The 124,605-nt window shown below is 36.4% G+C and overlaps 4 protein-coding genes and 1 long non-coding RNA gene across 11 annotated transcripts; all 5 read right to left on the bottom strand.

Moving 5' to 3' along the window:
* Window positions 1–2,766: 2,766 nt before the first annotated feature.
* On the bottom strand, window positions 2,767–8,225 carry LOC125694735 (uncharacterized). The gene is made up of 4 exons (XR_007377687.1): window positions 8,170–8,225; window positions 6,923–7,135; window positions 6,447–6,563; window positions 2,767–5,601 (listed from the first exon to the last, which is right to left on the bottom strand). It is a non-coding gene; the product is annotated as an uncharacterized LOC125694735 (long non-coding RNA).
* Window positions 8,226–15,230: 7,005 nt separating this feature from the next.
* Window positions 15,231–17,027, bottom strand: GJD2 (gap junction protein delta 2). Its single transcript, XM_048948633.1, has 2 exons — window positions 16,914–17,027; window positions 15,231–16,439 (listed from the first exon to the last, which is right to left on the bottom strand). The coding sequence occupies exons 1-2, from the start codon at window positions 16,982–16,984 to the stop codon at window positions 15,596–15,598; spliced, it is 915 nt and encodes a 304-aa protein (XP_048804590.1). The 5' UTR covers window positions 16,985–17,027; the 3' UTR covers window positions 15,231–15,595.
* Window positions 17,028–33,802: 16,775 nt separating this feature from the next.
* ACTC1 (actin alpha cardiac muscle 1) lies at window positions 33,803–38,640 on the bottom strand. The gene is made up of 7 exons (XM_048949039.1): window positions 38,554–38,640; window positions 37,918–38,066; window positions 36,739–37,063; window positions 35,954–36,115; window positions 35,650–35,841; window positions 34,475–34,656; window positions 33,803–34,123 (listed from the first exon to the last, which is right to left on the bottom strand). Exons 2-7 carry the CDS (start codon window positions 38,044–38,046, stop codon window positions 33,980–33,982), a joined length of 1,134 nt encoding a protein of 377 aa, XP_048804996.1. The 5' UTR covers window positions 38,047–38,066; window positions 38,554–38,640; the 3' UTR covers window positions 33,803–33,979.
* An 18,154-nt stretch (window positions 38,641–56,794) lies between these two features.
* AQR (aquarius intron-binding spliceosomal factor) lies at window positions 56,795–104,723 on the bottom strand. The gene is made up of 35 exons (XM_048947823.1): window positions 104,473–104,723; window positions 103,978–104,034; window positions 102,882–102,922; window positions 101,990–102,025; window positions 100,218–100,338; window positions 99,278–99,418; window positions 98,357–98,425; window positions 97,769–97,869; window positions 97,002–97,078; window positions 95,089–95,153; window positions 94,128–94,244; window positions 93,103–93,216; window positions 92,266–92,369; window positions 91,637–91,739; window positions 90,565–90,685; window positions 89,408–89,549; window positions 88,512–88,690; window positions 84,311–84,478; window positions 83,714–83,883; window positions 82,676–82,917; window positions 81,119–81,262; window positions 80,406–80,475; window positions 78,038–78,148; window positions 76,934–77,043; window positions 74,135–74,270; window positions 72,668–72,877; window positions 72,234–72,371; window positions 71,234–71,305; window positions 67,027–67,214; window positions 66,437–66,608; window positions 65,210–65,380; window positions 64,421–64,506; window positions 63,331–63,505; window positions 62,194–62,307; window positions 56,795–59,688 (listed from the first exon to the last, which is right to left on the bottom strand). The coding sequence occupies exons 1-35, from the start codon at window positions 104,704–104,706 to the stop codon at window positions 59,449–59,451; spliced, it is 4,539 nt and encodes a 1,512-aa protein (XP_048803780.1). The 5' UTR covers window positions 104,707–104,723; the 3' UTR covers window positions 56,795–59,448.
* Window positions 104,724–111,160: 6,437 nt separating this feature from the next.
* On the bottom strand, window positions 111,161–122,554 carry ZNF770 (zinc finger protein 770). 7 transcript variants are annotated; one of them, XR_007377586.1, is made up of 4 exons: window positions 122,133–122,554; window positions 121,942–122,038; window positions 117,768–117,880; window positions 111,161–114,470 (listed from the first exon to the last, which is right to left on the bottom strand). XR_007377586.1 is itself a non-coding variant. In XM_048947825.1 (3 exons), the coding sequence occupies exon 3, from the start codon at window positions 117,746–117,748 to the stop codon at window positions 115,589–115,591; it is 2,160 nt and encodes a 719-aa protein (XP_048803782.1). In that variant the 5' UTR covers window positions 117,749–117,880; window positions 121,942–122,038; window positions 122,129–122,516; the 3' UTR covers window positions 114,855–115,588. The 7 variants fall into 7 exon arrangements, 6 of the variants coding, with proteins under 6 accessions (XP_048803782.1, XP_048803783.1, XP_048803781.1 ...); XM_048947825.1 differs by lacking the exon at window positions 111,161–114,470 and having other exon boundaries at window positions 114,855–117,880; window positions 122,129–122,516; XM_048947826.1 differs by lacking the exon at window positions 111,161–114,470 and having other exon boundaries at window positions 114,855–117,880; window positions 121,890–122,038; window positions 122,133–122,516.
* Between the last annotated feature and the right edge of the window lie 2,051 nt (window positions 122,555–124,605).

The raw sequence follows: 124,605 nt of genomic DNA, 5'->3' as shown, positions 1-124,605 counted from the left end.
ATGTTCTCTTTCATTAGGTTATGTGGTGAACTAAGATACTGTGGTTCGTTTAAGAATGGTACATCATTTCATTTATTTATTTTGAATTTTAGACTGTTCCGTTTAGAAACCACAGGTATTATAATAACATCTGGCAAAAGCATTATCAATAAAACTGCAAGAAACTTCATCTCCTGAGAATACAAGGGAGAGAGAAAAAACTTACTTCAGTAAAAATAATTTTCAGACATAGGTGATAAAGGAAAAAAGCAGACTGTATAAATAACCTTAAGTTCCAAGAACTGCATACCTACAGCTGAGATTTTTTTAGGCTTTTGATTTTTCAGATTAAATGTGTGAAAACATTGCTGCGAAGAATAATTCCTGTAAATGTCAAAGTACTGGCCTCCCTAAAGTCTTCCATTCAATGAAATATGCTAAATGAAAAAAAACGCGACTTTAGTTCCTGAGAAACTTAATAAGGTTAGCTAAATAAATACCGAAACTCACAGGCTGTAGGATGGCAGCATATTTAGCCTGAAAATATGAACATATTCCTGTTTGAGCTGTCATTTAAATATCCATAGTCTAGTGATTTTCCCTTAGAGATTTCCCATATTATTTTGAACATCCCCTAAAAAAAATGAAAGTACAACTTTATTTCAGCCAAATCTCTTCAGAACTAAGACTTGTTTGTAGGGTAAAGACAGCAGCTAGCTTGACCAGTATTTCTATCAGTCTCTTTTGAGGGTCTTCAAATTATATTCCACTGCCAGATCACAAGCCACTTGAATGGCAATTGGAATATGTGTTCTTCAGAAGGTATATACAGAGACACCACCAGGTCCATGAGGACAACCAGTGTGGCATTAAAGTTACTACTGCATTTTGTCTGCTCTCACCTAGTTCTAAATTGTCCTTGTTTGTTCATTTGAAAGAGGGAGTCAAAATCAGTTGAGCATTGTCCCCAGCCTCTTTACCGTCATTTCCAGCTATGGAATATTTAACTAGGCAGTGCAACACACCAAAGAAGTAAACTCCAATTGCCCTTATTCTGAATAATTCTTCACTTAATTTAAAGAAGTTATTTCTGTATTCTAGATAGATGCTAGATATGAAAAATGTCAACTCATATAACCACATGATTACAACCACTTTAGCCTGTACAGAATAAAATTTGGATATTTTAAGAACTTTTAAGTTAGAACTGAGTATAATTTAGAATTTACCAGTTTGTAAATAAAAGTTACACAGCGCTCTAAAAAGCTCTGAGGAGACAGTTAAGATAACTTAAGTTTTAAGATGAGTGCTGGCTTTGTTACAAACCTTAAATAATCCAAGAAAATTAGGCTTATTGTCAGTACAGTATTCCTACAGCTACATTTCAGTAGTACTACTACTGGAAATATAACTCCCCCCAAAATTTAAATACAGATTTATAAATATAAATATATACATGCAGTTCCACATGTTAACTCTATTGATTTACAAATAGTATAGGCTTATTTAGATTCTGTGTTCAACAGAAACAATGAATGCTGTATTGTATAACCCCTACTGAAAAAGAAAAGATACCGTAGGTTATTGTTGGATTTCTTCTCTGACAGCTCCCTTAGGAAACTGTACAAAAGTATTTATTATTTATATATAAGCAAGAATGTCAACACATTTTTAGATAACTGTATTTTTTTTCTGTCTAGCAATGGAAACTACAGAATAAATTATATATGACGTGTAGCTATTCTAAGAAAGTTGGTATTATGTAGCCAGCAATATACATATTAGATATAAAATGTTGGATGGAGGTAGTACTTTTGGAATGTTGTTGATGTTCCTATTTCATACCACTATCTAGACAAAATTAAGATAAAAAGTACTCAACATAGTTTTCTGTAACCTGATAATATCTGTCCATATGAGTACTTTCAGATGTCCTGAGGTGATATGCCAGCTGTTAGGAAGGTTGCATTTTACTTCAAAACCCACAGGTATATAGCAAACATATTTTGCTATGCATACCATCTGGTACCTGTTTTTACCAGAGAACAGAGTGTGTTTCATCATTAAATCCCATCCTGGAATACTAAAATTAATTCAGACAGATATATGCATTTTACTCCCTGTGGGTTTTCCTATCAAAATAATCTTCTTACTTTTTGTGGCAGCAGATGAAGTCACCAGATCAAATTATACTCTAAGATAGACACATAAAACAAATAGAAAATCAATAGGTTTGTACAAACATACATGTTCAAAAAGTAATTAAATGTAAATTACAGCTAGTATACAAGTATCTTCTATACACAGTAGAGTGTCATCTTCTACTTCTTGAACTTTATTGTGGTACAATTTAATTAGAAAATCAAGATTTATTTTCTGGTCACGTCAAGGATAGGTATCAATATTCTCCACCTTGATTATTCCTGCAATTTAATTCTAACAATGTTTCTTTTGTGAACCTAATCAAAATTCAAATTAATGACACTTTTGTCCAGTACTCTCATCAGTTTCATTACACAAAGGATTTTCTAGGGAAAAGATATATTTTCATCAGTGGAGGAAGGCTAAAATTTATTCCAACATTTAAAAAAAAAAAAAAAGGAATTTGCATCCCAAACAGATAGAAAAATATGATAAATAAATAGAAAACAAATAGAACAACACAACAAAGGAAAGGTTTTATCTTCAACTGAATGAACAGTCATTTTGAAATATGAGAACTGATTTTCACAATAATTGAAAAATTGCAGTTTTTCACAAGAAATCAATATAAGCTTGTGTGAATATCCATGTTTTTAATGAGAAAAAAAAAAAATAATTAAAGATTACAACTAATTCTTCCCTAAGAACAAAACTTTATTTGGTGGTTAGAAAAGGTGGAACTGCAAAGCAGTGTAATGGCAATCTGCTGAATTAAACAGTTATTACAGAAAGCTGCAATTATCTGCATATCTCACTTTTACCCCTGATACCAAGCTCTCATCAGGTGTCACAGTGCTACATATGGAGAATATTTTTGGAATGCTTTCTTCTTTCACCTTCAAGATTTTTGCATAATGAGATTCACTTCTATTCATTTGCTTTTGTTCAGGATAGCTGATGAATTAGACATTACTGTATTAAAAGCATCCTGGGCTTGTACATAAAGGATTAGAGCCAATTAATGAGCCAAGATTGAAATGAATTCTTTTTTGTCCTTGTTTTACATAGTGGTCATATCCTCCAAACTTCTAAACCAAGTTCTGAACAAACTTGAATGAAATTCTGCATTCTAAACCAAATGATCTTCAACTGGCTCAAGATGTAGAAGAATTGGCTCGACGTAGAAGGACTCTGTAAAGTTTCACAAATTTCATAATACAGGAAGAATATAACAATTCAGGGAATTTAGCATTTCCTTTCCCAACTCAAAGTTTCTGTTAACAACCCTCTACTGTGATCAGTCCTGAAATGGGGAGAAATACTCCCCATCTCTCTCCATCATCCCTTTACAGATGTACGGGTTTAATTTATTCAATTAATTCTGTCTTAGGTCTTACTTTATTTTAACAGGATATTTGTGGAGTCATAATCACCTGTGTAAGTATAAAGTTGATAGAATTGGTGCTATTTTGTTTTCAGTTCACTCCTTTTTTGCAGTACTGTAAGAGAGAGAATTGGGGTTGCATGTGTGAAATTCATATAATTACAAGCTCTTAACCTCAAAAAAGTAATTCAGAGCCCTAATTTTAAAAAGAGCAGTTTAACTTAGTCAACAGCGTAAGGGAAGATTTGAACCAATTAGATTTTAAAAAGTCTCTAACAGCTCTCACTGTTAAGAAACACCACAGGACATCTCCTGGTCATTTTGCTTTGTATGGATGCTAGGTAACAGGAGACTGAATTATATTGATGAGGTTTAGTCCCATAGTTCTAGGTCATTTACTTTAAGTAACCCAGCTTGGCCAATTTCATTACCATTTATCTTTGTAGACCATGTATCAGCTATCAGATACTTGATATCCTTGATATCTCGATGCTTGAATACCTTCTGAGTAATGAAGAACAAGGATTCACTCACCATTAAGGACAGAACACTAGAAATCATAGTTCTGATGGTTACCTAAGATTAAAGATACTTAATCTTATTATTAGGGCTTGAATATACTATAAGCTTTATTCTTGACTCTGCTGCAGATTTTCCTCGTGTTTTGTAAATTATCTGCCATTTTTTTCAACATCATTCACAGGCTTTTACTTGCATACAAGATGCCAAAGGACAGTCCAGTTTGTTTAAAAACAAGCAACCAAATTCCCACAACTTCACGGAAAGAAACAAAGTGAAAAACAGTAAATCAGCAGCTGAAATTTGGTACAATATGTATTTTAGTTTATTTTATTATTTTAGCTTTGAATCTGTTGTATGATGCAGAATATTTTCATAAAACTTGAGACCTCATGTTCTATAGGGAGATATTAGTAGCATGAGAGGCATGGGGGAAAGTAGTCTTTGCTCCACCACTACTGTATTTATGACAGTGTAGCTCCACCACAAGATCCAAAGATACAAAGAAAACACAGATCAGAGAATGGTGTCCCTAAATTGCCTGCAGTGGGGTAAACTATAAACTGAGTTTATTTAACCCTGGACACCTAAGCCTCAGGAGGATGGCAGTGAGCAGTCCGAGTTCTTTGGCATCACTGTTAGGCTCACAACAGAGTTTGAGCTTATTTGTGTATGCAGCATAAAAGTAATCCTCACAGTGAGTGACAGCAAGGGCTAGAAAAAAAAAATGTCTTACAGGGAGAGAGGTACAGGTTTTCTCATGATACGTTCAGAGCAGTGGAGTAAACACAAATAGGAGTAACTGCTAAATTCAGCAGAAGGAACTGCACAATGTAATTCTTAAATTAAAGGTGACTGAATAGTCTCTCACTGTGACAAGATGCTCTGCAATGCCATGAGGATGAGACACTTATTTTCTTTGATGAGTGTTTTTGTCATTAACTTTTAAGGTCACCTGAATGGAGTTAAAATAATCCCGTGGATAACCAGCTATTGAAAAGTAGTCTATACAGGAAGAGAAGGCCTAATGCATCTGTGCAATAGATGACCATCTCCTTTTGTAAAGATATATAAGACAGCCTAAACACACCAAGGGAGTTAACAGAACTTCAAATCTTCTCAACAAATACAAATAATTTTATGTGTATGGGGAACTAGCAAGATGACAAAAAATGTGACTGGATTAAAGAAAGAAAAAGACAGCTGTCATACTCATCTTGAAGTGTCATACTGTTCATACTGACATGCAGCTGCAGGAATTGCACAACAGAATAAATTTAATGAGAATTTTTATGATATTGCTTAGTTTTAAAAACAGCACAGACTCTGTTCTCACTTTACATGGAGAAAATGAGACTGAACCAAGTCTACAACCAATCTGGATGCTGGTGAAGGGAAGCAAGGTCAAGTCCACCACGGGCAAACTATACTGCCAACATTTCTGTGCATTCTTTTTTATTCAAATTCTTACATTCTCATATTTCCTCAGTGCATACCACATTTCTTGCATCTTCTTTGCAAGAGGACAAATGATGAGCAGCTGTCTGCCTCACAGTACTTCAATTCAGACCTTCCACCTGTAATAAAACAGTGAAAAATATTCAGATATATGATTACTGAAATTCTAACAGAGCATTTGTGAGAGGCATTTTTAATGCATTAAAATAGTGGATTTTTTCCATTACTACCAGCAACCACTGAGCTGAAAATAAAGAAACTGAGTTAAAACATAAGATCTGAAATTGAAACTATTATTTGAATTAATCAGATTAACAAAAAGATGAAAACAAAACACAAGCAATGAGATCTTCATATAAATTTTCACATTATTTATAATGTGTTAAACCAGAAATAGAACTCCCAAAACCTTATATACTATCAATAACACAGCTGTGAATTAACAAAAAAATCATCATGGGAACAGTAATATGGGTAAAATGGTTTTTCATTTTTAAGATGAAAACTCTAGGTGAAAACTTGTGTTCTTTGGATTAGTCATAAACCCTAAATGCTCATAAAAATCTCATGCATGTACAGAAGTTATTCCCTTTGATTTCAGATTTGGACCAGGGCTAGAGAACCTAATGGCTCAATCCAGAAAAATAATATATCGCATGCTATTATGAAGGACAGAAGTTGCTTTGCTGGCTGAGAAACAGATCTAAGGCTGCTGACAGGTACTGCAGAAGGACCAGCTGAGATTATTTAAGAAGTCACTGATCCCAGCTCTCAGTTTCCCTTGAGATATGTCAGGGGTGCATTTCTTAACAACCATGAGGTCAGCTTGCACTTGTTACTGTGAGACACTTTCACTGAGCTGATGAAAGAAATGATATCCCACGTATAAAGTGACTGACTACCATTGCAAAATCAGAAAAAACTTCTATATTTGCACGGCTCAGATTCTTCTTACAAAGCTTACCAATGTTAGCTGAAACAACAACCTTGGCAGTTTGCAATAGAGTGCAGGATCTTGCATGGATACAGCTAAGGAGATTTTAGCACTTTTTCTGTTAAGTGTTTCTGTCATAAGCTCCCACTGCAAGATGGTAAAAATTCCAAAAGCAAAAGATAAATGTGATAGAAAATTTTATGTGCTAAAAGCTCATCTGCACACTTAAAAAGCAGCACAGAAGAGAGACAATAGTAAGTGAAGACTCCCAGCCATCTTCTCCCAAGCCCATCACAAGAGCAATTAACCCACCAGAAAACCATCACCTCCACATGAACAGAGAATGGAAACACAAAAGCAGCTGGCAAATCTAAATTAAGGAGTCAGGGAGGGACATTCTACCCAGGCCCCCGTCCCCAACCCCCCCATCTCAGGGCTATCCCAGGAGATTCTCAGGAACAATTTCCAGGTGTGAAGCTCATGAAGATGAGCAAAGCTTGAAGCACCTGTTGGTTGTTTTTGTCCTGACTGAGTGAAGGTGCTGCCAGAGAAGGCAGCAGAATGAGGCTGTTGTGCTGTGCAGCACTCTGTTTGTGTCTGAGTTGCATATGGTGTATACACGCGTACACTGTTTTCTGCACACACTGAGAACACTCACAACCTCTACTGGTTGACCTGAATCTGCTGCAGGAGGCTTGCTTCTCTCAGGGCAGTCAGATCTAAGATAAAGCACATTCACTTAACAAGGTGATTAATAGTTTTAGTCAATACTCTAATACATGCTTCTTATTCTTTCACAACATTTATGTTGTTAATTATCAGAGTAATTTAGATTTGCAAATACACTGAAAAAATAGAATTAGAAACTTTTTAAGAACTATGATTTTCTTTTCTTTGTATTTACTTCCATCTTATGTTTCTAAAATGTCAATTTATTTGCAAAGACAAAATTGGATAAAAAAAGTTAGGAAACTTCCACAGATGACATGCCAATAGTGATTCCGCCCTATCAGCTGTAGCAATGGCAGTGGTTATATGTTTTGTACACATAACTATGCTTGCTTTTAGTAATGTCATTATAAGTATAAGATCAAGTGCAGTTTTTTAAGCATGGATCTATAAGCACACACTGCTTCTACACAATTTTTTTTCAGCTTCATAATTCATTTTTTCTCCATAATCTAAAACAATACATATAAATAGGGGTTTAAAATATATTGAATTATGACATTGTAATGCCAGCAACGTTTGCCATTTTCATTTAAGTTGCTTAAAACTTTTCTTGATACATTTTGTTTTAAGAAACAATTCAAATGATTTCTAAAGTTTAGAAAATAGAATTAATTCCCTGGAAGACTTTTTAAACTTTACCTTCTATAAACTTTATCTTCTTTCAGCTGAGAATATTTATTTATTTAAGTACATTCATCTCAGTATAGAAGTACCCTGAAGCTCTGAGTTTGCTGAGTGTAGAAGAAGGTGTTATTAAAAGTACTTAAAAGAAATTGGCAAGGGGACACCTACTCACTGTAATCATCACAAGTAAATCTGGAAGGAAGCCCCTCTATATATATTATCTAGCATTTTATTTCAAAATAAAAATGAACTTCATAGAAAATATTGACATTACATTTAATTCATTAATTTCATGTGCATACAATCAAAGAATATTAGACTGTTATAATTACAAAATAAACAAGAGAGTTAGGCAAAGTAGACTATGATAACAAAAGAGAATAAATGGAAGGCTTACCCTTATGCTGCACTCACTACAAAACACCAGTAGAGGCAATTTCCAGAAGAGATCCTTCCCCACTGGTAGCCAGCTCTTAAATAGGTCTAGGGGAGGTGCAGCCAGGCTCCACCCCGTCTGGCAGCACAGGTGAATTGCCTTCACCTGTGCTCCTCTGGCTGACTCATGGCTCACCTGAGGTGATCAATCAGAGGTTCAGGCCGTGACTCAGCAGTTCCCATACACATGTGACATTTTGTTCTTCCTCAGATTACTCTGAGGTTTTCCAACTGGCATCAAAAAATACCCTCATACCTTCATAGATAGAATTTAACTTGATATGCTTTAGTTCTGTAATGAGTCAGCATTTCTGGATGAATGATCTGATGTAAAGAATTTTGTTGTGTACATCTCTTAGCCACTGAGAAATTGCAGCCTTAATTTCATACAATAACTCTCATGTTTTATGACTTTTTTTGCACTATGGGTTGAATGCATGAATAATCATGCCCAAGGCAAGGCTTGATCTTACGGGCAGCTGTCTTGCACAAGAAGAATGAAGATATCCCTGGACAAACAAGAGCTGCCAACTGCCTGGGTTCTTCTATTGTTAGACCCATTACACATCTTGCAAAGGCAAGACAGCAGCAGGCACTGCCACTGAGCTTGCTCAGTTGCTAAGTCCAGGAAGGGCTACATATGTGAGGTGACAGCCGCCTCTGAGCAGAGAAGTCAGGGGTGAAGGCAAGGACAAGCTGTAATCACAGCTTTAATTCCCCACTTCTCCTTAGCAGTAGAAAAGTGGCAAAGCCAGATCTTCCCGTTCTCTCTTCCCTATGGTTTTGCTTATGCTGCTGCTGAACAGACTTGCATCTGTTTTGTGCTTCTAGTTCCTCTGAGAATATTATCAGCTGTCCTAGGATGAACTTTGAGAAAACACATTCACTTCAATGAATGTCTTTTATTTCACTGTGAATAACAGCATAGTGATGCTGACCAAAAAATCAGGAATTTTAACTCTTTAACAAGTATGTAAGCCATACAGTATCTTTTAGAGATACACTCAGACAAATGGCCACTCAGGAGCTAATTACATATAAATAATTCCACAGGGGAGTGCAGCAACCATATTGTAGCTGAGATAGCCCTATAGCATAATTCATAACCTTATAATAGAGAAGCAGAGGATGTTTCTGAGCAAAAGTCCTGCTTGGCTATGATTAATGGTCCATGCATTGTTCAATTTTTATATTTTTGTTTTAGAACCTTACACATATCTCCTTACTATACCCAGGCCTCCTGGCCATGCTTCTGTCTTGATTCCTTTTTTGTCTTTTTTATTCAAAGCAGAAGGTCTGTGGGAAAGAAAGTTCAGATAAAAGAAATTCCTAGGCTTTTCAGTATTAGGAGGAATCAAGTATCCAGTGCCATACAGCTACTTGGCTCACTGTAGCATTACAAAGTGTGCAATACTGCAAAGCATAAACTGCTATTCCAATGGTGTGACAGTTTCAACGTATCAAATTTGGCACCTTTTCAATAAAATAGGCTAAATTTAGATAACCATATGCTCATCCTGACAAGCTAGCTTCTCCCTGATATGTGTTCTCATGAGCATAAAAGAGGGCCTCAAAGTTTAACTAGTTTGAAGTGAATTCAAAATACCATATAATTTACTGTACAAAGTTTGTGTGTTGAGTAAACATCACAGCTTAATTAATATATTCTGCTTAATGAACTAAGATTTAGCTGCACACTACTTGTTAATGTTCATGAGTCATACTGGCAAATTCATAAATCGTACTAGAAATGTTTTACCTATCCATGATTTTAGTGTATTGTAATAACAATGGTACAATTAAAGTCCATTCTCTCTTTACTACCAGAATGGCAAAGTTGAATTGTACATGCAGTTTCGCAATTACATTCCAATCTAAACATCATCTTGAGACAGTTCTAAACAACTATTTGAGACATTTAAAAACTAATGATTTTAAAACAAGGGTCCCTCAGAAGTCTCTAACTGCCTTTTTGTTGGAAAGGTTCCATATGATACACAATATCTACTTATGTATATCTTATAATAAATACTGTAGAGGTTGACTCAATTTACTCTATACTAAGATCAACATCATTCTAAAATTCACTTTTTTTTTTTCTGTGTGATCATTTTGCTCACACACTGATCTTACTGATCTAAAAGCAAGCCAAAATCTGAAGAGTGTATCACCTTTCTAAAGGTAGAGGAAATCTTCAGTATACACTTACAGACAAGACAGTGCCATGAGAAAACACAGAACACGTCATTTCAAGACCAATAATTAAAGTGCTTAACAAATTCCAGTGAAAAGAGTTGGACTTGTATGTAAAACAAACAAACAGGCTCACAATTACAAAATTCTAGTGATACTTAATAGCTTGTCTCACTTAAATTCGGCAAAAAAAAATGACAATATTTGTTAACCCTGTTTTAGAATTACAGTTCCTTAAAATATGTGCAGAATCTCATCAGTTCATTATGATGACTAGAAAAGAAGCCGTGCATACACAGAGCTTCACACATTCTTATACAAAAGGCATTGCGAGAGCAGGACAACATTTTTTAAGTGTAAGTTAAGAAGTATCTAGAAAAGCTATGTTTCTTCAAATCACCAGTACTTTTAAAACATCACATGCAGTGGAAGCCTCTTTGTATTTAAAATCTTCTAACCATGTAGTAAATCCATTCTTAATGTGTGTTCATTGCAAGTTACCCTTGAAGCAATGTTTTAACGTTAAAAAAAAAACAACAGTTACCATGATTGCATCAGAAATACCATAAAATATTTTAAAAATTAAACTTACATCTGATTTTATACCATGCATTTTTATAGAGAAATCATATGTATTTAGTTATCATCTGTGCTTCAGTCATTACCAGGAAAAAGCTGACAGATTTTAATACAATGAAGGCAAACCTCTTTTTAGTTGCTCAGTTAAACTTGCTATTACCATAGCCTATAGCCGAATAATTTCATAGGAAGAAAGGTGTTTTTTTGTTTTTTTTTAAATGTGAATTGTTCAATTAAAAGAATGCACTTAGTTTTTAACTGTGTCCTTGACTATTTGTTTTCTTCTGTATCCATCTCTGCAGTTCAGTCTCTAACACAATAATATAATTTAGGGAAAACTCCCTTCATAATCTTTCAAATATTTGTGTGTGTGTTTGTACTCACATGTGTGTATGGTTTATTATTGTTGCAGTTCTATGGAATGATATGGAGAAGTACCATCTGACTGCACTTATTTCACAGGCAACTGACTCCTGACTTCCTTAACGCATTTTAACTGGCACAATATGAAGCATTTTCAAGTTCTGTTTTTCACAGAAATATTATCAGTGTTTCACAGAGAGGGATATTTACAATTTGGAGTTAAGCATACTAGCTGATAGCAACCTAGCATGTCTTCTGAAAGCTTACAATAACATAGAACTTCTGGGAAACGTATCCCAAAATGTCCAGAAAATAGGTGGACATTAGAGAAGATGTAATCTCCCTGTTAATCTCAGGAAATAATGAGATGTTCCCTTCATTTGGGAACTGTCTTGGTCTCTCAGAATGCAAAATCTCATCATTTCATAAAGAACAATATCAGACTTTCAGAACTATCTAGGCCTGTTCTCTCCCTCACAATTTTTGGACCCCATTTCTATACTTCTACATTGAACAAATCAAATCATTGCAATTGATATGTTTGTTCTCCAAACATTCTTCAACAAAGATTAAGGTCTTTACATATCTTTTAAGTCAATGATCTATAAAGCTGAAATATTTATGGGAATAATTCAGTTTATCTCCCGTCTGTACAAATGAAGTTAGTTTTCACTATTAAATTAAAAAAAAAAAAGCAATTCCTTATTCTCTTAAAAAAAAAAAAAAAAAACACAAAAAACCCCCACAAAACTAATATTTCAACTTAAATATACCTAGCAAGACAGAAACCCTAAACAAATAATTTTAGAAATCCACACAAGTTTAGAGAGAACAAGATCAAGACGATGCAAAAAATAAAAAAATAACACTACTATTTTATGTCTGTTTATAGAAATCAATAGCATATTCAATTCTGCTGCAGCTTTCCATAAACATATAGTGATCATAATATTTGTTTTCATTTAAGATAAGAAACATTATTGTCCACTAGTACCAAACAGGGAATACAATGAAAAATACAAAGACTAACCGAATTTTCACATTTAATATCTGAATCTTCCATACATATCACTGGAAAAATTAATTCATTTTTAGTGAGACAGGAGCAAAGTCTAAGTGACTGTAATTTATGCTTTGGCTCTCATTCATTTTCTTTCAGTTAACACTCTTTCCCATCGTTGTGATAATTTTAAACCATTTATTCTGTAAATGAATAGTCATCTTTTGAGCAAACAGTCCATTAGCATCAATCATATGACTCTTGTATGATACACTGACTGAAAAAGGTGTTTCCAATATTTCTCTTGCTTATGACAAATAAGTCATAGGTAAGAAACAAAAAGCAGCAGTTGAAAAGGCTTGAAAACGTGATCTCCTAACATCATCTCATTTCTCTTCTGAAATACAAAAATGATTTAGAACTTACTGAAAAAAATAGAGGAATTGCATTTCTGTTGACCAAATTATGAGCTTTTACCTTCTTTATCATAGATTCTATTGAATAAATCAACATCAGTATTTCCTTATATATTTCTCTTATGAAAATTCTGAAGAATCCCAGCTTACTGGAGTACAAAATGTGCAACTGCATAAAGTAATTGAATGAACTGAGTCACTGCCTTTGACTGCTACAATCATTTCTGTGTCATACATGAAGGAATTTTAAGCATTAAAATCTTACAGCTATGAAGATGTGCACCTTCACTCGAGTTTGACTGAACACTGGCTATGCATCTGCAGGAAATAACTTGCATTAGCGCTTCTGCCTGACAAGAAATCAAGCTGAACCTGAACCAAAGCCCAGTGAAGTCAGCATGATTTTTTTCCTTCAATTTTAATTGGCAATGGATCAAGCCCTTTGCACAAAATCTCCTATTTCTACAACTGTAAAACAATCCTTACAACTATCAAACATTTTTCATTTCAATATACATTCAAAGGGAGACTTTGCAGAACACACCATGAATCCACAAAATGAAGATCAGGCTTGGATTCCTGTGTCAAATAGTAATCTTTAGAAGCTTGTTATATTGCAGATGGAGATTTTAGCTTCCATGTTGCCTTTCTAAAAATAACAGCCAGTTTTCCAGTGAACATGCAGTCAACTAGCAATATCAATGAGCATTTATACTGCAGAGAATCATTTGACAAATCCATTTTATGATCTTCTATAATCAAACTGTGAAAACATTTCATTTTACACATAAGAGATTTTTAAAATCTTTAAAAACATGACATATTTCAAAGTCTTTTTATGTTTCACTGTTGAAGAAAAACGCCTGTAAACAAAAATGATAATGAATACACTATCTAAGAACTAATTACTTCTGTGGTTTGTTTTTTTTTAATGTGTTTTTTTGTTTTTTTGTCAACATTGGCAAGTGACAAGAATTAAATGTTGAATTATTAACTGGAATCCAAAAAGAAAATATTTATATGCATCTCCAGGACAAAGTACAATAAAATTCATTGTCAGGCTTGAAATAAAATACAATCAAAAGGCCATTTGCATTTCCAAGCCCTCATCTCCTTTGTGTGTTATAAAGTATCCCCAAATTTTTTTAGCACCATTTGGGCACTTTTCTTTAAAATGCAGATACCACTTAGTTAAAAATGAACTTGTATGGTTTTTGAGTCCTGATCCAAGTCCTACTGTTGCCACTGAGATATTTTTTGTCAAATTCAGTGGGAATTAAGTATGGTCCATAAGCAAAACTTAGTACCCTATATTAAAATCATTGCTATTAATAGAGATTTGTTTCTGACTGCCCCAGTGGCTTACGAGTAAGTTGAGGGGACAGGAACAGTGCATTTCTTGTATCAGCTGTAAAGCAGAAAAGCTGAGGTTACTATTTGGATTCCCTGATGAAAAGCTGCAATCGTTTCATTTTCAAGGTAAAACGCACCCTGCTATTTCCAGAATGACCTTGGCGGCCAACTGTGTTGCCCTTTGTGTCAGCAGAAAGAAGGCTGTTGGTGTCAGTGGGCTTTGGATCAGGCTTTAAAGACAGAGGAAGATTGCTTAAGGAAGAAAACGGACATAATGAATAGTCCTGATTTTCCAGGTTTTGTCACTTAGAGTTCAGAATATCAACAAGACACTTTAAACCCTGAAGAGTATTTGTAAGTCAATTATTTTGACCTTGTGTATTTCTTCAACCGTATACAATAATAAAGAAGAACAAACCTCTCTGGCTTACAAAAAAAAAGGCAAATACTTTATTTATGAATAGAGATTTTAGCTGCTTTTTACACCATTGCAATGACTAAACAAATAGCATAAAATAAATGAAGGAGAGTATAAAATCACTTTATTCCAGCTGGTATTCCAAGACAACCTTCTGATTAAGTACAGAGTTGGATGTTTCAAGTATGGCACTTATATAAATAAGAGCAGAGAGAAGGTGATATAATCACAGTTAAAAGCAATGAACTCTGTTCCTTTGGTATGTGTGTCACCATAGGTAACTGTAGGTAAGTACGTAACTTGGCCAGCATGAACCAATTCCATCTTATTCGTGCACATATCAGGAAATGAACTGAAATGTACTGATATATTTTGTAGATCACAACTAACATAGGATGATTAAGGTCTCTGGTGTGTGTGGACAGGCAAACAATAAATGGCAAAATTATATTCAGCATTTATTGTTTAGCATAACTAAATGATGCACAAACTATGTTAGAAAAGAGCTAGTAATACACACCAGGAATAAACTCTGTGATGTAGACAAGCAAAATAACATCAGACATCTGTGAGATAGGTGAGAGCAGATGTCCTGATTGAGCTGTGGTCACAGTGCAATTACCCTCCTTTTAAAACATGCTTACATCTTACATCACAACAGTTTCCCCCACCCCATCCCACCCCATATAGAGTATCCTTGCAGATTTTTAATATGAACATTCTACATGTTTACAAAGATTTATCAGACAGTCCAAACTGTAAACTCATCCTAAAGATGACCAAAAAGCTGCTCCACCAACAGATAGCATCCAATCTTTAGAAACAAAATTAGTGATAATAGTAGCTGTAAGGCTAGATCAACCATGGTTTTATAGCTGTTTTGTTTTGTTTTGCTTTCAGTCTTTTACATAGCACTGCAGTTTTGCAGCTAGTTCAGTAAGTGCAGATCCAATACCTTAATGGCTTTCTTGGTGGTTTGATAAAATGCTTGCCTAAGCAATGTACCTTTCACTAATGGTGTCTGGGTCTGTTCCACCTGGCACCAAGTTTCAGTTCTGTCACAGCCTCACACATAAGCTGAGTCACTTGACTGAGTCCTGCCAAAGTTAGGCATGCTCATTCTTGGCAGATCCTTATTTCTGATTTCGTATATGGATTTCCTTTTTGCCTGTACTCCTCTCACTGCCATTTTGATCTTTCTCCAGCCCAAGTGGTTCAGTTCTGCCAAATTGAGCACCACACAAATGCCACTGACAGCAAACATGAATACCAAGAACACAGTCTTCTCAGTGGGTCTAGAGACATAGCACTCTACTTCTTTAATGCAAGGGTATCTGTCACATTCGTACATGGAAGGGACATTGAATCCATACAGAAAATACTGCCCCACTAAGAATCCAATCTCTAGGGCATTTCGAAAGACCACTTGGATGATGTAAAATCGAGAAATGCCTTCTTGCCTCCTCATCTTTGATTTTGTAGTTCTGATTGCAGGATTGGGGATCTCTTTCACTTCTAAGCAGTCTGGTTCTGCCTCTTTGGTGGAGTTCTCAGTGTTCTGCAGCACCCCATTGACAATTGTGTTCTTGATTTTCTTACTATCCTCACGCTTCATTGAATCCTGGTCTCTCTCCAAGGTGAGGAAGACAGTGGAGTACCTCCGTTCCCTCTGCTTAGCAGACTGGTGAACAGAGTACGTTATGAAGCACAGGCTGGGAGTGCACACCATGATGATCTGGAACACCCAGTACCTTATGTGAGAAATAGGGAAAGCCTGGTCGTAACAAGCCTGATTGCAGCCTGGCTGCAGCGTATTACAGACAAACATAGTCTGCTCGTCATCGTACACCGTCTCCCCTACAATGGCCACAATGAGGATCCTGAAGATCACCACCACGGTCAGCAGGATCCTGGAACAGAGAAGCCCGTCAGTGCGCGCGGCCGGGAGCTGTCCAGTGCTGATCGGCCCGGGGCGCCGCAGCCGGCGCGGTATCGCCTCGGCGCGGCAGGGAGCGGCCATGCGTCGCCGCAAGCCCCAGCCATGGTGGGAGCTGCCCCGGCCCCTCTAGGAGAACCCACAGCGACCGCGCAGGCTGCAGCTACCGAACGCATAGAGAGGCGCGGAGGGGCTCTGCCTGCGGGACCGCTGTCGCGGCGGGATTCCCTCAATATCTGCCCGCCGCCCCCCTACTCCTCGGGGTCGGGCAGAGCTCCGTGTCTCCGCGGCTCCGCATCCTGTGCCGTGGCTCCGTGCCCGTTCCGCCCGTACACGGGCTCTTTCCAGGCGAGCACAGTAGGAGCCCCGCGCAGGCTGCTCGCACCGCCAGGACTCTATAGAGCAGCAGGGCACCCCCGCGCCCCCCGTAGCGCCCCGTCGCCCTTACCTCCCTATCATAGTAGAGTGCTGCTGCACGGCAGCTTCCAGTAGCCTCTCTAGAATAGTCCATTCCCCCATCGCTGTTCATCCGGAGACAAAGACTTTGGCAAGCAGAGGGGATATCTTCACTTCTTCCTACCCCTTTCTTCCTTCCCTCCCCCCCCCCCCCCTTTTTTTTTTTTTCTTTGTTGTTGTGTTGCAAGGGATGAAGAAAGAAAAAAATAAAAAATAAAACGAGAGAAATCCCCCTCTACCGCCTGCAGTCTGGTAGTAGGAAGGCAGCTGGATGCGGCAGCCCTTTCGAGGACTCTCGGCTCGGCTCTGCCCGGTTCGGCCCGGCCCGATTCTACTCGGGGCCCCGCGGCGGCCGAGCCCGGCACGGCCCGCTCGGCTCGTGCCGCGGAGCGGCGGACCCGCGGCAGGAAGAGAGGAAGGTTGGCTTTTAATGTCTTGCTGCCTCTAATCTGCCTTTAAGTAGTCTCCGCTTGCGTCACTGACAGGTTGGTGGAGAGCAGCCAAAAGCAGCGCTCGGATTTTCTCATTTTTTATTATTCCCGTGAATATAAATAAATAAATGGGATAAAACAAATGAAGTAAATAAATGAGGAGGAGGGAGGCGGAGGAAGACCTGACCCAGCCACCACGAGCCTCCTCTCGCCAACGAGCAGCTCTTCACCCGACCAGAGCCCGCCTTGATCGCAGTGAGGCCACTCCGGCCACCTCCCCGCCACTGGGATCAGGCCACAGGGGAGTGTCCCCCTGGGAACCGGTGCTGGCCCGCGGCCGCTACTCTGGGATGCTGTGCCCCCGTGCCTGGCTGCAGTCTCGGGGACTGTGGGGCTCTGCAAGCTCCCCGGGCTTGAGAGAACAGCAGTGTCATGCAGCAGTAATTTCATCTAGAACAACTGCTTACCCTTGGGGGATAACTGGTCTTAAAACTGTTTTGTTACTCTCCTCTGATCACAGATATAATACAAGAATCGCTTGTGGAAGGAGAAGTGAACATATATAGCCATTTCAGATAATTCTGAGACTGAGATTGGATTTAAGTTAGAAAGGACACCAAACATTCACTCAAGGCATCTCTAAACAGCACAAGAATAAAGACATCCTTTCATTATAAAACACCTACATATTCCACCAAATTATTACAATATGTTTAAAATATTTTTTATTTTATAACTACCCTTACCTGAATACCTGAGACACTCCCCAACAATTTCAGATAAACCACTGACACCAGCTGAGATTGACTTTTTCCTGGTGGTGAAACCTAAAGTGTGTTGTCTACATTTCCATAAAGATAAACTATAGCCTTTTACCTACTCAACTGATCTTATTAAAATGAACATAAGAAAAATTCAAATCAGTCTGATAATAGTGTTCTTGCTGCCAAACTCAGTAAAATCAGTCTTCTTCCAAAGCAGAACTGTTTAGGCCACTGTAAACAGTGTGGTCCTTTTTTTACTTCGCAGCTCTCTCATGAAACAGTATTGGGTTGTGCTAAGGATGTGAAGTGTTCTCTAAAAAATAAGACCAAACTTCATCAATGTGCAGGATATTGGTGTGTTTTAAACACCTCAAAATTTGTCTTTTCATTTGGTGGTGCAGATGGTCTCTGATTCACATTACTAGAATCTGTTGCCTGATTGGATCCCTAAATCTTTGAAATGGGAAAGTATCAAATATGAGAAGATCAGTGAATACTTCTATTTGCAGAGAAAATGGTAGATTTTTCATCTTGTCCAATCAAGAATCTGTTAAGAAGTACTCTGGATTGGTTCTTTCCTACACCACTGCTTTTCCTTAAATCCTGACTACATCCTTCTTCAAACCTGAATCTCACACCTCCTGCAGTGTGCGTGTGTGTGTTTGTAAACCTGCTGTTGCAGCAACACCATAAAGAAGAAAAAATAGTAGGTGTTATTCCTTTGGTTTTAAGAGGACTCCATTATCTGTCTACCAGCCACGATGTTTTTCATATGGGTCCCAAAGTGTCTCTGTGGAGAGGGATCTGAAAATAACAGAGATCAAAACAGGAAAGGAAGCAGTAATGCATGTGCAGAAGGAGAGAGGGCAGGGAGTATGCTAATAAGCTAATGATGATAATCCTATTTGGAGAACCAAACAGAGAGAAAGACCTTGACAGAAATTACTGAAGAGCACAGAGGAGATTTTGGTCCACAGTCAAGTATAAGCATTCCTACAAAGGGAAGCTGTTAAATAGCCTCAGGATAAAAAACATACATATCTGAGTTTTTATGACCAGCAAACAAAAAGGAATCAAATTCTGATCAAACCAAACACTGAGCTTTTGATGAACAGTTAACCAGTATTTGCTGTATGTGATGAGAAACATAAAGGGGAGGTAACATAAATGAATGTTACAGACATATAAATACTGATATGAAATATTTTTTTAATTTATATGTGTTTTAAAGTTAAATATTTCAGGTGTACTCTTGCAAGAGTTGTATTTCATTCTGAAACAGCTGACCTCTCCTTTTCTAACAGTAGCCTCATATGCCACACCACCACCTTACTCAGAAACAGAACACTTATCGTTATATTTGACAGTTTGTGGACTTCAGATCTCTGTAAGCTTGGGTAAAAAGATAATAATTTCAATCTGAGTGTCATTTTCTTGATGGTAACACATATTTTAAGTGACTTGAAAATAATTATTTGCATTCCCATTATTCACCAGATGTGTAAGAGCAACCTGTAGACTTGTCTGACAAATACCTAAATTACAAAGTGTCCAAAGTTTGAACAGTAGGCTTAAGAAGATCTTCAGCTTCTTGGAGTTTTTATTGGATTTTCCACCATTTGCCTGAATACTTCAGCCCATGATAAAGCCATGATTTGCAGAGGAGTAGGCTGCTAAGAATGCTACGGAAGTATCTGCATCATGTATGTTATTCACATTATAAAATCATGCATGTATTTCATTCACGAGCACTCAGGATTATCAAAGTTTTAAGTCTTAAATGGCTTACAAAGAACCATTTCCTACTAAAGAAACAGGATCAGGCCTGCCCAGTTCGAGGTATTTGTCAGCTGTATAAAAAGGAAACAAAGTTGGTTTCACACTCCCAAGCACAGGATTTGGAGTTGAGAATGTAGTTGTATTTGGTTTGCTCTGCATTTGAAGAAAGTGACTATTCATCTGCAGATTAAATTCAGGATATATACATTCATAACAAACCCTCACAAACCTCACACCAGCAAAAAGAACTCCCCACACCAAAGTCAAGACAGCAACTGAGCTCAAACAACCTTTCCGAAACAAAATCAGAACTCCAGCTCCCACATGTATTCAAAGAAGGCTCTGCCTCAATATTAATTCATGTTAACATAATACAGATGGAGCTGATCTTGGATTAGATTTGGAAAATGAGACTCTGTGTGTCCTCAGTTCAGATGCCAAACCGAGGTTAATCTGTCTCTAAGAAGCGATAGGACAGATTCTCTCTAAGAAATCCAGCCCTTTTGCCCTGATTTGGTTTTGCAAAAGGCGGGGAAGCCAACAGATCTCTCAGGCTATGCATTCCTCAAATACAGGGCTGAGCACACAGGGCCTGCACCTACACATTTGGCTCTGGTATCAGACTCCCTGCAGCCCCAGTACTGATGGCATGACTTGGGCAGGGCAAAGCAGCCAGCTGGCTGCTGCCTACCTACTTTCAGATTGTGTACAGAATCACTGTGTTCCCACCTTGTTGTTCTCTATGTTGAGATTAACTCATGTGAAAACAAGGTCCAGATCCTACAGAAGCATCTCCCAAATACTACATCCTTTTAATAATATAGATTTATTTTTTTCCATATAGTTTATCTCAGAACAAATCTCCATTTTTTTGATACTATCCCAAGGACCTTCCTTGGTGATTTGTGTTTTGCACTTGAACATGGTGGATCTGAAATCACAGCAAATATATAAATGTCAGGCTTAGATTCAAAACTTGAATAACAATACTGTATTTCATGATTGTATTATAAAACCATTTCTACCAAGTGTAGAAAACTGAGAGCAAAGAAAATTGCAAGCTATCACTTAAGAATAGTAGGCTATAATAATAGGCTATAATAATAGGCTATAATAATAATAGGCTTTTCTTCCAGAAATTTTTGTGGAATGTATTTCCCTACATCAGCTTTGTGATTGCATTTTCGATTTAGTGTCACAAAAGTGAGTTATTCCAGCATTACTTTTATAAAAGTGGAATACTTTCTTTCAAAGACCAATGTGATGAATGCTTTCTTTCTGATAGCAATTGGGGTAATCCACAAAATCTAAGTAGTTAGCTACTAAACTGAAAACGCCTATCTACGACCACTCCCAGCCATCTGCTACACTCTGCTTTCATTTGATGCCATGTGTGTATTAATGAAATGATTGCATCAGATTATATCTTTTATTCATAAAATCATCTAGGTCATCTTCTTCCACCTGCACTTCCTCATTAAAATGAACAGTTGTGTGTTCATTCTTCTCTTGCTGTGTGAGTGCAACCCTGGCACAACTGCTCTGTGCATTTTAATCAGAAATCCTCTATGCTTTTTCTTCTATGAAATTTCTACAGTAGGCAATTTCTTTGTTTCACACCACGGAGAATGAATTTGAAGAAAAAAGACTTCTGAAAAGGTGCAAGACCTGCATGCGCTGCCAGAGGTCATCTGCTTTCAAGATAAAGCAACAACAGACCACAACACCATCACTTTGATTCTGAGAAACATGTAGCAGATTCTTGTCCTGTCTTGCCAAGCTGGGAACTGGTACAAGAAGTATTCATGAGGCAGGCCAGCACTGAGTAAAATCTTCATAATATTATGAACTAAAAGAATTTAAAATATCTAAGTGTAACTGCTTTATCTAGAAAATGTTTTATATCTCACTTTTCTAATTGCAGGTCCATTCTTTCAAAGACACATATTCAAAAAGATATGCAGTCCTGTACAAATGTTTGGCAGTTTATGGTAAAATAAGAGCCAATTATATGGCCACTATACTAGAACAAATACAGAATCTTGGCAAGATTCTTTTTGTCAAACCTGATTTTCCTCTTCTTACAAATAAAAAAAGAGCTATATATAATAACCAGAAGAAAATTAATCATATACAATGACAATAATAAATTCAAAAGCATTTATTTTCAATTCACATAAAAATATCTCAGTCCCTAGGTAGTCAATTTTTGTGCTACTAATGTCAATTCTGACTTTTGTGTGGTCAAAATTCAAAAATTCATAAAATCTTACTTATACCAGGACATTTTAATATTACTAGTGGCCAAATGCTAATGATGAGAAAGTGAGTGCTGCAAAAAAAGCAAAAATAGCAAAAAGAAAGATTCAGTAATAAGAACCAAGATCTGTATGCTGGAACTGCAAGCAGCCTTTGCTTCTTCTATCTTGTGGAAAACGAATAACCATTTATGAGAATTCATGCTGCAGTATTTCAATATGAATGCATTACATCAAGCATTCTTTTCTGACCTACTATTTTGCCTTCCCTACTTTTATTTTTCTCCAAATTCTACATCCTTATATATCCAGATGCTTTCCACTCAGTGGCATCATTTGCAGCAGAGTTGCTTTTGTTTATTTGGGTTGTCATACCACCACGTGTCTTCAGCTTTCCTGATGTCCATCACTCTTCTCCTCTCCCTCCACATCCCACCACATTTCTTAAAAGGGAATTCACATTACATTAAAACATCCCAATGGAGGCTGTGCTGAAGTAATCCCTTGAAATAACTAGAGCAGGCAAATGATTGATTCAAAAGTAAACTATGACAGCAGGAGTGAAAAACTCAGTAACAGAAGAAGTTCATAAGAATTTTAAAAATCCTTTTGTCATTCAAAGGTTTTGCAGTTACCATAAAAATGGGTGAAATACATTTGATATGCAAATTCATTACAGTTATGCAAAATATAAATGCTATGCAATTCATTAGACATATAAAGTACAAATGCATATACAGTTGTACACGTGCAAACACGTCAGTGAGTGTTTTATAATTACAGTTCATTTGACACAAAAAAAATATTACATAATATTAACTAAAGCATTCCATAGGAATTCCTGTTCTCTAGGAATCCTCTTCTGTGAGATTGTTAGGACAATTTGGAAGGCCTATGTGGGGAGGATGCATTCAAATTCCATGTGATTTTAGCCTTTCTCCTAAGTCCCAAGTTGACAGCTATTGAATTATTCTTTCAATTACTTCAGTGGATCAAGAACATACAGTTTAACGGAATAATCTGATATACTTTCAATAGTACATGTAATATTACAAAAAAAAAAAAAAAAAGTGAATTTAAATTTTATAATTTTATGCAAGTGTAATGCATTCAAGTGTCATGTATTCAACTTTAGTCTAGAAGCTTCAGTCTCATTTACAGATCTACACACTGAAAAACACCAATTCATAGACCCACAATGTTTTCCTAGAACTACTCCAAGCCATGCACATCTGGAGTTTCACAGGTGGGGATGAAATTGGCCTTTTTATCACCTGCACAACTGCCCTTAACACACTGCATCTTTTCAGTGCTGCGCAGAGTGTTACATTTTCAAAACACTATTTGTAAACATCTCCTAAACAAACAAGCAAAAAAAAAATCCAGGATATTCCTTAAATTTTTGTAATGTTTCTGTTTCAAAATGAAGGAAAATCGATTTTGGAGTATCAAAATATTCTATGAATATTCTATGAATATGAATATTATGAATATCCTGAGTTTTAAAAAGATGTGATTAAGTATTCAATTTCTTCTAATCCCATAAAATCAAAGTGGTTATACAGAGATTTTTCCATACTTTTAAGGCTGTGAAGTATTCAATTGCCTACTGTATTTTTCAGCATCTATCAAAACTCATTTACTTTTGACTATTTACGAAGGAAATAATTTGTGGGGGAAAAAAAGAGGAAAAAATAAATTCAATAATTTATAAAACATTGTAAAACTGTGTATGCTTTATTTCAGTGCTTCCAAAAAAAAAAAAAAAAAAAATCTTAATTCTGCATAATGTCACTATGGTACTGGAAGCTACAGTATTCAATATATTTAATATCATTATATTTAATAATATTTTTCTAGACAATGGAGAAGTCCCTGTAATGTCTTGCATAGGTAACAGTTGCTCCAGGGCTGCACTGAATTGAACACATCCTATGCAAATCTGACCTCATTTTTAACCAGATATTAACTTCTCATTTGAGATTTAGAACTTCTGCTTTGCAGCTCTTTACATTATCTTTCACACTTCCCTGCAAGAAATCATGGCCTGTTTTCCTGTGATGAACACATCCAAAGTAGCAACAATCTTTAGAAAAAAAAAAATTATTTTGTACCTTGCCCCATGATTTCCTTAGTTGAAAGATGTATCTGCCCGCCTCAGCAGAAAGCTGAGCATGTCAAGAAGTACCTCCCTTTTCCCTACCTTCTCCTTGAAATCCCCAGAAATCCAGGGGCTGGTGAGGGCAGGTGGACCATGCACAGCAGTGCCAGAAGGAGAAACCCCTGGGGACTGTTCTACAGCCAGTGGGGTGGCAGGGGACCTAGAGCATGCCATCATCACCACTTCCCAGGCTGTACGCCTTTTCTGTACTTCCTGTCATTTAAAGACTTCAAATATTTGTTGATAAGCACACAAAGGCCTTACCTATTTAAATATGTCACTAATATAACATGAAAACATGGATAAGTTATCAATCTGTTTTGTTTCATTAGTACTTTTTGATAAATTTCATTATTTCATGTATTTTCTCTGAGCAACGGATCTGTCACGGATCAGGAATTGTATATAAGGAGAAAGAGCTTACAGGAAGGCTAATCCAGGTGGAGAGAAAAAAAATTAAGTCCTCACAGGGCTCTAATAAAAATCTGTGAGGCACATTTAGGTTAATTACACCAACAAGTTAGCAAAGTCCAGAGTCACAGTACCTGAAATGTCAGTGCAAAATGTTCCCTGGCCTTGAAGGCAGTACATAAGGCAGCACTGAATGTGTGAAATCCAAATATAACTGCCACAAAGGCAAACAAGGCATGAGAGAAAACATGAGCTCAAAGATAGATCAATTAATTCAAAGAACACCAACTAGACAGGTGGATGAGTCAGAGATATCAGGCAGGCAGAGTTCCTGTTGAATGGAAAATGCATTTAATACAGCGTGTTGCACTATGTGAGACAATAAGACCAACAAGCTAAGATAAATTTGGTGTGCCATGATGACAGAAACATCCTTAAGCAAAGAACACAGAATTAGTTTCCGCTTTTAAAAATTTCTTCTTCTGTGATTCCCAGTTCCCAAGCCAAACAATACAGTTTTCTTCAGTTTTTTAGATTATCTTGGAAAAATAAAAAAAAACAACACAATAAGATATTCTCTTTGGTGTGATATATAAGAAATATCTGATTTTTCTTTCAATGAGAAGAGTAGGTCAGAGAAATACATTAAGTGAATATATTCAGACATACTTAAAGAGTTTTAATTGTTCTTTTCTCTAGGGAAAAGCAATTGCAGGGAAAAGCAATTTTTCCAGTGCTAGAAAGTGCCAGTGTACTTGAAGCACAAGGCAGAGATGATTGTCCTGCAGAGATGATGGTATGTCACATCACCGCTGGCTCTGCAGCAAATCTGGTGCACTGCTGCAGTGTCTAGGAATAGCTCAGTATTACTTTTTTTGTTTGTTTTTGTTTTTAATTAAGCAAATGTATAAGTTGGAAAGCCAAATCATAATATACATAGAAAAGACAAATATGAAGTTGTACTTTACTCAAATTATAAATTGTCTTGTGACTGCGTAGCAGTACATTCTTACTTAAAAGAATAAATGTTTCTGATATTTGGCATTTATTATGAAAATCATCTTCTCAAAAGTGAAGTAGCATTTGGATGCATATCATTGCATTTAATATAACATATAAACCTTCAGAATTTTGAAGGAATAATAAACAATTCAGAATTTGCACACACCAGCATTGATGTTAATTCTCAGTACGTGCAGCAAGTTGTACTAGGATCTGGTCCAAGGGACACAGTTGGAAAAAATGAGAACAGAGCTTTTCCACTTCACTGTTTTCAGCATCTATATTCAGTGGTTGACTAGAAGTATGCATAGATCTAAAGCACAGTAATTAAAGAAAAAAAAAACTTCAGAAAAATAGTCATGCTTTCATGTGCTTTAGATTGTCTTTGAAACAACAGCAATATTCTAATTGATTCAAGCCCCCAGTATTTTTATTATCAACACAAGAATATACTGCATTTTTTTTTTGTTCTACATTTAAGTTATACCTATAGTTTCAGTCTTCCAAAATAATATTTACCAAAGTGAAACACATTCCACTCTTCAAGTGATTTTTAAAGATATCAACCTATGATCTGGGGAAATACTACAGTATTTTATAAATTATTCAAGTTGGATATAGTACTCTCTTTCCTTAGTATACTTCCCTCCACTGCTTTCACCACATAGTTTCTCTCTTTTGTTTGTATGTGTGTGTGTGTATGTAAATAACAAAGGATTTGCTAAATTAAGGTGAAAATTTCATATCAGGGATGGAAAGTAGGCCTGAGCTGTAACACACAAATTTTGTCCCCAGCCCAGGAATTTAACTCCTCAGTGCAGTAATCAGATCCATTCAATAACTTAAGAGATTATCAAAGAAAAAGCCTTAACATCTTCATGGAAGCGACATTACCTAACAAACAGTAAAAGCTCCTTCTTCACAACTATGACCTTATTCTATAAGCTTTTTGCTATACTTTTTTAAACTATGGCAGAAAAGAAAAAAAAAAGAAAAAAAAGAAGTCCCTTTATCCCACTTAACACCCATGATTTTAATCACCACAACACCTTCTTCAGTTAAGGAGGGACAGAATTGTACTTGCACCTGTAAACACTTGTGAGAGGCAGTCCATGCTCACCCCCTGAGCCTGGAGAATATTTCATCCCTGTATTTCCTTCCATATCCATATCCAACAACGCATGGAGATTCTCCTTAGTCCTCCTTTTGTTACTAATGTATTTATAGAAGCATTTTTGTTTTCAGTGTCAGTAACCAGACTAATCGCCAGCTGGGCTCCTAATTTTCTCCCTGTGTAGCCTCATGACATATTTATAGTCCTTCTGAGTAGCCTACTCCTTATTCCAAAGGCCACAAACACTCTTTTTCTTCCTCAGTTCTAGCCAAAGCACTGTTCAGTCAGATTAATCTTCTTCCCCCTGGCTTATCTTTCAGCACATGAGAATGGACTGTTCATGTGCCATTAAGATTTCCTTCTTTAAGAGTGTCCAGCCTTCTTTTCCCTTTCAGAACTGCTTCCCAGGGGACTCTGTCAACCAGTCTCCTAAACAGGCCAAAGTCTTCCCTCTGGAAGACTGAGGCGGCAGTTCTGTTAACACTCCTCCTTAGATTTCCAAGAATCGAGAACTCTATTAATTCATGCTCACTATACCCAAAATGGCATCCAATCTTCACATCACCCACAAGTCAGCATTTATCTGTTCTGTAGTATTTGTGGCATTCTCTATACTTAGATTGGCAAATGCCATAAATACCATGATAAATTTAACCACTGTGAATGATAAATGTCAGGCTTTTAATAGCACCCACTGTTTCCCTGTCACCACATGACCCTATTTGGAGACTGCACAATCATCTCGGATTATTACTTGTAAAAGAAATCATGTTTTTAGTACTTAAAAGGACATTGTATGTGCTTTGTATAATATACATAGACAGAACAAGCAAAGTATACCTTTTGGCAAAAGGAAGATCCTTCAGGGTGCTATTCCTGTTCATTTAATATTTCTTTTTATTTACAAAAATAAGTTAAAAGGATAGATTCCTGTTTCTAGTAGCTGCTAGTACAATGGGCAAAATCCACTATCTCAGTTAAAATGAAAAGGAAGTAAATTTGTCTAGCAAGCTGATGACCGTGGCTGATACTACATTTTATTAGAAAGAAAAATTCTACAAAACTATTGCTGCAGATCTTAAAACACTGAATGTGATGCTAGACACAGCACACATTCTCAAGATGACTTTGGACACTTTTTACACTTCCAGTAGTATGTGATGTATTTAGGCTACATCTGAAGATCATATCTGTGTGGATTTTTGACTGCAGACTGTAAGTCACATTTAACTAAAAGTACTCAAATTCTGATCTTTTCTCAAAAGTCTATAGTTCTTAGATTTTATCTCAAGCATAACATCAAAATAGGAATTGAGTTCTTTCTCAGAATTCAGGCTACAAAATATCAGCAGTTCTGTGTTAATCAAATGTGTTTGAATTTTATGGCAAGAAATATTTGTCCTTCCAAAATCCATGATGTTATGTTGCTAGAGGAGATACTCATTTGCCATGTTATACAGACATGATCTCTGAACTGTGTTTGAGTTAGAGGCATTCTTCAATTGTAAAGAGAAGTTAAAGAGAAGATTTACAGAAAATACTTGCATTTCAGAGAATTTGGAACCAAATGCAAAAGACTATCACCAGCAATAACATAACCACTCATTTTGCTATGTACAGTGAATTCATCAGTACCACAAAAGTCTCTTTCAAAACCATTAAATTTAGCTGCCAAAATATACCGGCAGAAGACCAAATGCTACTGCTGCATTACTGCGATTTGTCTGGTTGCCATATAGAGCTAAGCTGCACAAGATAGCTCCAATCCAGTCATTTCAACACTAATAAGTGTTGTAAATCACTTTTGTAAACCTCTTCATCACATATTAGAGTGGTTTCTGGGTCTACAATACAAGAAATGATAATTTTATAGCATATCTGGACAAGTTGTAGTATTTCATTGTAATGGATTGTGACGCATAGTCATATTAAGCCATATTAAACATTAAATTCCTACTAAATATTCTTTCCTGTGTATGTATATATAGATAATTTAAGTATGGTTCAAATAAATTGTTAAATTTCTTTAAGCATATAACCACAAATTTATTTCTCACAATCACTTTCTTAGTTACCCAGCTGCAAGAAACTCTTTCTAGATTTCAGTGATCTGAAAAAACATAACTTTATCTCTCCATACCTCACAATTTGCATCTTCTTTTGGAAGATATATAGCATTATGAGTATCAAAGATGTTAATAGACACAAAAGGGGGAAACTGTCTTTCAAGTAATTGGATTCTTTAAACTCCTTCACTGTTGGAGTTAATGGCTATATCACAATAAAAATAATAAACTACTACATATTTCTCATTGATTCAGTCACTAAGAATGTTAACATCGTGCACACACTCATATCTGTTAAGAGTTCAGTATATTAATTATGAATGAAACAGCAAATAAGGTTGAATTCACAACCAATGGTGATCTACCAAATCAATTAATGATATTAATTTACATCATCAGTTATTCTAATTGTCAAACTAATACTGACAATGGAGTCAAAAGTTTAGCATAAGAAAGGGGTTTTCTGTTAAGAGTGTAACAGAAGACAGAGGAGAACATTATTCCATTTAATCTTTAGCCCAAAATAAATTTAGAGCCATAAAAATGATGTGGTTTAACTAATGGAAAACAGTGTTTTCTTTTCTTGGATTTTCTTGTTCCTTGACAGTGAAGGATCTTCTTGCTTTGGTAGTAAATTCAAGACATAATTCATATAAAAGTAAGAAGTACTTTTTTTTTCTGATACTCTGAGTTCTTTGTGCTTAAAAATCTGCTGAGGTTTCTATTTCTGCAAGGATTGTAATTCCTGGCTTACCAGAAAATCAAAGCACTGCAAACCATACTGCATTGGCTTTTCAAAAGAAGTAATTCAGTTCATTCATCTAACAGCTAATTTTTTACTAACCAGAAATATTTTTAATACATGAGTCAAGATAGACAATTTTCTTGCTTAAAATTGATGTTCCTTATTCTCTTTAGTGTTTATTTACTTATTTATTTGTTTGTTTATTATTTAATAGAAACTTAACCCGTGTCCTTGAAATATTTTATATAATCAAAACAAATAGAGAACTTGCATGATATTCAATATCAAAAGATATCTATCATGTAAATGTGACAGTATGGCTTGATTCCTCCTTTATTGACAACTAGTGCTGTAAGCCCCTGTAGATCTGGATGTGGAGGATCTCCCCACCTTGACTGTCCCAGCAGTGTGTTGCTTTCAGACCCCTTCCTCCTCTGAATAAAATAAACTGATTTTTCTCCCACTTCCCAGCTCATCTGAGGTACCTATGATATATCCAAGGAATATCAAATGGAGGGTAGTATGCTCTCCTCTACTAGAGAAGAGGAACTGTGTTTTAGCAACATTTTTAACCATAAGTAAGTCAGGGAAGGTACCTGATAAAACTTAGGTAGCAAGGCATTAAAAGAAGTACTTTAAAGATTAGATCTGAGTCCTTTCTGATCAGGAAGAGATCACCAGTAAGAGTATTGTCAAAGAGAATGAGGAATATGCTGGGTTTCTTTCCAATGGGTTTCGATTCCCTCATGAGCTATGCAGTGTCCTTCAGACTTTGTCTGGTTTAATGGCAATGCTGACAGGGAAACTGAGGAACTGTGCTTTAGGGAGTGTTTGCAACTTCAGCTGTTCCAAGACAGCCAAAATTAGTTGCAGTAGCAGCAGAGCAACTTCTGACACGTACTGTTGCCTCTCCTTCTACTCTCTGTAGTTGGCTATCTGTGTGAACTATTCCTTTGTGATGAAAAATAAGATCATCACCATGTATACTAAATTTTTTCTAATGTCTGCTGAAATCATTTTATGCATTTCACACAGGACAGCCTGATCACAAAGTAAAGTTATCTTTTAACTACATATCAACGTTTTTTTCCCCCAATAATTAACATTTCTGTATGCTGAATTTGCAAGTGTCAACTTTCTCATGAGAAAAAGCAAAAGATAACTAGCTGTATATTGGATGCCTGAATTGCTTCTTTCTTGAGTCCAGTGAGTGAGATTTACTAATCACTCATTATTTACATATATATGTATATGTATATGTATATGTATATGTATATGTATATGCATATGTATATGTATATGTATATGTATATGTCCATATATTTTATCTTGATAATAACAGAGATAATGATAATAATTCAGAGATGAGATGCTCCAGCATGGATTTAACTACTAGTAAAAGAAAGCAACAATCTCTTCCTGCCTGGTCCTTCTACTAAATCTGTCCTACTAGCAAAGAAAGGGAATTTCTTTATCTTTTTCTATTGTTGCATGATTATTGTAGATTAATCCGGCTGTCACATATACTTGCTTATCTAAATTTTTTACTATAAATCTCTCTTAGTCTATATCCATAAGCTATGGGATTCAATTTTTCTAAATTCTTCTAAAGATAAAAATTTTCATACTAGTGCTTAGCCCAAGGGTGGCATTTTTAAGACTTAAAATGAAACATCCTTTTTAGAGATTAGCACAAAGTAGATAACTATCAAATTTATGACGATTATTGTACCATTTTTTTAAAAAAAGAGCCTTGAAGAACTAGCAAGAAACTTCTGAAACATGTCCTTATTTTCTGTTAAAAAGCAATCATTTTAAACACAATCTTCATTTAGTATATAAAACATTAACAACTGCAATTGAGTCTTGCTGTAAAATGTAAACAGGATACATTTCAGCAATAGGTTCTGTTAGCAGAATTTTGTTCTAGCTTATGTGACCCAAATTCCTCTCCATCAAACTGGTCAGCTGCATTCTCTGTATTTAAAAGTTCTAAAAATTTCCCAAGTTGTATTTCCATAAATAGTTATCATACTTCCCATTCTACTGAATTATTGAAGTTTTCACTGCGCTGACTGCGAATGCATATTTGATAATGGCATAATATGGGATAACTGGATTAAAATTGAATATATCTGGAAACATGCTATAAGAAGAGAAAAAGAGTAAGGTGCAAGTTCTGTTTAATCATACCCTACTTGTGGTCAAACATACTGTATTTTACATAATCCTTGCTGCTCCATAAACTGTAAATAGCCAGAAGTTTCTATGTAAGTAATTTTTTCACCAGTCATGGAATCAGTGGCTTCTTTCAGTTCCCTCCCTATGCCCACAAGCTTAAGAATAAAATTCTAACCACAGTCACAGCAGTGCTGCCAGCCGTATGCTTGCCATTCCTGGCTTATTGGAGCCAGGCAGTCAGGAATCCACAGGGCCTGATTTACTAAGCCTTTCGCATACTTGTTTAACATTTTAAGCTCCATTTAGTTGCAATTTATGTCCAGTATCATCTCATTAATTCACAGTAATACCTGAGATGACCTCTTTGATCAGCCATATCATTCAAATAGTAAGCAAGACTAAGCAAGAAAATCTCATTTAATTTAATTTATGCTTGAACACTTGATTTTCTCTTGTTCAAAAATCTGGTAAAGTTCCTATATTTTCAAAACATATACTATTCCTCAATTATATGAATTTCAGCTTAATGTCCTACTCTGGAAACCTTCTTGAAAACACTAGTAAATGTTGACCTTGCCTTAAGAGATTCACAGATAATTAATCCCTACCGCACTGTGAAAATTTCTGTTTGCAGAAGGATTTCAGTGATATTTTGTGCAGTATATTTCAGATTTATGTTCAAATTTCATTTACATTTAACAATTCTATCCACCTTCTACGCCTAAAATCAAATAAATAACTAGAAGCAGCTAAATATTTCAGATACATTTCAGTGGTAGGCAACTACAGTAGTACCTAAGCCAACTGGCTTCAACTGCCTTCTATTATTAAGTGAACTAGAGACAGGTAGTAAACATGTCTAAATTAATCAAAAGGTAAGATCAGTTCTGATTAACCGCAGATCACACCAAATGACCAGTTTAAATGCCCTTGCAAAGATTAAGAGGTATGAGGAATAGAAAAAGTTTCTGTTCTTTTCTATCTAAACTATTATTATATTTTTTTCGATTTGCATTTGAGTATAAAATTAGCATTAAATCTCATGTTTTTAACCACCTGCAATGGCCCTTAGCTGAGCACGTGCCTAACTACATGTACTAATTTGATACATACTTTAATTGATTTCTTCAATCAAGTTTGGACTAACTCCAGTCTGTACACAGTTCAAGCTGGGATACTGACTAGTTCCATTATTTTGATGAAAACCTCCCAGGTGATTCTGGTTCTTTGCCTTTTAGGTATTACTTTTTTAAAACAATGAGCACAGTTATAAAAAAAGTCATGGTGAGGAACACAAAAGCCCATGGAAAGCATATGTAGGTCAGGTAATAAGAATAGCAAAGATTATGGATTAGAAACTGCCTAAGACATATGAATGATGATGTGCAACTAATCAGGGCAATAACAATTATATGTTTACATAGCAACAGTTCGGTTCCTTGCATTAGCACAACTAAGGCTTCTGGCTGTAAGAAGAAGGAAGAAAATGAGTAAATCGTCAATTAGAAATAATGTTTTGTCATAAATATTTATAACCCACAGAAAACAATTGTATGACTCTCAAGTACTGAGTTAATTAGTTATAAATTGCTTTCTAGGTGTATTAGCATAATCCTTCTTGAGAGGCTTTGGCTTTCAGTAAGTTGATATTAAATTATTTGGGTTATAAGCAACGCAATGGAAAAAAAAAAAAAAACAAAAACAATTCTAAGCCCATTCAGTCAGTGTGAGAGGTTTCCTTCTTGTTCCACTCCTTAGGTCTACCCTCAAGGTTATTTTCTTGTAAATGATAGTTCTTTTGTTTGAACTTTAAAACTTAATACTATTAAGTATGAAATATAACCTAACATGTCCACATCACTTAGAAAGATATGCATGACAAATTTGAAGGGAGTTTCCAAATCCCAGGTTATTCACAGACTCTTTTTTAACCAAATAACACTTACAATAAAACAATCAGAAACATCTGTAGGTTGCAAGTCCCAGATCTTTATTTATAAAGCAATAAATATTAGAAGCACAAATAAATTGCACAAGTGTGTAAACAAACTGTACAATGACGAAGGAGTTCAGGAAGGGCTGCCAGAAGACTCCAAGAAGCATACTGTCATCATCCTGAGTGGGAAGTAAATGTAGGGAAAAGTGCTTAGAAGCACTTGCGGTGGACAATGGATGGACCAGCTTCATCATACTCCTGTTTGCTGATCCACATTTGCTGGAAAGTGGACAAGGATGCTAGAATGGAGCCACCAATCCAGACAGAGTACTTGCGTTCAGGTGGAGCAATGATCTAGGATGAAGAGAAACAGCAAAATCCTACGTTAACAGTTACATTCCTGCACAACTAATCCACATCATCAACACACCAAACAGCTAGGAGTTTCTTCAAGTAAGAATGTATGGTAACTTACTGGTCTTCAGCAGCTGATAACGTAATATTCTTTAAGTAAATCTACAGATCAATTTTCCTGATTTGTAACAATTGATTCTTATTAATGTCATTATGTTAATTAATGACAATACATCTTATTTGCCCATTAGCTGATGGTCTCATTTATGAGTTGTTACTATATCCCAATTTAATGACATGGACATTTTCCCCCACCTTATTCATATTTTATAGTAGAGTCAAAGTCCTCACCTTGATTTTCATTGTGCTAGGAGCAAGTGCAGTGATTTCTTTCTGCATGCGATCAGCAATACCAGGGTACATTGTTGTACCACCTGAGAGGACGTTGTTAGCATACAGATCCTTACGAATATCAATATCACACTTCATGATGCTGTTGTAGGTAGTTTCATGAATACCAGCAGATTCCATACCTTGAGAAAAAAGAAGCTGATCAGTATATTATACAAGAGGTCTTTGTGAAAAGGTCACTATAAATATGAAGTTTTATTGTTGTGTTCTACAATTGCTTACTGATTACCAGTTGTACAGAAAAATACAAAAAAAAAGAAAAAGAAAAAACAAACAAACAAACCCAAAGCTATAGGACAAGCTTAGAAAACTAATATTTTTGTTAGAAAAGCTAAGAATCATAATGCATGTGCAAAGACAAGACCTACAATAAGAGAAGAGTTAGACACATAAGATAAACTCACTTATTGTGAGTCTATGCCATTTATAAACACGAAGGCAAGACCAAGACATGGATGAAGATGTTACTATTCGGCGATAAGTAAAAAGAAACCAGAAGCAAATGTTCATAGGTTGCATTCCAATGTATAATTTTAACAGGTGCTTCCTGAAAGAACTGACACTAAATCCACAGTAACACATCAGCTGATGAACAACTGCATTTGTTGGTTGGGGCTTAGATTATAAGCATTTGCTGTTATCTGTCAGCTGCATCTACACACAGCAAAACCAGCCATCTTGTCCACAGCAAGATTTAATTTCAGTGTATGTAAATGTACACTTCTTCCTTACATCTTTTTTCTCTCCCACACACTTTTATTTCTTCGTGGAACCAGATAGTGTTTGAAGTAGTGAAGAGTATAGGTGGTACAAATACATCACTGAAAGCTGTTCTTGACATTGGTGACTTGACAATATTGTCAGTGTATATTCCACCACTAAAAATTGTGAACTTAAAAGCTGGCCTAGAAGTTGCAACAGGAGTCCGGAGCTCAGCTAATTACCAGCTAGTAATCACATTAAGCACAGCTAACAGGGAGAAGAGAATCAAACTCCCTATTTATATTTGATTTTGTGCAAAATGTAGATGAACAGGAAGAGGAGTGGGACACCTTCTAGAACTTCTGATTCATTTGCACCTCCTACTGAAAGAAGAATTTCCTGAAAGCACTTACCAATAAAGGATGGCTGGAATAAGGTTTCAGGGCAGCGGAAACGTTCGTTACCAATTGTGATCACTTGACCATCAGGCAATTCATAGCTCTTCTCCAGGGAGGATGACGAAGCAGCTGTGGCCATTTCATTCTCAAAATCCAGTGCAACATAGCACAATTTTTCTTTGATGTCACGAACAATCTCACGTTCAGCTGCAGGTACAGAGAAATCAAATCAAGTTTTGGAGAAGCAAAATTCTAGGGAAAGAAGATGGGTTAAGGGAGACATGAGGATATTCAGAAGAGGTCAAGCTGAAGGACTGACCTGTTGTCACAAAGGAATAGCCACGCTCTGTGAGGATCTTCATGAGGTAGTCGGTCAGATCCCTGCCAGCCAGATCCAGGCGCATGATAGCATGAGGCAAAGCATACCCTTCATAAATGGGCACATTGTGGGTGACTCCATCACCGGAGTCAAGAACAATACCTGAAAGAGAAATGCCAGAAACCAGTTGGAATCACCTGATAAACCTTACAACACAGCAGTACCACAGACAACAGAACATTTTCAGGTAGTATAAAGCAGCGTGGTTCTATTTTAGCCAGCTACTGACATGCAGGTCTTGCCAACTCCTTCCGATATTCCCGTTTGGTCAAACAATCCCCACAAAAAACTGTCCCGTACAGACTTTTAATGAATCTATATGAATAGCCTTCCAATGCTACACTGAGCAGGAGTGTACTGATGTAATGATGGCCTTGATCCAGTAAAGGGCAACTCTTAGGCCTAATTTAAACTCAAACTGGTGTAATACTTGTGTTAACTGCAGTGATGTCTCCTTGTTCGCACCATGACAAGCAGCAGGAAAATCAGTTCCTTAGTGCCTTTCTTTTAAACCAATGCAGACAAATTCATATAGTTCCATCCACAAACTAGCTTTTCTGCTAGTCAGTTACCTTTAATAAGCATAATCTTAAAAAAAAAAATAAGCCAACAGAGTAATTTTCTGTAAACTGGAATGCTGTTTTGTATGTTTGTCTATGTGTGTGTCTTTGGAGTGGGAAGGAGAAAGGGTTTGTGGGTCCTGAAAGGAAAGAAGTCTATTTTACCTGTGGTACGACCGGAGGCATACAGGGACAGGACAGCCTGGATTGCCACATACATAGCAGGTACATTGAAGGTCTCAAACATTATCTGGGTCATCTTTTCACGATTAGCTTTAGGGTTCAAGGGTGCTTCTGTGAGCAAGGTGGGGTGCTCCTCAGGGGCCACACGGAGTTCATTGTAGAAAGTATGGTGCCAAATCTTTTCCATATCATCCCAATTGGTGATGATGCCATGTTCAATGGGATATTTCAAAGTAAGGATACCTCTTTTGCTCTGTGCTTCATCACCCACATAGGAATCTTTTTGGCCCATACCAACCATAACACCCTAAAAGAACAAAATACAGGAACACATGACTTGAGAAAGACAACATCACAGAACTAGATTTACACCTCAACTGACTATGCTATTTTCCAGAAAGGTACAAGCAGTAATGCCACTAAAAGGTTGTTAAAGTTGTTTATTAAAATATTAACTCAATAGATCTTGAAGCTCTCTCTTGAAATTATTTTTCCTTTAATCAGATCAAAGGACCTCTCCCACTTTTTTTTTTTTTTTTTTTTTTTTTTTAAAATATATATCCTTAATTCTCAATTACCTCTTTCTGGACCAAAGTTCAATTGATAGCGAAAAGCATGATAAGCTTTTTTGTCACAGCAATTATAGGAGAAAAAGTCTTGTGTTTTCTGTGTTTTGAACAAATTGTGAGAAAATACAAGGAGAATGAAATAGGACCCCAGAAAAAGAGGCTTAGAAGGTGGCAAGAAGGCAGAGACAGACAAAAGCAGCAGAGGAAACTCAAGGGCTTTATATGTGGGACACTGGGTTGGATGGGTGGGATAAGTTCAGCCTATGGAGATGCCTTTGAACCAACACCAGAAGCATGTCTAGCTATGGGAATGGTGTGGGCGGCAGCTCTGGAGGAAAAAGGGTTTCCTATCTCATTATGGGAGAGAGGAGGGATACTGGTGAATTGAAAAGAACTGGTACAAGGGGTGACAGTGACAGAGATAAGACGATGGTGAGCCAAAGAGGGAAATGTAAGGAAGCGGCACAGACAACAGAAAAGGTGTCAGTAGGGTACAAGGGAAGAGAAGGCTGGGGTGGCAGGAGAAGAACAGAATTAAGGAGTGAGGCTGACTCCTGAAGGAGCCTGGTTCTGTTCTTGGGCAGGAATTTACCTGGTGCCTGGGGCGGCCAACGATGGATGGGAACACAGCCCTGGGGGCATCATCCCCAGCAAAGCCCGCCTTGACCAGCCCTGAGCCGTTGTCGCACACCAGCGCGGTGGTCTCCTCGTCGTCACACATCTTGGCTGATAGGCACGGACCTGCAAGACAACGCGGCAGTGCATACAGACCCCTGCAGGCACGCAGGGCACCTGCCGGGTACACAGGAGACGAGTGGCTCGGAGGGTCCCGGCAGGTCCCGCGGGGTTCGGCCACGCTCGGGCATGGCTTCCGACGGGACCCGTCGGCAGCTGCCTTCGCGCTTCAAAAGGCACCCAGAACTCTAACTTAGGGCATCACTAGCGGAACCCTCAGGGCACGGATCAAAATGGATGAGCGAAATGGTATCTCAGAGTCTGCCGAGCGCACTCTGCCACCGGCAGGGCACCGCGCCCCGTCGAGCCGCAGCCACTCCCGAGGGGTGCAGAAGGGCAGAGGGAGGTGTCCCCGTCCCCGTGCTCGCGGCAGGAGCAGGCAGAGCGCCTGTAACACCCGCACAAGCTGAGCCGAGCAGTGCCTCCCGTCGGTGCTCCCCATCCATTCTTCTCTCTTTCCATCCCTTCCGTCCCTCCTTAAAGCACCACTCACCGGAGCAGCGCAGACAGCGAGCGGTTACTGAAGAGCGCCTGGGTACCGGCGGGGCAAGAAGCTGCCGCTTTATAGCCTGCGGCGGGGCCGGGCGGGCCGCGGGCCGGGGCAGCCACCTTCTCCTTATTTGGCCGGCTCGGCGCCATGCCGGCGCAGCGCGGCCATGAATGGCGCAAGGCGCGGCGCGGCTGCCCGGCCATCTAAGGCAGGTGCGGAGCGGCGCTGTCCCGCCGCCGCATGGCCAAATAGGGAGCCCCCCGCCGACGTGGTGGGAGGGAAGGCTTGGAGCTGTCCTGAGGCCCCCCATGGTCAGTCCTAGGCAGCGTGAGCCACCGTGCGTGACCCGAGGTATCGGGGATCTGCCCGTCCCGGATGGCTCCTCACCGCGGGGCGTCGAAACCGAATCACTGAGACATGGCGTAGGTGGTGGAGGACGTCGCTGGGTGTCCTTTCCCCCTCTTTTCGTTTTTGTTTCCAGCAAATACAAAAATCCAGTCTATCACCTGTGTAGTCAGTGACCCATGAGGCTCTTTTGGAAGCAGCAATGGAGGCGTCCCTGCTGTGCGTGGACAGCATCTGCACTGCCGCAGGAAAGAGCACTGCATGCCTAACTTCTTTTAAACTTTGATTAGCACATGCGGACCACAATGGCACTCCTCTCTAATTTGGCTGACAACATCTACAGCACAAAACGGGAGCTGTTCCTTCACATTTATACATATACTGAAACCCCCCATTTTTGCTCTTTTAATGCACACTGGGTAGGTAATGCATAGTGATATGCATAAGGCAGAGGAGAAGAGATGGAGATAGCTCAGACAAAAAAAAAAAAAAAAAGTGTTATTAATGTAGTGTGGCAGTTGTTTTCCTGCTCAGTTGTTGAAACATCCACGCTGATAATTTGTTCCAACACTGGAACCCAGAAAATCCATCTAACTTATTATTATTTTGTTGTAGTTAAAAATAGAAGTGTGGGAGAGGCGTCCCTTAAGTGGGCTTGGCATAGTATGTAAGGCAGAGTCCCAGAGGGACTGCACTGAAACAGCAGCGTCCTTCATCCCTCAGGAGTGCTGTGTGTAATGGCTCAGCATTGGCCTGCAAAAGGCACAGCAGGAGTAAGAATGGAGATCCGGTGCAGAAGGCAAAGAGGGAAGAGGTGAAGGAGGGAACCAAGCCAGCTGCATCAACTGCTTCACACAGGTTTAGATTATTGGTGTCACCTCCATGATATGGCTGTGCCTTCAGAGAGGTGGGAGAAAAGAGCTTGTGAATTCATCCCAGCCTGGAAGTGCTTTGCTGTGAGAGCTGTCTGTGCTGTGACTTGGCTCTGACAAAGGGTACAAAGCTGGGAACAGCCACTCATTGCTGAATCATGTCCAAAGGGGGTGTCAGAGGCTCCTAAACTTTATTTATTCTGAAATCAGAGATAGTGGCATCAGTTTCCTCATCTCTAGCACAATTAATGAAGTGGTTAGCTTTACGCCAGCCCTGGTTTGTCTTGAAGTTGTGCCCAGTTGTGAATACAACTCTGAAGCAGATGTAGCAATAAACTTCTTGGCCTTTTCTAGCTCCTGCTTTTCTCTAAGTGCTCTGAGGAAACAAAGCCTAGAAATATATATGTATATTAGCAACATGAGAAGGAGAGGTGTAGGGCTGTGAAATACTCTGACCTAAAAAGGTCATAGCAGGAAAGAACTGTATGCCAGTGCTACTGCTTTAGGCAATCTTCAACTCTCAGTCTGTAGGTATAGATGAAAAATCATCCAGAATTAATGGTGATGGGATAAGGACTCCAAGTGAGTATGTATTTATCGAAATTGACATAGCTTAACAAAGAGTTGTAAATATTTTGGTGATGGCAGTGCCTGTTTGTGTAAGAATTCATGTATCTATGCCAGAGTGTATAGTATAGCAGAGGCTACGTGTGCAGAGAGTACCATTTCAAAGAAAAAAATCACACACTGCTTTCAATTAAGAAGAAAGAGAGGAAGAGAGAAAGAAAGGAAAGGAAAGAAAGGGAATGAATGAATGAATGAATGAAGAAAGGAAGAAAGGAAGAAAGGAAGAAAGGAAGAAAGGAAGAAAGGAAGAAAGGAAGAAAGGAAGAAAGAAAGAAAGAAAGAAAGAAAGAAAGAAAGAAAGAAAGAAAGAAAGAAAGAAAGAAAGAAAGAAAGAAAGAAAGAAAGAAAGAAAGAAGGAAGGAAAGAAACATTTTACTCTGTTGTAAGTTGCCACATCTGCTTTTATTTTTTTTTTTTTTTTTTTTTTTCTCTAGCACATCTTTTCTACAGAAACCTTACAGTGTGAGGGATTGGCCAGCTTCACCAGCACTAGAGATTAGTTTACAGTGTTATCTCAGCTGTTCCTCCGTGCAGAGGTGTTACAGTATTTACATAGAAGCTTGCTGCTGATAGCTGCATTGAATTCCTTTCCAATCAGACTCTCCTGTCACATCCTGCATTCCCTTTGGCTCAAGAGACTGCTGAAACTGAGACAGAGTAAGCTCTTGGCTGCAAAATCTGCACAAAATAGTCTGTATTTTCTTGCTTCCTTTATAACTAAATATCGGCTTTCTCTATGCCTTCCTCAAGTTTTGGATTTCTAATCTTGTAGGACTCACATCCAGGATTCTGATGCACTTCAGACCTCATCAATCTCTTTTCTCCCTTCTCTCTCTCTCTCTTTACTGCATACTGCAAGGTCAAACAAAAAGGGTAACACACAATGCACATAAATCCAAAATCGCATTTGCTTCTTCGCAGCCCTTTGAGAAGTCCCCTGATAAACTTATACCTGTGGCCAAATTCACCTTGTTTGCTGAAGCAAAGTGCTGTCAGTGCTTCAAATAAAACAAACAAACAAAGAAGCAAGAACCTACTGAAATGTGTTGCATGCCATCTGGGGCAAAAACACTCTAGCATCTGACTGGCAATGGTCCCACATGCTGTATGCATTTCTCATGACACAGCTACTGGCAGCACTGTGGTGACAAAGGAATAAGCAGTAGTGTGGAGTGTGCAGGCAAATCTGCAATAAACCTGAGCTGCAAATAACTTGAAACAGCCTGAGCACTTGGGGACTATCTACACTGTATTATTGCTGTAGCATAAATGCTGTCTATGATACCAAGGCAAAGCTGTGTGTGTTCCCCAACTAACAAGACACTGCCAGGACTCAAGGCAGCAGAACATGAACAGGTTCTCTCTGCATACTAAATCCACAAATAAAAGAGGTTACACGGTTTTGTGATTCCCTGAAATCCTCTCAATTGCTATTTTTTGGGTTAGAAACAAACAAACGGAGACGTTTAGCAGAAAGATAAAGCTTTGATTCTTTAAACACTTTGAAGTATCAAACACCACCACCAATTTCAGATTATTTACAGTAGGTAACACCTCGCTAACTCAGAAAATGGAAACACGTAGAATGATTCGTTTTTGTCTTTCACATTGTTCTTTTTTTTATCTGTAGATGTTCCCACAAAAACAATAAACTTTTCATAACACATCAACCATGGCATTATTTTGATTTAAAAGTACAGTGTATGTCTTAGAATGCAAGACTTTTTTTTCTCACTTAAAATCCATTTTTTCCAAATCCAATGAATCATGAGATACAAAATCTGTCCTAGCACAGAGCTGAATGTTACCTCTCTTAAGCCTCAGGCCAATGTAATCTTCGGAAGAAATTTTACTTTTTTAGAAATAAGACACAAATACCATTCTGACAGGTTTTATTTTGTCCCATGACAGCTGTTTGGAGCAATACATGCTTTAGAAATATTAGAAGCATCACAGTAGTCTTACTGATGGGCAGGAGTCCTAATGAGATGAGAATGTTAAACATACAACATATATCATACATACCACTGTCACTACTGAGTCACTGTCACAAAAGTGTCGTGTATGGTTATCTACATCTGTGTAGCTATGAATGTGACTGCATGTGGAGACAGACAAAGAAAAGCAAAACATGACAGTTCTGCAGTTGCCAGCAACCTAAAGTTGTTCCCCATTAAGCCCCCAATAGTACACTTTTACAATCTGAATTTGAAACTCCTACATTAGAAATCTTTCTCCTCTCATCCTAGATGACAGTCTCCCAATGTAATAACCATACTGTGAGACTGACTTCTTGGGAAGTATCTGATGAATTCTCCTTTTTCTTTTATGTCCCATTCACCCTAGTTCATACTTAATACATTCCCTCAATACCTTCCGTATTGTCTCAGCATTTAAAGCCTTTGCATAGTTGCAGGCTATTGTTATCATCTCTCTGCGTCTCTTTCTCTCACTCACTTGTGCACTGCTGCACATCTATAATTAACCTAAAACATCTCAAGTGTGCTCTGAAATGACAGAGTAATGAGATGGGCACTGGGAGTGGAAGATGTAGCTAAACCATCATGTTAGGAAGCAGAGAGAAGTAGGCACAGGCAACATCAATGGAGGTGAAAGGAATGTATGCTTGTGAGTTTGACCTTCCATAGTCATTATTTGCCACATGTCACTTGCAAAGAACAGCCAAGTCTCTCACTCCCATTAAATACCCTCTGCAGCAGAAAGAGGGCTCAAGGAGAGCCTAGAGACTCTACAGACGCAAGGCCAGCACAGGAGGAATTTCTCGCTTCCAGAAGTGCTGTTTTTCTCCCACAAGCCGCAGCATAGCAGGCATGACAGGGGTTGGATGCCAGATTTTTGTGATGCAGAGGAAGGCTGCTTGGAAGTTAAATGCAGCTTAGGAAAGCTTCTGCAGCATGGGCTCCTCAGGCTGTCATTGCCACTAAGGGACACAGAGCAGTTTAGGAGGACAGAAATATGTCTGGAACACTTCAGCAGTTTCCAGCATCTCCCTATCTTGGTTGCTGATCCTGCGTAGTGTCTCTGAGAGATTACCTGCCTTCCACAAGAATGCTGACAGGCAGTTTCTCTAGCAGGCTCCATGTCTCATTTCAGCTGTTTGGCTTTTTAGTTAGAAAAATATCAGACCTTAACACCAGGAAAGATGGGACATGAAGAACATCTGTGTGTCTGTTTGTTCAGTGTCACCCCATCATCATCAGTGAGTGTCTGGATGTTAGCACAGCACCAACAAATAACAATTCCAAGGGTAATGGGTAATTGCTAGATGTACCAAAGCTGGTTTGAAGATCTTTTATAACAGGTATAATTTAAAAAATAAAAAAACAATGTTCAAGGCTATATTCTACCTAGATAATTTAATTATGTGGTTGTTTTCATTTAAACTACATTCCCTTGTCATATGTGACTAGAACCTCAAATTTGCAGAAAATCCAGCAAGCGGGTGTTTCACTTACAATATCAGTTATGTAGATTAATGCCTACATACTTAAAGAGGTCAGAGAAGATCAGTTAAAGACAGAAAAAGAGAGAAAGGAAGAAGAGAGAGACTCCAGAAATGGCAGCCAAGTACACTTCACTCTGATTTATGTCTTACTCCACCTTCAGTCTCCTCCACAAGTATACTGTGCTCTTGTTTCTTCGCCATAGATTCTGCACCTGTCCTGGTCTAAAGAAAGTCATCAGAACTTCATAGTCTATCTGTGTATTGCTTTTCAAATTTAGCATCACAACTGCTACCAGACCAGTGCCACGAGCAGAGGCAAATGACCCCTGATATCAATGAGCCCATCTGGTGGAATTTCTAGCACACTACTATTGCCTTTAAATATAATCTGTTTTTCTGCTGTGAGCCACTCGTGAGTCACAATTGCCTATAATGATTTGAGTCAGTCAGTTGTTAAGAACTACTCAGACTGTTGCATACTAGGAATTGGATTTTTTCCCTTCTTTATTGCTTCCCACATTCTCCTTCTTCACGTAGTTCCCTTATTTTACTTATGGTTTACATACATCTCATTTTCTATTTCATCACTCTCCTCATGCAATTCCCATTCTTGTGTACTATTTGTAAGTCTAATTCAAAAGAAACAGCCTTGTTTCCTTTCCCAGATAACATGTAGTTCTAAGAAGATAAAACCTAATGCATCTTTCTTGTCTTCACTGGTATATCACCTAGGACTCTCCTTGTTTATAAGCCACCCCTTTTCTTTGGTGTCACCAGTCTTCATGAGCTCTCATTTGAAATCCACTGCAGTGAGTTCAGTAACCTGAAAGAACCTGAATCTGCCAGCTGCTGCAAAGCCTCGTGTGCTTTTCCAGATTGTTTCTCAGCTGACTTCTGTTTTTCAGAATCAGAGACAGATGTCTCAGAATTATAGGAAAAGGAGCAATTAAGCAGTCTATTCTAATTGCATTCTAGCAAAGGAATCAACTTTTAATGAATTTGTTCTCAAATATGAATACATAGGGCTCTCTGAATCTGTTGTGTACACAGAAACACTTAGTCACAATATATCCTAAGAAGTATCATTTTACAAGACTGGCAGATTCTACTGTTTTTGGTAGGCATACTAAGATACTTGATGAATATGACAAAAATGTAATGACCCCAATCTACAGTTTTGCAAACTTGTAAAACAATTCATATAAAAACATGAATTATTCACAAAAGATAGCTGGACCATACTATGCAGAAAACACCACAGTAGTCAGGGAACTAAAAAGCAGGAGTGGAGTATGTGAGACTGGCTCAGAAGTATTTGGCAAAATTATTTTTCTCCATTAAAAAACAAGCAAACCAACCAACCAACCGACCCAGATATTTCTTTTTAACACAGAAACATTTCACTCAGTTTTTTGAAGAATGTTTTTAAATCAGCTCATCCCATTTTCCTGTGGGCTAAAAGAAGCAGCAAGGAAGGGAAGAAAGAAGGAAGGAAGGAAAGAAAACTACATATTTAGTTTTCAGAAAAACTGTACCTGAATTACGAACAAAACATTTTAATTGACAGAAATGACACTTTTTTTTCCCCAAACTCTTTGAGTACTTTTAGCAAAATTTATTAGAAAACTGTTTTTATCTAACCTTTTTAAGAATGAAGAAATTCCCTCACACATAGCAGTTTATTAATCAAAGCTAAAACCTTGTCATCAAAATGAAGTTTCTCTGCAATTACGCTGGCCACTAGAATCCCTTGACTGTAAAGAGCTAGACAGAAGTTTGCAGGGGTGGAAAAAGAAACTATATATTTTTTTTTTTCGTCAACAAATCAGCTTTAAAACAGACTTTATGCAATATAAAACACACACGCAAGGGTAAACATATATATTTTGACTACATATCATGTTGCAGAAGTAAATTTTATCTACTTTTAACAATTTATTTCTTATGTCCAATTGGAATTGAGAGTGCGAAAGCTTCACTGAAAAATCTAGACTTCCCAGTGAAGACAACAGGTGCATATATTGATTAAATGTTCCAGATTTTCATCAGATATTGGACCAAACCCTGTAATGGTGCCTTCATAATATAAATAACATTTTTGTAAATGTAATGGCTGGGATAGTTTTCGTCTATGAGTTTTTCTGAATGGTTAGTTGTATTTTGTGTTTATAAAGAACGTGCAAATCTTTCCAGAAACAGTTTCCTACAACATGTTAAATATCAGTAATATCTTCATTTCAATCCAACACTCTCGTAATACATTCCCCACAGTTAAAAGGAGTTCATAACAGACTGACATTTGCCATTTTAGCAATAAAATATGTGACACAATTACAGTACCAGCATGTGCATAACATACTTTCCAGATCTCTGAGAGTGTTTACTGAGCTAGTTCTAATGCATACACACAAGGTAAAAAAAAATACCATACAGACAAAACAGAGTCAAACCAAAATGAAAATAACAAAAAACATTTTGAACCATTCTGAAATGCCTGGTGATGGAAAACATTTGAAGGCTTTAGAATGGAATTACTTCTAGAGTTTAATAGTTTTCCAAATAGTATTCCAGAGTAATATTGGGGAATATTATTTAATAGTATTATTTTAGCTACTGAAGAAAACAAAGCCAGGGTCTACTTTATTTATTGGTTTGTTTGTTTGTAAAGAAGCTCTGTTTTGACAAGGCTAAGCACTTACCAAGGCATTAATAAGAAGTTTTTACTGTCTCTTACATACATTTCCTGTAAGCAATCAACATATTTCATTCTTTGCTTAACATGCTTCATTAAAATATCAAATATTTTGTAGCTGCATTTCTGGAATGCTTGATTTCAAATCTATTAAAATACTTCATTTCAGTTACTGCCATCCTATAAGATAGGATGTTAATACATAGTAAATACTTATGCTTGAAACCAGGGTGGGATCTGGGCTTATTTTGTCTTGCACTCAAGTGCCTTTAGCTTTTTATACTGTCTTACTTATAATAGAATGACAATTTTCCCTGCCATTCAGCTGACTTTGACAAAGATGCAATGATGCCAATCAAAAATGTGGACTATGTTCTTTGTGTAACTTGTGAAACATATTCCTTCACAGAACATTTTGAGAGAAAATATTTGAAAGATGCTATAAAACAAGAGCACTGTGAGATATTACCAATGTGACAAGAGATACTGAAGAAGATACTGAAGAGATACTGAAACAATGAATCACATTTTCAAGTAATACTCTTGTATGCTTCTCCTGAACAAAATTTCTCAGCTAACATTTTTTTTCAATTTATTTACAGACTTATCCCAACTTACTTTTTTTCTGAATTTGACTAGAAAAACATTCAGTGGATCAGCAGGTCAGATTCATAATTTTTCATACTAATTTCTTGATGTTGAAAACAAATTACACAGAATATTTGAATTTCTTCATCCTGACTAATTATACATTTTATTTTAGCATCACATTGTTTGTCTAGTAAATTATTCTTGAGCTATAAATAGACTAGGTAGGTGTTAAGATTGAGTAGGACCTGATATTCAATAAAAAGAAAATAATCCTAAATTGTTTAAAAGTCAAACATAAATTAGCATTTCATATAAAGATGCTCATTGTGTCCCAAAGATAAAATTGGAGTTGTAGATAGCAGCAACATGCTCTTGCATTTAAAATACCTTTCAGGCATAGCTATAATTTGTGTTTATTGCCATTCTTCCTATAAAGAATGGTCCCGACAGAAACTGTCCTGAATTTGGGAACAAAGATCAACTGTAGGTGTGCGGCCAAAATATTAAAAAACCTGAAAGGACTTCTAAAAAGGAAGGCTAGAATTAGAAAGTTAAATGCATATTTAAATGACAGGTCATCTACATAAAATCTCAGCGATCCAACATCAGAGAAATACCAGATGGCATTAGTGAAATTCTCATAAGCAAAATTTCACCATTTAAGTCAATTGGGAAGAATGTTGCTGAAAATACAGTTTTAGTCTGTTGTCTGAGGCACAGTAGGTGTTCAGAAGAACAAGTTCATTATGGTGCTAAGGATGCTAACGTAACAGATGAAAAGAGCACTGAACTTTTATAGAACATCTCAGGAGACTATTCAAGCCTCAGAATTGTAACAAAGGGGGGAAACAGTTGTTTCCTCTCTACCTCCACCTCCTCTTCCTTATCCTGGTGCACCTAAGAAGACAATCCAACAGAAACAATAAGGAATAAGTCCTTTTTAGATTCTCAGGAGGAAATGATACAGATAATCTCTTCAAGAATTCCAGGTGCTGACTCCCAAATGAGCAGACTGTAAATGCTAGCTGCACCAATTGATGCAAACTAGCTCCAGAAAAGAATGAGGTTTCAGACGTGTCCCAGGACTTAGTGCTAAAGGTCTAGTCATTACTTCAGCTTTTCTCTGGCATGTTCCAGTGCTTAAATCATTTTATGTATTGATGACTGCTATAAGAATTATCTGCACTATTTACCTTACTGCTGTACCCAGCTTAGTGAAGTTTCTAAGTATCCAAACAGAGGAAAGATTGGCATTAACTATAGAAGTTCAGAAAGATAATTGAAAGAAAGAAAGAACTGAGAAGAAAACAAGTATACAAAGGTTACACAGTAACATTTGTAGTTGTTTTCAAAAAGCTTATTTCTATGCAGGAAAAAAATACATGTCCATAGACAGATATGTCAGTGTTTTCAACAAAAATTTTGATTTTTATCTCGTTTATTTCAATACTTTTTGATTATGTGGAATGATAAGGAGAAAAAATATTCAAGCAATTCTGCTTGTGCTGAGTCAAACACAAAAGTATTCTTTTGTCCTACCACTTTGAAGGCTCCTGGAGCCCTACATATAGTTTTAGGGTTTGAGTTTGCGTTTTTTTCTCCTTCACTCTCCATATTCAGAACACATATCATGGTCAGTCTGAATCACATATTTCCAGCTTTTACCTTAAAATGCACATTAGATGTTAAAACTAATTCATACATTTCAGCTATGTATCGTGCCATAGCAGAACTCACAACTTTTGTATTCAATGATGATGCACAGCGGGAGTTAAATGTTTCAGAGAACAAAGTTAGGGGAAAAAAAAAAAAAAATCAAATCTCCTTAGTCAGCATTGTTTTTACTCTGATCTTGTCCTCTAACAAAAGAAGTTCTATATATCATCACCTAATTTAGCATAAGATGATGCTAGATATTTGAGGCCAATTGAGGACAAGGGTCTTTATGAAACACTATTCCTGTTCAAACCACAGGTCTTCTTGTTTACTAGCTAAGATTCATACCCTGAAACCATCTTCCAAGGGCTCAAGCCTCTTGAAATTCTGATTGAAAGAAACAAATAAAAAAGACTTCAGTTATTGCAAACTTTACAACGTCTTTTCTTTTTCTTTTTTCTTTTTTTTTTTCTTTCCCTTTTTTTTTTTTTTATTGCAGTAGCTTACTGGTAAACATTATATGTAATCCTCTTCTGTTCCGAAAATAGCAAAAGAAATTATCCATCATAATTACATGCCCCTACGTCAAATTGCAAATGTGTAAATAATGGAAAGATTGGAACTTCCCAACAAATCAGCTGTACTTACATACCCTTACAGCATACATTCCTTTTTTTCTGATTTCATTTTCAAAAATAGCTATATAATTTTGGGACTTTCCAAAATATCCAACCTCAGATATCTCAATTTACATTTTACATGAAAAGTCTCTGACCAAATGGTTACAGTTTTGGCAAAATTCTCTTTTACTGTCAAGGCCACTTTCCAGATGCCACAAAGATCCATGTCATCAATCAAAACTCTTTAAGCTGCCTTCTAGGTTCTATCACCTTATAACACTTCTGGAAATACATAGAAAAATGTAAAAATCACTGTCACGCTGTCAGCTGGTCACTATAGTTTATATAATACCTTTTGAAGGAAGAAAGGATACTACCTATGATAAAAGGATAATAACTGCCAAAAAAGAAAAGAAAGAAAAGAATAAAGTAGGAGATGCTTCAGTAAGTGTGTTTACAGAAGTTCTTTATTTATCTAATGTACTTGAAAATCAGTGCAGTGAACATAGATCAGCAAAGTTGTTCCACTGAAAAACTGCTGTTCACAGATTAATACAAAGTGAGATCATAGAACAAAAGATCACTAAGGTCTTTTTTAAAGGAAAGATAGTAAGAAAGAATGGAAACAGGTAAAAATGAAAAGATATATAGAGACACCAGAATTTCACATCTCTTACTATCAAATAATGTGCACTGTAGAATAAAATATTCACAAAAATAAATTTCCAGTTCAGAATCCATCCTTTTCAAATGTTATAGTCAGACCCATTAACCCCTTGGCAGTATTTTCAACCATTTAAGCAGGTTTTGACACTCAGCTCAAATCTTGCAACAGATACTTAGCCACCTTCTCCATGGGCAGTGCCATTACCCATCTTCAAAACAACAGCTGCAACTTGTATTGTAAATTCTCAGTGACAAACTTTTGAATTGTTAAAGTTTCCAGACATCCACAAGAGAAATATACATACTGAAAAACTTTTAAAAAAATAATAAATTATTTAGAACTGCAAAAAATGTAAGATTCACAGAGTAAATTTTGAAATCTTGTAGCATACAGATAAATGCTTGTTTTAGGCAGGGCTGTCTTCAGTGCTTAACAGAGGGGCTTGCCATTACGCACATTCTGAGCACACTGCCTCCCCAGACATGCGCCCTTCAGTAGTACTTCACTTAATTCATCCAGTCCTATTAAAGTAGCAAGAGGAGAAAGGAATCCATGGAGGGCACACAAGGCTATGCTTATGGGCCAGCCAAGAAACAGCAGCACAATGAGCCAAAAGGATCCCCATATTATGCAATTGCAGTTCATCATCTGAAACCTAGTGACATAAAAAAAATAAAATATATATATATAAAAGGTAAACTTTGATTGATTGCAAATGTATATAGAAATGTCTAGATAGAAATCAACTACTCTATTTTGTTCGGGAGATCTTATTTTGAGGGAGGAAAACAGATATTTCCAGCCATTTCTTACATTTAACAGAAGTATAACGTATCAAAAACCAGGTCATGTACACCTCCTGGGAAACATCCTAATGAGGTAAGGAAAATATCAGATTTCTTTCAATAAGTAGTCTTCTATGTAAGAATGACTTGGATGCAAATACTTAAATAGCTCTACAAGCTGCAATGTTTTTTTTTAATAGAAAATGTGGCTATCAATTAAAAAACTCAATTGAAGTTGAGAACATAATATATTAGATAATCATTAAGTCTAGAAAATGGCTAGCCTATAAAGTTGTTGAACTTTGCAGGTTGTTGAAAGGCAACCAAGGGAGTACACTTCCTACTGCTAATTCTATGGCTTAATATGAAACAGGTTGCACACCAATGAAACCAGCTTAATTTTTTCATATCATCTGGTCCTGTTCATTTTTATTTGCTAAGCTCTAAGACTATCTGTTTGGTTTTTTTTTTTTTTTTTTTTTTTTTTTTTTTTGTTTTGTTTTTTATTATTTTTTAATGGATTCATCAAACCTGTTATCCAACAAGATTATTAATAATTATCTCCCCCAACGTCTGAGAAGTGTTGTGAGCTGTCAGAGCACTTTGTCTTTGCATTGTTCAGTTTTTCAGCTGTCTGGGAAAATACAGGTTTAGTTATACATTTAAAAATGCAGTGCAGTCCATAATACAACTTAGCATTTCCAGCTAGCCTTGTGAGATGTGAAGAAGCTGGATAAATCAAGAACAAAAAAAAGGCAATGAAAAAGATAAATTGACTATAACTAAAACATTGGGCCATTTCTCCTGGTTTTACTTGTAATCATTTTTAAAAATATAAACTGTTTATATACTATGTAAATTCTTTTACAATAAGCATTTACTACCTGTGCTTATAAGAGGATTGCTAACCACCCATATATATGTAGGTGATAAAGTGAATATAACCACAAGTCAGGGTAGTGAAAAGTGTTATTATCTGCCTAGTGAGCGATCACTCTGCAGGGGTAGAGTATTACTGAGTTGGAAAGCTTGCTCTAATTCAGATGCTTATCAAATAAATGAGTACAGCAACAAGCAGTGCTTTCAAACTGTGAAAGAGTAAGCAATGTCATGAGAAGTAACCAAAACAATTTACTTAGCAATGTTTTGTTTCAAAAACATTAAAATATAATCAGAAAGGATAAAATAGGACCAGAAATAATGTGCTCTTGAATAAGATAACCGTAGGTAGACAGAGCTGCTCATCGACTAATTTCATACTAATATTTCATGCTTACTGTGACAACAGCAAGACACAGGACAGGATGGCATATGTTTAGTTGCTGAATTTATGTTGCTTCATGATATTGTACTGAAAAGCATAGTATTAATTAACAGCAAAACCAGAAAAATACAGATAACAGCCTTACCTTTAAATCATAACTATGGTTCATTGAATGATCAGATTTTCTCTTCCAGGCATTCACTAAAGCAGAAAATCAATACGAGCACATTGTTTGACAAAAGCCCTTTTCCCCGCTTGAACTTGACCAGCCTCTGGTAACTGACACGGCTTCGACCAGTGTCTTCTATCTTACACGGAATACAGTGGAGAACAATGCTAAAAATGACAAAACATCTTCCACAAATTCAGGTACTCCTACCAATGTCCTTCCCTCTCACTTCTTACACTGCTTGCCACTTGGGTGAATTTGCTGTGCAAAGCCCATAGAGGAGCAGGGCAGGTCCTCGGGGCTGCACATCAGCCACCTCCTCAAAGCAGACAATTCTGCTTCACCAAGGCCAACCCGGCTGCCTCCTCACCTGGTGTAGATCCTCTGCTCACACAGATGGAAACGTGCACACTTTTTCTGCTTAGTCTCTTAACCTCTGCTCCCTTCAGCACCACCTGCTGCCAGCACCGCTATGACCGTTGGAAATGTAACTGAAAAAGGTTAAATATGTAACTGTATCAGTGCCCTGTGGTTCCCAGTTTTAACACGCAGGTAGGCCAGCTGAAGCTTTAAACAGCCAGAGAACTTAAACTGAAGAGCAAATTCAAGTAAAGAAATTGCCCAGGACATAGCCAAACACTAGTATTACCATCTTCAATCTCATCTTTGATACGCAAGTGCTTAATTTTGCCGTAAAGCTTTATTTCTCTCCCAGTAGAAAACTTAACAGGCAAATCTTCACTGTGACCACGTAATCACTGAAATAATCTTGAGAATTAGTGCTCAATGTCCTATCATCTTTCATAAACCAACTAGGTAAACAGCTAATTAAAACTGTCTCCAGACATCTCAGGTGCTAATGTATCCAAGCCGTTCTAAATCTGGCTTCAAGCCAGACAAAGAAAGGAAAATACAGTCTGTGTTGTTCTATTGAATGACTTTCCTATTCTGAGCAGATTTTAGTATCTAAATAGCCCACAAAATTTAATAGAAACACTATGAATATATTCAAGATTTTTCTTAGAGTTACCAAAAGATCATTCTAGTTGTTTATGTCTCCAACATAGCTGATTTGAAAAGAATGCTGCATCATACACTGCATTTTCTTAGTCTGTTCTTATCTATGCAGTGTAGAGCTGGACCTGGGGGGAAAGAAAAGAAAAAAAAAGGCTTTTGAGACTTTGCTCCCACCTAACCCTGTCAGGTTTTATGGGAGATGTTGATGTATGTGGCCTAAATTCAGAACTGGGCAGCAACAATAGGTTACCAGCAGCTTGGCAGTTTAGGCAGATTATCTTAATACATATTTCTACTTACATGGACAGTGACTTTATTACATCTTTCACAGGCATACAGTATCGGGATGTGTCTTTCCCTTCAACTCTAAACAGCTAAAAGTTACTGAGTAGAAAGAAAAAGGTCCAGTGACCAGTAGGCTGTGATCATGTACTCATGCCAGATGATGAAGAGCAGAGGGAAGATTCCTGCTTAATACTTAACTGGCTGACTTGAGAAAGCCAGCTTTTTTCTTGAATGAGCATAAGAAGTTATGAGCAGTAGTTTGTTCTCTACCTTCTTATAGGAGAAAGGCAGCCTGAAGGGGAGACAGGTGCCACAAGGGAAGTTATTTGATGATAGCCTAAGGGTATCCATAACAAATGAATGCACTAATGGAGATCCCAGGATTCTTGCTGTGCTTTTAGCATTGAGTCCCTCCAGTACTCTCATGGAATTACTGTAGTCTTGTAATTCTTTTGAAGCAGATGAAATAGCTACAAACTGGACCCTGAAATCAGCATTTGAGACATCCCATACCCAGATAGTTATATTTGTATACAAATAACCTGAGCGCTTCTAGCTATGGCCTAGGAAAATAATACGAAAATTCTTGACTCGGTTCCTCATGAGTTTGGATGCAACATGCTCTCCTCTAGTACTTACCTCTGTTGGTGGAATTCAGACAGGTTGCTCTCTTAAACCTTCTCCAACACTGTACAGGATCATCAACAATAACTTACACTGGCTTTTCATTCCATTATACTTATCTTGGAACACTGTAAGACATCATTACTAAATACAGTAAAACAAATCCAAATAGAGGTTTTTTTTTTTTTTTTTTTAATTTGAATTTTGAATTTGCAGGACAAACCTATACACAAGATCTCATGTGTATTCCACTGAATTCATCTGGAGCATTTAAACCCACGTTTGCTAAGTTCTTCTAAGTTCTATCCTTCTATAAGGATATGCATTACAGCTTGGTGTTGCAGGAGGCGACTGTGCATAGGATCAAGAACCAAGCAAAATGAGTCAGAACCAGCAGCAGTCCTTTGTGTCTCATTTCATTGCAGAGATCAAAATGAGCTCTGCAATGAAATAGAGCTAGGAGGTGAACACCACAGGAGCAAGGAGCAATCCAGGACAACAGCCCCATCACTGAAGTATCTATGTATGTAGGAACAACATTTATTCATAGTATGTTAGAGATCAAGAGAGTTGAAAAACAGAGTCTATGAAAACAGAAGTAGAAAAGTCCTTGACTGTGTAAGCACCGCTTTCCAACAACTAAAATCACCGGTGTGTTATCACCATTCTTTTCATCACAGATACTTAACACAACTTCATATGAACATCTAGAGAGAAAACTAACCCTATCCCAGCACAAGCCATGACAAACAGTAAGACAACTCCTCTACTCTTGGGCTTTTCTTTTTCCTTGTTTCAGTGCTCTCACATGAGCCCTCAAGCTAAAGAGGATTACTGGTAAGGCGCTTTCTCCCCTCTGACTCAGCATGCAAAACGCAGAATTTCTCATTTTAGAAAACATGGTATTTCCCAATAGAACATGATTGCTGCTGCCAAAAATCACTCCCAAAAATAGGGCAAGTCTGTACTGCTGTGGATTAAGGTCAGAAACGGAATCTTAGTGTCTTTGTACTGAGCTTCTCTCAATCCGCTTCTGCTGCCCCTAGACTACTTCCTCTACAGTAGTTACAATACATTATGTCCCTAATGACTGTCCCATCTAAAAATAAGTGCTCTTGACATGCAAGAGATGTCAGACTAGCACAGCAGGATGCTGAAGCGTCTCTGGATGTGTAGCAGGGCTTCTCTTACACTGGACTGTGGCAATTTAGGAATTCACAGTTGATAAATGCAATAAAGGCGGCTTCTTTTTATCTCTTACAAACAGAGCCAAGACTGATATATTCCTGACCCTTATTTGGATCATTAGCTTATTCTTTTATGGTATTCACTGGAATGGCAAAATTCTAATGTTTCATTAGGCAAACATACACTGTAGCTACATATATATAGCTTATATAGATAGATAGATATAACTATGTATATACTTTTTCAGTGACATTACAGATGAACTATATAATTGACAACAGTCAGCTCAACGTTTTGCTTACATTTTCCTAAAAGTTAATTATACATGCATACAGAAACATACTCTGTTTGTTCTTATACTGTTTTTCAAGCAAAGAGATAATGCCTGAACTCTGGAAAGTTTCTTACTCATAGCTAAAGTAACTCTTATTTGCTTTTATCTTTTTTTTTTTTTTTTTTCTCCAGACATTAACAGTAAAGCAATGGACTTCTCTGCATTACATTGATGTTATTACTTGATTCAAAGATCCTTGTCATTTTTCTTTTTTCAAGGTGAATGAAAATCATGCAGAAAGCTAAATTAAATGCAACTGTTTTTCTCAATAGCACTATATTACGTGACCTCTGATATGGGCTAGATTAAGCTGATTAAAGCCCTTCCAGAGCAAGGCCTGGAGAAATAATCTGCCCTTGTTATCTACTATGGGAGGGAGGAAAAGATCATTTTCTCATTCTAATACTGGCATTTAGTTTTCTGAAACAAGTACTTACAGAGAGCAAGTAGCATTACAGGTATTGATTCTTCCTCTTGCATCCATTTTAGGTAATGATTGTATAGATACGTCTATGAATAAGGAAGAATTTAATTTCTGAGAGCTGAGAATTGTACTTGTTCAGAATCTACATAAAATTAGGCAAATAAATGGATTTAACAGAGGATGCTGAGTTGAAATCATTTAAGGAAGTTATTTTTAAATTCACGATTTTAATAGCTTTATTTTAAAATGTGTTAGTACTACAGCACAGAGATTTTCTTTCGTCAGGTACTTAACCAATCAATCCTGAGACTCTAAGAAAACTACACAGAAAAGCCATGTAACAGGAAACACGTAAACAGCCTCTAAAACTCCCCTAACTCCTCCTTTTCTATTGATTGATTCTGCAAGGCAGACTACCATGTTTGGCAAAGGAAACTACACTGCCATATGTCTTAATGGCATTCAAAGATTCTTGACTGCTGTGGGTTGTGATTCATTTGTTGGCTAGGACATTTACTTATGTCAGCTTGCTCTATGACTTTCCGAGTGTTATCTAATTCTTGTTTCAATAGAATTGTATGTCTTGTTTATCCAGTAAAATGAACAACATCGACTACATTTTCTTTTTTTTTTAATGTCTGATTTCAAAGAATAAAATGACTCTTCCGTCAGCAAAGTCATTCTGTCAGCAATCTTAACTTCTAGACCTCATCAGGATACCTTGAATACCTACTTCCTTGAAGACTGATATCCTTTTATGTCTGATGAAACAGCAAAGACCCTTTCTCAGAAGGAGGTGAAGTGGCAGGATGCTTTTTTACCTTTTGGAAAAAGTTAGAACCTTATCCAACACATACTGTGGAATTAATGCAAATTCTGAGCAGGCTAGGAGAAAAAAAAATTATTATTTTTTTTTTAAATGAAGTTTATGGATGTCATCACAGTGTAAACTGCTCGTTAAGACCTCTGGCTTGCATTGTCTTTCCCCCCTTGACAAACTTGTAGGTTTTTTAGGCTGTTTCACTTCTCCCACCAATTCCTTCTTGTAAAGAAGAGTCAATAAAACACCAAAACTAAACATATTTCGGTGTGAAAGACAATTCATCCTTTACCAAAAATTAAATGCAGAACATCTACAAATAAAAAAAAGCCACATCACTTTACCAATCTTGTATTCCACAAGTACAAAGAACTTTCTAACCACTGCTACATGGTAAACACGACTTCCCACATTTGAAAACGCTTTCCATCACTGAAAAGTGTAAAGTTCAGTACATGGAAAGTAGCAGCAATGACCTGCTCAGCTTAAGTCAACTCAGCAAAACTTTCCATCTCTAGTATAGGCAATGCTTGGTCCTTCAGAAAAGTATGTATTAAGGCTGTAATGTTTTTGCAATTGCTTTTGATTCAGTTGCTTCTGCTTTCATGCTAGTCAGCAACGAGCTCCTTTACAACACCGCTCACCATGTTAGGGCAACACATTTGATGACTATAACTTGGCTGTTCTAAGAGGATCCCATGAGTCAGAAGGGAACAGATACATAGGCTTGCACATGGAACACAGTATTAAACAGGCTAGGTGTGCTCATACACCAGCAGAAAGATTACACTGCAAGCCATATACAAATCTACATCTTTACAGTCTCTTCTAGATTTGGTTGCTTTTTCCCTGCAGTATTGATGGAATCCCTGTCAATTAAACCATCCATTTTAGATTTAAAAAAAAAAAAACAACAACCCTCCAGAATCCTTTACTAATTTTTTTCCCCAGAATTCTGAAGTATAATAAATGATTGCCTGGCTCAAAAATATTTGTAAAAATGGTTTGGAAAACAGAGATGACAGACATCAGCTGAGCTTGTTGCATGTTGCTTGAAGGCCCAGTATTATTCTGCCCTGCTTGAACACATGAATGTTACCACATAAAGCTTACCATCCTAATATTAAACACATTGCTGTTTGTTCTCCAATGGCAAAGAATTTACATCATCTTCCACTCAGAACAAGTAATGAAATGACACAGTTTCAGTCAAAAGAGTAGTTTTTCTTTTTTGTGTGAATAAGAAGTTAAAAAAAATATTCAAGATCCCTCTAGGTCTGTGCAACCTATTGTAGGGTATCTGCTTTAGCAGGGAAGTTGGACTCAATCCTGAGATTCCTTTCAAACCCTGCAATTCTGTGATAAAGATCTTCAAACATGGTAATAAAAGCTTGTAAGCTAATGCATTTCTGATCAATTTAGTGAAGAAATTCTTCTGGAATCTTCAGAACTGCAACATTTGAAAACTAAGTATTTTCCTTTTGTCAGGAAAGATGTTCCTGTTTTGTTTGAAAATTAAATTTGGGAATTCATAAACCTTCCTGAACCACTGGATAATCTGCAGTTGACAGATATTCTTAATAAGCTAGGGAAAAAGCTTTCACTAATCAGTTTATGAAAGATGTATGTTTAGAAATCACTCCAGAAAACATACTCACCCATTACATCTCTAATATTGATATTACATGTTTTGTGAATCCTGCCTTCACCAAATTCCTTTTATTTGCTTTCCTGATGGGGCTTTATCCTGCTGTTCTCTTAAAAATGAAATAGATCTTATTTCAAGATTCTAACTTAAAAAAATAATGCTGTTTTAGAAGTTGTATCCTTACTTCTTGTGTAAGGGACAATCAAGTAGCAACAGCAGTGGCAGTCAACAATGGAACAGTTGCTACAAGTACCTGTACCTTATTCTGAGAGCTTGTTAAACTCCCAATTCAATAAAACTCTTTCAAAATTTCAAAGTGCCATGGTAATTCCCATTTCTCAAACTTGCAATTAAATAGCTTACTAAACTCGAGCCAAAACCTACAATATCATCTCAGTGTATATAAACACTGTTCCGTGTAAAAAATTCTCCACTGCAAAATATTAAAGAAACTACAGTGTCTGATCAATACTAAATATAGGTAATCAGTGAAGCTTAAAAGCTAATTCATTAACTGAATTAAAGGCATAAGAAAAGAATTCCAAATTTGTGTAAAAGTATCTTTACTAAAAAACTTATGTATATCATTTGAGTTGAATAAGCAAATTACATTACTGATACTGACAAGAACTCAGTGAAATGACTACCAATTATCTTTTTTGCCCAGAAAGCATTCAGTGAAAACAAGGTTACATCACACATGGAATCATTTAAGAAAAGTCAATGTAAAAATAGCAATCATATTTCTAACTGCATTTTCCCATTTGTTTTCCAGAATAAGTAAGAGTACAAACATCACTTGGATCACTTTTCATTCTCATCCTCAGGTTCACTGTCTTCACTATCACTGTCTCTTCCAGGGTGTTCTGGCATTGTTCGATGTTCATCCACTTCTGACACCTTCAATTCTTCCTTTACCATTTCTTCTTCTACCTTATTTTCTTCTGCATCTTCCTGAATACCCTGCACTTCAACTTCTGCTTCAGACTCTTGAGTTTGAGTAGTTTCAGGCTCTTCAATCATGGCAGGTGGGGGTAATAAACGCTGGATGATTAAAAAAAAAAAGTTTTCAGTTTTTACAACAAATATATCATTCTGGCATTTATTTCTATTTTAGCTCAAGCTGTTTGTTCACTTTAGATTTAGGGCTTTGCATCAGGTAAATTTAAGAACTTAAAATTTAGAAGACTTAATCATTTGCAGGCATTTTTCTCCTATACACATAAAATGAACCATCTTGGCTCACACATGAGTCTTATTCTTTTTGCCTGAAAAGCAAGTGTTAAAACGCAGTACTTTCAATTCAAGGATATCAAACACGTTTCATTATCCGAACAGCCACTCAAGTAATGGGACTACAGGGCTGCTGAAGCAACAAGCTCATTTCTACCATAACCTCACCTATTACCATTACAAACTCCTAGATAAGCTGGACTTACCTTTTTTATGAGTGTCTTTAATAACTTATTCCAGTAATTTCCCCTTGAAATATCTTATAAAGTCTTATATGTACATTATCTGTATTTATACAAGTTTCACCCACAGCTCTAAGTGTAGAAAAATGTAAACTCCAGTAACAGATTAGGTAATGCTTAGATATTTTTCACATAATACTTCTGTAGAAGTATTTTAGTGCAAAGTGCACAACCAAGAACCTGGTTTGCTAGCAGAAAGCATTACAAATAGCAGTGGCAACTACTTTAGACCTGGAAAAAAAAAAACCCCAACCAAGTATACAGTATGCAGAAGATTATGATGAAGCTATTCAACCTCAGACTGTACAGAAATGCTTATACTTATGCCAGACATCATCTAATGACATGACAGATATTTCCTTAAAATATTTTAATGAAATAGAAGCTTGATAAATCTGCAAGGATGGTTGTTTAGTTAAATTTTGCTTAAAGGCAACTTGGTTTCACTTGACAAATTAAGTGTTTAATTACAGTAAAGTCCTATCTTCAATTAGATGACATTAATATTACAAGTTTCTGACAAGCATTGGGCCAATCTATGCAAAAACTGTGACTACCAGCAAAGAAAAGCATTTTTTTCACAGACTTTGAAGTTATCACACTCATCTCCATAATCCATTTACTCATGGAAAAATGAATAATTAAAAGAGCTCTGATTTTGAAACAACAAATATATATATATAAAGTATAGAAAAGTATAAAAAGTGAGAAAGTCATCTACCACTACCTCTTACATATATATACACCTCATATATATATATAACCTCAAAGTATGAGATAAACTCAGATTTTCTGTAATGCAGCTAGATTCATGCTGTGCTTTGTGACTACTGTTAAGACCAATGGAAAAAAAAAAATACAATGATGTAAAAATATCAGAAAGGATAAGGAAAACTTCATTTTTTGGCTTCTGCTGCAGTAGTATGATTCATTGCCACAGCAGGGTACCTGTTTTTTTTTTTTTTTTTTTTTTTTTTTTTTTTTTTTTTTTTTTAAACTAATTTTAGCTAGCAGCATAAGACTAGGATGCTAAAAAGAATATCTGTTTATAAGCCGAAGGTTCAGGTGCACATTCAGTTAAGGAGTCAAATAAACCTTGCATTAGAGAACAGAAACTAGATCTCTCAGACAAGTGGAATCATGCTGATGCTCTCTGCACAATCAGATGGCATTACTTTTACATCAGTATTTTCCGCCTTGAGAAATTCTTCAGAAGAGCAAAAACCAACAAGGGAATAAATACTAAGTAAGAATACATTATAAGTAACATGATATACCCAGACATTAAATGGAAGGTGTTCCAGTTCAGGAATAGCATTAAAGATCTCTCTGGTTATGCTAACTGTCAACTATCTCTAGCCATCTGCAGATCCAAATACACTGACTAAAAGCAGATCTCTATATACTACTTAAACTGTTCTAAAGCTCTGCTTACATACACAATAAGGACTCAAGATCCATAATGGGTTTTGAATTCTGCTCCAGGGATTAAGCAGTGATACAATTAAGTATAAAGAGTGAGAAAGTCATCTACCACTACCTCTTACACTGTACTATTAAGTGACGTGCTGAACCAGTGCTGAAAAAAAATATTCTTCCAGACTTGCACACACAAGTACTACAGCTGCTAACCAGACTGAATAATGCAGTGAGCTAACTCGATTAAAATGGTTTGAAGGCAAGGAAATTCTAAAACTCTGTAGGCTGCAGCCATGTCAAGAAAGTATCTATTACAAAACACTATTCCACCAGGCAGCATTTACTGAAATATAACGCACAAGTTTACTTCAATTAAACACTGGGCAAGCTAGTTCCCTGGCATTAACAAAGAACTTTTGCACCCAGACAGAATCACGTCTAGCATTTTTTAACATCTATTTAGGGGGTCTTAAATTGCATCCTGAGTTACTTGCTACTGCAAGATTTTAGAGATTTCAATATTCTCCCTCTCAGCTTTAAAGCCTTCTTGAATTTTAAATGTAACAGTAACAATCTCAAACCACAACAGCACTTCCTGTTACCAAAATAAGGCTTATTTTGTATGCATACCTTTGAATAGTTAGAAGGTCCTTACCTGTTGGTAATGGCGTGTACTCTGTATCATGTGCATATACATGTTGTAAACAAAGTTAGCCATTTGAGGCATATTCTTGATAACATGTATTTGGTGAGTCGGTGGTTCCCCATTCTAAAGAAATACAAAATGTAGAAATTCAGCAAGCAAACACAACCATTATTCAAAGAATTATTTTATTGTATTAGGAAACACACTGAAGAAATTTTAAAAAATGCTTTCTAAGAAAGAACTAGCAAAATTCTTTCAAAAGGCAAGAAATACAGGTCTTGCACTTTTTGGCAACCGTTATTTATCATGATCCTGAAGTCCAATGAAGAAATTCAATTTAAAAAGGACAGGCTGGGTTCCAACACTTAATCTGTAAAGTATATTTTGGATTCAAGGATGATTTAACTAAAATTTAACTAGTTTCAGCTCAGATTAGTGTCAATGACTACCAAAGCTCAGCTTCTCCTTGCCTACACTCACACTGTTCTTTGCTGTAGAATGCAGCAGTTTCAAACAAAGGGCTTTCTTCCAAACTTGTTAACAGGACTTTAGAACAGGTAAAGACTTCTAATGGAGTTTTGGATTCATGCAAGTACCCGTCTCCAAACTCCAGGTAGCAAAGCAGGTATGCTCCGTCCATTTCTTGTTTGTTTAGCATCCTATTCATTGCGAGTCTTGTGATTAAGTGCTAAAGATCTAGTGCAGTATTAAATTTTTTACTTAGGCATCTAGTTCAGCAACGCTTCTGTTACACTGAATTGCTCAGCTGAATGCTATTTAACCTTTAATAAAAAGAAACTAGCTTTGTACTTTCTTTTTGAGAAATGACATTTTGCTCTATAATAAGAAAAAATACATAACACACTGCAAAACCTTACTTATTTATCCTGAAATAAAAATACAGCATCACTTTCACAGGCAGAACTTACAAATAAGTAGACAAAACTGACCAGTTACAGTGGTAAATTAGTTCTGTTGAAAAATCAGTGAAAAGCAGCTAGTGTAAAACGATCTAAGTCAACTCTAGGGATATAATTATCCAAGTAGTGGTTTAAAAGCAAAGACACTGCAGTTCCATGTCTTGTAGCCCTCTCAAAAAAGACAGGCAAAAAGCATACCACTGACATTCATAGCAGTTGTTCCTACCTGTCTTGCTGCTGGAAAACATTCTGTGGGAATTATATGGAGGTGAAGTGGTCTAGCTGTGAGTTGGCTGAAAGCTGGAGTTAGCTCAAAACAGTTCTGAAAGAGCGATACTCTTGCAAAGATATAAAGCCCAAGCCTGGCTCTTGACATGGCAACGACTAATCGTCGGACATCTCTTAAAAGAAAAAAAAAAAAAAAAAAAAAAAGAAAAAAGAAAGAAAAAATTAAAAACAAAACAGCCAAATTAATCATATACTTTTTCACTGATTCCATTGTTTCAATAAAACATGAATTAAGACTTCAGCATGCTTCTTTTAAGAAAACATGAAGTAATCTTAAACACTCTTGTCTTAAATTTTTCTTCTACATACTGCTACAATAACTACTAAAATCCTAGAACCTTCATATAAAAAGGCTTACTATATTGTTAATTATATTGAAATTACCCTTTATCTCTGAAGCCTAGAAAAACAGTTATATTTTACATTGGGAACAAATCACAATAGCCTTTCTGAATCCCTGAATAAGAAAACATAGGTTCTGATATCATCTTACTACTCCTAAATAGACAAGTCTTACTCCACCTTACTCCAAAGCTGAAGTGCAAACATTTTAGACTACAAATAACACAACTTACAAAGTGTCCAAACACTTCTGATACAAAACAAATAAAGCTGATTTATAGAAAAGTTCATTTATAGAAAGTTTAAGCCTGCATTTATTCAACAAGCATTAATTACATTCCTCTTAATCTACTAAATTAAAATTCGAATTCAGGAGTAACTATCCAAGACTACCTATTCAACTACCTACTATTCAAGACTACCTGCAATAACATAAACTTCTTATAGAATACTAGTATAGTATGTAGAATATAGTATAGTAATATAGAGTAAAAAAATAAAGTGGTTGCGAAGAGAGAAGCAGTGTTGTAAAAATAAACCAGGTCTAAACTTCTTCCAACGCACAGCATTAAACTTCAGTTCCGCTATGTACTGAAATAGTTGAAACTTTGTGCAATGTATCAAACATCTTTCTGATGTGGAAAACGTATACTTTAGCAACTATGCAAGAGTTCCTTTCTACATACCTAAGGTGGCCTACAGCTTTGGTACGCACTAATGAAAGGAGAATATAATCATTTTGTTGACCTTGAAATCTGTCCACAGTTGTTACCTAGAGAACAAAAACAAAACAAAAACCACCATAGGTTAAATCTTTGCCATTTTAACTACAGCCTGACATCAAAATTTTAGCACAAACTTCTGATTCAGATTGTAGTAAATGGGAAGACAGACGAAAATATTTGATTCTGATTTAATGCACCTTTAACTAAAAAACATCAACCTACTCTTCCTGGGAGAAGCTGGGACTCTACGTACCACTTCTTATTTTTACTTAATTCAGACATAACTCTGGCAAGATAATACCAAAAGTTTGTGGAAAACGATCAAATTCTGTAACACCATATTTTAACCTGTAGACACCAGACTTATGTAAATACATTTCTGTATGTTTTATAATATTCTTCATTATGCATTTTACCAAATCCAAACCATATCCACTCTAGGTGAATATATTTATTTTTTAAAAGGAGGACAAAATATATGACAAAGAAAAGAATTTTTATGTCTCATATAGTCCACGACATATCAAATTTGACTGATTTCACAGTTTCTTTGTACGACTAGTTTCAAACATGCAAACAAGATGATATGACTCTGTGAAATAGAATGTATGTTGATAAATACATGCTATATGTATACATTAGTCAATGAATACTTGCATAAAAAGTAGGCAATGTATTTAATCACTTCTATAATATGATAATCATGAAAAAACAGAACCACTTCAATGCCCAATATATTTTTTAAGTCACCTTGTTTGGCCGTCCAATCAATGGGTTATTTCCACAACGCTGGTTAATGACATCTCGGATCAGATGTTTCTGTCCGTTGTACGTTGTCAGGATACTTATCCTGTCTGCAGGATAACCAAGCAGGCACATATACATGAAAAGTGCCACAACATATTCTGCTTCACCAAGATTCTGAAAGGAAAGAGAAAAAGAAAGTTATTTACTTGTAAGTTTGATAGGCATTCATTGATGCTTTCTAGTATCTACAAGAAGTACTGTTTTACTTGTTAAAATCTAAATATTCATTAGCCATAAAATATATTAATATTTACTTGTTTCAAAAATTTAAAATGTTCAGTGTCTGAAATATTCACACCTGAATGTATTTCTATACCTAGAGCTGTCTGTCCAAAGGAATGTCATCCTATTACAGCATTGCAGAACTCAACAAGTGCCAATACACACAAAACCTCATCTCTTATTTAAAACTGTGGAACCATAATTTGTTAAGTATAAAAAGTTGACAGTGTAGAGATATTAGTATTTAAAATTGAAGGATTTAGAAACAGAGAAATGAAAAAAGAGCACTTGCTTAGTGCTAATTTAATAAGGCTCAAAAAAAAAAAAAAAAAGTTGCAATTAATCACTCTTCAGTATGCTAAAAGCAAGAATTGAACTAAAATAATTAAACTTCTTTCAACTCTTTTTTTCTTTTTCTCTCTACAATTAAAATAATAGTCCCAGATCATTCTTCTGGTTGTTGGAAGGTTTCATTATTTTATGAATGCAGTTTTATAAAATATACAGATTTTTAGAATATACAGATCTTTATATACAGATTAAATCAAAACACTGACTCCTCAAACTCAAGTATGCACCACAGAGCAAACTTTGATATTTTATACAGTAGAATTCTACCATTTATTTCACTGTTGTGACAATACAGCAGAACTAAACATCTTTGCCATAGGCCAAAATGTTTCATAATTAATTACATACCAAATCTCTCTCCCCCAATGACTTTGAGCAAATGGAGATAGCAAGAAGAATCATTCACTTGGAGCAAAAGGGCATAACAAATTATCATCCTTTTCAACATTCAAATTGATTACAAGGAGAAAATAAATCATGTATATACACAACCAAAAATCTGAGAACATAACTATCAGCTTACAGAATTTTGATTCATTGCAGATTCAAAAAAACATATCTAGATAAAATAAAGTATACATTCAGTATTTCTCTTACCTGATAGAAATAAGGATTGGGTTCAGACTCTCCCACACCATTGAAGTCTTCTACATTTATAAGTTGGAAGTCGTATAAAAACCCAGCATTGGCTGTTCTGAACTCTGGCATAAGCTGCACGTGAGGTAGATTACCCAGATTTTTATAACGCCAGTTGTAGAGGTTACATAAACTGCCCGAAAAACACACAAGCAGTTAACATGGGTTTTTGAACTCAACACTCAACATTTTATTATTATTGCTATTACTATTTTAGTTTTTGGTTTTTGTCCAGTTCGCAGAAAACTCAAAAAACTGCTGAAAGAACCACAGTATACTCCATTTTTCAAATTGAGAACAAAGACACGAACATTTTAATTGTAAAGCTTTCAGAAAGGATTTTGGCAGCGTTCTTCAAATGATGCAGCTACCACAAACTTTGTTTGTGCTAACTTGCCTCCTAGTCTAAGCTGAAATCAATGGCACAAAACAGCTAAATCTTCACTTTGCACAGACTCCTGTCTTAACAACCCAAAGTTTCCAATACTGTAAGTTTGCTTTTCCAATTCTTAACCTGGCACTAGAGAGACATGCAGTTTTATTTCACTCACCTTGCTCTTGCTCTTCCTTGTGCATCCAAATCAACAGTTGGCACTCCAACACGAACAAACCGTGTGAAGAGGGACTGCTCCATGTTGGAGTATTTTTGAAAAGCCATGTTCTTAATGACTGGTGGCAACTGGTGATGGTCACCAATCATAATCCACCGCTTCAAACGACTGAATCCATCCTGAGGGTTCTAAAATCAATTAAAACAACTGTAAGTACTACAATATAATCAAGGCATTCAATTAAAACACATGAACAGTCAAGTGGTTGTCTCATAGGGCAAAGGCTATTTCAGCATTTGCTCTTAAACTACACTGAGTTGAAACTGTTTAAAGACAACTACTACATTCTTTCCAGTTTCTATTTCCTACTTTTCAAGTGTTTTTGAGTTTGCACGTTTCTCCAATTTACCTCTGGAATCCTCCATCTTCTGAAAACTCTTCAATATGTTAAATATATCTTTCCCAGTCATTCTTGATCCTTTGCACGCCTACATTACGTACTGATAGAATGAATGAAGGATCATTCTAACAGATAAACATAAAATAAACAGGCATGTGGGATGCACTACCCAAGAATTAGAATCCTGAAGATTTCTGCCTGCCAGCTCTACAGTTCATATCTAATACTTTCCCACAGGAGAACTACTTGAGAGAGCCTGAAGTTCCTTCTCTTGACACTTGAAGAGCTCTGAAGCCCTCTCTAACAAGGGTGCAAGGAAGGAAAACTGAACTCTGTCCACCTCATCATGACAAAAGATACCCTAGTAAGAAAGTAAAAGGATGAAAATTATTTTCAATTGCTAATAGAAACATTTCTTATTCTAAAAAAAAAAAAAAAAAAAAAAAAAAAGTTACTGGTTTGGAGAAGTTCAAGTAACAAGAATAATTTGCTCTTATCAGTAGTTTCAAACTCAGAGAGCAAAGAGCTCTCCAAATAATTTTCTGTCCTTCTATGATGGAGTGATGGCATTGATGGACAAAACGAATGCAACTGATGACACCTACTTGGACTTCTGCAAGGCCATTGACATGGTCCCCCACCACATCTTCATCTCTGGATGAAGATTGGAGAGATACGGATTTGAAGGGTGGACTATTAAGTGGATAAGGAATTGGTTGTAAGGACACAGTCAGAGGGGTATGGTCAATGGTTTTATGTCCAGGTGGACGTCAGTCATGAATACTGTCCCCTACAGGGGCCTGTTCTGGGACTAGTATTCTTTAACATGTTTATCAGTGACAAAGAACACGAGACATCAATCTGAGTGGTGCAGCAGATACAGCAGAAGGAAGGGATGTCATCTAGAGAGACATTGATAAACTTGAAAGCTGGGCCCATGTGAACCTAACAAGGTTCAACAAAGCAAGCGCACTTTGGTTGCACTTGCTGAGATGCAATTAGCGGTCCTGGTAGATAAAAAACTTAACATGAGCCAGCAGCATGTGACTGCAGCCCAGAAAGCCAACTATATTCCAGTCTGCATCAGAAAAGGGATGGCCAGCTGGGTCAGGAAGGTGATATCCCCTCTCTGCCCTTGTGAGGCCCCGTCTGTAGTACTGTAACCTGTTTTGAGGCCCCAACACAGGGAAGAGGGTTCAGATTAGGGCTACAAAGATGACTAGAGGCCTGGAGCACCCTTCTTACAAAGACAGCCTGAAGGAGCTTCTCAGCTAGAGAAGAGAAGGCTACAAGGTGATGTCATTGCAGCATTCCAGTACCTAAAGCAAGCCTACAAACAGGAGGAGAATCAACTCATTACAAGAGAAGATAATGGCAGGACAAGAAGAAAAAGTTCTAAAGCTGAAGGAGGAAAGATTTAGGTTGGATATCAGGGGGAAGTTCTTTACGAAAGGTAAGTGAGGTGCTGGAATGGGAGGCTGTGGATGCCACATCCCTGGAGGTGTTCAAGGCCAAGTTGGATGGGGCCTTGGCCAGCCTGGTCTAGTGTTAGATATGGAGGTTGGCGGCCCTGCCTGGGGCAGGGGGGTTAGAGCTTGATGATCCTTGAGGTCCCTTCCAACATAAGCCACTTAATGATTCTATGATCTACAAAAACCACAGGAAGAGCCATGCAGGATTTAATAATTTGTTACACAGCACCTTAGCAGCATTCAATTCAGGACTGAGAAAAGGCAAAAACAACATCCTAGAGTAACTGTTACACTGGTCTTCAGACAGATTTAAATAGCCTAAATATCTAAAGACCAGCTTCCATTAGAAGTCACCTAAACTATAACTTATGCCTATATTCCCTTCAGGCAGTTAGAAGCACCTAACTAAGCAAAAAAAAAAAAAAAAAAAAAAAAAAAAAAATCTCCTTGTATTTGCAAGAAGCCTCATTGAATTTGTTTTCTCTCCAGACACTCCCAAAATAACAGAAATCTATGATCCTGCTCAGAGTTCAGGCCACTTAAAATCTATGCGTTAATTAATTAGTTGCCTATTTGCTCTGAGTTATCAAAACGTGGTAGCCTTTACCACAACAAAAAGGTGATAAAATGCAACACTGATGTTTCCCAAACTGAAGAAAGATATCAACTGAGCTGGGAAAGCATGGGCTTTACCAGCAGCATGATTCTTGGACATGTACATTGTCTTGTACACTAGGTTTATAATGAATTAACTCCTTCTAACTGTATTTGATACTCTATTGTTAAGGAGCTATGTGAAAAATTATGAGCTGTAATTAAAATATAGAAATCTTTAATGGAGATTCTGTTAAAATTCTTTGGATATGGTTTTCTAGAAGAATTTAGATTGTTCATTTTCAATGAAAACCACCACCTTCAAACAAAACTTCCAGAAAGGAAAGTCACTTTTAGAAAATGAGCAAACACAGACTCTGTATTTTTCAGAATCCACTAGAGTAAGAATCAAATGAACAACTTAGGCTCTTAGTTTCACTAATTTCCCACTTTTATTTTCTGCTTAGCAGCTAAACAGTTCCGGAGAGAATCCACACTTTACTACCAATGGTGAAATTTTATTTCATGACAATTTGAGATACAGAAAATACTAGAAAGCTGATTTAAAACTTGAAAGTCATTTAAGCCACAGATGTGCAAGAAGCACAGCTTTCTTCTTCCTGAAGGCCTACAGCTCTTAAAAGAAGGAAGTGATGCATCTCAAGCTGAGGTCACTAAAAGCAAACCCAGAACTGGACCAGCAATCTTCACCTGAGGCACAACAAATTCAAAGATAGGCTCACTAAACACAATGAGTTTGGTACAATCAGAGTAAATGCTTTTAGGGAAAGATACTTATTAATCAAAGAATACCCAGAGTTGTACAAAGGTCCCTTTCCAACTCCGTTCCAACAAACAGGGACATCCATAGCTAGGTCAGGTTGCCCAGAACCTGATCCAGCCTTGCCTTGAAAGTCTCCAGGAAACAAGCATCCACACATCTCTGGACACTCAACTGCAACTGTAGCAGCATTAGCTGCTCTATTACAACAATCCCTTACCATCACAAAGATAGGGGATAAGACTTTCATTCAACTGTATCACATGTACATTACTTTATCTACCAATTCTAGGTTTGAAAAATACAAGCTATAGATGATTCCAAGCTAGACATTTACCAATGCAGCCAGATAAAAGTCGCTTAATTATTGGTCAAAAGTAGACAGAAAAGAACCAGTTTCTATTCCTCCCCTCCCACCTGCGGCAGTGTTGTAACATCAGTTAAAATACCTAATTTCTACCAGGCTCTAGTTTTCCTGAAAGTTGTAGGTAACAGACATCCACTTAATCTCTCAGTTTTAACTACAACTGGCCAAACAAAACTGGCAGATGAGATGATAGAGAGCAATTATATAGGCATTATGCTCTTGGGAAGCAGTTAAAACAGTTATTTCACAATAATTGCCAATTTAAAAAACTGATAAAATTATTAAAGATTTAACAACAGCTATGAAATGGCAAAGAATAAAAGTAAAAGAATGACAAACCAAGGTACTAGTTCACTCACATTTCTTCACATTTTCAAAGTGAAACCCTGACAGTCACAGACACTCAGGGTAAAACACAGGATACACAACTAATGAAGAAAAACGTGAAAGTTCTTCGTGTCGGCAAAACAGGAAATACCAGTTCTATGTTACCTTCCACACAAGACACTTTCCTTTTAATATTCTATATTATTCAAGAACATGGACTTTCAATTTTCATTTTTTTGCAGCATGTTTTATAATATAAGTCTAACCTGTAACAGGAGAGGTATAAAGGTTTCTATTTCCAGAATCTGTGCAGACTCTTCCATTAAGATGTTGTCATACTGAGAAAGAAAAAGTATACAGAAGTCCATCAGTCAAATAATACAAGTTAACACTGTTATTCAATCTACCAAAAGGGAGCATCAGTTGCTTAACTGGGGAATTAAAAGTTCTGTTTGTTTGTTTGTTTTTCTTCAGTAGGACAGTTACACAGCAGGATTTTACTCTATAAGCAAAACGCCAATAGACTAAAATCAGTTTCAGGGGGTGAAATCTTATTACATAAACAGCAAACCTATCCATACCAATCAGTCCTCAGATCTAGAAACAACCTGCATCTGAACTACATTATACTCTTTCCATACGCCATAATTCATCCTCAAGGGAAAAGCTTTCTGCAGTGAGGCAAACCAACTTGGTGTGAAACCAACTTGCAGTGAAAAGTTGCACTTCTGTGATCCAGTGCATTATAGGAGAAAAACACTGAAAGAGATGAGGGCATCTGTCAATTTTTGTCAGAAATCTGCAGTAAATGAATCTCAGTGCAGAGCAAAACCAGCGCTGTAACACAGCTCTTCTCAAACTGCTCCTTTGTAAAGTAAGCAATGCTGTAACGAAAGTGTCTTTCCCAGTTCATCCTTTCTTTTATTACCCAGTCATATAATGGCAGTTCACCTAATATGACAAAACTTTTTTTTTTTTTTTTTTTTTAAATATGCATGCACTTTCAAGCATTTCAATATGTGCAACTTAAAATGTTACCATCTTTAACTTCTGATTCTGTTAGTAAGAGTTTTCTTCAAAAAATTACTATTAGAAACATACTGGTAAAAACACGCAACTCAAAATAATCCAGTCACTTAGATCTAGGACAGATGAAAGGTCTGAATAAGGTGGCCTAGGAGGGGGAAGGAGAGGAAGTGACAACATCATAAACAACAACAAAAATCTAAAAAACATGATTAGTGTTACTATTACAAATATAATTACTTTGAAGCCTAATTCAACCAGGTCGTGTCGTTTCAGAGCGGCATGGGTACAAGTCATAGCAATGATTTTTGCCTCTTTCACCAACAGGTATTTAGATCTATCCAGGCCACTGCGGAGAAGTTCAAATGCTCTGAATTCCTGTGATAGAAAAAATAATTGAATTGAGAGAAAATTTATATACAAACTTACAAAATGCACATAAAATGGGTGCTTCCTAAGCTCAAAATAAAACAGATTAGACTCTTGTCCCTATTGCAAAGTATGTCTAAATTACTTGAAGGGAGAAATGCTCACCAGGACGCCTTTCAAGCTAAAGAAGTTGCCTAGAGGTATATACTACTTCTAGGATTTAGGACAAATAAGAATTTTAGAACTTTGTGAAGTTTCTTTAGGATTTACCAGAATTATTAACCTTTAACAGATACAGGTCTTACCTCAAGCTGAGTGAAGATTTTCTTTAGATGTCTAAAACACCCTTCAGCAATCTCCATATCTTCTTCATAGGATCTGCCTCTGAAAATTGGTTGAGGAGCATTTGCAAAATACTTATGAAAGGGAAAGAAACTGGACACATCTGTAACATCTGGTAATTTTCCACCTTTAACTTTCACTTTGCTGATATATTCTTCCCAACGAGACATTACCTATGGCAAACAAAAGTATCATACAGATGTGTTTTTTTATAATGAAGTCACAGGATATGTGTCATCTTGTATACCTAGTTAAAATGGTTATTTTTATTAAATCAATTCTCTTAAGTAACTTTTAACCACAGAACACATGTCTAAACTAGCACTTAATCTTGACACAAAGTAGGATGTTTGAGGCTTTACTCTTTCATTCCCAGCTATTCTACCTCCTCCACACTCCTCATAAAGAACTGTTCCAGTATACACCCTTCCCACAGAGTACAGTCCTTCAGATAAAGACTTCTTGCCAGGAGCCTGCTCCATCATAGACTCTCTATAGGCTCCAGCTTCCCTGAAGACACATCCACTTGCTGCAGAATGTGCTTCTCCACAGGGTGCAGCGTGGAGATCTGCTCTACTGTAGTTCTCCATAGGTTGTTAAGATAAAAACTGCTTCACCATGGTCCTCTTCTCCAGAGCTCCAGAGGAACTTCTGCTTTGGCACCTGGAATTTCTTCTCCTTTCCCTCTTTATTCACTGACCTTGGTGTCCATGAGGCTGTTTCTCTCACATTATCTTCCATCTTCATATTTTCCTAATTATCTGTACTTAAAATATTTCTGTTTAAATACTAAAATGGATTCCTTCAGGAGGAAATTAAAACAGAAGATGAACTTGATCAGTGCTTCTATCCTAGTACACACCAACTCCTTTAATGTTTGGAACCATGCTACTGCTAACCCAAGGTAACTTCTCTCAAAACATATATGGTGTGGAGATTTGTTCCTAAGTACCACTCTACAAGTCTGCATAAGCCACATTACTTGCTTAAGATGACTCTGTGTCTACATCAAACAGAAATGAGGGGTAGACAATATACAGAAAAATCATTGTTCTGTAGACTATGCATCTGATTTCAAACACAAAAGCTTTCTTTAGGAGCAGAAAGTAGCAGCTGTAATATTTGTCCAAAATACAAAGCACTCCACAGATTTTCATAATTGAAGGGAAAAATCCAGGTTTGAAATCTTGCCAGTAGTAATAAAGCGTGTTAGTCTTATAATTAATATGAGTCAGGAATTAAAACAATATTAAATTAAAACAAAAGCAATCTAAATAAATAATAAAGAGGGCTTTAGACATCTTATATTTTGAACCACTAAAGAAAATGGGTTTTTTTGAGACCTGATTCTGAAAAATTCTCTAATTTTCATAGTGTATTTCATAACACACTGAGGTCATACAGTCTCTGTAAAGTATTTCAGTCCTTACTTGGTATAAGAAAAAGTGGCCAGCTGTTTCACAAGTGTAAGAAACATCTCCTGGAACACCAAGACTCTCTTGCAATCGCCCAACTTCTCGCAGGAGTTCAAGTCTTCGAGCCAGAACATAATTCACTCTTCCATACCTACAAAAATGAATTAAGGTTTTACCTATTTTGTATACAGACTTATTTAGTTCCAAACTGGTTTACGTAAGAATCAAAAAGAGAGATCACAAACACTTCTCCCAAAACCACAATTATAAAGGCTGCTCCAAAAGTAATGCTTCCTATTTTATTATAATAGACCACAACATCAGCAGAGGATGCTGGTGGCGTGGTATGCTGTATGTTGTAAAATGTGCACGTGCATGTGTGAATATATGGATAATCACAAGTGAAACCAAACTGATAACCCAAGCTTTTGTGTAAGTCTAACTTCTTTTGGCAATATACAAAGTGCCTTGCAATAATGCTCAGCCTACCGTAACAGACAGGTCTGCATCCATACATAGGAGGACACTGTTCTACTCAATGCTGCTCAGGAAAAACCTTGTACGTTGTTTGGGTGTTAAAAAACAGTTGTTGGGCTCTATCAGAAGAGGGGTGGCCAGCAGGGACGGGGAGGTAATTGTCCCCCTCTACTCTGCCCTTGTGAGGCCCCATCTGGAATACTGCATCCAAGTGTGGAGCCCGCAGTACAAAAAAAAAGACAGGGAGTTGTTGGAGAGGGTCCAGAGGAGGGCCACGAAGATGATCGGGGGACTAGAGCACCTCCCCTATGAAAACAGGCTGAGGGAGCTGTGCATTTTCAGCCTGGAGAAAAGAAGGCTGCGGGGTGACCTCATTGCAGCCTTTCAATACCTGAAGGGAGCCTACAAACAGGAGGGGAGTCCTCCATCTGAAAGGGTTGATAACTGCAGGACAAGGGAAAATGGTTTTAAGTTGAGGGAGGGGAGATTTAGGTTGGATGCCAGGGGGAAATTCTTTACAGAGAGAGTGGTGAGGTGCTGGAACAGGCAGTCCAGAGAGGCTGTGGATGCCCCATCCCTGGAGATGTTCAAGGCCAGGTTGGATGGGGCGCTGGGCAGCCTGGTCTAGTATTAAATGGGGAGGTTGGGGGCCCTGCATGTGGCAGGGGGGTTGGAGATTCATGATCCTTGAAGTCCCTTCCAACCCTGGCCATTATGTGATTCTGTTGTAATAAGAAAAATAAAAGGAAATCCCTGGGATCTCAGTGGCTTCTACTGTCTTATTTTCAACAGTTTAAAAAGTTAAAACTGGTGATTTCAATTTAGAAAGACACAACTGAATGCGGTACTGTTCACAACCAAAAAAACAACTTTCTCAGGAACTGTGACAGTCAAAAGCCTTGTACTATTAGATCTTTTTTTTCCCTTCAGCAAAACTAATTCATCATTATTACAAGTTACTATAATCAGTTTTTTTTCCATGCTTCCAGATGTGCTATTGTTTTTCATGATTTAATAAGAACTCCCTGCTTCATTCATTCATTAATATAGGAATTTTCTTTAGCTGAGATCCTCTTTATTCTTAAGTACCAGTTTAAACAGTTCCTCTCCACCTTATGTTGTTAAAACTCCCAATATTTCTGTGTCTGCAGAGGGAGCAAAAAGTGAACAAGAAGCTTGCAAGTAGTCAAAATTCTTCAAGCAGTACCAGCTCTCTAGAGCAGCCTGACACAGGAAAAAAAAGCAACATTAGAAGAAAACAAACAAACAACAAAAGGTATATAGGAAATAAACTTCTCCCTGCAGTACATTCCTCACCACAACTCTCCTTCTCAAACTGCCAGAACCCACAGAAATTTGCAGTACTGACCTGTAGGTCTACAATTACTCTGAAAGCAAATGAGAATAGATAATAATAGAAAATTTCATTTAATTGTGAGCATTACACTTCCAGGAAAGTGGAAACCATAGATTTTACTAAAATACATATCTACCATGATATCATTTCACTAAGATTTTGGATACCAAATTTCTGGAAAAAAAAAGAAAAGATTATGTTCAATCAATCAAATCTGAAAAAAATCCTGAGGATTTCTTTTGCTAAATGAATCTCAATAACGTGTACATGATTAACTTCTCATGACTAAATAAAATTTTTACTGCATCTTTTGGAAGTCTAGGTATTGCTATAAAACCAAGTACTAGACAATCCAGTCATTTCCATTGCATGACCCTTATATCTCCTGCTTGCATTTATGAATGCTTGTAATCCCACTGACGTCAATTGGACTGGCATGTAACGTAAAGCATAGAAGCATTTACAAGAATAGGTTCTTAATTCTTTGTACTGATGCACACTTGATAGCTTGCCTTACAGATGCATACTTCAAAATATATTACCAATAAAATAAGTAATTTTAGTACTATTTAATATTTTGAAAAACTGGAAGCACAAAGTTTTATTTCTACTTTATGTGCATACAATATTCAGAGGTGAGATATTTGCACAAAAATTTCTAACTGCAAAAACTTTATTAAACTTTTCCCATTAAACAGATTAACTTTATAAAATACATACATGCCTAGAACATCATAAGCTACTCTTATTGAAGCAGCTGAATTTGTGAACAAGTAACTGCCAGATCTGCCTTTGGATTCTCAAAGGAATACTTATGCTACTGAATAAGAATCAAAATTACTTAATTCTATTCTGAAAGTAAAACTGCATTATTGGGATTCAATACTATGAAAAACTTGCCAAGCAGCTCCTTGCACATTTACAACACACACCTTAGCTATAATACTTACATAAACTATCTTTAGCACCTTCTTTCTTACCTGCTGAAATCTTTCTCTGTCTCCAATTCCTCTTCTCCGTGACCCAGGCGCAGGAGGTGGCGCTCATCAATGTCTAGAGCCATGATTTTTTCAAACAGCTGGTTCAAGGCCTAAAGATTGACAAGAACAGGAGAAAAGGTAGTTTTTAGAAGCTGTTGTAGAGAAAACCAAAAGAATGACTGATAAACCAGCTAAGAAATAACGTATATTATGGTACAATGAAAGCCAAAGAAAACATGAAGTTTATGCTTAAGTTTGATTGTGTTAATCTTGACACTGGCAAGAGACATCAGTCTACTGAAACTCCTCTTCATGTGCTTCACAGATTTTCATTTATTATTCTGATTAAATCACTTAGTTAAAAAAAAAAACAACACACTAGTTGATAAAGCTATCAGTTTACAATATTTTCTTAAAGAATTACATTTTGCAAACATAGGGTTGGGTTGGTTTTTCTTTTTTGTGTGTGGTTTTTTTTTTTAGATTATTTTGAACTAATTTTGTCATTTAATTTTTACTGTAAATTAGAATTAGAGTGCAATCTGGTACTGATTGGCAGGAACCATGACTATTCCATACGGTAAAATGAATTTTGCTGAACTTCAGGGTGAGCTATGACTGATGCCTTAAACTCTTCAGCTCTCTAAAGCTTAGTATTAACTGTACAAAGTTTTAAGTACAGGGTCAAAGTATGAAACTAAGAATGAAGTACAAGTGGAGCCTGCTTATGTTTATTTCAACTGGAAATCATGCAAACACATTAAAGTATGGTACTAAAATACAACTCGTTATCTGAAGTCAATTCTAGCATGCGTATGTTTGTGACTGTAAAACTCTGCATAAACTTTTTTCCCCTTGAAAAACACTTCCTGATTTCAAATCTCTTAAACAGTTAAATACCCTGAAAATCTCTGCTAAACATCTTAGAGTTACCTGAAATTCAAAAATTTCATCTACCCTTTTAGCTTTCGCAAAACTGCTCACAAGTCATCATAAGTTTACACTTCTAAAAGACAACTGAGGCTTCAAACCTACTGATCTCAACATATGCTGCTCTTCCTGATTTTAACCACGGGAAAATTTCATGCATTGCTATCACCTTACCTGATTAGAGTGGGTAACTATAAGAGTTCGTTGTTCTGGGAAATTATGATAGAGATTGGATATTATCTGGACTGCAACGTCAGTTTTCCCTGTACCAGGTGGACCTACTACCTAAAAACAAAACAAAAAAATAAAGTAGTGAAATACAAAAAAAACCACTCAATTTAACACAGTATTCCACAGGACAGAAATTTAGCCTGCCAGGAAGAACAGAGCAAGCTCACAAGACCTTCTAAGAGAAAAAAACCCAAAAAACAATTTGGCCTCAAGATAGGCTACATATACAGGAAACAACAGGAAAACATAACTAAAAAATAATAAGGTAAGGGAAAGAATAGAAAACAGACTTCACTCTTTTCACTTACTCAGAACAATTTATAACTAATGATACAATACCAATAATTAATGTTTTCATAGGCTCAATTAGACTATCAACTTTAAGAAATTTTATGCATAAGACATTTTAGGTATTATAAACTACTTCAAAATATTTTTTTCAGTAGAAGAAAGAATAGCAGATGTCACACATCTACACATAAAATTTATAAACTGCAAAAAAAATCACGCTTGTTTTATTCAGACAGAGCATCTCATTAATTGTTAGACTTTAAAACAAGTAGGATTGTATTTCTCAATCATATTTGACAGAAACAAGTGACAGAAACAAAAAACAAAGCACAGGTTTATACTGTTTAACTGTAGCCTGCTTCTACTCTTCACAAAATATCACAGATGTTTTAAACAAAAAAAGAAAAACCAAAACACTCATAGAAACAAAAATGGCTTTGTCACTGTTTTTCCCCTTTAGACCACCAGATTCCGCCCTGTGACTCCTTTTAAAAGAAATTAACAAATGATTTTTTAGCTGTAAACTTAGAATTCTCTAAAAACCATCTTCTCAAAGATTTATGCTAGGTGATAGACTATTAGGTGTAGTACATTATCATTTCAAAACCCACTCAAACATGACACATGATAGATTATGATGCATTATACAGTTGCATTAGAAAGTCATTTATAGTCAACTAATACTAAGTGAGAATAATAAACAGTATGCAATGCTATTTAAAATACAATCAAAAAAGACACTAGGTGATGGAAATATAATCTTCCCCTTGGCCCTGGTATTTTGTGTTAATTAAATAGTCAATAATGGTAGTAAAGACTGTAACTTCTGTCTTCTTTCTGTTGACAGTACAATAATGAAATAAAACTATTAAAACACTCCTATTCATTCTTGTGCATTCTTAAACAAATACTCAAGAAAAAAAACACCCCACCCTGTAACATTGTTAAAAAAATCAAATTTAAAATTTATCACTGTGGCATTTTTACAGCATTCCAAAAAGAGACTTTTTATTTATGAATAAACCTAAAATCAGTATCCTATCAGGAAACAGATAGTTCTGCTGTGCTGTAATAGAGAACATACCACACTCAAAAACACTGTGAACTCAGGAACTTTTATGTACAGTTCAAGACAACACTAGTTTCAGCACATCTAGTCAGGCAATGACAAAAGGCGTACAACAATTCTACTGAAATTTGGTTTTTCCTTTGAGCTGCATTTTTTGTGCTAGCTATGCAGTGTCCAGAGAGTGGTAAAAACATGAGAATATGGAGGAGGAAAAATATATACAAATGAATACTACTACTACTATGACAACAAAACAAACAAACAAACAAAAAAAACACCCTAAGAACTAGCATTAATGCCAATGTAGTCCAAGAAGAGATTAATGGCATTGAGCAGAGAAGTCACATGAGTACTCCACTGAGAAATCACTGCCAGGATAATCTGTGCTTCACTGGAATACAGGCACTTGTAGTCAGGTAAGCCTTGGAGACCGCTGCAGAATTTCACTGATCAAAAATTACTTTCCCAACAAATCTGCAACACTGATTTTTTTTTATTTTTTTTATTTTTTAACAGCTCCTTATATCTATAAGTCAGCAGGATATAAGGGATAGTACATTAAATTTCACAGGACAGTAGAAAAAAAACTCCATAGGGATAACTCAATAACTTTCATTTCTTTTAACGAACCTGTATCAGTTTTATTTTGATCTAAGTAATTTAAAGTGGTTTAAAAAATGGCAGACATGACAAAAGCTAGAAGTCTAAAATTATCAATCCAACCAATGAAAAAAAAATTCAGTTGTTGAGTAAAGTCTTCAGTCATTAAGAGCGGATTCAGCCAAATACAGAGATCAAATATGAAATACTTATATATTATTTTCTCTTGTTCTAAGTTATTAATAAGTAAGAACTCTCACAAAGGCTACAGAAAAAGGCATTATGGGTGTTTCATTTAATGTACCTAGAAGCTAGAATCAAACAAACAAAAGCAGTTTAAAATATTCTTACCATAGTTAGTCCAGGTTGCATTCCTGCACGAATAGCTTCAATCTGGGTATGGGTAAATTGAATAGTATTGCTGTAACAAAGCAAGATAAAAGAATCAAAAAAACCCACAGATTTTGCCAACAGTTTCAGTAATACTTTAAAAACAAATTTGCTTTAACTTAATTGGCTACACATTTCTCCAGAACTTCATGCCTCTAAACAAGACACTAAATTATATTGGCCAAATTACTACAAAATCACCCAGCTAAACCAAAGTCTTTAGTTACTATCTACTGAGAGTACTGTAAAATTATTTAGCTATAGTTCTCCTTTTTAATTCTTGAATAATACAGTGACGTGTTGAAATACCAAGTTAAATGACATTACTAGATTACCTGGATATAGAGAAAACTGAACTACTTTTTTCTCCCTTCAGTAAGGAATCTGATACAGGCCTGTCAAAAATTCACTTCCAGAACTACCACAAGCAAGAATAGTTTTACTAAGGCTCTACTCTGCATGCTTTAAGTGCATGCCAGTATTTCTCATAATACTTTCCCTTTTTTTTTTTTTTTTTTTTTTTTAAATAGAGATGATAAAAACACCAATGAAATACTCCTATATTCAACTCTTTTGGTAATGAAATCACAATTACATTTTAAAAAAAAAAAAGTATGTTTAGTTATGAAAATGAACTGTTAGCACTTTTAACCAAATTCACATACATCTATTACCGTTTTGGTTGATTATATGGATATGGTCCCCTGTTTGGAATGATGTGAGGCTCTACAATCAATGTTTTCACTTCTTCAGATTTTTCTTCATTCCCATCCTCTTTTCTTTTCTTTCCTTTACCTCCTGTTATTGGGAAAGTTATCCTGTAACATATAATTCAAATCTAAGCTTCAAAACATGCACCAGACTGTCTTACTGTCTTACAAGTTCATACAGAAAGATTTATTTTGTCACTGTTGAGCTAAACAATCATAATATAGATTCAGACAAAGTATAGATGAGGACAAGACAAAGGACTCTTAAGCAGACTAGGAGAGTATATTTGACAAATACATCAAAAGTACATCAAAAGTGTACTTTATATAGCTTGAAAAGACAGGAGCAGTGCTTTAAGACAAGTGAAAGAATGCTGATAGCAAAGAGTTCAAAAACGAAACTGGAAGGGACAGGAGTCAAGATAGAACAGAAAGCCACTGGCACTGTCTGGTCAGCTGTAATAACCTGATTTTGTTCTAGAACGGATGGACACCTTCTTAACAAAATGTGTCAATGTTCTAAACAGTTTCAATGCAAGGACTTTCATCCTCCCACTTCAGCTTTACTTTTATAGTAAATGTTGTCTAGCATCTATACTTTAATTCAGCAACAAATTACGGAGGAGGAATTCCAGTAACAATTCAATCATCATGATGCAACAATGGAGACATTTATAGCATCAATAATGTTTTAGTCTCTTTGTAAGACAAATACAGCAATACCTCTTCATGTAGAAAAAAATGTGAAAGTTAACAATAGTTCACCACAGGAAATTGCATGTGGTATGTATATGCAACTTCTTCAAACTACTGTCATAGAAATGACAAACTGTTATTGCCTTCTCCACATGTACTCTACATGCAATGTTTGAAAAAAAGCTGATAAAGCTACATACACTGAGAAATTCAGTTGCACAAGTACAAAGAAGCCAACAATGAAGAACATCACTTTCAAAACTAAAAATTAATCACTAATGCTTTGGGTTGGACAACGACACCACTGAAACAAAATATGTAAATCTCATTTAGTGTTCAGAAAGGTAGGCATCTTCTTTCAGAAATAATTCCTAAAATAATCAGGTTTGATGTGCTAGTATGCTTGCTTTATTTGTTTTTACTGAACAGTATTTCCACAAGCTCAAACTTTTATGGATTATGAAACTGCTGTACTGTTTTTTGCTTTAATGTGACCTAAAAACAATTTAACTTAAAAACTACTAGGTTGAACTTGGAGAGACCGGATACCAATAGAGGAGTGAATACTACATGCCTTTATTCTATTTTACACTGTTCCTTTCCCCATAAATGCAATAGTGTAATTTACAAGCAATGCTGTACCATATATATCATAGTATATACTAACTATATGTATACTGCTATACAAGTAAGTCTCAATATTAACATATGAATATATTTTCCTAAAAGAAAGAGCACCTCCCTTCAACCAATGAACTCAACTCCATCTGACAAGGCACTGCAGCAAGAATAACAGACCACGAGCATTTGAAATCTTGAGATCACCTGAAGGGAGGTACTTGTAGTTCCGGATTGTCAACAGTCACTTTAATATTGTACCCAGGAAAGCTAGCTTTTAAGTGATCAATAGACAGGAAGGTGTCATTAAAATCTAGAGATGCAATCTGATTTGGCATTTTTGAATAGTGTGCACTACTTGGGTCTCCATATCCAAGAATGATGTCATGTAGCCAGTCAGGAACCACACAATCTGTGTTCATTAGATTTCTAATAGTTTCCAGAACAGCCTGAAAATGGGAAAAAACAGGGAAAAAGAAGATTGGAGAATGACTTTTTAACTAAGTAAATATAACACACTAAAAACTAATCAAGTTATTCTAAGATACTAATATCTATCAGTCATCCACTTATGGGTATTTGGTTAATTACATTCTATATCTGTACACTGCATATATATATATATATATAAAAAAAAAAGAAAATACAAACATCCGTGTCAAACTACAAAAATCCTAAACTGTTCTCTTAGTGAAGAGCTAAAAGAGTACCATAATTACCAGTAAAGTTTTCATTCTAGAACACTCAGACAAGGAGAACAACGAAAGCATAATCCAAATATCTTGAAAGAAAATAGTGCCTGATATGATCCTGCAGTTCTATTTATACAATAAGTTACCGGATCACATCAATAGCTACAAATATTTCTGCTCTGTATTCCTCTCCAGGATTCTCAGACCATCCTGTCTGTATTAGAAGTTCTGGATGTCTATAGAATAGGAACATAAGCAAGGCTTATATTCCACATATTCCCCTGCCTCTAAAAGCCAAATATAACTACGTTGTAGGCCACCTGGTGAAAGACTAAAATTATAAACTAATGTTTCATTTTCTTATTATTACTTCAGTTAGTTTCTGATTTTCAGTTACTCTATTACTTAGCTGTAAGCAGGAAATTATCACTTGCTGAACCGATCTAACTCCGCTTGAAAAGCCCACCACATGCAACTAAAATGAATAAGTTTCAGCAATTTTTAGGATAACAGTTCACCTGTATGGCTTAAGTGTTGATGAGTGGTACCTTACCTTGAAATTGTTTTCTTTTGGTTTTCTTCTCATTATTATATTAAAAGTCTCGTATACATCTTCTGCTCCATTTTGGATTGTATTGGTCATGTCTTGTTGATACTGGTTTGGGTCCAGAAATACTCTGTATGTTCTGCAGTCGCCTTTAAGTCTTGGTTTGGGTTCAGGTCCTGCTCATAATGAAGCAGTAAAAGAATTTAATATAGCACAAAAGCAGATTAGTACTCAAATAAGCCATCCATTATCTTTCTTAAAGCAGATTTTAGACACATTCATATAATGAAATTACTTTATGGATGGTATTGTTTCATGTTTTTCATTGCATTTTTATGAGAGTTTCAGAATACACCCTAAATCCTAAAAATAAAGTGTGCTAAATACCATTTCATTATATCAACTTGTATAAGAGGTAAACAAATAACCTCTCAAGGACTGCTCATCAACTTAGTTTGTCTGTTTTTCAATTAAATAATAACTCATTGAGTACCACTCAAAAGAGAAGCAAGTGAATTCAAGCTGTTAGCAAAAGCCAATCAATGAAAACAAAACAAAAAAAAACCCAAAACCCATATTTCAAAGAAGATTGGTGTATCATACCCTCTTCAATAACACGTCCCTTCTCATCCAACATGCCCTGGATTTCACAGCCTCTAACATATACCAGGCCAGTTTGCTCAACAAAAGGTCGTCTTCGGTCAAACTTAGTGCCATAAGGTTGTGTGGGACGCACAGTCACCAAAAAACAGACATCATGTTTCCGTAGACCTGATTCCAAAAAGGAACATTCGGTAAATTGATAAAATGCCATTTTCAACACCCATTCTTTAAAAATATACACAATAAAATATCTGACTTTTTAAATTTAAAAAACATGCTTATTTAGACCATAATGTACTCAATTTCAAAATATGCCTTTAACTCTGAAGATACAAAACCATAGTAAATGTTTTTTTCTTTTCCACTACTCTTACACACTAGAATCTGCTACAATCTCATGTACAAAGAGAAGAAACAATTTTTTTTCCTCATAACAACAAGCTTCTGCATATCTAAACCTATATTCTTCCCAATTGTTTTCTAAAAATGTAAGTGTGTGCCTTGAACTAGGCACAAAATTCCAAACAAAGTCAGTTATTTAGTAGGGTAGAAGGCCACTTACTCATGTTATTTGCTATATTACAGTTTATAAATCCCAGTATGACCTGATAAAGTGTTTTTCCCTCAGTAGTAGCACATTGAACTCAAACTCTTTTCCTCATGCACAGCTACTGCCTACTAAATTATTTTCAAAATGCAGCGAATTTTCTTGCTTAAGTTTAGTATTTTCCTACTCACCTCTCTTAAATTGCACTCTGCTTTTAAAAGATCAGTTCTCCAATTCATTGTCATTTTGAACATCAGTCCTTTCTTCCAGTATATCTACCCAATTCACACATTTTTGAGAAGCTTCCAAAATTTAATGAATGTACACAGTACTCCTCTATATCATTAACAGAAACCTCAAACAGAGTTGAGAAAAAAAATCCTTCCAGACCTAAATGGATCATCATCTTCTGAGGCAGATACTTCTCTTGTTGTTCACTGAATATTGTTATCCCTCTTAAGTTTAACAGAATCATGGAATTGCTCAGGTTGGAAAAGACCTTCAAGGTCATCAAGTCCAACCTAAACCTAACTATACTACCCTAACTCTAACAACTCACCATTAAATCATGTCCCTGAGCACCACATCCAGACAGCTTTTAAACACATTCAGGGATGGTGACAGAACCACCTCCCTGGGGAGCCAATTCCAATGCTTAACAACCCTTTGTGTATAAAAGCTTTTCCTGATATCCAACCTAAACCTCCCCGGCACAACTTGAGGCCATTTCCCCTTATCCTGTCACCAGGAAGAATAGACCAGCCTCGCTCTCACTGCAATCAGCTTCCAGATACTTGAAGAAAGTATATGAAGGTATTTGAATAAGGTCATCAAGACAATTATTTATCCACTCTTCACCTCAGTGTCAAATCAGCAGTAATTTTAAAAATTTACCTACCTTAAAGCATTACTGCTTTCAAACTTCCAGAGACTACACTAACATTAAAAAATTATATATATTATATCTATCTATCTATACCTACTTACACTGGTAAAAAAGAGCCATAGAAAAGACATTAGCTACTGGAATATTTCTATCATCTAACAATATTTAGGACAGGATATGTTACTGAATAGCGGAGTTTTACTATCATCAATTAAATACTTATTTTACTATATTTATCTTTGTTTTTCATGTATAACTGGAAAACACTCAAGAAATGAAACTACACTGGAGGCAAAAACTAGCTTTTTGGAATATGCAGACACAAAATTCCTTGGTGCTAACCCTATTAACAGGATTAATAATTGAATAGAAAAATGTATCGGAGTCATTTAAACACACAACCTAATCTTAAAGTGCTTAGAAGTATATAAAATTATTTTGACACAATAGCAGGCTAAGAAATTACATTACAATTTTACTGACAAATATGGACCTAACAGATAAAGAAATGAATGGTAAAGGAGCGTTAGCGACTTACTATAAACCTTATCGAAGCATATGAGAAGATTGTGTTTTCAAAATAATTATAAATTAGTAACTATAATTTCTATCATTCTTATAATGGAAAACACAAAGATAGTAAGTATAGAAATAATAGGTTACTATCAGAGAACGCTGTTTACACTGAAGGCTTCCATGAAGAAACAGACCAAATGGAAGGGATGCCATCCAATGGGACCTGGACAAACTTGAAAAGTGAGCCCACAAGAACTTAAGATATCAAGGCCAAGTTAAAGGTGTTGCACTTGGGTTCATGGCAATCTCACATATGCAAACATGCTGGGAAAAGATCCCATTGAGAGCAGCCTTACAGAGAGGGATGAAAAGTGGTGGATGAAAAGCTTGTGTAAGCTAACAATATACAAGTATAAGCCCAAAAGGCCAACATAATCCCAGGTTGCATCAAAAGAAGGGTGGCCAGCAAGTGAGGGAGCTGATTTCCCCCCTCTACTTAGACCTTGTGAGGCCCCATCTGGAGTAGTGTGTTCAAGTCTGGGTCACCCAGCAAAACAGAGGCATGGAGCTGTTGAACAGGCCCAGATGAGGGCCACAAAGATGATCAGAGGAGTGGAGGTGCTCTCCAGATGAAGAAAGGTTGAGGGAACTGGGCTTGTTCAGCTCAGACAACAGAAGGCTCTAGGAAGATGTCACTGTGGCACTCCAGAACTTAAACAGGAGAGATACTGACTGTTTACACAGTTTGATAGCGTTAGAATAAGGCAGAATGGTTTTAAACTAAAAGAGGGGAGATTTACTTCAGAATTTAGGAGGAAATTCTTTACTCAGGGGTTGGTGCGGCACAGCAGCGGGTTACCCAGCGAAGCTGGAGAGAGCCAACCCCTGGAGGCATTCATAGCCAAGTTGGACGGGGTCCTGGGCAGTCTTATCTAGTAAGTGGCAACTCCACACACAGCACAGGGATTGGAACTGGATCACCTTTAAAGTCTCTTTCACACCAAGGCATTCTATGATTCAGATAACATATCAAAATATAGGAAAACATTGAGAATGAAACTGCAGAATAGCTATTTTAAAACACTGCAAATTCTGGGGACTTGCCCCAAGTTCCATACAAATTCCTTAAGTGCTCTGCCAACATATGTAAGAAGCTGGATGCCTGATTACATTAAGGCTGAAGATCACTTTGTTGCCACTGATTACTCTGATAAAACCTGGAAATTTTTAAAACCTGCCATTAACTGCCTTCAGGATAGTGAAGCCTGCTTCCATCCTCCATGTGACAACAATAATCCTAACATTACTAGTAAGAAAATATTTTGTATCTGTTTGTTTATTACATGCTCCAGCTTTAGCATTTGTGCTATGTGATCTGACCACATTGTACCACAATGTGTACCACATTGTGTAGCTCCAGCACATTTCACCAATGTTTCTCTACAAAAGAAGAGGAACTGACATTTACTGATAATCCAAGTACAGGTACATGCTAGTATGCCACTTGCCAACACAGTCAAGTAAAGTTCAATTCCTCAAGCAAAAAAGCATTGCTTGCAGATAAAAACATTACTTGAAAAAAACCTTACTTGGTATAGCCAGCACTTCCTAAACACATTCAAATATACTGAATATTACTAACATGTACTCACTTAATGAAATGAAAATCTTCATCTTTCACAGAATGCTTGAGGTTGGAAGGGGCCTCTGCAAAAGTTACCTGATCCAACTATCCTGATCAAGCAGGGCCACCCAGAGCAGGTTGCCCAGGACCACATCCAGGTAGCTTTTGAAGATCTCTAAAGAGGAAACTTCACAAGCAACCTAGGCAAATGGTGACAGTGCTCTGCAATCTGTACAGTGAATAAGTGCTTACTGTGTTTTTAGTAGAGAGATTTCACATTCTCGGCCACTTCTACAATAAGACATGCTTAGCACGCATGTTAATTTCAAATGCTAAATTATCTTTCCATTCTGCCTCTATGGTGTAGAATTTCACAGTTACCAACTGAATAACATCACAGTAAAATGGTAAATATTCTGCCCCCAGTGTAAGTGTAAATATATCTTAATTCTGTATTCAGAAAAGGCTAAATTTCTTAGAATTGGAACTTGAATAACATACTTCTGAAGCATACTAAGATAGACAAGTCTACCTCAGACAAAATCTTTCTTACAGATAAAATCAAGGCAAAGGACATTTTGATGAGCAGTTATTTTGAGCACCTTATTTTACAGAACATGACAAGTACCTTCCCATTCATCTTTGATGCTATCTCTAACATTCAAATTAATTGTGACATCTGCTCGTACTCGCATGGGCCAGTTTTCACCAATATTGGGCTTTGCAACCTCCACCACTGTGAAAGACACAATGGGCTGTGCCATCCTGGCCCATCCACCAAAGACCACACCTCCATATTCTGACAGCCTGAAAAAACAAACAAGATAAAAGAAATCAGTTTCGTTAGTTGTTATCCAATAACAGATTTGGTTTTTAAAGTGTGAAAAAATTCACCTCAAAGTCAACTAAAAAAAAAAGTTAATTTTACATGCTCATGTAATCCCGTATGTTTTTTCAAACTGTATAACATGAACTGATTTTTTTTTTAAATGTATTTCAAGACACGAGGGCAACATATGCCAATGTGATTAATGAAACTGAAGGCAGAGAAAAAAGGTAACAAAAGCAAATACTGAGTATAAGAGATGCCACACCAGATGATCCCCTTGAAATCTAAACAGGATCAAAATATGGCAGATTCAAGAATAGGCCATAAAACACTTTATATAATGGAAGAACTAGAGGCAGTGTTCCTGTATTTCATAAAGTCAGACAATGTTCAGTACTTTTTGAAAACCACCACATAATTGATAATATCACAAACATTGTTTGTTAGCATCCAATATCTAGCATTAGGTCTTTCAAGTTAACACTACAGGTATACTTACCAACTCATTCTTGCAACATCATCCCACAGAACAGAAACACCTTGTGTAAGAGGTTAGTACAAAACACAGCATCTTACAATTTAAAATGCATTACTAGGCATTTAGTACACACACAACATTAGTAAATCATTCTCAAATGCTCTTTGTTTACAGTTCAAGCTGAGTTGACTGGTTCAGGTCATTTAACAAATATTACCATGGTTTCATCCTACTGACGCTATCTTCAATATCCTGTCTGATCTCATAAGTCGACTCCAAGCGAAAGAGATTGAAGTTCCTTAGCAAGTAATCGTGAAGAGTCAGAAACTGTAGATTCAGTTTGGGAAGTGCAAGACAGCCTAAGGAAGGGCAGGAAAAGTGTTATTTGATGAATAAAAAAGAAAAAAGAAAAAAGAAAAAAGAAAAAAGAAAAAAGAAAAAAGAAAAAAGAAAAAAGAAAAAAGAAAAAAGAAAAAAGAAAAAAGAAAAAAGAAAAAAGAAAAAAGAAAAAAGAAAAAAGAAAAAAGAAAAAAGAATATTTTGATTCCACATAATTACAAGTACATAAACACATAATATAACTGCTATAACCGCTGGAGTTCTTATTATAGGAGCTCCCAAGGATTTCTCTTTTTGTAGATATACTTTACTAACAAATGCACATTTCCATCCTTTCCTCCCCTAAATTTTCAAGTTCTCTCTAGATGAACCTGCACAAGATTAAAACAATTTTCATCCTTTGGACAGAAGAATTTAGCTGTCTTAAAGAACACAGAAAAGAAATATAATGCTGGAGAATACATTGAGTTTAAAAGGGAAAGAGTTCTCAAGAACTCTCAAGAGTTCTACCAACACACAGATAGCACAATGTTTCAAACAATCTCTGTTTCTTGCCAAAATTACATTTTGCATTACATTTCACATTAATAAAAATTCTATAAAGGATTATTTAAAATTTACAAAACACCACAGAAACAGGTGTAATGAGATGTTCCACTCCCTTTCTTCCTTCAAAACCAGTAATACATAGTGATTAGTGTACATTTATATACTTTTTTTTTTTATACACTTATATATATTTATTTTTTATATTGTATATATTTGTGTGTGTGTAAACCTGTGATTAGTATATACACACACAGCAGCTATATCCAGGTGACTCCTGCACTGGTACTGCTGACAATGTCATACCTGTTACAGACTATAAGTAAAGAAGTGGCTTTGCATAAACACAAACCTTCATATTTTTATTTAAGTACTCTATTCATTAAAAAACGCCTTATAATTGCATGAACTCTGAAGACAGAACGAGCACAGGCTCCCTTTTTGGGCACTTACTGCTCCTTTCAGCCTTCAATAAATTGCTAATCATACCTTCTCCAGAATAATATTCAGTTGGGACTATATTTTCATCCCAAATAATCTTCTCTGTGGGATAAAGAGGCATCTGATTGAGCTGCTGAATTTGAGATATTCGTCTCTCATGACGGGAAACCTAAAGGACGCATTTGAAATTTCTGTAAATCAAAACACGAAAATAAAGCTATCTTTAAAACATATGCATTAATCCAGAAGAATGCTGGTGGTCACTTGCCATGTCCTTTGTTTTAATAACCTCTTTGTTCTTTTTTCCTCCAGTCAAACACAACTAAATTCACATAATGATACTGAAAGATGAGTAAGCATATATTCCAACTATCAGTCATTCAAAGTATCATCTGTTTTCTCAACTGATGAAAAATGTTTGCTTGTTTGTTTTTGTTTGGTTTGATTTGTTTTGTTCTACACTGCACACATTTTCAGTAGCTGACTAGTCATCCAGTAATAGCTAATCTTCATTTCCCCTTTCGGAGAAAAAAATCCACCCAATACTACTACAGAGTAAACTGGACAAATATGTGTTTATGGTATCAATAAGCATCATAGTAGTACCACCTAAATCTTATAAAATCATGCAAACAATTTTTGAAGAAGGAACCACAAAAAATTTATGAAAGATATAAAAAGATTAGATGCCTAAAATAAGCGTTATAATTGAATAAATTGAATAATAATAATAATAAAAAAAAACCATCTTGTGCAATAACTGGAATTACAAATAGGCTTGAGGAACCAAACAGACACTGATTTTTTTTTTTTTTTTTTAAGAAAAAAAAAACCAACAACTAACAAAACAGGTAATTGAATAAACAACAGTTTTCCCCAAAGAGCTCAAAACTGTTGCTGAGACTCTCCTTATTATGTCAAATATACATATACTAGTTTCTTAGGAAAGATTTTCCAACATTTCAAGATTTTCAAATACTTAATTTGTATCTTTTTGAGCTCCAGCTTATTATCCAAATTATTGTTATAATGCTGCTGTGGTTCCCACATGGTTTACCAAGGTCCTAAACAGCTATTTTAGGACAGTGTAGGTGCTAAATTACATGAATGATGGTTTTACCAGCAGCTCTAGCAGAAACTCCTTCTCATAGCTGGTATCGTTTCCTTCTGGAAGGGAAGGCAGCAAGCAGAGGTATGATGCCACCTGGTGGAGTACATTTGAGCTGCAACAGTACAATAAAAAAAAAATCCATTTTTAATTAATAATTACATTAAAGTCTGTGAGAGAGATTACAGTTAGTTTTGGGTTTGTTTTTTTTTTTTAATTAAAGAAGTTCAAATGTGAAGTTTCACTAAAGTACTAGAATTTAAAAATCACTGTAGCAGTAATTAACTTACAGTAATTAAAGTCTAATTTTTAAAAGCAGCTATTTTCCAGAAGTCTACTGCTTTTCATGCTCATTAGCAAAATAAAACAATTTTTCCAATGCTGGAACTCCAATAATTCACTACTAGTCCGTACCATTCTACTGTACTAATGGGCCCAAACTCTAAATGTCTCTGTATTTTCAACAGATACAAAAGCACAAAAAAAAAAAAAAAAAAAAAAAAAAAAAGAAAACCCACATACCCTAATTTCACTGACATGAGAAATCAGAGAAAAATGGCTAGATTTTTGTTAAATTAAAACCGAGAACACTGAGAACAAAGAATATCAATTTTACGTTAAATGTAATCCTGATTATTTACCTGAGTGGTCCAAATAACTTCACCAGTGCATCACGAGTATCTACTGCAGCTACATTTGAGAGTGCAAAGTCATACAACTCCGGGAAGTGTGCAAATGCTGCTCTCTATAAAAGATCCACCCCAAAGAAATGGAACTTAAGCACATTAATGAAACAGTTTAATCACAATCTAAGCATTTACACAAACTACAGTCTTTTTGTATTTCTAGTACCCTGCAGGCAACTCCAGGATAGAAATAAAAAACAGGTACAATCACCATTTTTCTTAGCACCACCTATTTAGTATTCCTGTGTTTCTGATGTACTGTTTTTCTGATAGAGCTCATATTAGTACTTGTTCTACCATTAAAACAAAAACGTAAAAACACAGACGTAGACTTTTAGTCAACTCGGAAGAGGTTTATTTTCACCATGCTTCCTTGATTTTTTTGTTAAATCTCATGTGAAAAATCCTGACGAGTATAACTATCTCTGTATAGAACAGATGATGAGAACTTCATTTTTTATCTCTTATGTACAAAGGACTACTATTATCATGCATGTACTGGTCTTGATGAAATGGTGCCACCTACTGCATAACAGAATTAAATTCCCTTCTAAATCTTACACGAGCAGTTCACCTTAATCTCAAAAGTTGCGTTGTTTTACTAGAGTGCATTATTTTGCTGCAGCCACATTCATAAATCAAAACCTTCCGAATGACATAAAGAGTCAAGTTACAACTACTCCTGATAATGAAAATGAATAATAAACAGCATGCTTTGGGAAATACTCTAATTTGTATACACAACAGTTTTAACAGCAAAACCACATCCCTTCCCTCCTGCAAGCACTTTACCTGTAAAGAAGTAATTCTGTCATAGTGAATTGTTGTCATCTCATTCTCTGTCAAAGCATTTCCAGTTTGATCATTGATTTCAAAGCCAGTGTAGAATTTAAGCATATCTAAAAGCTGAGACAACACACATATAATTAAGTTAATTAACAATACCTCTACTGCAAATGTAAACACTATTTAACACAACAAATCCATGCACAAACAGTAGTTTGTCAAAGTACTTAAAGAAATGAATCAGGGAGTAACATCCAAGTTTGGCTGATGCATGAAATAGTGTTGAAATACAGCCACAGAAATTACAGCACAGCCAACAATCATCACCATTTTTTTTTTTAATACATCAATTCTAGAAATTAAGTATATTGCATTGACCTAGGAAGAGGTTCAGTGAGATGCCAAATCCAATTTATGGCTTTCTGCTATCAAAAGACAAAGTCTTGCTCACTCCATCCCTCTCTGATGCCCACCCTAGAATTCTTCGCACTTTTCAATGACGGGATGCAGCTTAAAAGAAGAAAATTAAACCAATGAGCTTCAGGCTTTCTGTTCCAACAACAAAGACGCTAGGAGAGACTGAAAAAACACTAGAGATAGGAGACAGTAAGCAGCAAAAAAACGCAGATAAAAAAGAAGAGATCTTCAGATCCTGCTGTAAACAACTAACTGTCTGTGGCTAAGTAAACTGAAGGAGATTATTGATAAATAGCACCATTGTAGAACTGTCTGAGGTTAAAATAAAGGAGAGAATGCACTGGTAACATCTTCTGTTACACCTGGGATAAAGCAACCCACAAACAGCACCACTTTCTAGGTTCTACTTTTCAAAAATGCACAAAAGTCAGAAACATGAAAGCAGGCACATATAGGTATAGACGAGAAAAGACTACTGCCTGAAAGACTTTGATAAACATGTAGTTTGCACTCATCAGAAATATTCATAAAAATCTGTCTTAACAACCAAATGTGAAATAAAACAACTGCAATATTTAGAATTGCAGAATGAAAAAAAAAACTTCTTATTTCACCTGGCAAAAGAGATGACCCTCCTTCTCTCTTTTGGCAAGACTTGACAAGTAACAGTGAACAACAAGATGGGAGTCATCCAACACTGTATTAAACCAGCGTCGTGTGGGAAGCAAAGCCTGTGGTAAATAATGTTATATTAGTACAAACAATTCTTCAAAATTAAAGAAATCTTGGTTTCTCAATTTCTCTCCATTACATGAAGGCAGACAATGATAGATTGCTGCAGTTATAAACTTATCTAAAACCCTAATAGAGGTCCTCATACTAAGGCAGCATTTGTGTGCTAAGACCAGGTTTTATGCAGGAAGGGTGCTATGAACTTCTACTAGTCTGGCAATGAGGCATAAACTCATCATGAGTGAGATTACACCCTGTTAGCAATAAAAGTAAATTAAATAAAACAACTGTTCCACCAGTAGTGTCTACATAATCCTTGTGTGCCACACATGATAACATCAAACTGCTGCAATATTGTTTTAAATGTGCATGTTCTACACTCATTTCAGTCACCTTGTTTTGTTTTTATATTAAGCGTGAGCTTCTCAGAACTGAGAACTCCCTTTTTTTCTACCTACAGTACTCTATCTTCAACACAAAAGATACTTTACGTAGCCCATGGTGCTTTGAAAGGAAGCTTCCTAGATTAATCCTAATGGATTAAAGCTTCACACATTTTCTTCAATTGCTGAAATTACTGCTGCTCTCATTAGGAGTCTTCACAGAGCAACCTAGGATCTTAGACTTCTCTAATCATTTATAAATCAGACAAATGCTCCATCAAGTCCCAGTGTAGCTGCACTGCTCCAACCTCTCATTTACAGCTGGAAAACCACTATTAAGCAACCTTATGCACAGCTGTGACTTAACTACTTGTTAACTGGAATAAGTCTAAAATGACAACTTTATGATAAAAAGAGGTAGAAAGCACATCCAGAAACAGACTGAAACAAAACAATTTACCTCAAGATCGATCATGAGTTCAATGAATCTCTCACAATAATGAACTTTGTCCATAGAAACAGGACCTAGATAGGAATAAAATATTTATAATTGATCCACACCACAATATATTTTTAAACATACTAAAATGTTGCTAGTACACCAATATCAGCTTCTAACAAGGTTAGAAAACCAACCAGGACATTCTTCTTCTCTTTTTCCTCAAACAATCCTTTCCTTCACTGTGAACCAGAACATAGTTGGATATAAGAAATAAAAGAAACTAGAATTCTAGAAGTCAATTTTTCCACTGAAAAACACAAACAATATGCCATACAAAAACGCTCACTTTCACATAACACCAGGCCTGCTACATTTCTTAAAAGCTTTTCATGTCAAGTCCTAAAAATAAATAAAAGAAAAAAATATATATATAGATAGATAGATAGACTTTTAAAACTGCAGTCAACTCAGCAAAAGGCTGTCACAAAATTCAAAGGTACTGAATGCTGCATTAAATCAACCTATTTGTTTTGCATCCTAAATGATCAAATAGTCTAACAGTGTATATACTCAGGTAAAGTGTAGTATCTTTCAAACATGTTAGGCCCACGAAGATCTCTTTCCACATCTCACCCCATTCCCATGAATGTCTTTTCAGCTAAAATATTTTTAGTATGTATGTGGCACGTGTGGTCAACTGGCTGAAAGTCCATAGTGACTGTCCAACTGCCTGTTATATTCCCTTGGAAACACTCAAGTCTAACTGGACAAGGTTTGGAGCAACCTCCTCTAACTAACTGTGCTTTGATCAAGGGGTTGGACTACATAACACTGAAGGGTCCCTTCCAATCTCAACTACTCTGCAACCCTATGAAAACATTTAAACGAAGCGCTCTTAAGAAAAAAAAAAAAAATACATAAAGAAAGAGAAATGAGATTGGTGTGAAGATTTTCTTCAAATGAAGATCTAAAAAGCATGAAAAAAAAAATAAATGACCTAAGAACCAGTACTTTCAACAGTACTGGACCCACTGAAACATTACAAAATGTATCATCAAGGGCTTCGCTACAATGCTGAAAGCAGCGTATAGTTTAAGTGGACTGCTGAGAAGCTAAGAGGATCAAGTCAGAACACAATACGAAATCTGCTTTAATGAATGTCTATTTCCAAAAGCCTTCAGCATACTGTTAAAGCAAGTCTTTGGAAACCAGTCTTTGCACAGCTGGGAAGCTGGATGAGTTAGGTACCTTTTTTGAAAAAGCCTTGATACGCAGAAATTCTCCGTAAAGCTCACAAACTCTTTGCAAGTTTTAGCTCTTAAGAACAAAAGCAGAATTCTAGCAAGTGATGTTACCTAAATTGTGCTGGATTATAAGCAGTTTATTTATTTGTCAAAATGCTACTAACCTTCTGTAGAAACACTTTTTCTGTTCTCAATCAGGCAAGCATATAATTTTTTCTTGTCAGTGTGACTTCTCATAAATCATGAGTAGTCAAATTTCACAGCATTTAACTTCACTCACGTTTCTGCTCTCATCATAAATCAACATTACTGACAGAATATTATATTACTGACAGCTTCATGATATGCATTTATAACAACCCATATAGGCATGCTTTGAGATGTTTTAATATTGTATGGAAGATGTAAGTACACAATTAAGAGTACCACTATCCACAAAATATTTTTAAGTCCACACTGAACCTAAATAAAACATGTTTAAAGTAACTTTCCGCTATTTCATTTTTAAAGCATAAATACTAATATTAACTTTGACATGAAATCCATGCAGACAGGCTTATTACCAAAACCCCGTATAGATAAGGTCTCCGACCTCAGGCTGGTATCTTAAGTAGTTACGCTTCAATACAAGAAAAGAATTTAAGACACATTAACAGACAACAAAATAACACAAGAACCAGGAGTTACCTGAGACAGGTATTGATTTTAGCACAGAAATGAATTTCTGAATGAGCTGTGAAAGAAATCTTCTCTCTCGATATGCTCTAAAATCAAATAGAGGACAAAAGAATTAATATTCCTGAAATGAAGACTAGAAATATCTTTCACAAGTACGAAGTCAGCTGCTTTCACACATACATAATGGTAATGACTTGTTTTGAGCCATTCCTAAGTTCTTCAGATGATAAACTTTCTTCCACTCAGGCAAACAGATTACCAGAATCTGTTCTTAACTTATAGGAAAAAAAATGGATTAACATCCCATACTTCTACTAAGTAAAAGAGAAGTATGATACCACCTACACTTTATCACATTATAATACAAACATTATTTGAACATTTAACTTCTGTAAGATACACACAAGTTTACTTAAGCACTTTAATTCATGTGAGAGTGAAGACCTTGCCATGAAAAAAAATACATGAGCAACTATACAATACAATACTGTTATATAGCCCTTATCCACTGGCTCTAAAATTTGTATCAAATAAAATGTTAGCTTCTGTAACATTAATTTACATGAGGATTACTGGAAAACAAGATAGTTTCCAACAGAGAAAACATGATTGATCCTCATGTGCGATCTTTACATGTTGTTGATTGGTTGTTTGGCTTCTGCTGTTGTTGTTTTAATTATTAATATTATTATTATAACAACTCCACTTAGTTGAATTACAATGGCCAATACATCGGCCATTGGATTTAAATGGAAAAAAAATCTGTTGTAACATACTGCACTCTTGCCTCCTCATGCATTTTCTCATCATTTTTCTTAATTAGATTCCAGAATTTTCTTAGTTTTGGTGTCTTTTTCAGCTCTTGCTCCAGTCGTTTCTGAAAAGGTAAGAAAGTCTTTCTTACAAGAAAAGCAAATAATGAAACTCAATAATACCAAGTAGTAATTCAGAAAAATGTCTACAGAAGTCACTGACACACATCTGCATCATCCATTTAAAAATTATTCCCTCAGTAGTACCACATACACCCTTCTCAGTTGGCTTTTTGGTATTCTTTGCTTTCCTATTTCACTGCTTCCCATTTCCATAGCAAGTCAATTTCCCAGTCCTATAGCATTTTCATGTCCTAGCCTACAAACAATACTTCAAAAAAAGCAATGATCAGTAAAGCTTAGATCTGTGGAGAGAAAAAAAATACAATTGCAAATGAACATAGAAATTTGCAACAAACAGGAAAGAGTTTACCAAGCACACAAAAATACAGATCCACTGTAATGCAGACCGTTTCAAATACTGGACAGTCACTATACAACTCACATTGTAGAACTTGCATTTTGCCTAGAAGGTTACATTATTATGCTTACAGGTTGTAGAGCCATCCACATCGGTAAGGAAATGAGCTGCTGCACCTGACCTCTTATCAAATCCACTTCCTGTCAGAAAGTTAGAGATATAAAAAGCATTTTTAAGGACATTTATACTTTCTGATGTGCCTGTCTTGCAAGTATAATCTTGCAAAATAATCAATGGACGTTGCGATCTGCATGTACGCTGCTGTATTAGATTTCACAACTTCCAAACAGGAAACTACACAACATCACTCCCCAGTAACTCTTAGAACTGTTCACTGCTTATATATATATATTATATATATTATATATATATATATATATATATTATATATATATATAAAATCTCTCTGACAAGAGAGTTAACAGAGACATATTTCATATAAGATGCATGTTGTTTTTCTTTTCCTCTCTACACTTGCAAATTAGAATCTACAACTGTATCCAGCTTCTACTATAGATTAAGAATATTTTGGTCATATGGTTCCTTAGGACTAACATATGAAAAGTGAAGACAAGTTTAACCCAAATTGTCTTTTCAAAGGTGAAAAAACTTGATAATCTCTCTTAATAATAAAAATCATAACATGCAGCAATATGTTAATAAAAATAGTTCTATGCAATTTTGCAACCAAACTACAAGAGACCTGTAGTAACAAATTCATTTAAGGGTAAAACGTATTTTTTAGTAAAAACATTAAGTACCATTTGAAATGTAACTGAATATATGTCTCTAAATTCATTACTTCAAATCTTGAGTCTCTTGCATCTTTGTGTGTAGAGAGAAACCAAGCCTCAAAAAGAAGGGTAAACACCACCCAACATCACCATCATCTATAAATGAAAATTCTGTCTCCTAAGGAATTGCTAAAACTGAACTGCTGCTAAGAGGGCAGAACTACACAGTAATTATTGTAAAAGTTACACTTAACATACCAAACTATTGAAGCAATGATCAAGGAAAAGTAGGAGAACTGTCTGTTCATGTAGAGAGAATTCATCATCATCCTCAACCAGTGATGCTTCCAGAATGCATTTGAAAAAGAAGGGAAAGTGCTCTGACTTCTTTTTGAATGTCTAGGAACAGAAAAGGAAGTTAGTCTTGAGTCAAGGTGATACAAATTTCAAACTTCAATCACACAGCATAACTTGAGATCTCCAGATTCATTCAAATGCATAAAAGGAAGAATTTTCCTTTCTGACATTTATTCTTACTAGGCAACACAAACACAGTCTTAATGATATCCTCCTGATCAGGGATTCCCCAGTATGTGGGAGAACTCTTAAAGGGACTACTGCATTATATTTTGCCCTCTAGGACACAGAATAGGTCCACCACCACTAGGTCCACATGAAAAGTGGACCATTTGTAGAAACGCAAAAACATTTCTAAAGCTACTACTAAACAAAACAATACACAGAAGTAGCAGTAAGAGATTCAGTTTAAAATTTCATGCAATATAGCCACAAAAGCATTACTCACAGGTTTCAAGGAAAATAATATTAGATAAAATGTCAGATTTTCAGTAGTGCCTTCTCATATGCACAGATATAAAAGTTCTTTTTCCTATTACTATCAGAGAAATAACTTCTCTGCATGTGCCAGCCCTTTTCAAGTGCAAAAAAAGTTAAGTGCCACTGATAACGAGGCAGCAGAACAAAGGACTCATGCACAGAAAAAAAATAATCAGGTGATCTTTCATCCATGTACTGCTTTCTCTAACTCACACTATATAATATGAAATATTCCAGCTGAAGTGCCATTTACTTTAAACACCGCAAGCTTTGCTACTTTCCATCAGTATAAGAGAACACGCTGCAAAAAACTGCAATTTCTATATAAAAGTCAATTCTAGCTGTAATTGTCATTGGTTACCTCCCACGCAGGGACATTCTCTCTGAACTTCTCGTTCACCATACAGCAGATTGACATTAAGTATGCCTTACTGGACACCTCTGGAGAATAATTCATCCATAGGTAATTTTCAAGGTACTGGCTTTGAAAAGACAAAGAATGTGTCATTAGTTGCTGCCACCCACATAATCTGTCACTCACACAAAAAAGCAATTATTCACAGGCGAGGTTGGTTTGTCATCTTTAAAGTTACTGAGCAGCTCCTGAAGCTAACTCTCAATCAGGTCACTTCAGCAAACTTGGTAATGGCAGATTCACGTAACTGCTACAAGAGACAGATGATTTTCTCATCAGGATGACAAACTGATAAGAGAGGTTTAAAAATGCCCTAAGTAGCCACAGCTCAACACATAATCAGAAAAAGAATTCATACGGATTATCCAGAAGGAAAAGAAATTCACTTAACTACAGAATGTCACATGCAGCACTTCCTAGCATAAGATGCAAAGGACAACTACCATGTAACACTATCTGAGTAATTACATAACTGTTACCTTATTAAGTGAATTCAAGAAAACTGAAAAAATTACTGGACCCTGGGAAATAGCAGCTATCCAGCAACAAGCACTGCTTCTTCATTAAGATGGTACCTTTCTCACAGAAGAAACTCTTAAAACTAGCTTAGAGATAAGAAGCAATTTGAACACAGAGCTGCCTCCCTCTTCTAGCTACCCCTTGAAGCTATGCAGGATAGCTATTCCTTAGGAGAAAAATCTCTAAATCCATTATTTTCAACAGTGTATTTGCACCTTATGCCTCCAGTAATTCTTGTTTCTAATTCAGCTGCTTACTCGTTCTCATCTTAATGCTGGCTCTAACATTCTTTTTGCCCTTTTACGAGCCTGTTTTACTTATTTACTTTTCCAATAATTTGGGTAAGACAAGTACCAGGAACAGTGAGGGGAAAAAAAAAAAAAGGAAACAAAACAGCAAGGGTTTGTACGTGTATATAACCAGGAGCAGAAGTCTCAATAAGAGTCAGATAAGGATTTATACTTCCTGGTGGCTTATTCCCCAGATGATGTGTAGCATCAGATAAAGAAAATGAGAACTTCAGACATACAATATGGGATGTATACTGCTTCCAAGGAGAAGGAAATTCCTCCATCCTCCCGCAAATCAAGAGGGAGTTCCATATTTCATTCCATCCAAGAACTCCAATAAACTTCCAATACATTTTAATAAAAATATTTTTATGTTCCCAAATCTATAGGATTATATAGGATAAATCTATGTAAATACGAATGGAAAAATCTCGTGTGTGAAGGCAAGAGAGCCTGACGGACTGACAGAGGAAAGGAAAAAAAAAAGAGAACATGACTTACAGGATAAATGGTAGCAGATGTGGATATACAACAAAAAGTACTTAAATCACATTACAAACTTATAATATTATGAATTTTCACAAAAATGACTGAAACAGTAACTCCATGGTATTGCTCTGTCAAACCCAAAATGACAGCTTACTTTTTCTCTTGCGCCTTTTCTAACAAGGAAGCAGGAAACAATAAATAATAAATAAATAAAAATTTATCCTATTTTTCTAGCTAGTGCTACTACTTACATATTTCAGCCTCTTCAAGCAAAATCTAATTCTGCCTGCTCATAAGACTCGAGACAGAAACAGAGCAAGTATATAAAACTTAAAGCAGATTAACTGCTCTGCATCCGTTTCTCCACCTTTATGAATTTCTACAGAAAACAGACTTAAAATTTTACTCCATTTAGCTTACCTGAATTCAAGAAGCATTATCTTTCTAATTGCAAACCTAAAAATGAAGAAAAGTAATCAATTAGCACAGCAAAAAAAGCTTTCTGTGCACAGCTGCACAAAAAAATGGTTATTTCCCCCCCTTGTTTTGTTGCATGCAGTGAGTCTATCCAGACCTTCCAGTATGGGGACCATTTTCTTACAGTCTTGAAGACATAAATTGGTAGAAGCTAACAGCATGTTCTGGAAAATTATGACTATATACTAATTCAGTTTGTAACAGCGTTGCTTCTGAGTTAATGAAAATGCAAGTTAGCTCTGATTCTGCATGGCAATTTTAGATTACTTTCATAAAGCAATTATAAACAATATTGCCTTCATAATTCGAATTTGTCCTGAAGAGCTTCCAACTTCTATTGCTACCACCTATTTCTATACACACAGCTGTAAAAACAAGAACTCTTCTTTTTCCTTGTCTACCTCATTCATTGAAATTCAATGAAATAAGATTCTTGCTTTAAATCTGACTACAAAAACTAGGGAAAAACGAAAATAAATAAACAAACAAATAAAAAGCAAAAAGCCAGAGGCACCACAACTAGGAATAAAGAGATCAGCCTTCTATAATCATCACAACACAAAACAAACAAATCACAATAGTGCCAGACCAAACAAGAGCTGTCAAACACTCATATACAAGGAGTATGAGTTCATGAACTTCCTTTTTGTCACATTTGAACTTTGAAATAACATAATTATTATTATTACAACTATACTGCAGTGCATTTATATCATTCCCATCTGCTTTCAATATATGAATGTATTTTAAAGCACACTATGAAGCATCAGAAATAACTGCAATACACATAATGTTGAAATGGTTGTCTTTAACAGAAAGTGACCAGTGTACTTACTTTGATTTGACAATTTCTTTTGCATATACATCTTCAATAACCTATGGGTAAGAACAATTTAAAAATTATACGTCATAAAATTATTGAAAATGCATTCATATATTTTATGCATTCCAAGTTACTGTGCATAGTTACTCTCTGATTAACTATATTTGGTTAAATATATCATACCAAACACATCTCAGCTCTGGTCAGACCAAAGGCTTCAGAGACAAAGAAGAAATTACCTAAGTCTCACTCAGAGTTTTATATAAAAGTCAAAATGAAACACAAGTCTTTTTCACCACTAATCTTTGTCTTACTGTTGAATTTAAAATAGTCCTGAAGAGCCTGCATCAACCTGGTCATCAATTGTTGCTGTGTTTTTTAAACAGCATCAAACCAAAACCAGCCATTCTTACCCAGCTTTTCCACCGGGAATAAAAGAATCTGTTCTACCTGATGCAATATGCACACTTTGATATTGCATCATAAAGACTTCTAATTCAACTGCTTATCTTCATCCTAGTTCTATCAACCACATACAAATCCTATCACCAACATACTACAAAGATCAAGCAGAGGCTGAAAAGGGAGATTAAGCCAAATAACAAGGGAAAAAAACATTAGAGGATCCTACACTACAGGATGCCAACACAGAACCAAACATATACAGTTAAACTTCAAGCGTTAAAAACAAAGATATCAATCACAACAGTAATAAAGCTTTCCCATCTAAACCCTCAAAAGAAGCTTTTAATAAGCATTACCATTCATTTATACTTATCCTTCACCCTTCATGAATTTCTAAGAGTATCCCCATCCCGAAGATCCTTTTACTCACAAATTCTTGGCTAAAATAAACCAAACAGGACGCAAAAGAACTGCACTACTGCAGCACATTTTCATGACAGTGTCTCTATTTTAATACTAAAAAAAAACAAACAAACAAAAAACAAACAAACAAACAAAAAAAACCACCTCTAACTATAGTGTGGTAAATGATGACCTTTCAAGCAGCTTTCCACACCCTTTTATGATACAGGCACCATCAGAGGATAGTATGTCATAAAAGGGTTGGTCAGCATCCCACTACAATTCAAATGGAAGTATTTACCTTTGAATCAAAAGACAGTTTTTTCTTCGCATGGGGAGCCCAATATTTGTTTGCTAACTGTATGGAGAGACAAACAAACATGGTAAGCATACACACTTTTTAGTAATGACATGATAGCTCTACAACAGACCCAAAGCCCACGTTTTATTACACTAGTTTCTAAGTAACTACAATGTTTGTACAACAGTGCTTCTCACTGCTAAAGTTTCTATACCTACACGTTTTCGAACTGAAGTGCAATTTTCTGTATTAGTTTTAGATGCAGAGGCTGCTATATAACACTTTTAATTGCTGCTGTTCTTAAGCTCCCTCTAGCAAATCCCTCAAAGCTACAACACATCTTTTCAGGGGATGCAAAGTCCCCTTGAGACACCTGACAAGACGCAAAGACAGCTCACCAAGACCTGCTACTTTGTGGCTGTGCGCTGCAGCCTTAAGGCCCGCGCCTCAGATTCCCGAGGACGGGAAGGCCCCGCCTCGGCACGACCAGCCCACCTGGGTGACGAACTCCGCGTTAATCTGCGACACGGTGGGTGCTACGATCTTCTTCGGCGGCGTCGCGGAGGTCGCCGGCGCCGCCATCACGCCTCGAGCTCCAGGCACCCCGGCAGCCTGAGCGGCCCGTGCTACAGCGCGGGGCCCGCTGCGTGCCGGCGCTGAAGGGAACGGAAAAGCGCCGCGCCATGAAGCGGTTCCGGGTTGCGGGGCGGGCACTGACGTGGCCTCCATGGCGGCGGTGGCGCCACCTGCCGTACCCTCCCCACCCTGCAGGCAAGGCTGGAGCAAGAGGAGCCTAAACGTTAACGTTTTGTTGTCCAGAGCGCATGCTGCGGTCCAGGTGTTGCGGACCCCCGCTCTTGCTGATACCGTACTGGTAGCACCCAGAGCCAAGCACAGATGTAGCCTGCCTGCTAGATACCGCCAACCCGTGGAGCAGAGGAGAAGCAAAGGTAAAAGGCAAAATTCAGTGCTTACAGAAGTCGGCAACTTGGCAGTTATTTAGACCAGTTAGCTTACTGAATTCGGTAAACACATTAATTAAGGAGGAAATTATCAGAACCCCTTAGAGAAGTTCCAGCGCTTTGTGTCTGTGCTCATTATCCAGCAGCTGCCAGTTTAAACACTTTAAACTTCCAGGCAGACACCATTGAAGTCTGTTTGAATGTGACCTCCTTTGTTTTGATAACAAGGTGATCACCATTTCATTTCTTCAAGCAGAGGTTAAACTAAACATTCTTTTTGAAGTTGAATTAGAATGTTCAATGGGAATGAGAAAAAAGTAATGACAGTACCTTGAATAGGATCAGAGGATGGCTGTATTCAGATAAATATGCTTCCTTCGTGTCTTCACTTTGAAAGTTCCAGAAAAGCTAAGTTTTCTATGTGGAAACTAGTAAAACAAAGAAGTTACAAAAGTACCGGTAACAAGTTCTCTGAACAATGAGGGCTGAGCCTATCTGAACCCTATCTGACACTTAAATGGTGATAAAAGTAAGCAAAATAAGGTATGAGGGTTGCTCCAAAAATAATGCCTCCTATTTTACCAAGTTGGTCCACAATGCCAGAGGCAGATGTTTGATGGTGTGGCAGCAGAGGTTGAACTTTCCCTCCAATGTTCCATTACATTTTGTTGCTGTATGACAGTTGGCAGCAGAGGGGCAGTCTGACAAATTGGCATCTGACCTGGAAATGAGTATGAAGCAAAGGTATGTCACTGAATTCTTCAATGTGAGAGAAAATGGCACCTCTTGGCATTCATTGACACTTGCTGAATGTTTATGGAGACCAAACAATGGATATGAGCACAGTGAGCGGTGTGTTTCAGCAGTGGTGACAACAATGTGAAAGACAAACCACATTTCAGGGGGCTGTGCAGATTTTTATAAGCATGGCATGCAGAGCTTTGTTCATCAAGATTGTACATAAGTTTTGCTTTCAAGCCTCAAGAGCTGCTGAACCTTTAAAGAGGAATTGTGAGACCAGGCATGATACCCACAGTTCTATGTATGTACCCATCTGTAACTCTCACTCCTGCTCACAGCTGTGTTAACGCTCATCTTTTGAATATTATGCTCACTTTTCTCCAGAGTGGAGGCACTTCTATCACTTTCCACCCCAAACTGCTTTGTTGTTAAGGGAAAAATAATACCCTGTACCGCATCTTCCACAAAGCCTTCTGTGAAGTTACCCACCTTTCTGTACTCGCTGACTTAATGTATCTAGAACATCAAATATTCTTTCTTAAAAAAAAAAAAAAAAAAAAAAATCTGTGAGTTCACTTATGAAGAAGCCATGCGTTTGAGTAGATGCTTAAAATGATTTCAAAATGTTATGTATTTTTAGGCTGCATGTAGTCCTGGTCAATTGATAATCAGTGCTGCTTTGATGCTTACATAGCTCTTCTTGCTTTAGACCCTTACCCTTCCATATTATTGCAGCCAAAAAAAAACAAAAACAAACAAACAACAACAACAAAAAAAAAAAAACAAAAAAACCCACCTTCTTTATTTGTGAAGTATACAAGCCAATGTGATAAATAAGCTGTCTATTTATTTATTTATTATATCAATGATATTCTCCCAGATACAGCGTGGTTCAGGAAGTATCTAGTGATAATCAGCATGGATTCAGTTTATGTTCTATCTTGTATTTTAGATTTTTTGGATTCTACCTAGAGACACATAAATAATTAATTTGTAGTGCTGAAACTTCAAAAAACTCATCATCACAGAAGGAAATAATGGCACTATACACTTTGCCTATAAAAGAGAAGAAGGAACATAGTTACTGACATAATATTATATAGTGATTTAAAAGTGACTTAACAAGATTCAAGATAGCTGGGTACACTTAATTACTTACTGCATAAATGGTAGGGTTAAACAAACACACAGGAGGCCCTCCCATTGAGTCACCAGGTTCAGAGTGGACCCCCTTACTTCCTAACCTTCTTGAACCAGGGAGGTGAGGAGCCTAGGTGCATCCAGATCCACTCCTAGTCCCTAGACTTAGCCAACAGCTTGTGTCTAAGGGATTTTATGTACACAATCAATCAAAGATTTAATCTTAGCAAAATTGACAAAGCATATGATCACATATGATCTTAGTGAATCTATCAAAGCCTAAACCAAACTATTAGTCACTTACCAAGGATCTGTACTGGAAAGGTGTCTTGTCATCAACATGTAAGGGATCTCTGTGCAGGTGTAGCCTTGAGAGACATCCCCATTTAAGGAGGGTCCCATTATGCATTCAGCTACCACATAGGCAAACTCATGGGACTCTTGAGCTGCTCTCTATTTATGGGATGATTGACTCATAGTCATACTTTTTTTTTTTTTTTTTTTTTTTTTTTTTTTTTTTTTAAAAAAAAAAAAAAAAAGCACATGCTCAAATAGCCCTCAGCTGTTGAGCCAGGTGTCTGTTATCAGTTCATTCAGCCCACTCAGTTTGAGACAGATTTGTGGTTGTTACTCTGTTTTTATGAGTGCTGTCAGCATTGTTACTCATTGTTTGCTGTGCAAGGCAAGACCAGAGTAGGGAGTTGGGAGAAAGAAGAGGGGTAGGGGGGAGCACATCATGACATTCATCCCTAAATGTTTATAGTATTGCGTCTTTTAAAATTGTTATGCTAGGTTCTATAGTGAGATGTGACTTAATTCACAGGAAACTGCTGATGTTTTGATTCTTTAAAACAATTCAGTAGTTCGATGACAATTCTGTAATAAATTTGTGGGCTTGTATCTTAGCTATGAGGCTAATTTGGTATACGTATATTATTTAACCTCTAATTAGCAATTGAAGAACATTATAAAATTGCAAAGTGCTTTGAATTTCATATGTATTATGTAAGGAGTAAATATCATTCTTAATTCATTTTCAGTGGGAAAGAATCTCAGTAATATACACACATTATGTCATGTTTGAATTACAGCCTGTTTTTACTCTAAGTCATACTAATATACTAGTCTAGAGAGAATCCATGCCTGTGGAATTTTCCTAACTGGAAACATATAGGGGTAAGAATCCATGACCATCCTACTTGTGAAGATGCAGTATATATACGGGCTAGAATTTCTTCACCAGTTAAACGAGATGCAGCAGCTACATATTCTAGTCTAAAAGTTGTTTCAGTCTTTGTGAAACAAAGAGTTGTTACTCTTTCAAACAAATACAGGAATTAAACCCTTTAATCTTTTCTTTCGGTTCTTTGAAATAAAAAACTCTGCATGGAGGAATACAGATTATGTATGGGTAACACGTATCTACCAGTGGGAACGCTTTGTTCCAAAGCATATAATAAACATCAGCACTTCCCTCAGGTTGCAGTCATTACCCTTCAGAAAGGAGTTGGATTCGATGATCATTATGGGTCTCTTCCAACTCAGAATATTCTGTGATTCTCTGAAGACCAGAAACCTCCTGTGTCCCTTAGTTGTTGAAGTAATAGGAAAAAAATATATTCATTATATTTGCTTTCAGATATTAAAAAGTAAGTAAATCAGAAAAGCCTCTCAAAATAGATCACAGGAATCTTTCAGCTTCTAAGAAGTTGAGGCACAATATCGAGTTATTCATTTCATTAATCTTTCACAGTAGAGAATATTCACATAGACTGAATATTCAGTCTGTTCGTTATAATTTTAATTCAATCATATTATATTGCCTTTATAATTTTAAGTGTATTCTTGTAATCCAAGAGTTTGTCACTATGTTCATCACAGTAAATATGTGTACTTCCAAGTATGTGTACTTTCACAAAGTAAATATGGGTACTTTCAGAAATGATGCCTCAGTTTAGTAACAGATGCTTCTTAAAATATTTAGAATTCTAAAGTGCAAAGCAGCCGTCAGTAGCATTCTGATTTGTGTATAAATATTTATTTATCACACATTCTGGCCAATGTACTGCCCTTGATTTTTGTGCAAAACTTACAGTAACTTCAATGGAAAATCTGAGCTCACGACTAGAAAAAAAATATGGCAAATTCCGCAGCCCAGCTGCTTTTATATTCCAGAACAGTACGCAGTGCCTCTAATAAAGGAGATGGATAAGTATGGGAATTTATGTCACTTTTAGCTTTCTGTTGCTGGGCAAACAGCTCATATTAGAGCAGATTATGGGCTAGCACAATTCTCTTCAGATACTTTTACCTGGATTCCTATCAATTGGAACAGAATAGTGATATAGACATAAGCAACCAGTGGCCAGTACTTAATGTTTTAGAAATAGTTGCTAGAAATCCTGTGAGACTGGTATATGATAACATCTCTATGAGGAAGTGTCCCTCTTAAATCTGTAGTGCAGCTTAATCTCTTTAAATGTAGTTTCTAGCATTTCAAAAATGTCTTCTCATTTTTATCATTTTCTTATGGTTCTCTATGTGTCTCAGAAACCAGATACGAGTAACAGAAATGCTGCATCTAGTAGAAATTCCCTACTAGTGAAAAACAGGAAAAAAAAAAAAAAAAAAAAAAAAGGTAGACAACCCCCTTAGGAAGATTTGGACAACTGTGAAATATGAGATGAAAAAACTCTTAGTTATTACAGTATCATAAAAAGCATAAAAAGTCAACAAAATTGCAGATGGTCCTTTCAAAATATGACAGACTGCTTGTAACAAAGTTTCTACACCAATATCTAGAATTCTATTACTAGTTACTACTAAAGATGTTCAGGATATGCTTTTCTCCACAGCTGTGTATACTATCAAGCCTTTTATTTTGCTTTTTCCTGATTACTCAACTCTACGCTATTAATCATAAAAAAGTTCACTGTAGCATAGGATGGCATTTTGACTAGAGCAAAGAGTAAACAGTCTCTACAATACAGACTCAATATTTCTAACCAGTGAAGTTAATGTTACTGAGTGCATGTACTATATACATCCTCAGTAAACAACTCAGATCCTTTTTTTTCCTAGTAGTCTAATCAAAGAAGTTCTAAGACACCTTAGATTTAAAAATAATAACAATGAAAAAGAAATATATACATATGCCTTGATGTGTTTTCAGAAGCAATGCTATCAGTTCAGCATTGCAAGTGATATTCTGTCCAACCTACAAATCCTACGGCACCAACTCTTTTTTATGAAAAAAATTAATGAGAAATAAATCTGCTTGATGGAAGAACACAAGAACTTTATCACTGAAATGAGATTCTAAAAGCAAATTGTTTCGTTTCTGCTAGTACTAGCATGAAAAATGTTATGAAAAGTTGATCCTACTTGGAGAATCATTGGGAACATAGACCTTCAATCATATATCCTTTCTCACAATATAGAAAAAACATACTGCAGAGAAAACTGAAGCCTGTCTCATATGTAACATAACAGTTAATCAGTAGAGAACCACTGTAAGATGCTGAGAGCTATCTCCAGTTGTCGTTGAGTTTTCTGTAGGATATATTCCTAGAACTTTTCATCTTTGCCTGTATATTTTTTAGGTTTTTGGTAGACATTTTCAGTAACGCAACAGGATTTTAAGAAAGGATAAAATGAGAGTAAAACATAACACTGAAAACAGAAGCCATTTTGGTGTAATACTGAAAAATCAAATAATAATAACTCTTGCTGGAAAATACTGTAATATAAACAGCAATTTACATAACAAAAAAAATTGAGCTTATTGTCAAACAGATTATTCCTCTGCAAATTGCACTGGCATCAGACACACTGTAAAATGCCTGAGGAAATTCTTATGATGCTATTTTCAGTACCTAAGGACTGCTAATATTGAGACGTACAGGATAAAATACAATATAGGATTAGCTATGGCAAACAAAGCTGACAGGATACTACTTCAAAGTTGATCTCAATGTCATGAAAAAAAAATCCTAACATCAGTCTTAAAAACTATCCTCAAATTGACAGACACCTGAGGTGTATAGAAGGCTTAGCAGATTTTTACTCAGTTTAATAGGATTTCATTGTCACAAACTGGATCCTATTCAAAAATGAAATAAAAACTGAGGATATCAGCTGAGTTTCTGGAGCTCAGCAATGTTTTCAAACAAATACAAAGCATTAAAATGTATATTGTTTAAAGAAAGAAAAAAAAAAAACCACAGATAACACAAATTTGCACACCAAGAAAGTAGTGTTTCCCTTGAATTCAGTAGAAATTTAATTATTCCAATGCATTAGCAGTATACATGGGAGACAACATGGGTATAGACTTTTTTTTTTTCCCCCCACATTGGTGACCAAATAACATTCTGCATTCCTCACATTCTAGTGCCACATCAAGTGAAGCAGCCAGAGGCAAAGCTCAGTAGCCACCATTTCCATATGCTCTTAACTACCCTAATTACACAAACCACTTGCAGTGAAGGACACGCTCCACTGTTTACATCATAGCTGGTCATCTTCTTGTGTGCTCATGCAGTGCTTCTTATACCACTCCTTCAAGTGTGTGGCCCCAAACTCACCAGTTCCTCAGACCCATACATGGGCCCTCAGACTGCTTTCACATAACATTCTTGTCAAGACACACTTTCCCCCTACAAACTCTTGCAATGCAAAAGCTTCAATCACCTTCTGCATACCATATTCTTCATTACTCATGCATCTCATGTACAGCCCCAAAATTTATTTTCTTCATAGTCCGCCATAGCTAGACAATCAGAGAATTATGGAGCTTTTTGGGACATGTACACAAGGCACCATTCTGCATACCATGGAGGCACATATATGACAAACAACTCTGTGACTCTGAGGTCACTATGAGGTTTCACAGATCCATAAAAATTAGGATCAGTTATACTGAAAGAATTCCAGTGAAGAGGAAGAATTTTAGCTGCATATACAAATTTTATCAGGTACATACAAGAATAAAGTCATACATCAGCAGATCCCGGAAGAAGACAGGAATTCAGATAGTGAAGTGTACAAATGTAGAACAAATTTAAAAACTTGTGATGGTTTGTGGCAGAAAATGTTCACATTAGAACAACAGTTTTTGAACAAGGAAATGATCGATTCTACTTGTAATTTTGTTGATACAAGGGTGATTAACACATTAATGGACTTTGAAGATTCACTTTTTAAATGGATGCTAAAAAAGATGCTGTGTAAAGCTGCTTGACAGATTTATATGTAAAGGCACAATTAGAATGCTCAACCTGGAAAACATGTATATGTACATAGGTGTATAAGAGTGAAGTCACTTCTGTAATTTCCATTTTCCTTGTAACTGCCTCTCAGCCATCAGACCATAAAAGCTGGGCTATTAAGTTCAGACTTGCATTCAAAAAATCCACAAAACCTTGTGCTAGGAACATGAACCATGACCTCTTTAGTTATTTAGGACACCTAGACATTTGGAACATTATTACCGGGGGCCTTTAGAAAAACCAAATCTATAGCCTATTTGATAGAAGAGTCATCCAACTGTACGTTATTCAAGTGAGGTACTGTTGTCAGAAACCAACCAAAAAAACTAAGCATTAAACCCAGCATCACAATTCACATCACAATCACAAGCCTAAAAGTTTTATTACCTTCAATTAAGTTTCTTTTGTATCTGTTTCCCATTTGCCTCATGAACTTTTCTTGTTGGCTATAGGAATAACAGTGAGAGATCAAAGACAAGCAAAAACTTAATTGCTTAGTGAGAGGTAGCTAGAAAAATGAAAAAGAAGGTTCTTTTTTTTTCTAGATAATTTTTTTTCACTGTACATAAAGTTGTGACTTTCTAAGAGAATTGCAAGGATAGCATGACAACCACGTAAAATCATTAATGTTTTAAAATTAACCATAGCTGTTTTCCTAGACAGAAAATGGACTGTGATCAGGTAGTACTGCAGTTCCAATGAATTTAGTATTGCATACTTTATTTGCCTTAGAAAAAAATACCTTTCACCTTCTTCTGTTTATTTGTCCCTTCTTCTAAATCACATAGAACTTCCTCACAGCTGAATCCATGCATTTTATAAGCTCTCCTGAAAGAAGTCTGTTAGTATCATAGGGGGACCTTCCATTTTCCTTTTTACAGTATGCTTTAGTTTTGTGCATAATCTTAAAACAAACAAGACAAAAAAACCACTATGTTTCTATGGGGTTATTACTGCTATCTATCAACTCATTCCAACTAAATTAATTACTGGCAATGTTTATGCCACCAAATATACTTGAGATCAGTGGCTTGAACTTGCCTGGAAGCATGATGGAAAATGACTAATCTAATAATAAATGACATGAACTATTATTCCTAACACTTGGAAAAATTACTCTAGCTCAAATTCTCAAAAGAACTTGGGGAATTTTATTGACAATTTCAACCTTAGATTTTTTTTCCTGGACTTGCAGAAACCTTTTTACTTATGTCTAGCAGGTTAAAGCTATAATTCCCCTACAACTGTGAATTTATCCAGCACTAAACTTTTGATAAAAATAATAGAGCCAGATAAGCAAAATGACCATTATTGCCCTTCTAAAAATCGCATGGAGCCCACATATTACCTTAGATTCCCAATTAATCAGACATTAATACTCTTTTTTCTACTTATCCCTCAAATTTAGCTTTATGTATTCATCTTTCCCCCATTTCACTAAAATCAGTATTTTTGAAAACACTCGGTTTATTTTTCTCCAAATATTATGCTTAAAAATATATTTTTCAAATGACTGACTTCTTAAAAAAAAAAACAAACCAATTTCTCTCTTAAAATATTTAACTTTATTTATATAGCAAAAAATTCTGAAAGAAAACCTCTCTGTTCTAACATGCAAAGTGTTATATTCTAATATCTAGTCTAACTTCTCCGCATACTGAATGTTACATAGTTTCAACATTATTTTGTTTGCGCAAAAAGTATACAATAAAAGTGCAATATAAATAAAATAGTTTATTACAAATATTTTTAAGAGCTCTACAATACACTTTCAAAATATTTTATGAAGTATTCTCTTTCAATACAAAACAACTCACATGGGAAGAAAAACAATCTCGCTATGAAACCACAGTTATTCTTAAGATACTCAACTAGCCTGTCATATAAAAATCATAGTATTTCATTTGCTCTGAAAGTGGAGATACACACATTCAAAAATACGGTAAGAACTCTCTTCATCCTTCACTTCATTTATATCAAGTACTACAAAGGCTATTCCACAGCAAGACCTAGAGAAATAACTTCAAGACAAAAAAAAAAAAAAAAAAAAAAGTTTACCTACAGAACTTACAATTCTGTTAATTTAGATGTAGGATTAAAAACTTCAGGATTAAAATGTTCAGAAGTTGCATAACAAAGCAAAATGTACCAAAAGCTTAGGTTAGATGTTAGGAAGAAATTCTTTACATGGAAGGTGGTGAGGCACTGGAGCAGGTTGCCCAGAGAAGCTGTGGATGCCCCATCTCAGGTGTTCAAGGTCAGGTTGGATGGGAACATGGGCAGCCTGAGCTGGTAGATGGCATCTCTGCCCATGGCAGGGTGATGGAACTGGATGATCTTTAAGTCCCTTCCCACCTAAGTCTGTGATTCTACAATGATTCTTCAGAGGAAAAAAAAAAAAAAAAAAAAAAAAGAGAAACTTCATTTTTTTTTCCTTGATGATTACAGCTCCACTGCACTTACATTTTTTGTCAGACCCACATGAACAACAGATAAAGCTCTCTACTTACCAGAAGTATAACCACAGATTTTATTCACAAAACCAAAATTACTTAATTTGAGTGAAAAATTATTTTTAGTCTATTTAATGTAACAAGAACATGATTTCCCAACAAAACTACTTGCCTGGTTTATAACACCTAGGAGAACATTTTTTTATAATGGTGCAATATGCACAACAGAAGGAATAAATAACTGCACATGTATTATCCTTGATAATTTTTTTGCTTTCTTTGCTTGCAGAAAAATAATTCACTATTGCATGAAAAAAAAAAAAATACAAAAAAGGGATTCTGCAAGAAGTGCAAATAATGAAGTGTTAAAAGGGATTGATTAAAAACCCTGCTACTTTAGCACTACCTATTCATTTTACCACTAATAAGGGAAGGATGTAATTTCTCACCCATAGATCTCCAAGCACGTTACAAATATGGAGTTAGGTTATTTTTCCTCTATTAACTGTTTTATAATTCTAGTCAACAGTTTTTCCTCGTTAAATATTATTTTCCACTTTTTCAGCTTTTTTTTTTTTCCTGCATCTTGTTCATCCAAAATTAACTATTACTCTTTCTTGAATAAAACATGGACTAAATACAGCAAATGTGCACATTTTAATGCTTGCAATGTACAGAGAGCCAGAAGAAAGCAGCAGGACCATTTTTCCTGTATTCCACAAGTTGCCTTTACTTTTTGATCATTCTCATTGAACAGCTACAGAACACTGCGGATTGCCATGACACCATCAATACAGTAAAAATGTGTATTTAAAAATACATTTGTGAAGAAAACAAATGTGAAGTAGCTTTCTTATTGCTTTGTTTTGTTTTTACCATCTTCTCACGGTTACCAGATATTACAATCAAGCAGGCAGTTCTGAAAAGAGCAAATAAAGTCATTAGGTCATCTTCACAACGTAAAAAGATTATCCTGTTCAGTTGGTTGTTCAGTTTAACATAATCCTTTTAATAATCATGTAATCAAAAATATTAATGTATAACTTCAGGGGACAGTATCCAGGTTGAGAGAAAACAATGTTTCTGACTGTTGCTGACTGGAACTCAACTTTAACCTCTCCTTAAAGTGAGTAAGGTGATGTCTTTTCAAATGTGGAGACTGTCGGAAACTTTTACCACAAATTGAACATTCAAATGGCTTCTGTCCAGCATGCATGAAGTAATGTCTTTCAAGCTTAGAAAATGATTTAAATGTCTTAAAACAGAGACTGCACTGGTATAGTTTTCTTCTTTCAACACTTTCAGAAAAATCAGGCCAGTAACTACAACAGCTTTGCTCCGTTTCCATCAATTTACTACACAAATAAGGCTCTGTGTTTCTACTGCCAGTGTCAAGAACAAAGGCTTCTGACTCAATTTCAACTTTGATTTCAGCTGCTTGATTTGACTGAGTCAGCTCAAATTCTTGAAAGCCAGGTGCCTCTGAAGGTGCTTGAGAATAATCTGAATAACTCTCAGGCTGAGAAGACTCAAATTCAATGTGATCTTCCCGATGACTGAAGAATTTGTGCAGATTTTCAAATTCTACACGGCAAACAGGGCTTTTATAGTTATTTTCAGTATGGGTGAGCTGATGTCTTTTTAAGTGAGCTGACTGTCTAAATGTCTTCCCACAAACACTACAGCCAAAGGGCTTCTGTCCTGTGTGTATAAGGTAATGTCTTTGAAGTTTGGATGAAGATGGAAATATTTTTTCACATCTGTCACATTTACACACTTTGTGTCTGTTATGTATATTTTTAGGAGCTGAAAAAGCATAGTGAAATATTTCTGAATTTTCAAGGAAGCTATCACCTGATGAACCATAAAAAGCATCATCCCTATTACGCACTCCATTACTGATGCTTAACATGCTTTCACCAGTAAGCACACCTTCTAAATTAATTCCTACCTTGAGAGGTTCTAGATGCTCTTGCCAGTGTAATGGCACAGCAAACCTTCTTTTCATCCAATTGACAGCCTTGCACAGGTCAAGCTTGCTACAGAAGTCCTTGAAAGATTTAGTGGAAACATTTTTATCAGATTGCTGCTCTCTAACTGCAACCAGGTCAGGACTCCTACAGTGACCTGATTTCATTTTTTCTCTGCCAGTCAAAGAAAAATCTGATAGCTTTCCTCCAGTGTGCTTCAGCTTCATCTGGATCTTACTTTTCATGCTGACTGTGCGACTGCATGCTGTTGTGCAACTTGAGCTTTTCTCATCTCTTAGATAACATTTATGCAAATTTAGGACTTCCTCTGTGTCAAAACACTGCTCACACACTGGACACTGAAATGGTACGACATAAATCAAATAAACATCATGTGGGTCATTCTCCTGCAATTTGAATGTGTCAGCATTCTCAAAACTATCCATCTTTCCTTCTGACAGTTTCTGTAGTCTGAGATGTTTAGTTTTTCCTTTGTATATGATATTGGAGACAGCCTTATTTCTGGCATGGAGTTGTTTGTGCTTCATGAGTTTGCTCCGTATTTTAAATCCCTTCTGACAAAAGCAGCACTGAAAAGGCCTTTCTTCAGTATGCATGAGCTGATGGATTTTCAAATGTGTTGACTGTCTGAAAGATTTGCCACACGAAGAACACTTAAAAGGTTTCTGGCCAGTGTGAATTAGGAAGTGTCGTTCTAGCTTAGATCTCGATGGAAATGTCTTGTTACACAATTCACAAGGGTGAGTTTTCTTTCTCCTTCTTGTACCATGTAGACAATCTGCCTTCTGACACTGATGCAGCATCCACTTCTCTTCAGTTGTAAAAGACTTCCAGCACACAGAACATCGAAATATGCCACAAGTGACCCCATCCTGTTCAGAACTCACAGATTTTTCTTCTTGCTTGATACAATTCTGATAATTTTCATTATGAAGCTGCTGATGCTTCAACAAAGTAATTACATTTTTGAAGTTTCTATGACAAAAATTACACTCAAAAGGCAAATTATGGGTCAACTGATGCCTCTCCAGATGGACCAACTGCCTAAACGTTTTATAGCACACATGACATTCAAATGGCTTTTGACCAGTATGTATCAGATAATGTCTTGCCAATTTTGATGGAGTTTCAAACTGCTTATAGCAAATGTCACATATATATGGCTTTTTCTTGGGTATCCTGTTAGCTGTTACACAATGCTGAATTCTTAACATTGTTAAAAAGCAGTTATACCTTGCCTACTGTTAATTTCTTCAGGTGAGTATTTCAAGCGAAATCATCAATTGTGCACTAAAGCAGCAGGCTGTACAAGCTGTAAGTTTTCTTAACAGAGATACCACAGGACCCTAAAGTAAGAGAAAAAGAACAGTATTTTAGCCTATACTAATACAAGATTGTTTGCCCTCTTCCCTTTTCTTCCTCCTCCTCCCCCCCCCCATAGGACATCAAAAACATCCAGATAACAATATTTGTGATTTAGTTTAGTTTAAAATGCTTTCCTGATTACAGAGTATTCACTTGTTATTTTACATAATATTGAAATCTTTTCTACTTTTCAGAAGAAGCAAGTTTAAGTAACCAATGCTTTAAAACAGATATTATTTAATCTTGCCTGTTACTTTTAAATTATGTGTAGTTCAGCTACATTATACTATTTATTTACAAATAAAGAATATACTTTCCAAAACAAACAAACAAACAAACAACAACAACAACAACAAAACTTATTACAATAAATTTCTTCCCTAGAACAGGAATTCTAAATCCCACATATGGAATTCACAATGATAAAAAGAGGTACAAGCTAGGGATTCTTGGCCTTAGAACATCAAAAGTAAGGGAATGCAATGTTTGTAGGAAGTGAAAATAAACAATACATTGAAACAAAGCACAGAGTTACAATTTACATTTGTATGTTTTCTCAACTTCATACAGAACAAACAGTAATCATTTTTGCTCAGAATGGCACACACAAGAGCCAGCCACAAAGCACAGCAGAATGCAACTGTTAACTACCATCAGAACAAGGATGGAACACAGACTGTTTGCTATACCACAACCAAGCTAGCACATCTGAGTTGTGATACTTAACCATGCATATGCTCTTATGTCATTGTAAACATAAACATTATCTTAAATCATTGTAGTGAATGATTTAGAATAAATTGAAGTCATGAACCAGTCTGTTTTATTCTCCTGGAATTTTCAAGTCAGAGCACACTTCAGCAATATGCTGCGTCTCTGCTGAAGCACAATGACTTGAAAATAAGAAACTTCTCATGCTCTCAATTATTGGTATTCTTAATAAAATATTCATAGGAACATCTCAAGCAACTATTTAGCCCAAGCCCTCCATTCATATCAGAGACAACTTCCAAAGAGATTTAAAGCACTTCCACTTTGCACCAAGCTCTCCTTGTGCTCAGCTGAACCTCTCTTTACTACGAAGTTAGTTCCTTTGTCCTTCATTCAGTGAACATGGAAAACAAAAGTTGTTTCCTGATACTACTCTGTGTATTATTTTTTGGGGGGTAATAGAAAAGTCCTTCCCTCCCCTCCAAAAAAAAAAAAAAAAAAAAAAAAAAAAAAAAAAGAACTGATAGGTGTTTTTAGTCATCACTGGACTACCTCTTCAATTAACTGTTAAATTGCAGCATCTGAGACAGTAGAAGGTAGAAGTACTCCAGACCACAAAAGTAAGAATAACAGCATGAAAATACTTCTGCAGAATTATTTATATCCCCTTATATAAATGGGGAAAGGATGTAAGGAACAAACTTCAAAACAACAGCTTAAGAAGGCATGTAATGACTTTATGGTATACATTTTCACCAACTATAATTCGTGGTATTTTGACACTATAAATGATACTACTCACAAGTTGTTTATTCTTTCTTACATGCCACCAGAACTAATTTATTCAATGTTTCTAAAGCTTTTACAAGTTTCAGCGTTTCTAAAGCTCTGCCTCCTCCCAAGGAGACAATGTCCTTCATTTTTAAGAATTCAGAAATACCTGAAAAGTTCATTTAAAGTAGTTCCAAAGAATAAAAGCCTTCTGCAATGTAAAGCAAATTAAGATGAAATTTTAAACATATGCACAATAAAATACTTGATAAACCAAGGTTTTTCTTATGTTCAACAGAAAGAAACCTGTTCATCTTGTAAGATCTTTCCATCTCTCATAGGCAGGCATCATACTTAATGAAATAATGTTTGCATGTGTGCCTTAGATGCAGGTGTTATTGTACCAAGGAGTTATCTAGTCTTGGTTGTTCAAGATAAGGCTTAACACTATGGAGCAAACGAAAAAGTCAACTTTTCCTTTCCTATTTGCTTCCTATATAATTTTAACAGCTACTCAGTTTCAGACTTTTGAAGATGCAAAACAATGCTCTTAGGAGACTCCCTTTTCCTCCTACTTGTCACATCAGATGAATGCAAAGAGTTTAGAGTAAATGTCTGACACCAAATGCTTTCTAGTTTGTGCTTCAGTGAATGCAGAGACAGGTAGGCTGAGAAAAGTAGCATGCTTCTCAGCTGTGCTGGAACTTCCTGTACAGCTATGGTTCAAGGCAGCCTCCATTAGAATTGAAGGAAAGCCTCCTGAGAAAGAACTGTAAAGACTGACAAATTTTAGCTAACATGCTGTCATACAGATCTAATTTACACATGAGGAAAGGACTCAAACAGTACAGTGACATGCAAAGAAAAAAGTCAAAGCGAAAGACAGCTGTGGCATATTACACAAGGGATTTTGTATTTAGCTTATAAATGTATTAAAGATTCTATCTGATGAATGAGGAAAGTGTTCTGTAGTAAAAGGTGTCAAAAGCAGAGTAGAGCTGGTCATTTGCCACTGAAAAGCTTTAGGCTCAAATGAGGCAGTGCAGAAGGAGAAAAATGATAAGAGCAGCTTTGTGTGGCCAAAATACATTTTCAAGTTGTATTTACTAAGGGTAGATTTCTCCATATCAATTTCATCATGAACTGTGCCTTCCAAATCTAAATAATAAACACATTGCTGCTAAAGATCAAAGAACAAAAGACTAGTTTGGAATATTCTTTTCTGCAAGCCCTGGAAATACACAGGCTTGTCCTAATTAGAAGTAGTACTTCCCTATGCAATACAAATTTAGTTTACAGATTTCATTTGTAGACTAGGCCCAGTTAATATTAAATTGGCACTACTTTTCATCTTGGCTGCAAGGTCATGCAGAAAAATAAAATAAAGATGCAAGCCATTGAAGGTCCACAGAGTACTCTCCTATGTCTAAATATTATTTAAATACATATTATTATTTATTTTTCAGATGACAGCAAGCTGATAATCAGAGGTCTAAAGGGAAAAAAAGCCCAAAAAACTGGACTCACACTTCAGTAACAAGAAAGACAAGATTTTCTGGAAAACGAACACCTTACTAGGCAACAGTTACACAGATGAGACCTGGGGGCAGTTAGAACAGACGCTGAATATGCCAACACTATACTGTTATGCCAGGATATATAAACAGAAACAGAACTTGAATGGCACATGAATCTCCCATGCTACTGCTTAGAATTCAACAACTGGAATACTCTATCCCGTTTTGAACAACGCCCTTCAAATTTAATCAAGTATATGAACTTAATGGAATGAGACAAGATGAGAGGATCAATAAAGATCAGAGCTTATATGCATAATATATTGAAAAATATTAAAATAATTGGGAATGTATGTTTTAAAGGAGAGAAGACATGATTAAAAAAAAAAGCAAGACAAACATGCTAAAAAAAAAGTCTGCTGAAAAGAAAAATTGTTCCTCAAGCCATATAAAGCTGTGACTACAAATGGATTCAAATTACAGGAGAGGATTCAAGTACATTTTCCTTACAGTTATACAGTCTTTCTCAATAACTAAGTTGTTGAAGGTAGAACAGTCTCCCAACACACCAGTAACGTCTTCAAAAAGAAGCTGCACAAAGGCATCTCAGATTCCCTCACTCTGGTTTGATGCATGGGAATAAACACAAAACGAATGTTCTAGCCTGTTTTCCTATGACTCATTAATTCAGCTCTCAAAACTTAAGAGCTGAAAATTCAGTGAATTCAGAAATTTCCAAATTTGCCACTAACAGATTATTATGCCTTGTTAGTTTATCCTCAGGCCTCAAGAAACACGAATATATATACTTCTCCAGATAGGTGCAAAAAGAGTAATGCCAATAAACACATTAAGCAAGATAAAGTGTTTCTTGTATCATTACCTGCAAAACAGACAATTGAAAATCTAGCTGCTTATCTATGAAACACAGGATCAAAAAGAAGCACAACTCCGCCTACATTAACAAACACATTCCATCTGTTTTCCTCACCTGTCCTTCCTCGGGGACAAGGTTGGTATGCTGCACTAAGGGAAAAGCTTACCAGAAACGTGATCTTTAACAGAGAAATCAGCATCAAGCTCCTCGAGGCTAGTGCATCTCATCTGCCTCTGTTTTCCATCTATTTTTTAAAGCATTATCTGAAACAAAAGCACGTAGATGAGGAGTAGCAGCACTAGTTTAACCACACAACGAAGTTTTGCTGAAGAGACTGGTGACCTGGAACTGACCTACCCCAAACGTTGCTACAATTTCGCTCCTTCCTTTAAACAAATCCTCTTAAAAACAGTTAAAGCAACTAACGAAGCGGCTCCAACAGACGGTAGATCGGCACACAACCGCCGGCAGCTTCTCCACATCGGCAAGCGGGGTCCCTGCAGGGCCGCGGCGGCCCGGCTCAGCGCTATCCGCGGCCGCCCGAGCGGGCATCGCCCGAGCCCAGCACCGGCAGTGCCCGGGGGCTGCGCCGCGCCGCATCGCGCCGTGCTGCCGGTAGCGGGCGAGGGCAGATGGGGAAAAGCCGAAAAAACCTTACAGAAACATCCACCACAAGCACATCACCTCCAGCCCACTCGTGGCTGCCGTCGCGTAAACACTTCCGCCCGGATGGCGCTCGGACGCCGGGAAGCCCGGAAACGTGGGCAGGAGCTTTAAGTTCCCATGCTCGATGCGGTCTCGCCGCCTGCTGCGGACACCGGGGAGCGTGGGTACCTCAGTTCGCGAGGGTACCCTCATCCTGCGTCTGAAACCTTCGCTGATGTGACACCTCTGATGGGTTGGAACTAAATCTCCAAGGTCCCTTTCTGACTGAAACCATTCTATGATTCTCTGGAATTACACTGTCACACAACCAAGTGGACAAACATGCCAAAGCTTGTAGCCCAGGAGGTTGGGAAGTAACGCTGTCTAAAAAGATCTCCAATAGCTTGTGCACACACCAGTAATAATTTTTTTTTTTTTCAGAGCCTCTCTTCTGCAAGAGAGGGGCCATGGAAATAGAGTAGCTCTTGGGCGGAAGAAGGTGGCTGGAAATGCCAGGGACAATGGCAGGGCCATCAGCTGCTGCCTGGCTGTGGCTGTCCTCAGGTCTTCCAGGCAAAGGCCAAAAATTGCCAGAAAAAGGCAAAAACTCTATTTCAGAAAGGAACATGCAGATGGTGTAGCAGAGGATAAGAGATTTGCCACAAAAGTCTGTTAATAATTAATAGAATGCAAGGATATGGATGAGGCTGATGGTGTGCTCAGACTGCTGATTATTATGCTGATGGGCACTGTTCTGCTCTACTTCCCTCTATCTGCCTGCTTTCTCCATCCTTCTGCCTAAACTGCATGTAACCTCTTTGGGACAGACATTCCAAATTACAGACACATATTTACCTTCATAGCAAATATGGGTGGGAGCCACATCTCCACTTATGTTGTTCCCACATATGTAGCGCCAAGGGTGACTGCACAACATCTCTTTGCAAAAGAGAGAATGGACGTTTTTGTACAGTGCATAGCATAAGAGGGTCCTGGGCTATGGCAGAGTTTTAAAATAATGGAATAATGATAAAAGGGCATCCAGAATGGTTCTGATACGGCGTGACAAAAGGTTCCACACGTTGAGCATTTGTCTTTGCAGGATTCAAGAAATAACTGGATATTTATCTAGAAAGCAGCAATATCCAGCAGATAAATAAGTAAAAAATCAAGTAAATGAGGCAGATTGGAAATGAAATAAAGATTCATGTTTCAGAACAAAAAATAAAATAAAAATAAAAATAAAAATAAAAATAAAAAATAAAAATCCACTCAGACTAATGGCATTGTGAAGAGTCTTTCCATCTGGACCAGTGACTTCACATGTGATTTTCAGTTTCTTTAGCCAAACTGTAGGTAAAAGAATACAAGGTGTTGGAAATGTAATCTAGTAGAGACAGACCATTTATCTTACGTGCTGTGACATTTCAGTCCTAGTAATATTTACTCTTCTCAAGTTTAACAACCAGAGGACTTCTCCCTTCTCCAGTGTGGTAAAGGCATGGTCAACAAAAGCAAATACCAGACAAGCTTGTATCCATGGAGGGTCATGGCCCCTAGCACTGACTTTTTTGTGAACAGCAGCCATGTATTTCTTTTCCCAGTCTCAGAATTGGGCTGTATACAAAACCTATGTATATGCATAAATATTTGTCAATGAAAATAACACCATTCAGACCTTGGAGCATACAGCTTAAATAGTACAAACTACTGCAGTATACTGCCATATGAGTAAATGATATTAAAACACAGAATTTGATTATTATTCCTTTTTGGGTAGAAGACACGCCTAATCACCTCTACCTCACTGTTGCTGAAAACAGATGTCTTGTTGCTAAAAAATATATAATAATAATACTAGTTGGCTACTCATGGATTCTATATACAGTAATGAAAAAGAAGATGACAGCATTTACAGGCTTAAGCATAAGGTACTTTTGCAGGCTCCAGTGTTTGATAAATAAATAAAGCAGGGACATACTGAAGTAGTCTGTGTGATTGCTATCTAATTTGGCATTTGAGAATTTAAGTTAATTCTGACTCTGGTGATAACTATAGTGTCACATGAAAGATTTTTCTATTACTCTTTTATTTTTCCAAGGAAAATATAAAATAAAAAAATTAAAACTTTATAAACTGGAAAAACTGGACAATACTATAGTTTTGCTATCTAGAACTGAATTTG

This window comes from Lagopus muta, chromosome 6 (assembly GCF_023343835.1).
Source record: "Lagopus muta isolate bLagMut1 chromosome 6, bLagMut1 primary, whole genome shotgun sequence".
Taxonomy (NCBI): domain Eukaryota; kingdom Metazoa; phylum Chordata; class Aves; order Galliformes; family Phasianidae; genus Lagopus; species Lagopus muta.
This window is presented reverse-complemented; position numbering and strand designations above follow the sequence as displayed.

Excerpts from the sequence above, each read along its gene's own strand:
- GJD2 (XM_048948633.1), bottom strand. The coding sequence starts at position 16,984 with ATGGGGGAATGGACTATTCTAGAGAGGCTACTGGAAGCTGCCGTGCAG. Across the intron at positions 16,440-16,913 it reads CACTCTACTATGATAGGGAG|GATCCTGCTGACCGTGGTGG; the intron begins GTAAGGGCGACG and ends TCTCTGTTCCAG.
- ACTC1 (XM_048949039.1), bottom strand. The coding sequence starts at position 38,046 with ATGTGTGACGACGAGGAGACCACCGCGCTGGTGTGCGACAACGGCTCA. Across the intron at positions 36,116-36,738 it reads TGCCTCCGGTCGTACCACAG|GTATTGTTCTTGACTCCGGT; the intron begins GTAAAATAGACT and ends TTTCTCTTTCAG. Across the intron at positions 34,657-35,649 it reads ATTCCAGCCATCCTTTATTG|GTATGGAATCTGCTGGTATT; the intron begins GTAAGTGCTTTC and ends TTTTTTCTCAAG.
- AQR (XM_048947823.1), bottom strand. The coding sequence starts at position 104,706 with ATGGAGGCCACGTCAGTGCCCGCCCCGCAACCCGGAACCGCTTCATGG. Across the intron at positions 93,217-94,127 it reads AGGGTCATCTCTTTTGCCAG|CTTTTAGATATGCTTAAATT; the intron begins GTGAAATAAGAA and ends GTGTTGTCTCAG. Across the intron at positions 92,370-93,102 it reads ACAGAATTACTTCTTTACAG|AGAGCAGCATTTGCACACTT; the intron begins GTAAAGTGCTTG and ends GATCTTTTATAG.
- ZNF770 (XM_048947825.1), bottom strand. The coding sequence starts at position 117,748 with ATGTTAAGAATTCAGCATTGTGTAACAGCTAACAGGATACCCAAGAAA.